The sequence below is a fragment of the Dipteris shenzhenensis genome, chromosome 28 (assembly GCF_047967505.1).
Source record: "Dipteris shenzhenensis isolate YYH24624 ecotype China chromosome 28, Dip_SZ_1.0, whole genome shotgun sequence".
Lineage (NCBI taxonomy): Eukaryota > Viridiplantae > Streptophyta > Polypodiopsida > Gleicheniales > Dipteridaceae > Dipteris > Dipteris shenzhenensis.
In genome coordinates, this window is record NC_141623.1 from 35,149,086 (window position 1) to 35,293,264 (window position 144,179).

The following is a 144,179-nucleotide window of genomic DNA, read 5'->3' on the forward strand; positions in this document are numbered from 1 at the left end:
AGTTTTTATTATTTTTCATAAAGTCAAATTGAAATTTATTAATATTTTAACTTCTTATGAATGTGAATGTTAAATTCTTATGAGTTGTAAGTAAATTAGTTTTTGTAAATAAAAATTTTATCTTTTTCAAAACTCGCAACTTGAGTATATTAAAAAGAACAATGGAAAATAGATTATTTATTGCTTTTAACTCGCAACCTAAGCATATTAAAAAGAAGAATGGAAAAGAAATTATTTTTTGCTTTTCTTCGCTTCGACGGTGGGTGGTCTAGATTAGCATAGATTAGTTTGTCTTTAAAGGAGAGAACTCCAAAAAAACCAATCAAAGCCATGCTCAAAATTTCCCGACTAGTTCCTAATCGGAGTCAATCCATTCATTCACATTCGGTTTCACACTCACAACAACCTTACCATTTAAGCAACGATCAAGGTTTTAAAATTTTCAAGATGATTGGAAGTTGCATCAGTGGATATGACAGATTAGAATTGAATCAGTTATGGGACTGGACAGAGCAGATTATATTTGTACCAGTTGTGGGACTGGACAGAGCATATTGTAGTTATATCAAACAAACTTCAGAGATTTGTATTCAATTGCACTTTATTTCATTTTACACTACCCACGAGTTCATTGTAAATCCTTATTTTTTTTCACATTTATGCATGTATCTAAGCCTTATAAAGCCTTTTAGGCTATTCCCAAAGCATGAAATTGACACTTATACGATTGGGAAGAATGAAAAATTAAGGTGCATCAATGGGACTCATTGTACTTTTGATTTATCAAAGTAATTGTAGTTTTCATGCAAAAGTATTATAGTTTTTGTACCTAAAATTTTTGTTGTGCTTTGATATAGGATGGATCTTGAGGCTATAGCATTTGTCAATGGTACGACACTGAAATACAATGGAAGAATTTATGCCCCAAAGGAATTCACAAACTGGACCGTTGTTGACACAACAAAGAAAGCATGGTTCTTGGTATTGAGCAAAGGAAATCTCATTCTAGTGATGACAAAGAGAGAGTTGGAGAAAGATGAGCAGGCATCAGATGTATCTTTCTGAAAGAGCAATTTGATTCAAAAGGGCACCTTACTAGGAATAAAAATTGAAAAAGATAGCAATACAATGATGATTTACATAGAGTTAAGAATGAGCAACAGATTGTTTCTTCTTTCAAAGAAAGATGCACTGCACTTTGTGATGCCGCCGCCAAAAGCACCTAGATTTCCTGAATTGGTTCCTGCATTGGAGATCCTCCAACATGTTTGGGAGGAATTTCCCATTGAGGAAGCAAGAAAAATTCAGTCAAAGATAATCCTTGAATACTTTCAGGGTGTCATTGAACAAGGTTAAACTTCATTGGAGGGACCTAAGTGTTGGAAAACTGAAAGGAAAGCATGAAGTGAACACTATTAGCCGAAAAAGAAATCAGGACCACAGGCTAGAGGCTAAGCATGGCGACACTCGAGAGCCATAGAGGAAAGGAGATCGTGAAAACGTTATCGTGGGAGGGGAAAAGGAATTAGAAGGGGAGGGAATGAAGAGGGAGACTATGACACAAGGGAAAAGGGAGAGGGGGAAGAGAAGCATGTACATGCTAGGAGGAGGAATGTAAAGATGGAGACATCAAGGGAAGAGGACCATACTTTATTTGAAAGAAAGGATGAGAGTGAAATATTAAAGTACTAGCTAGAAGGCTTTACAAGAATCAGCGTGTCTCATCAAGGAATAGCCCCCTCCTTTTATAGCCAAAAGAGGGGGTCTCTCCCAATTAAAGCATCCTCCCACATGCATGGTGTGTGTGGAAAAGTCTCCCATGTGGGCTAGGTGGTTACGCACTCTCAATTGTGTGCGACAACCCTTCGCCTCAATTTTCCACATAAATCAAGCCCCATATCTCAAGTCTATGATACTCCCTTGGTATCTTCCCAATTTTATAATATGTTCAAACCTCTAGGAGGACAAGTGGAGGGTTGGCAAAAGGAATCTTGCCACCTCATCTTACTTTCCCCATTATTTAACTTGCTCTCTTGGACCTTCTATACCTCCCCCACATGGGCCTATCCTATATGGAGGGAATAACCCAATATAATATCCATCTCCACCTATTTTATATTACTTCTCCCATGGACTTTGAGCCATATCTCACTAAATGCAGCCTAGATGGAGGGGCAGCACATGGAGGAGCCATGCCACCTTACATTTTATAATATTACTACCATGGATTATGTACAACACACCTTATGGGTCCTCTTACATGGAAGGGTGGCACATGGTCATGCCCTACCACCTCAACCCTGGGCCCTATGCACACCATATTTTATTATACTATTGCCACATATACAAAAACACACACATATTAATGCTTTTTTTTCCTTAGACAATTTTATCCATAACAGTTCCCCCCCCCAGGCAGGGAATGCACAGCATTTCCATGCCTGGGTCCATCACGCACAAAGAAAGGCTTGAGGTAACGCTTGTTGATCACCTTCTTGCCATATGGTTCATGCAGCTCCTGAACTTGTACAAACCCATCGCTATGTTCCTTGATGACTTTGTATGGACCAGTCCACTGTGGCATAAACTTCTTATCCATTTGGTGGTCCAATCTGTTATCAAAGCATAGCACAACATCCCCCTCAGCAAAGTGTCTTTCCCATCTCTTGCGAATCTTAGCATCCAAGCGGGCCTTTTGTCGATTCTTTTGGATCTCTGTTTGGTGTAGTGCAAGGATCGGATTTCATCTAACTTCTCAAGTTGTACCAATCTGGCTTCTACATGTTCATCTTCTGTCATCCTCTGTTATTATGCCAATCTCAAAGCTGGAATCTCTATCTCTAGTGGTAAAACGGCGTCTTTTTGCAGTTGATCTTGTTTGGAAGTTTGCTCTCTCCAGTTTTGTACTTTCTCGTATCCAAGAAGGGCATGATCTGGGTATCAGTGTCACGTTTTTGTATCGGGCGCAATGTCCTTTTCTACTTTTTACAAATCTCGTCTGTCGGAGCGCGTCTATAGGCGCGTCTTAGGGCGCGTCTAAAAGCGCATCTACAGGGGCGTCTAACCGCGCGTCTGGCTTGTTGTAGACACACACAGACGCGTCTATAGACACTCTGTTAGATGCTTTGTTAGACGAGTAGTTAGACGCTCTGTTAGATGCGTCTATAGACGCACAAATCAGGCGCGTCTATAGACGCACTCTGACAGTAAGCCTCTCTTTTCTTCCCCTTTCTTCTCAGCTCATCAGTAATAGATTGTTTTCCTTTTTTCTAGTTCAACATGTGGCCAGGAAGCACTTCTAGCTCACCTGATCCCCGGAAATCTATTTGGAAGGACTTATATCACCTTTTAGGGCACCCTCCTAGTCCTGCGGAGTTATACGGGTATATGACGGGTACTCTAAACACTCCCCAGGAGTCGGCACTACAGACTCCAACCCACCCCACACCGCCTGAGATCACCCTAGCGGAGTCAGAACAGCCGTCTTATGCCCCTTCCCCCGTACCGTCTTATGCCCCTTCCCCCATGCCATCTTATGTCCCTTCTGCCATCCCGTCTTATGCCCCTTCCCCCATGCCGTCAGGAGGTCCTTCTGTCTCGACGAGCCGTCGACGTATTCCTGTGCCGTCGAGACTCGATTCTCCAGCTACGAGTGGTCAGCGTAGTCCCGTGCAGTCCCCAGCTACAAGTGGCCAGCGTACGAGCTCGACACGACAGGGTAGCAGGCGTAGTAGCAGGGAGAGCGGTGGGGGATGCATGGCACAGTGCTTTGGGCCATGTGGCGGTGAGGAGGATGATGATTCAGATGATTTAGACGTGCCTCTGGGTGATGGTACGATTTATTATGACATCACTCAGATAGGAGGCATCTTGATGGATGCGCGGGGGAAGGACATCATGGCCTTCATGCACTCTGTAATTGCTAACAATTACAGAGATTGCTTTATCCACTACAAAGACCACCCAAAGAGGTTGGCTGATGAGACCCTCGCTACTGTTCGCTCTAGGTATCCTAACCCCCCCAATCACCAGTTCACAGATAAATGGGGGAAGTCAAAGATTGTTACGATACTTAGCAATAAAAGATCTTCGCTTAAGAGGCAGGCACTAGCAGAGCTTGCCAGGCTTGAGGCAGGTCAACCACCAAGGGGCCCACCCCACACCACTCACAAGCGTGAGTGGAAGAAGGCAATGAAGTCAGCGAGGGAGGACCCCAGTCTGCAGCACGTGGAGGCACAGAAGATCCAGATGGAGGAATATGGAAGCGCGCATTTTGGAGCAGGGGGTGTTGAATCATGGGAGGCCCAATTTGTAAGTATCGATCTCAAATTATATTGCTTATGTAGTTTATTAGGAGGTTGGTTGTTTCTTTGTACTAATCCCTCCACAAAGTGTGTCGCGGTCATGCAGCTTGAGATCGTGGGCAGATACCCTACTCTAGTGGAGACAGCCTACCACCGCCACCATCGCGGAGGAGATACATGGAGGCACTTCTATGATGACGGGTTGATTACTGAGGAGCAGTATACCCGAGCTACTGGAGCGGCCCCCCAGGTATTTGAAAGTAATTAAATAATGCCAAAATTATAAGTAAAGATTTGATTTTTCATACATTGATATATGTTGTCCCTTGTTTACAGGCCCATGCACAAGACGACGAGGAAGACGAGGAAGGAGGCGCAGAAGGGAGCGTAGAAGGGAGCGCAGAAGGGAGCGTGGAAGGCAGCGAGGGTTAGTCGTAGAAGTAGTGCTAGCTACTCTTTTTTGTACTTAAAGCCACTGGCTTGGCTTCATGCCTCTTGTATATAGACTCCTCTTATTTTTTGTACTTGAAGCCACATGACGTGGCTTAGCTTCATGCTATATGTATATACAAGCACTTTTTGAGCTTTCAATTTTATTGCGTTTTGGAGTTGTAATATTTTATTTGGAATTGTAATTAAAATGCGGTTGGCTGTAAGAATTGAATTACACAATGTGGATATGGGATTCTTTTAACTATATAGCATACACAGTATTCTGTAAAAAATTTTTTTTTTTAAAAAAGCGCGTCTATCAGTGCATTTAAAAACGCGTTTATATTCGTGTCTGTCTGTTCAATTTGCGTCTATATGTGCATCTATAAATGCGTTTAGAAGCACGTCTATTTACGCGTCTAACTGCATGTCTATACGTGCGTGTTTCTGATATATAGATGCGCAATTAGACGTGGGTCTCCAAACGTGAAAATAGACGCGCCCGTAAGTTTTTTATTTAGTTCATGAAACACGTCTGTGCGCGCGTCTATGGGTGCTTTGTCTTGTTGTGGAATGAGAGAAGGGGGAAAGAGAGAAGGGGGAATGAGAGAAGCATAAGCATAAGAGAATATTATGCTTATGCTTATGCTTATGCTTATGCTTAAGCATTAGCATAAGCATAAGCATAAGCTCATGCTTATGCTCATGCATGAGCATGAGCATGAGCTTATGCGAATGAGAGAAGGGGAAAATAAAGAAGGGGGAATGAGAGAAGGGGGAATGAGAGAAGCATAAGCATAAGAGAATAAGAGGGAAAGGAAATAGAGAATAAGAGGGAAAGGAAAGAGAGAAGGGAAAAGAGATGAGGGGGAAATAGAGAAGGGGGAAAGAGAGAATAAGAGAAGAGGGAAAAAAGAGAATAAGAGAAGGGGGAAGAAGGAAAGAGTGGGAGGGGAAGAGAGGGTTCCTACGCCCATCACTGCAGCTAGCGCTTAAGGTGCTAGCTGCAGGCCAATGCAAATAACAAAAATAATAAATGGGAAAAAGAGGAAGCACTTACCTGAAATAGTATGTCCCACTCGGTGTAGTGGACTGGTCCTACAAAAGAGAGAAAACAACCCATTTTTTCAAACAAGATGTTAGTGGAAGGAGGAGATTACAAAAGCAACTTCTTGAAGGGAGGAGATTGAGGAGACAAGGAAAGGAGGAGATTGAGGAGACAAGGAGAAAGAGAAATACAGAAAAAAGAGGTGAGTTTTCTTTCTTTCTTGAAATCTCATTTTTTGTTTCAATCTTTTCAAAACAAGCATGAAAACTAGTTTACAAGTTTAGCAATACAAGAAGAAACACTCACAAAACTAAAGCTAACAAACAAACAACCTACATTGTTGAAACAAACTCACCACTTGAAGAACTTTCTTTCAAGAAACCAAAGAGGGAAAAGGATAGAGAGGGAGTACAAGAGGTAGGAGAAGGGTGAGGAGTGGAAAATAGAGTGGGAGGTTGCTTGGAATAGATGGGAGGTCGTCGAAAATAGATGGGAGGAGATTTTGGGTTGCTTACTTGAGAGATTAGGGAATGGAATGAGTAAAACGCCGCGCGTTTTGGTGTTTCGGGTTTTAACCCACAGCGTCGCTATATAGCGACGCTAATCCATCGCTATATAGTGACGTCTTTAATTAAAAACGTCACTATATAGCGACGGAACAGAGGAAAGCGTCGCTATATAGCGACGCTTACTGTCATTTTTTTGATATGGCTTCAAGAGAAGCTCAACATGCTTTTTTATAATTGTCAATATGTCCTCCTCATGCTTATGTTGTGATTTTATAAGTGTAGATGGAAGGGACGAGTGGAAGCTCGTCCGCGATGATGCGCCAATGCCCGGGAGCACGAAGTGGCTTACGGAAAGGTTATACTGTCATTGCACTCATTGCAAGCGAGAAGTATGACATCAACATCATATTATCATGTGCCACTTGCAGATGTATGGGGAGGAACCGGAACCAGTACCCCCCGTTGGTGTTGCACATGTTGATGGCTCATCGGTAAGTCAAAGCTATTTAAGTTCGCAATCTTATTCTATACCAGGAAATGGAAGATCTTATATTTACACAAAATCTTAAAATAGGATGAGGAGGGTGACGAGGGTACACATATACCTTCTCACTTTCAGCAAGACTTACTATAGTCTCTCGGATGACGACGAGGGTATGGTCGACATGATGGATTCCATTTTTAGGGACACTACATCCCACGTACACGTGATGTCAGAGTCTAAGGTCAAAATGTGAGAGTTGCAATCAACACAATTGTACGAGGGTGCTAGGATGTCTAAACTACGTGCTTGTCTCTCAATCTTGAATCTACAAGTACAGTATGGGTGGTCGGATACAAGTGTCTCGGCCTTAATGAGGTTAGCCCTTGCATTAATTTGACTCATTATTTGTATATTGTTTGTTTTGGGAATCATCATTTGGATACTGTCTTTGTCATAGGTTGCTCCAGAAGATGTTGCCTGCACCAAATACCATGTCCGCATCAAGAGATGAAGCGAAAAAGATGCTAACAACGGTGGGTATGGATTATGATACCATCCATGCTTGCCGTAATGATTGTATTCTCTTTCATCGTGAGCATAGAGATTTGGCTAGTTGTCCAAAGTGTGGGGAACAACGATATAGAGATGACTTGCAGGGTGAGCAGATACCGGTAAAGGTCTTGAGACACTTTCCCATCATTGCAAGAATACAACACATGTTTCGATGCAAATCCATAGCAGAGTTGATGACATGGCATGCATCTCATCGGTCCACTGATGACACATTGGGGATTCCCGCAGATTGTGCAGCTTGGAAGCACATAGATAATCAGTGGCCGGACTTTGCGAGGGAGCCACGCAACTTACATCTTGGGCTAGCCATGGACGGCATGAATCCTTTCGGGTTACGCTCGACATCTTGGTCGACAGGGCCCATAGTCGTGGTGAATTACAATATCCCACCATGGCTAACAATAAAAAAGGGACACCTCATGCTTGCACTACTTGTGCCAGGAAAGTACAAGGCAAAAAACATGGATGTGTACATGGCACCTTTGATAGAGGAGTTACAGATATTATGGAGAGGAGTGCAGGTCTTTGATATTTCTAGAGCTCCTAGACATACCAATGATATTTTGGTCAGGAGTATCTTGATGTGGACCATGCATGACTACCTAGGATATGGAGAGTGCGCAGGTACGTGGTTGTGTCTTTACATGTACAATGAGGGATTATGCTTTTTTTACTCTCTTTTGCACGCATGTCTTGTACTAACACATTCATGCACGTGTGCAGGACTTGTTACAAGTGGGTACCATGCTTGTCCTGTTTGTGGACCGGCTCTGAAATCGCTTGCACGCTACTCCAAACATATGAGGAAAAATGTTTATGAAGGTCATGCTCGATACCTTCCGCTCGACCATCTCGCACGTGGAGGTCAGCTTGATCCACCACCATCATATTTGAAGGCAAGTGATTCGATTCAAGCTTGGAGGGCGAATGGAGAGGAACCTCATCCTGGTATGAAGAGGCTATCGATCTTTCACGAGCTTCCTTATTGGGGTCAGTTACAAATCAATCATCTCTTGGATCCCATGCATATCTTCAAGAATGTGGGGGCTACTATTTGGGCACACTTGGTTGGTTCCAAGGACTCGAGAGGAGTGTGAGAAGACTTGCGTGCTATGAATAGGATGTCTCGTTTGTGGCCCCAAGTGCATGCTTCGGGAAAAGTTGTCCTCCCGAAAGCAATGTGGATCCTCTCTGTGAGGGAGGAGGTAGCGGTCAAGGCAGACATTGCCTCTTTTCAAACATCGACAGGGTACATGCGTTGCTTGAAAGGAGCATTTTCAAAGGAGAATAAGCTTAGTGGCCTCAAGTCCCATGATTGGCACAAGGTCTTACAGGTATTCTAAGTAGAATTAGTGTACCGATAATAGTGATGCGTTAGCGTAATTATTATTATGTTATATTGTTGACATGACTTCATTGTTGCTTTGATAGTTCATCCTCCCAATTACAATAAAAGGGTGCTTACAAGAAGATGTTAGAAATGCTATATTCAAGATCTATGGTATTATGAGGTATGCTTACTATCAAATCGCATTATGTATTTTCTTCATGGACATGTGAAATAGGTTAATATCTCAAATATCTTACATATGCATGGACATGTGAAATAGGTGGATATCTCAAAAAGAGATCTCTATATCGAGCATCGAGAAGGCTAGGGTGGAATCCATCGAAGCCGTATGCTTGCTTGAGAAGCACTTTCCCTCGAGCATTATGACAACTCAAGTCCACTTGCTTGTGCACATAGTTGATGAGGTGGCTATAGCAGGTACCGTTCATAGTCGATGGATGTTTTTTCTCGAGCGGTTTATGAAAACTTTAAAGGGGTTTGTAAGACAAAGAGCAAGACTGGAAGCAAGCATGGCAGAGGGATGGCTTGTGCAAGAGTCATTAGTATATATCACAGAGTTTCTTGCATCCACGGATCCTGATATGCCGCAAGCTTGGCACAACAAGGATGATGATCGCATCGTTGGCAAGGTTCGCCAAGGAAAAGGGATTGAAAGAAAGATGAGCGAAGAGCAAATGGAGAAATTCAATAAGTTTTGTATCCTCAATAGCCCTGAGATGCAGAAGTGGATTGAGAGATATGAAGTGGCCAAAGCAGAAAGAATAAATGCAAGGATGAGATTTAGAGTAATGTACAGGCGATCACAACCATATCCACGAGATCTGGCTCTTCTCCCTACTCACATGTCACTTGATTGGCTACAACTGGCTCTACGTAAAGCCAAACGTGATGGAGAGACAATAAGCGAGCGCGAGCGAGAGTTATCATCTAGATGTATGGTGCATGTAAGTTTCTTATCTCGTGACGTAATTAAGTAATTATTTGTGGCAATATGTGCTATAAAATAGGTGCATCTTCATTGTTTTAATGATGCTCTTTTACAAATCAAAAAGTACAGTGCATTATGGTCATATGGATGACATTTTCGCGTGGAATGCATTGATTCAAAGAGAGTCACGTATGATTGTGGAGTCATGGCTAACTTCACACAAGATAGCTGAGCAAGTGCTTCGGATACCAATCTTCTCTCCTCACAGTTGGATTATTGTGGAACCATACGTGACATCTATGAAATTGATTTCAGACGATTTATTATTTTTATTCTTGATGTAAAATGGTTTAGAACTACTTACAACGGTCCCCATGTGACAGTGAGAAAAGAGAGTAGCGGTCTCTTTGCAATAGACTCCACCAAACATTGGACCAATGAAAGTGATACTTTTGTTCTTCCCGAGCATTGTGAGCAGGTGCATACTAATGATTTAATTAGTCGAAGCTTTCGTTTTTAAAGTCCATTGATATATATATAATTGACGACATTTGGCACCCATCTTCAATATAGGTGGTTTTTCATCCGGATCATTCTGATCCAAGATGGTGGTACATGATCCAAGTTGCACCACAAAGTAAGCAAATTTTTGAAGATCGAGATGTGGATATGGAGATGCCACTACCAATGCCGGATCCAATTGATGAATCTAGCGAAGAAGATGTAGATCACCATATGAGCCAAGAAGAAGATGCGCATAATGACATCGCACGGGAGGAGGATGGAGATCACGATATTGACGAAGAAGACAACAATCATCAAGATCAATCACCACACTTAAGCTTTATTGAAGAAGATGATCAAATACCTTTAGGTGAATGTACGTACGATGCTAGAGTACGATGATGATATAGGAGATCAACTCGGTATAGAGTTGGAGGTAGACTTGCTTGGCGCCTTAGACTTGGCTCAAGATGAAACAGTTGATGTAAATGCTCTTATTTGATTTTTCTCATCTCAAATTTGGACATGAATATATGAGCTTCAAAGGCTTGATGTACATGCTCTCATTTTTTTATTCTCTATGAGTTCAAACATGTATGAAAATTTAAAAAAATTTGTCATTGGAAAAAACTAACTTTTAAGGCCTATAAAAAAAAAAAAAAACCTCTGTAAAAACGTCGCTATAGTATTTTGTCTTAGTGTCGCTATATAGCGACTTTTACAGAAAAAGTCGCTATATAGCGACTTTCAGCAATAGTCGCTATATAGCGACGATTTACGATACCTGCTTTTTATATCGACGATTAGCGCTAAGCAGGCACTAAATGTCGGTATGTAAACGTCGCAATAGGATCCATGTGTAGTAGTGAATCTCCAGACTGATTATGATTACATCTTACATGGGCATGTGAAATAGGTGGATATCTCGAAAAGAGATCTCCATATCAAGCATCGAGAAGGCTAAGGTGGAATCCATCAAAGCCATATGCTTGCTTGAGAAGCACTTTCCCTCGAGCATTACGACAACTGAAGTGCACAGTTTGCTTGTGCACATAGTTAATGAGGTGGCCATTGCAGGTACCGTTCATAGTCGATGGATGTTTTTTCTCGAGCAGTTTATGAAAATTAGGAAGGGATTTGTAAGACAAAGAAGCAAGCATGGCAGAGGGATGGCTTATGCAAGAGTCATTAGTATATATCATGGATTTTCTTGCATCCACGAATCCCAATATGCTGCAAGCTTAGCATAACAAGGATGATGATCGCATCGTTGGCGAGGTTCCCCAAGGAAAAGGGATTGAAAGAAAGATGAGAGAAGAGCAAATGGAGAAATTCAATAAGTTTTGTATCCTCAATAGCAAGGAGATGCAAAAGTGGATTGAGAGATATTAAGCGGCCAAAGCAGAAAGATTAAATGCAAGGACGAGATTCAGAGTAATGTATAGGCAATCGCAACCATATCCATGGGATCTTGCCCTTCTCCCCACTCACATGTCACTTGATTGGCTACAACTGGCTCTACATAGAGCCGAACGTGATGGAGAGACAATAAACGAGCACGAGCGAGAGTTATCATTTGGATGTATGATGCATGTAAGTTTCTTACCTCTTGACGTAATTAAGTAATTATTTATGGCAATATATGCTATAAAATAGATGCATCTTCATTGTTTTAAGGATGCTCTTTTGTAGATGATGATGAGGGTATGGTGGACATGATGGATTCTATTTTTAGGGGCACTACATCACATGTGCACGTGATGTCAGAGTCTGAGGTCAATATGCGAGAGTTGCAATCAACACAGTTGTATGAGGGTGGTAGGATGTCTAAACTATGGGCTTGTCTCTCAATCTTGAATCTGCAAGCAAAGTATGGGTGGTCGGATACAAGTGTCTCAGCCTTAATGAGGTTAGCTCCCACATTAATTTGACTCATTATTTGGATATTGTTTGTTTTGAGAATCATCATGTATGTTTGAGCATCATTACTATTCAAAGCCTATGTATGTTTGAATTATGACTCTCTTTTATCCTCTCTTTTTCGTCTCTTTTCGTCTCTTTTTTCTCATCTCCTCTCTTTTTCTTTTTTTTTCCTCCTCTATTTTCCTCTATTTTCCTCTCTTTTCTCCTCTCTTTCCTTCTCTTTTTTTCTCTCTTTTATCCCCACTTTTTCTCTTTTGACTTTCTCTCTTTTTCTCTCTTATCTCCTCTCTTTTTTTGTCTTTTTTCTCCTCTCTTTTCTCCTTTTTCTCCTCTCTTTTTCTCTCTTTTTTCTCCTCTCTTTTCCTCTCTTTTCTTCTCTCTTTCTTTCTCTCTTTTTCCCCACGTGAAGCTTCAATAGCCTACCATTGAGCAAACAGATACAGACTTCTGTCACTCTAATTCAAAGAATGCAGGAGTCTGTAAATGTTTGCTCAATGTCAGGTTGTAGGATTCTAAGCTTGCTCAATGTCTTACAAGTATTCTAAGCTGTAGAATTAGTGACATGACTTCTTTGTTGCTTTGAAAGAGGAAAAAAGAGAAAGAAAAGGGGAAAAGAGAGGTGAGAATCATCATGTATGTTTAAGAATCATCATTATTCGAAGCCTATGTATGTTTAAATTGTGATAGGTTGCTCCAGAAGATGTTGCCTGCATCAAATACCATGCACGCATTAAGAGATGAAGCGAATAAGATGTTAACAATGATGGGTATGGATTATGATACCATCCATGCTTGCCGTAATGAGTGTATTCTCTTTCCTCATGAGCATGAAGATTTGGCTAGTTATCCGAAGTGTGGGGAACAACGATATAGAGATGACTTGCAAGGTGAGTAGATACCGATAAACGTCTTGAGACACTTTCCCATCATTGCAAGAATACAGCACATGTTCCGATGCAAATCCATAGCAGAGTTGATGACTTGGCATGCATCTCATCAGTCCACTGATGACACATTGAGGATTCCCACAAATTGTGCAGCTTGGAAGCACATAGACAGTCAGTGGCCGGACTTTGCGAGGGAGCCACGCAAGTTACATCTTGGGCTTGTCATGGATGGCGTGAATCCTTTCGGCTTACGCTCGACATCTTGGTCGATGTGGCCCATAGTCTTGGTGAATTACAATATCCAACCATGGCTAACAATAAAGAAGGGACACCTCATGCTTGCACTACTTGTGCCAAGGAAGTACAATGCCAAAAATATGGATGTGTACATGGCACCTTTGATAGAGGAGTTACAGATCTTATGGAGAGGAGTGCGGGTCTTTGATATTTCTAGAGCTCCTAGACATACCAATGATATATTGGTTAGGGGTATCTTGATGTGGACCATGCATGACTACCCAGGATATGGAGAGTGCGTAGGTACGTGGTTGTGTCTTTACATGTATAATATAGCATTATGCTTTTATGACTCTCTTTCGCACGCATGTCTTATACTAACACATTCATGCATGCATGTAGGACTTGCTACAAGTGGGTACCATGCTTGTCCTATTTGTGGACCGGGTTTGAAATTGCTTGCACGATATTCCAAACATATGAGGAAAAATGTTTATGAAGGTCATGCTCGATACCTTCCGTTGGACCATCTCCTGCTGGAGGTCAGCTTGATCCACCACCACCATATTTGAAGGCAAGTGACTGGATTCAGGCTTGGAGGACGAATGGAGAGGAACCTCCTCGTGGTATGAAGAGGCTATCGATCTTTCATGAGCTTCCTTATTGGGGTCAGTTACAAATCAATCATCTCTTGGATCCCATGCATATCTTCAAGAATGTGGGGGCTACTATTTGGGCACACTTGGTTGGTTCCAAAGACTCGAAAGAAGTGCGAGAAGACTTGTGTGCTATGAATAGGATGTCTCATTTGTGGCCCCACGTGCGTGCTTTGGGAAAAGTTATCCTCCCGAAAGCAATATGGATCCTCTCCATGAGAGAGGACGTAGCAGTCAGGGCAGACATTGCCTCTTTTCAAACACCCATAAGGTACATGCATTGCTTGAGAGGAGCATTTTCAAAGGACAATAAGCTTAGTGGGCTCAAGTACCATGATTGGCACAAGGTCTTACAGGTATTCTATGCTGTAGGATTAGTGTACCGATAATCGTGATGCGTTAGTGCAATTATGATTATGTTATATTCTTAACATGACTTCTTTGTTGCTTTGATAGTTCATCCTCCCAATTACAATAAAAGGGTGCTGACAAGAAGATATTAGAAATTCTATATTCAAGATCAGTGGTATTGTGAGGTATGCTTACTATCAAATTGCATTGATTGCATTTTCTTCCATTTAAGCTAAATAATCTCTAGACTGATTATGAATATATCTTACATGGGCATGTGAAATAGGTGGATATCTCGAAAAGAGATCTCCATATCAAGCATCGAGAAGGCTAGGGTGGAATCCATCAAAGCCATATGCTTGCTTGAGAAGCACTTTCCCTCGAGCATTATGACAACTGAAGTGCACAGTTTGCTTGTGCACATAGTTGATGAGGTGGCCATTGCAGGTACCGTTCATAGTCGATGGATGTTTTTTCTCGAGCAATTTATGAAAATTAGGAAGGGATTTGTAAGACAAAGAAGCAAGCATGGCAGAGGGATGGCTTATGCAAGAGTCATTAGTATATATCATGGATTTTCTTGCATCCACGAATCCCAATATGTGGCAAGCTTAGCATAACAAGGATGATGATCGCATCGTTGGCGAGGTTCCCTAAGGAAAAGGGATTGAAAGAAAGATGAGAGAAGAGCAAATGGAGAAATTCAATAAGTTTTGTATCCTCAATAGCAAGCAGATGCAAAAGTGGATTGAGAGATATTAAGCGGCCAAAGCAGAAAGATTAAATGCAAGGACGAGATTCAGAGTAATGTATAGGCAATTGCAACCATATCCATGGGATCTCGCCCTTCTCCCCACTCACATGTCACTTGATTGGCTACAATTGGCTCTACATAGAGCCGAACGTGATGGAGAGACAATAAACGAGCACGAGTGAGAGTTATCATTTGGATGTATGATGCATGTAAGTTTCTTACCTCTTGATGTAATTAAGTAATTATTTATGGCAATATATGCTATAAAATAGATGCATCTTCATTGTTTTAAGGATGCTCTTTTGCAGTGCAAAAAGTACAGTGCATTATGGTCACATGGATGATATTTTCGCCTGGAGCGCATCAATTCTAAGAGAGTCACGTATGATTGTGGAGTCATGGTTAACTTCACACATGATAGCCAAGCAAGTGCTTCGGATACCAATCTTCTCTCCTCACAGTTGGATTATTGTGAAACCATACGTGAAATCTATGAAATTGATTTCAGACGATTTAGTATTTTCATTCTTGATGTAAAATGATTTAGAACTATTTACAACGGTCCCCATGCGACAGTGAGAAAAAACAGTAGCGGTTTCTTTACAATAGACTCCACCAAACTTTGGATCGATGAAAGTGATACTTTTGTTCTTCCCGAGCATTGTGAGCAGGTGCATACTAATGATTTGATTAATCAAAGCTTTCATTTTTAAAGATCCATTGATATATGTACTTAAGCATAATTTCATATATATAATTGATGGCATTTGGCACCCATCTTCAATATATGTGGTTTTTCATTTGGATCGTTCTGATCCAAGATGGTGATACGTGATCCAAGTTGCACCACGAAGTAAGCAAATTTTTTAAGATAGAGATGTGGATATGGAGATGCCACTACCAATGTCGGATCCAATTGAGCCCAATGGATCTAGCGAAGAAGATGAAGATGATCACAATATGAGCCAAAAGGAAGATGCACATAGTGACATCGTACGAGAGGAAGATGGAGATCACGATATTGAGTAAGAAGATGACGATCATCAAGAATCACCACACTTTATTGAAGAAGATGATCAAGTCTTAGGTGAATGCACAATGCTAGAGTATGATGATGATATAGGAGATCAACTCGATATAGAGTTAGAGATAGACTTGTTTGGAGCGTGAGACTTGGCTCAAGATGAAACCATTGATGTAAATGCTCTTCATTGATTTTTTTCATCTCAAACTTAGACATGAATATATGAGCTTCAAAGGCTTGATGTACATGCTCTTGTACTTTTATTCTCTTAAAGGATCAAACATGTATGAAAAGAAAAAAAAAATTGTCATTGAAAAAAACTATCTTTTAAATTCAGTATGGGAAAAAACTCTCTGTAAAACATCGCTATAGAAAACTGTCTCAGTGTCGCTATATAGCGACCATTAACAAGTCTAATAAGTGTCGATATATAGCCACCATTTACAAGTCTAATAAGTGTTGCTATATAGCAATGCTCTTTAAACGTCGCTATATAGCGACACTTATCTAAAGTCGCTATATAGCGACACTTAACAAATCTTGCTTTGGTTACTGACGATTAGCATCCCACGCACGCTAAACGTCGATGCTTAAGTATCGAAATAGGACCCATGTGTAGTAGTGTTATTAGAACACACATGTGATCGAACAATCGGCTCATCGCTACTTCATCTTGAAACTTCTGCCTCCTAACATTGAACCACATTTCAACAACTACAATCGTCCCACCAAAATCCTCCTTCACCTCCACCTCTTGAGTCATCAATCGAATAGAAGTTGAGGATTTGGATGAAGAGGTATTAACCATCAGTGTAACCACTGGAATAGTAATCAAATCGAAAAGTGAATTTGTGCAAGAGGTTGCAACAGATGTGGCCGCTACTTAAAATGTTCAGGTGGGAGATGGGATTTTTGATTGTGATGGAGGGGGACTACCGAGTAGGGAAGGAGGATTTTGATAGAGAAATGCAGGTGTAGGTTAGAGAAAGATTGAGTGCCTCTTACATGAAATGGATGGAGATCCACCAAAATAACTGAAATGGAGGAGAAAGATGGAGTGCCTGATACATGAAAATGGATGGAGATCCACCAAAATAACTAAAATGGAGGAGGGGGGAAGCCCTGCGCAAAAAAGTCATCCAACGACCGAGATTGAGTAAGTATTTAATCGAACAATAAAAAATTCTTTAGATAACCTTCCTTGAATAGCTGAAACCTCTCCATAATAGAGAGAAGAGATATCTTTGTAGAAAAACTTCACTTTAGTATATCAAACCAACAATTCTAAAACCACGTCCCTGCATCTTGTTACATTGGCAAATATGCCACTCTACACCTGTGATTGATATTTTCCCAGGCTATGCCTCATGAAAAACATTGTCTGTAGTTGGCAAATCGAAGCCCCATTGGAGGCGAAAATATGTCCTCTCTACCCTTGCATTTCAGGGCTCTACCATTCATAAATAATGACTTTGATGGTTGCAGCTCATTCAAAGTTCCTTGGATCTCACTAGTAGGGGACCCAATATTTGTATTGAGCGACAAGCATTAGGATCGAGAACACTCGCCATGCTTGCCACTCACCACTAGAACCGTCAGCAAATATGCCAAGATAGCATTTCTTGGAAACGTCCTCTAACGAATCTAGGGCACTAAGTAACATGCATTTTGGTTTTTAATGGAACTTTGGAAAGTGAATATCGCTTTAGGCACCAATTCTGTTGAAATCTATTGAAAAATATATAAGTTAATGCTTTCATTGCAATCGACCATGCTGAGCAAAGCAAAATATGCGGCTCCAATAAAGATGATCTAGCTTGGTCCGCCAGTTTACAGCCTCGAATAGTATGTTGGTTCCAGCTTTCCTTTATACAGTCTCACACATTTGAAATCGGAACCTCACGTCTAGTATGTCCAGGAAATGGAAGAGCTACAATTAAAACTTCAAATCACGAGTCCATACAATTTTACAGTGAGGGGAATTAGTCATCAAGAGTATTTACAACCCAGACACTCCTGAGCATGTGTGTGCATGTGAAAGGGGACCGTTGATGCATTGAAAGGAGGGGATCTGAGTGGGGCTAACTTAATGTAAGAGGAGAGAGCGTTGGAGCTCGTCCCACAAAAAGAGCGAAATCTGAGGAAGAACAAATCTCACTCATCTCCCCCTGAAATACGAACCATGAAACAGCTTGGATCACAATCCGTAGGACCCAATTGACCGATCCCTGCACTGCGCGGCTGTGATTGACATCCAAGGAATTGCACGATATTCGTACAGCAGGGCCTGTTCTGGCCTTCAGGGTCGACACAGAGTTTGGCGACGTGCAGAACTCGGGCGACATCAGTAAAATTGAGGTCATCGGTTCCGGAGGCGAGGAGGTGGGGGTCAAGCATGTCCTGGAGGGGGAGGGTGCCGTCCATGTAGGGGCGAGACGAGGAGGGCAAGGTAGAGCAATCATGGACGGCTTTACGACCGGAGAGGAGCTCGAGGAGGACGATACCAAAGCTATAGACATCACTCTTCTCAGAGATGATGGAAGTATCAGAGTACTGAGGATCGACATAGCCAAGGGAGCCTTTGACGTCTGTGCGGGTGGAGGCGAAGTGGCTAGCGCCTTTTTTGCCACCTTTGGAGAGACCAAGGTCCGCCAATTTAGCGGAGAAGTCGTGGGCGATTAGGATGTTGGCTGATTTGATATCGCGATGAACTATCGGTGGATTGGCGCCGTGATGTAAATACTCCAACCCTGATGCTACTTGCTGTGCTATTTTTAGCCGCTGCGGCCAACTTAGTACTCCTCCTGGCTCATGTAGTAACTCGTATAGACTCCCGTTGGGCATGTACTCGAATATCAGCATTCTCTCTCCTGTTTCATCCACACAACAAACATTTCAAAAATTTTCAAAAGAGTCTCAAACAGAGACAACAACAGAGCTATCTAACATCATTCTTTATTAAGAGAAAATGCAATGCTAGTGGAAAACTTTTTTCCCATTGTCTACTTTTAACCGATGTTCTACGGGAGCCTTCTGAGCCAGTTTTCTTAATTTCAATTGAGATCCGAACACCCATAGCCAACTCAACCTAGAGAACGCCCAAACACCTGAGTTGCCACTGCTCTATTTTTAGGCGATCTTTTTCTAGCACTGCTTAGACCATTGTTCACAGAAAACTTTTTTCTCAACAAATCACAAAACTTGGGGTTTCAAATTTTCTAAAATATAACTAAATTGTCTAAAATTTTGCAGATTTTACAAAATTGAGGAAATATTTTTTATGGGTGAAAATGAAAATGTTGCAGGTTCATTGTATATAGTTTGCAGGTTTTGTGTGAACACTGGCTTAGACATGCTTTCCAAGCTTGGTCTTACTTAGACATGCTTTCCAAGCTTGGTCGTACATAAAGCACCCAACACTACTCATATAGGCCACATTTGTGAACTTTCCTAGCTAGCTCCATGGACCAGCCTTGGCTATTGATATAATCACCTCTACCTCCTGTCTTAACGGATTTCCATGCATAAACTAACAGGATCTCTTCAACATCAGACAGAAACACAACATCAATTGCCACACAAAACCATCATTTTCTTAAGGAGTGTAAACATTTGCAAAACTTGCCTTCTAATCAATGCAATGTTATAACTCATGACATCTCTCAAACATCAAATAGAAACACAACACTTACCCTTTAATCAATTGCCACACAAACTCGTATCGATTGCCACACAAAATAACATTTCCTTCACCATTCATAAAATACCATTTCCTTCACCATTCTCAACCTCTACACAAAATAACATTTCCTTCATTCTCAACGTCTATCATCCTCACACACCATATCCGTCAACACTGCACTAGTTGGCCATACAGTCAATCTTAAAAATCGACCTCAACCCGTGCTTCTATAATGATAATTCTTATTATCAGTCGGACCTCGCCCCATGCTTCCATGATAATTCTTATTTACAGTCGGACCTCGCCCCGTGCTTTCCTGATCGATAATTGTTATCTACAGTGCATTCGCCCTCCTCTTCAACTCAACTTCGTGCACAGAATAAGGCTTTCGTCTATCGAAAAGCACCTCAGTCGACAATAATTTACCCCATGTAGCACTCATCCCAGTTTGACAACACCATGTTTTGCACAATCTACCGTCTTCCTAATAAGTACACTGCATCGAAGATCTAATCAACCTTCCCCACCATGTAATGCATCACACGCTCTCTGCATCGGACAATCCAACGTTGATCTCACTAACATTCCCTCGAGTTTTGATAGCCCACACAATTCGCAATCAAATTTCACATGCTTTATCGACTCTCTCTATCTCGGGCAATAGATGTTAATGTCAGCAGCTCACTATTTTGATCAGTCTAACATTCCAAACAATCTATCGAATTCATCAGGATCGGCATTGAACAATTAAGATATGCATCTTCAGAACGAGTAAGCAGTAACACTCACCTCTCCCGGCAAGAATCGTACCTCGTTCACGGCAGTAGCCGAAGAATTCAATTACACAGCGATGATGCACGCGATCTAGCACGGAGACCTCTTCCCAGCTGTAGATCTCATCGTTGCAGCTTTCCATCCCGGACAGTACACAGCGTTTCATCTCTCTCTTTACTGCTATCTTTGTTCCATCCGGGAAGGCTCCCTTGTACACCTCGGCATATCCACCTCTGCCAATCAATACGCTGAAGTTGTCGGTGAACCCCACTATCTCCTTGTAGCTGTAGCACATCCTCTTGGAAACAGTCACTAACTGATATGCCCCAGATTTCCGCCTAGCAAGATATATCGCAAGAATACACACAACGCAAGCTGCTGCTAACAACGCGCCTACGATTTGTGGAAGATTACCGAGACCTGTTCCTTCATTTGTCAGAGGGACGCTCATTAGATACATCTCAACCCGAGAGATGATGGGGCCACAGCCTTTCGTGATCGTGGTGCTGCTTATTGTCACGTTGGTGACGTTGCTGGCTGCTTTGAACAACATACGGAAATTTTCCCACCCCTCGGGAGATTCGAGTGCAGGAGACATCCTAAAACTTTGGTTGCCGGTGGAAGCTTGAACCTTAATCGTGACGCTAGCCGCGTCGGCATTCGAACAAGAAGTGGAATTTCTCCCTACCATGATGAAAAGTTCATAGAACTCCCCTGCGTAGGTGAAAACCTTTTGGCTCAAAGAAGCTTGGGTTGATGAAACGCCTGTGACCCGATCGTCCGTATTTAAGTTGACCATCGTAATATCCTTGTAGTTGGGAAGAGGGGGATGTACGGTAAGAGTAGGCTGCTCAAATGTCAAGGTCCCATGTTGTATGCTCCAGTTGCAGAGATAGAACAAAAGTTCCTGTTTCGGATTGCCCTCTGGGTGTGAAGATGGATCCAAGGTGACGTTTGTCGCTGGGCTATAAGGTGAATCGAGATAGCCGTTCAGGATAACGTTGGAATCGTTTGAATGGGGGATTGGTGGAACGTAAGAATCCAGCACCGTCATATCAACCAGCGTGAATTGGTAAGCCCCTAAGTCCGTCGAGTTCCAATTAGGAGAAGCTGCTGCTTTTAGCAAGTAGACCCCCCTCAGTACGCCTCCCCCGCTATTGATATCTTTTGATTTCGAAGCATACAAGTACAAGCCAGCTGCATCGCAAAAGGACCATAGATTAGACATCGGTTTGAAGAATCTACATGACAACTCCAGGCGGACATGATAAATCTCACGAAGCAACTCGGCTGTGGACACTCAACTAGAAATGAATTGGACTGTGCACAGTGATTTTGCGGTCTACCCTTGTGATGGCGCTACTTACCTTGGTTCTGCACGCTCTTATCTGCTCCGAAGGTCCACTTCTGCGTCTGTTTTGGGTACTTCGGATCGCATGACGAGATAGTTACGGGTGAACTGCCGGAGATGTTCGCAGGCAGAGGCACGTCTAGACAGAACACGACTGATGAACTGGAACTGACGTATATCGCCCTCGATGAGTTGTCATAAAACCATTGCTCGTTCGGATAGATAGTCCCTTGGCACGCAAAAACTCCAGTCACGTGACCGCTTACGATTATGTTACCCGGAACATTGACGCAATAGCTACGACAAGGAGGAGGAGCGGTAGAATTAATATTGGCGCCAGCCACTATCCAGCTCCAACCACAGCATTCTTGCAGCGTGCCAAGGAGAAAGATGGCTACCAAGCGCTGACAGGAGGCCTTATCGGATTCTTTCATCTTCTCCTACTTTCTACAGTCCTAATCTTTGCCACCGTGTTCGAAATTCAGTCCGGACCCTAATTCTGCAATGCTCAGACCTAGACAGACGCCAGACCAAGTCTGAGCAGTGGGTTTAATTTACAGCCGGTGTGGAATTCCGCATACACCTTCTCCACAAAACAAGAGTGCAAGGACGCAAAGCAGTTGGCCAACATTTGTCGAGTGGCGATGCAAGCAAGGGCCGGCCTCGGTTGACGTAGCTGACGATGCAATCGAGGGCCGGCCTGGGTTGACCCATCTGACAGGAGACTGAAGGCAGTTTCAAGGGTGATGGCGACGAAAACTCAGAACGACCGTCTTTTGATAGTCTAAACATCTATAGACGGTAGACCTGCGATAGGAACGAGGTGCAAGCAAGACCGGGAGAAGATACCAACCAAAAACGATGGAGCTCGCCGGCCTCACCTTCCCTATGGTATCTATACATTTGTCTCGACTTATAAGGTTAATACTATTATGGAACTCCCTGTCTATACATTTGTCTCGACTTGTAAGGTTAATACTATTATGGAACTCCGTGTCTATTACTTTGTTGACTCCTTTCCCTTGAGGCAGGATAGAGGTACAACAAGACAAAGCACCCATAGATGCGCACACAGACGCGTTTACTGAACTAAATAAAAAACTTACCCATAGATGCGCACACAGACGCGTTTATTGAACTAAATAAAAAACTTACGGGCACGTCTATTTGCGCGTTTACTGAACTAAATAAAAAACTTACGGGCACGTCTATTTGCGCGTCTGGAGACCCGCGTCTACCAACACGTCTATATATCAGACACACGCGCATATAGACGCGCACTTAGATGCTTAAATAGACACACTTATAAACGCGCTTATAGATGCTTGTCGAATAGACAGACACGTATATAGACGCGTTTATAGACGCACTGATAGACGCGCTTTATTATTATTATTTTTTTTTTTACAGAATGCTGTGTATGTTGTGTATGCTATATAGTTACAAGAATCCCATATCCACATTGTGTAATTCAATTCTTACAGCCAACCGCATTTTAATTACAATTCCAAATTAAACATTACAACTCCAAAACGCAATAAAATTGAAAGCTCAAAAAGTGCTTGTATATACATATAGCACGAAGCTAAGCCACGTCATGTGGCTTCAAGTACAAAAAATAAGGAAGCTAAGCCACGTCATGTGGCTTCAAGTATAAAAAATAAGAGTGTATATACAAGAGGCATGAAGCCAAGCCAGTGGCTTTAAGTACAAAAAAGAGTAGCTAGCACTACTTCTACGACTAATCTATGTTCTCCAGGTCCTCGCTCCCTTCCACGCTCCCTTCTGCGCTCTCTTCTGTGCCTCCTTCCTCGTCTTCCTCATCGTCTTGTGCACTGGCCTATAAACAAGGGACAACATATATCAATGTATGAAAAATCAAATCTTTACTTATAATTTTGGCATTATTTAATTACTTTCAAATACCTCGGGGGCCGCTCCAGTAGCCCGGGTATACTGCTCCTCAGTAATCAACCCGTCATCATAGAAGTGCTCTAGAAGTGCCTCCATGTATCTCCTCTACGATGGTGGCGGTGGTAGGCTGTCTCCACAGGAGTAGGGTATCTGCCCACGATCTCAAGCTGCAAGATGACACACTTTGCAGAGGGATTAGTACAAAGAAACAACCTCCTAATAAACTACATAAGCAATATAATTTGAGATCGATACTTACAAATTGGGCTTCCCATGATTCAACACCCCCTGCTCCAAAATGCGCACTTCCATATTCCTCCATCTGGATCCTCCGTGCCTCCACGTGCTGCAGACTGGGGTCCTCCCTCTGTATTTTCTCAGTTTCGACGTGCAAGTAGACGCGTTAATTCACGCGCAAATAAACGAGCGTTTAGACGTGCTTTTAGACGCGCCCGTAATTCCTCTACTAAAGCAATGCCTATAGATGTGCCTGCTATTTTGCACGTCTACCAAGTGCGTCTATAGTTGCTTTGTGTTGTTGTGAGGTCATCCTTAGGTCTTCATCATCTCTCCATAGTGTGGGAGAGAGCTATCCACATCAATAAGAAACTCAGAAATATATACAAGTGACTCTTGTACCAACCCACCCTCGGCCATGCTACCTTCGGGTCTTGCATTTTGTCTCACGAAGCCCTTCAAGGTCTTCATGAGTGCTCGAGGAAGAACAACCATCGTGCATGTATAGTATCGCATATAGCAATCTCATCCACCAAATGCACTATAAGATGTAGTTGGCTTGTGAGAATAGACCGTGGAAATGTCTCCTCCACTAAACAAACCACCTCCACTGACATAACTTGAGCATTCTCAAGCGTGGTGGGATCTATTTCCTTTGAGCTCACATACCTAGAAATGAAAAAGTACACCATATTAGCAATATGAACACTTTGCATGGAGCATTGATACGCATCATATTTTGTATCATGTAAAGTACCTCACAAGCTCGCCCATCTTGTAAATACAAGCTTTCACGTCCTTCGATGCACTACGAGAAATGCTAGTAGGTAGTATGAACTGAACCCACGAGGAGGTGGTTGATTAGTTGCTTATAATTATTCACTCACAAATTTAAAAGGAAAAAGATATTATGCACATAAAATACTTACTTGGAGCATCTTGTGCCAATCATGAGATTTCAAGCCATATAATTGCTCTACACCTCTTTTCTTGCTCTTTGTAAAGACTCCCTTCAAACACCTCATGCATCTAGTGGGAGTACGAATTATAGTAATAGCATGCTTCATCGCCGCCATCTCTAGCTTTGATAACCTCCACGGTGCACGAGGTAAAAAAACATGCCCATTTGGTCTCTCTTGTGGCCAAGCTTCTTGTGGTACATAGATCCTCCCTTATGCCTATGGAATCTCGTGTCCCATTCAAATGCTCCCAAATGGTAGATGCCACATTCTTGAAGATATGCATGGGATCAAGCAGGTGATTGATCTTGAGGTGGGACCAATATGGTAAACGATAAAAGATGGAGTATCTAAACAAAAGCTGGTGTTAGCAGGCAATCTCTATTTCCAGCCAATATAGCACACAATAGTTATAAACCCTTACCGCCTCATCCCAAGTGGTGGAGGAGTCGTGGAACCGTCCCAAATTCTCATCCAATCTCCCGCAGTGAGTGATTGTGGAAGGACTTCATTCCAAGGGGCAACATATCTAGGATGATCACGTGGGAGAAATCGATGGTGATTCTCATAGATGACCTTATTCAATGCATCTGCCCATGAGGCAACTAGCAAAGGACCACAAACAGGACAAGCATGGTAACCCGATGTAGTGAGATTGAAAAATGGACACAATTAAGAGTTGAAGGTGGGTTCAAGGTGCCACATCGATTGCCTACTCATAATTAAAAGTGCAATGCTTACCTGAACACTCGCCATAGCCTGGGAAGTCATGCATCATCCACATCAAGACTGCTTTGTAGTTGAAGTCTCGTGATGAGAGAGGCCTGCTCACATCATGCACCTCAATACCTCTCCAAAGTATCTCTAGCTCGTCAATCAAAGGATCCAAATAAACATCAGGATTTTTGACTTTATGTTTCCCTGGAATTAGAAGGGATAGCATAACATGTCCTTTCTTAATAGCCATAGAGGGTGGAAGATTATAATTCACCAATATCACTGGCCATATACTATAAGAGATGCTTTTGGGACCAAATGGGTTCACACCGTCCATATCCAATCCAAGTCTCAAGCTCCTAGGTTCTTCCTTGAAGCTTGGCCATGTGTCTTCACTATCACTACTACACACGAATTCTATTGCGACGTTTATGTACCGACGTTTAGCACCTGCTTAGCATTAATCGTCGGTATGAAAAGCGGGTTTCCTAAATCGTCGCTATATAGCGACTGTTGCTAAAAGTCGCTATAGCGACTTTTACAAAAGTCGCTATATAGCGACACTGATACAAAATATTATAGCGACATTTTTACAGAGAGGTTTTTTTTTTTTAATAGGCCTTAAAAGTTAGTTTTTTCCAATGACAAATTTTTTTAAATTTTCATACATGTTTGAGCTCATAGAGAATAAAAAAATGAGAGCATGTACATCAAGCCTTTGAAGCTCATATATTCATGTCCAAGTTTGAGATGAGAAAAATCAAATAAGAGCATTTACATCAACTGTTTCATCTTGAGCCAAGTCTAAGGCACCAAGCAAGTCTATCTCCAACTCTATACCGAGTTGATCTCCTATATCATCATCGTACTCTAGCATCGTACGTTCACCTAAAAGTATTTGATCATCTTCTTCAATAAAGCTTAAGTGTGGTGATTGATCTTGATGATTGTTGTCTTCTTTATCAATATCGTGATCTCCATCTTCCTCCCGTGTGATGTCATTATGCGCATCTTCCTCTTGGCTCATATGGTGACCTACATCTTCTTCACTAGATTCATCAATTGGATCCGGCATTAGTAGTGGCATCTCCATATCCACATCTCGATCTTCAAAAATTTGCTTACTTCGTGGTGCAACTTGGATCACATACCACCATCTTGATCAGAACGATCCGGATAAAAAACCACCTATATTGAAGTTGGGTGCCAAATGTCGTCAATTATATATATGAAATTATGCTCAAGTACATGTATCAATGGACTTTAAAAACGAAAGCTTCGACTAATTAAATCATTAGTATGCACCTGCTCACAGTGCTCGGGAAGAACAAAAGTATCACTTTCATCGGTCCAATGTTTGGTGGAGTCTATTGCAAAGAGACCGCTACTATCTTTTCTCACTGTCGCATGGGGACCGTTGTAAGTAGTTCTAAACCATTTTACATCAAGAATGAAAATAGTAAATCGTTTGAAATCAATTTCATAGATGTCGTGTATGGTTCCACAATAATCCAACTGTGAGGAGAGAAGATTGGTATCCGAAGCACTTGCTCGGCTATCTTGTGTGAAGTTAGCCATGACTCCACAATCATACGTGACTCTCTTTGAATCGATGCGTTCCACGTGAAAATGTCGTCCATATGACCATAATGCACTGTACTTTTTGTACTGTAAAATAGCATCATTAAAACAATGAAGATGCATCTATTTTATAGCATATATTGCCACAAATAATTACTTAATTACGTCAAGAGGTAAGAAACTTACATGCACCATACATCCAGATGATAACTCTCGCTCGCACTCATTTATTGTCTCTCCATCACGTTCGGCTTTACGTATAAGAGCCAGTTGTAGCCAATCAAGTGACATGTGAGTAGGGAGAAGAGCTAGATCTCGTGGATATGGTTGTGATCGCCTGTACATTACTCTGAATCTCGTCCTTGCATTTATTCTTTCTGCTTTGGCCACTTCATATCTCTCAATCCACTTCTGCATCTCAGGGCTATTGAGGATACAAAACTTATTGAATTTCTCCGTTTGCTCTTCACTCATCTTTCTTTCAATCCCTTTTCCTTGGGGGGGCCTCGCCAACGATGCGATCATCATCCTTGTTGTGCCAAGCTTGCGGCATATCAGGATCCGTGGATGCAAGAAACTCTGTGATATATACTAATGACTCTTGCACAAGCCATCCCTCTGCCATGCTTGCTTCCGGTCTTGCTCTTTGTCTTACAAACCCCTTGAAAGTTTTCATAAACCGCTCGAGAAAAAACATCCATCGACTATGAATGGTACCTGCTATAGCCACCTCATCAACTATGTGCACAAGCAAGTGGACTTGAGTTGTCATAATGCTCGAGGGAAAGTGCTTCTCAAGCAAGCATACGGCTTCGATGGATTCCACCCTAGCCTTCTCGATGCTCGATATAGAGATCTCTTTTTGAGATATCCACCTATTTCACATGTCCATGCATATGTAAGATATTTGAGATATCCACCTATTTCACATGTCCATGAAGAAAATACATAATGTGATTTGATAGTAAGCATACCTCACAATACCACAGATCGTGAATATAGCATTTCTAACATCTTCTTGTAAGCACCCTTTTATTGTAATTGGGAGGATGAACTATCAAAGCAACAATGAAGTCATGTCAACAATATAACATAATAATAATTACGCCAACGCATCACGATTATCGGTACACTAATTCTACTTAGAATACCTGTAAGACCTTGTTTCAATCATGGGACTTGAGGCCACTAAGCTTATTGTCCTTTGAAAATGCTCCTTTCAAGCAACGCATGTACCCTGTCGGTGTTTGAAAAGAGGCAATGTCTGCCTTGACCGCTGCCTCCTCCCTCGTAGAGAGGATCCACGTCGCTTTCAGGAGGACAACTTTTCCCGAAGCATGCACTTGGGGCCACAAATGAGACATCGTATTCATAGCATGCAAATCTTCTCGCACTCCTCTTGAGTCCTTGGAACCAACCAAGTGTGCCCAAATAGTAGCCCCCACATTCTTGAAGATATGCATGGGATCCAAGAGATGATTGATTTGTAACTGACCCCAATAAGGAAGCTCGTGAAAGATCGATAGCCTCTTCATACCAGGAGGAGGTTCCTCTCCATTTGCCCTCCAAGCTTGAATCCAATCACTTGCCTTCAAATATGATGGTGGTGGATCAAGCTGACCTCCACGTGCGAGATGGTGGAGCAGAAGGTATCGAGCATGACCTTCATAAACATTTTTCCTCATATGTTTGGAGTAGCGTGCAAGCGATTTCAGAGCCGGTCCACAAACAGGACAAGCATGGTACCCACTTGTAACAAGTCCTGCACGCGTGCATGAATGTGTTAGTACAAGACATGCGTGCAAAAGAGGGTAAAAAAAGCATAATCCCTCATTGTACATGTAAAGACACAACCACGTACCTGCGCACTCTCCATATCCTGGGTAGTCATGCATGGTCCACATCAAGATACCCCTGACCAAAATATCATTGGTATGTCTAGGAGCTCTGGAAATATCAAAGACCTGCACTCCTCTCCATAATATCTGTAACTCCTCTATCAAAGGTGCCATGTACACGTCCATGTTTTTTGCCTTGTACTTTCCTGGCACAAGTAGTGCAAGCATGAGGTGTCCCTTTTTTATTGTTAGCCATGGTGGGATATTGTAATTCACCACGACTATGGGCCATGTCGACCAAGATGTCGAGCGTAACCTGAAAGGATTCACGCCGTCCATGGCTAGCCCAAGATGTAAGTTGCATTGCTCCCTCGCAAAGTCCGGCCACTGATTATCTATGTGCTTCCAAGCTGCACAATCTACGGGAATCCTTAACGTGTGATTAGTGGACCGATGAGATGCATGCCATGTCATCAACTCCGCTATGGATTTGCATCGAAACATGTGTTGTATTCTTGCAATGATGGGAAAGTGTCTTAAGACCTTTACCGGTATCCGCTCACCCTGCAAGTCATCTCTATATCGTTGTTCCCTACACTTTGGGCAACTAGCCAAATCTCCATGCTCACGACGAAAGAGAATACAATCATTACGGCAAGCATGGATGGTATCATAATCCATACCCACCGTTGTTAGTATCTTTTTCGTTCATCTCTTAATGCGGGCATGGTATTTGGTGCAGACTCGGGGGGGTCACTCATCATATGTAACCCTATCACGTGAGTTCAACAGAAGGATTTTTTTTATTTCTAAAATTTACAGAAATAAATATACATAAGGGACTATTTAAATTAGTTTTGGAAAAAATTTACAGATTTGTATAGAAAAGGGGTACATTTTATTAATGAAATTTTTTACAGATAAGGGACTTTAAATATAGGCCTTGAACGCACGTGATATAGAGGGTTTATACATAGTGACCCCCCCGAGGGTGCAAGCAACATCTTTTGGAGCAACCTATGACAAAGACACTATCCAAATGATGATTCTCAAAACAAACAATATCCAAATAATGAGTCAAATTAATGCAAGGGCTAACCTCATTAAGGCCGAGACACTTGTATCCTACCACCCATACTGTACTTGTAGATTCAAGATTGAGAGACAAGCACGTAGTTTAGACATCCTAGCACCCTTGTACAATTGTGTTGATTGCAACTCTCGCATTTTGACCTCAGACTCTGACATCACGTGTACGTGGGATGTAGTGCCCCTAAAAATGGAATCCATCATGTCGACCATACCCTCGTCGTCATCCGGGAGACTATAGTCTTGCTGAAAGTGAGAAGGTATATGTGTACCCTCGTCACCCTCCTCATCCTGCTTTGACTTACCGATGATCCATCAACATGTGCAACACCAACAGGGGGTACTGGTTCCGGCTCCTCCCCATACATCCGCAAGTGGCGCATGATAATACGACGTTGATGTCGTACTTCTCGCTTGCAATGAGTGCAATGATAGTATAACCTCTCCGTAAGCCACTTCGTGCTCCCGGGCGTTGGACGAGCTTCCACTCGTCCCTTCCATCTACACTTATAAAATCACAACATAAGCATGAAGAGGAGATATTGACAATTATAAAATAGCATGTTTGAGCTTCTTTTGATGCCACATCAAAAAAGTGACAATAAGCGTCGCTATATAGCGACCTTTTCCTCTGTTCCGTCGCTATATAGCGACGAATAAGCGTCACTATATAGCGACGTTGTGGGTTTAAACCCGAAACGCTAAACGTGCGGTGTTTTATTCATACTATTCCCTAATCTCTCAAGTAAGCAACCCAATATCTCCTCCCACCTATTTTCGACGACCTCCCACCTATTTCAAGCAACCTCCCACTCTATTTTCCACTCCTCACCCTTCTCCTACCTCTTGTACTCCCTCTCTATCCTTTTTCCTCTTTGGTTTCTTGAAAGGAAGTTCTTCAAGAGGTGAGTTTGTTTCAACAATGTAGGTTGTTTGTTTGTTAGCTTTAGTTTTGTGAGTGTTTCTTCTTGTATTGCTAAACCTGTAAACTAGTTTTCATGCTTGTTTTGAAAGGATTGAAACAAAAAACGAGATTTGAAGAAAGAAAGAAAACTCACCTCTTTTTTCTGTATTTCTCTTCCTTCGCTTTCTCCTTGTCTCCTCAATCTCCTCCTTTCCTTGTCTCCTCAATCTCCTCCCTTCAAGAAGTTGCTTTTGTAATCTCCTTCTTCCACTAACATCTTATTTGAAAAAATGGGTTGTTTTCTCTCTTTTGTAGGGCCAGTCCACTACACCGAGTGGGACATACTATTTCGGGTAAGTGCTTCCTCTTTTTTCCATTTATTATTTTTGTTATTTGCATTGGCCTGCAGCTAGCGCCTTAAGCGCTAGCTGTAGTGATGGGCATAGGAACCCTCTCTTCCCCTCAAACTCTTTCCTTCTTCCCCCTTCTCTTATTCTCTTTTTTCCCCCTTCTCTTTTTTCCCTCTTCTCTTATTCTCTCTTTCCCCCTTCTCTATTTCCCCCTCATCTCTTTTCCCTTCTCTCTTTCCGCATCCCTCTTATTCTCTATTTCCTTTCCCTCTTATTCTCTTATGCTTATGCTTATCTCATTCCCCCTTCCCTCTTTCCCCCTTCTCTATTTCCCCCTTCTCTCATTTGCATAAGCTCATGCTCATGCATGAGCATAAGCATGAGCTTATGCTCATGCATGAGCATGAGCTTATGCTTAAGTTTCCCCCTTCTTTATTTCTCTATTTCTGCATAAGCTTATGCTTATGCATGAGCTTATGTGGAAATAGAGAATGAGAGAAGCATAAGCTCATGCTTATGCTTCTCTCATTCTCTATTTCTGCATATGCTCCTTCTCTATTTCCGCATATGCTCATGCTCATTCTCTACTTCTGCATATGCTTCTCTCATTCTCTATTTCTGCATATGCTCCTTCTCTATTTCCGCATAAGCTCATGCTTATGCATGAGCTTATGCGGAAATAGAGAATGAGAGAAGCATAAGCTCATTCTGCATTTCCGCATAAGCTTCTCTCATTCTCTATTTCCGCAGCTCATGCATAAGCATGAGCTTATGCAGAAATAGAGAATGAGCATATGCGGAAATAGAGAATGAGCATATGCGGAAATAGAGAATGAGAGAAGCATAAGCTCATGCTTACGCTTCTCTCCTTCTCGATTTCCGCAGTGGAAATAGAGAATGAGCTTATGCGGAAATCGAGAAGGAGAGAAGCATAAGCTCCTTCTCTCCTTCTCTCCTTCTCTATGCTTATGCGGAAATAGAGAAGGAGAGAAGCATGACCTCCTTCTCTCCTTCTCTCCTTCTCTATGCAGAAGCTCATGCTTATGCTTCTCTCCTTCTCTATTTCCGCATAAGCTCACGCTTATGCATGAGCTTATGCAGAAATAGAGAATGAGAGAAGCATAAGCTCATTCTCTTTCCCCCTTCTCTATTTCGCATAAGCTCATGCTCATGCATGAGCATAAGCATGAGCTTATGCTTATGCTAATGCTTAAGCTTATGCTTCTCTCATTCTCTATTTCCACATAAGCTCATGCTTATGCATGAGCTTATGCGGAAATAGAGAATGAGAGAAGTATAAGCTCATGCATGAGCTTATGCGGAAATAGAGAATGAGAGAAGCATAAGCTCATGCATGAGTTTATGCGGAAATAGAGAATGAGAGAAGCATAAGCATGAGCTTATGCTTCTCTTATTCTCTATTTCTGCATAAGCTCATTCTCTATTTTCGCATAAGCTCATGCTTATGCTTCTCTCATTCCCCCTCATCTCTTTCCCCCTTCTCTATTTCCCCCTTCTCTCATTTGCATAAGCTCATGCTCATGCATGAGCATAAGCATGAGCATAAGCTTATGCTTATGCTAGCATAAGCATAAGCATAAGCTCGTGCTTATGCTCATGCATGAGCATGAGCTTATGCTTAAGTTTCCCCCTTCTTTATTTCTCTATTTCCGCATAAGCTTATGCTTATGCATGAGCTTATGCGGAAATAGATAAGCTTCTCTCATTCTCTATTTCCGCATAAGCTCATTCTCTATTTCCGCATAAGCATAAGCTCATTCTCTATTTCCCCCTTCTCTATTTCGCATAAGCTCATGCTCATGCATGAGCATAAGCATCAGCTGCATAAGCTTATGCTTATGCATGAGCTTATGCGGAAATAGATAAGCTTCTCTCATTCTCTATTTCCGCATAAGCATAAGCTCATTCTCTATTTCCCCCTTCTCTATTTCGCATAAGCTCATGCTCATGCATGAGCATAAGCATCAGCTCATGCTTATGCTCATGCATGAGCATGAGCTTATGCTAGCATAAGCATAAGCTCATGCTTATGCTCATGAATGAGCATGAGCTTATGCTTAAGTTTCCCCCTTCTTTATTTCTCTATTTCCGCATAAGCTTATGCTTATGCTTCTCTCATTCCCCCTCATCTCTTTCCCCCTTCTCTATTTCCCCCTTCTCTATTTCGCATAAGTTTATGCTTATGCATGAGCTTATGCGGAAATGCTTATGCTTCTCTCATTCTCTATTTCCGCATAAGCTCATTCTCTATTTCCGCATAAGCTTATGCTTATGCTTCTCTCATTCCCCCTCATCTCTATCCCCCTTCTCTATTTCCTCCTTCTCTATTTCCCCCTTCTCTCCAGCTTCTCTATTTCCGCATAAGCTTATGCTTATGCTTCTCTCATTCCCCCTCATCTCTTTCCCCCTTCTCTCATTCGCATAAGCTCATCCTCATGCATGAGCATAAGCATGAGCTTATGCTTATGTCGATGCTTAAGCATAAGCATAAGCATAAGCTCATGCTTATGCTCATGCATGAGCATGAGCCTATGCTTAAGTTTCCCCCTTCTTTATTTCTCTATTTCCACATAAGCTTATGCTTATGCATGAGCTTATGTAGAAATAGAGAATGAGAGAAGCATAAGCTCATGGAAGGGGAAAGAGATGAGGGGGAATGAGAGAAGCATAAGCATAAGCTTATGCGGAAATAGAGAATGAGAGAAGCATAAGCTCATGAGCTTATGCTTCTCTCATTCTCTATTTCCGCATAACATGAGCTTATGCTTCTCTCATTCTCTATTTCCGCATAAGCTTATGCTTATGCTTCTCTCATTCCCCCTCATCTCTTTCCCCTTCTCTATTTCCCCCTTCTCTCATTCTCTATTTCCGCATAAGCATAAGCATGAGCTTATTCTTTCTAACTCTTATTCTCTATTTCCCTTTTCTTCCTCTTCTCTTTCCTTTCCCTCTTCTTTCTTCTTGCCTATGCCTATCCCTATGCCTATGCTTATGTTTGTTTTTTTGTTTTCTATTTTTGTGTTTGTGTCTATGTTAAACATGGGATCACGTCGCTCATTTGACGAGTACGGATAGCCTCGCAGGAGGAGAGCTCACGATCTATATGCTCCAGAGGACTTTGATTCCTCTCAGGCGACTACCCCGAGGACTACCCCTGGTCTGACTCCTCTCGGACCTAGCACTACGACTACCCCTAGTCTGACTCCTCTTCCACGTAGCACTGCGACTACCCCTCGGGGAACCCCTTGGCTAGCCGCGCATGGCTTTGTCGGGAGTCCCGATGAGTTTGTAGCGCAGATGAGCGATGAGGAGGCAGTGAGATTCTTCTCTCTGCTCTCTCAGAGGACCTCCACTACTACACACGCATCCTATTGCGACGTTTACGTACCGACGATTAGCGCCCGCTTAGCGTTAATCGCCGGTATAAAAATCGGGTTTCGTAAATCGTCGCTATATAGCGACTTTTGCTAAAAGTCGCTATATAGCGACGTTAGTAAAAGTCGCTATATAGCGACTTTTAAAAGTCGCTATATAGCGACACTGAGACAAAATATTATAGCGACGTTTTATAGAGAGTTTTTTTTTTTTTTTTTAGGCCTTAAAAATTATTTTTTTCCAATGACAAAATTTTTTAAATTTTCATACATGTTTGAGCTCATAGAGAATTAAAAAATGAGAGCATGTACATCAAGCCTTTGAAGCTCATATATTCATGTCCAAGATTGAGATGAGAAAAATCAAATAAGAGCATTTACATTAACTGTTTCATCTTGAGCCAAGTCTAAGGCGCCAAGCAAGTCTATCTCCAACTCTATACCGAGTTGATCTCCTATATCATCATCGTACTCTAGTATCGTACGTTCACCTAAAAGTATTTGATCATCTTCTTCAATAAAGCTTAAGTGTGGTGATTGATCTTGATGATTGTTGTCTCCTTCGTCAATATCGTGATCTCCATCCTCCTCCTGTGCGATGTCATTATGCGCATCTTCCTCTTGCCTCATATGGTGATCTACATCTTCTTCGCTAGATTCATCAATTGCATCCGGCATTGGTAGTGGCATCTCCATATCCACATCTCGATCTTCAAAAATTTGCTTACTTCGTGGTGTTACCTGGATCACGTACCACCATCTTGGATCAGAATGATCCGGATGAAAAACCACCTATATTAAAGATGGGTGCCAAATGTCGTCAATTATATATATATCAATGGACTTTAAAAATGAAAGCTTCGACTAATTAAATCATTAGTATGCACCTGCTCACAGTGCTCGGGAAGAACAAAAGTATCACTTTCATCGGTCCAATGTTTGGTGGAGTCTATTGCAAAGAGACCGCTACTATCTTTTCTCACTGTCGCATGGGGACCATTGTAAGTAGTTCTAAACCATTTTACATCAAGAATGAAAATAGTAAATCGTCTGAAATCAATTTCATAGATGTCGCGTATGGTTCCACAATAATCCAACTGTGAGGAGAGAAGATTGGTATCCGAAGCACTTGCTCGGCTATCTTGTGTGAAGTTAGCCATGACTCCACAATCATACGTGACTCTCTTTGAATCGATGCGTTCCACGCGAAAATGTCGTCCATATGACCATAATGCACTGTACTTTTTGTACTGTAAAAGAGCATCATAAAATCAATGAAGATGCACCTATTTTATAGCATATATTGCCACAAATAACTACTTAATTACGTCAAGAGATAAGAAACTTACATGCACCATACATCCAGATGATAACTCCCGCTCGCGCTCGTTTATTGTCTCTCCATCACATTCGGCTTTACGTACAGCTAGTTCTAGCTAATTAAGTGACATGTGAGTAGGGAGAAGAGCCAGATCTCGTGGATATGGTTGTGATCGCCTGTACATTACTCTGAATCTCGTCCTTGCATTTATTCTTTCTGCTTTGGCCACTTCATATCTCTCAATCCACTTCTGCATCTCAGGGCTATTGAGGATACAAAACTTATTGAATTTCTCCATTTGCTCTTCGCTCATCTTTCTTTCAATCCCTTTTCCTTGGGGGACCTCGCCAATGATGCGATCATCATCCTTGTTGTGCCAAGCTTGCGGCATATCAGGATCTGTGGATGCAAGAAACTCTGTGATATATACTAATGACTCTTGCACAAGCCATCCCTCTGCCATGCTTGCTTCTGGTCTTGCTCTTTGTCTTACAAACCCCTTTAAAGTTTTCATAAACCGCTCGAGAAAAAACATCCATCGATTATGAACGGTACCTGCTATAGCCACCTCATCAACTATGTGCACAAGCAAGTGGACTTGAGTTGTCATAATGCTTGAGGGAAAGTGCTTCTCAAGCAAGCATACGGCTTCGATGGATTCCACCCTAGCCTTCTCGATGCTCGATATAGAGATCTCTTTTTGAGATATCCACCTATTTCACATGTCCATGCATATGTAAGATATTTGAGATATCCACCTATTTCACATGTCCATGAAGAAAATACATAATACGAATTGATAGTAAGCATACCTCACAATACCACAGATCTTGAATATAGCATTTCTAGCATCTTCTTGTAAGCACCCTTTTATTGTAATTGGAAGGATGAACTATCAAAGCAACAATGAAGTCATGTCAACAATATAACATAATAATAATTACGCTAATGCATCACTATTATCGGTACACTAATTCTACTTAGAATACCTGTAAGACCTTGTGCCAATCATGGGACTTGAGGCCACTAAGCTTATTGTCCTTTGAAAATGCTCCTTTCAAGCAACGCATGTACCCTGTCGGTGTTTGAAAAGAGGCAATGTCTGCCTTGATCGCTGCCTCCTCCCTCGTAGAGAGGATCCACGTTGCTTTCGGGAGGACAACTTTTCCTGAAGCATGCACTTGGGGCCACAAACGAGACATCCTATTCATAGCACGCAAGTCTTCTCGCACTCTTCTTGAGTCCTTGGAACCAACCAAGTGTGCCCAAATGGTAGCCCCCACATTCTTAAAGATATGCATGGGATCCAAGAGATGATTGATTTGTAACTGACCCCAATAAGGAAGCTCGTGAAAGATCGATAGCCTCTTCATACCAGGAGGAGGTTCCTCTCCATTCTCCCTCCAAGCTTGAATCCAATCACTTGCTTTCAAATATGATGGTGGTGGATCAAGCTCGTCCCTTCCATCTACACTTATAAAACCACAACATAAGCATGAAGAGGAGATATTGACAATTATGAGCATAGCATGTTTAATTTGAGCTTCTCTTGAGGCCATATAAAAAGAATGACGTCGCTATATAGTAAGGATTGAAACAAAAAATCCTATATAGTAAGGCTATATAGTAAGAGGAGATATTGACAATTATAAGCATAGCATGTTTGAGCTTCACAAGAGGCTATATAAAAAAATAAACAGTAAGAGTCGTTATATAGCGACGCTCTGTTTCGTCGTTATATAGCGACGTTTTTAATTTAAAACGTCGCTATATAACGATGCTTTAAATTAAAAACGTCGCTATATAGCGATGAAACATCGTTGCTATATAGCGACGCTGTTGGTTAAAACCCGAAACGGCGAAACGCGCGGCGTTTTACTCAAGCCATTCCTAATCTCTCAAGTAAGCAACCCAAAATCTCCTCCCACCTATTTTCGACGACCTCCCATCTATTCCAAGCAACCTCCCACTCTATTTCCCACTCCTCACCCTTCTCCTACCTCTTGTACTCCCTCTCTCTCCTTTTTCCCTCTTTGGTTTCCAGAAAAAAAGTTCTTCAAGAGGTGAGTTTGTTTCAACAATGTAGGTTGTTTGTTTGTTAGCTTTGGTTTTGTGAGTGTTTCTACTTGTATTGCTAAAGTTGTAAACTAGTTTTCATGCTTGATTTGAAAGGATTGAAACAAAAAACGAAATTTCAAGAAAGAAAACGAAATTTCAAGAAAGAAAGAAAGAAAACTCACCTCTTCTTCCTGTATTTCTTTCCTTCTCTTTCTCCTTGTCTCCTCAATCTCCTCCTTTCCTTGTCTCCTCAATCTTCTCTTTCCTTGTCTCCTTTCAAGAAGTTGCTTTTGTGATCTCCTCTTTCCACTAACATCTTATTTGAAAAAATGGGTTGTTTTCTCTCTTTTGTAGGGCCAGTCAACTACACCGAGCGGGACATACTCTCTCTTTTGTGGGGCCAGTCCACTACACCGAGTGGGACATACTTTTACAGGTAAGTGCTTCCTCTTCTTTCCATTTAATATTTTTGTTATTTGCATTGGCCTGCAGCTAGCGCCTTAAGCACTAGCTGCAGTGATGGGCGTAGGAACCCTCTCTTCCCCTCTCTCTCTTTCCGTCTTCCCCCTTCTCTTTTTCTCATTTTTCCCCCTTCTCTTTTTTCCCTCTTCTCTTATTCTCTCTTTCCCCCTTCTCTCTTTCCCCCTCTCTCTTTTCCCTTCCCTCTTTCCTTTCCCTCTTATTCTCTATTTCCTTTCCCTCTTATTCTCTTATGCTTATGCTTCTCTCATTCCCCCTTCTCTATTTCCCCTTTCTCTCATTCGCATAAGCTCTTTTTCCGCATGAGCATAAGCTCATTCTCTATTTCCGCATGAGCATAAGCATGAGCTCATTCTCTATTTCCTCATTCTCTATTTCCGCATGAGCATAAGCATGAGCTTATGCTTATGCTTATGCTTAAGCATAAGCATGAGCATAAACTCATGCTTATGCTCATGCATGAGCATGAGCTTATGCGTAAGTTTCCGCATAAGCTTATGCGGAAATAGAGAATGAGAGAAGCTTATGCTTCTCTCATTCTCTTTTTCCGCATAAGCTCCTTCTCTATTTCCGCATGAGCATAAGCTCCTTCTCTTTTTCCGCATGAGCATAAGCATGAGCTTATGCTTATGCTTATGCTTAAGCATAAGCATGAGCATAAACTCATGCTTATGCTCATGCATGAGCATGAGCTTATGCGTAAGTTTCCGCATAAGCTTATGCGGAAATAGAGAATGAGAGAAGCTTATGCTTCTCTCATTCTCTTTTTCCGCATAAGCTCCTTCTCTATTTCCGCATGAGCATAAGCTCCTTCTCTTTTTCCGCATGAGCATAAGCATGAGCTTATGCTTATGCTTATGCTTAAGCATAAGCATGAGCATAAACTCATGCTTATGCTCATGCATGAGCATGAGCTTATGCATAAGTTTCCGCATAAGCTTATGCGGAAATAGAGAATGAGAGAAGCATATGCTTCTCTCATTCTCTATTTCCGCATGAGCATAAGCTCCTTCTCTTTTTCCGCATGAGCATAAGCTCGCATAAGCTTATGCGGAAATAGAGAATGAGAGAAGCATATGCTTCTCTCATTCTCTATTTCCGCATGAGCATAAGCTCCTTCTCTTTTTCCGCATGAGCATAAGCATGAGCTTATGCTTATGCTTATGCTTAAGCATAAGCATGAGCATAAACTCATGCTTATGCTCATGCATGAGCATGAGCTTATGCGTAAGTTTCCACATAAGCTTATGCGGAAATAGAGAATGAGAGAAGCATATGCTTCTCTCATTCTCTTTTTCCGCATGAGCATGAGCTTATGCGTAAGTTTCCGCATAAGCTTATGCGGAAATAGAGAATGAGAGAAGCATATGCTTCTCTCATTCTCTTTTTCCGCATGAGCATAAGCTCCTTCTCTTTTTCTGCATGAGCATAAACTCATGCTTATGCTCATGCATGAGCATGAGCTTATGCATAAGTTTCCGCATAAGCTTATGCGGAAATAGAGAATGAGAGAAGCTTATGCTTCTCTCATTCTCTTTTTCCGCATTCATAGCATAAGCTCCTTGTCTTTTTCCGCATGAGCATAAGCATGAGCTTATGCTTATGCTTATGCTTAAGCATAAGGATAAGCATAAGCTCATGCTTATGCTCATGCATGAGCATGAGCTTATGCTTAAGTTTCCGCATAAGCTCTTTCTCTTTTTCCGCATGAGCATAAGCTCCTTCTCTTTTTTTGCATGAGCATAAGCATAAGCATAAGCTCAGGCTTATGCTCATGCATGAGCATGAGCTTATGCGTAAGTTTCCGCATAAGCTTATGCGGAAATAGAGAATGAGAGAAGCTTATGCTTCTCTCATTCTCTTTTTCCGCATAAGCTCTTTCTCTTTTTCCGCATAAGCTCTTTCTCTTTCTCTTTTGCGTGAGCATATGCGGAAACATGAGCATAAGCTCATGCTCACCCATGAGCATAAGCATAAGCTCATGCGGAAAAAGAGAAGGAGCTTATGCGGAAATAGAGAATGAGTTTCCGCATAAGCTTCTCTCCTTCTCTTTTTCTGCATAAGCTCCTTCTCTTTTTCCGCATGAGCATAAGCATGCGGAAACTCATTCTCTTTTTTATGCATAAGCTCCTTCTCTATTTCCGATGCCTATGCTTAAGCATAAGCTCATGCTTATGCTCATGCATGTGCATGAGCTTATGCTTAAGTTTCCGCATAAGCTCATGCTTATGCGTGAGCTTATGCGGAAATAGAGAATGAGAGAAGCATAAGCTCATTCTCTATTTCTGCATAAGCTCATTCTCTATTTCCCACTCTATTTCCCCCTTCTCTCATTTCCCCCTTCTCTCCTTCTCTATTTTCCCTCATCTCTTTCCCCTTCTCTATTTCCCCCTTCTCTCATTCTCTATTTCCTCATTCTCATTCTTTTCTTTCCTTTACATCTTCTTTCCCTCTTATCTTTCCCTCTTCTTTCCCTCTTTCCTTTCCCTCTTCTTTCCTTTCCCTCTTCTTTCTTCTTGCCTATGCCTATGCCTATGAGAATGCTCATGTTTGTTTTTTGTTTTCTGTTTTCGTGTTTGTGTCTATGTTAGACATGGGATCACGTCGCTCATCCGACGAGTACGGACAACCTCGCAGGAGGAGAGCTCACGATCTATATGCTCCAGAGGACTTTGATTCCTCTCAGGCGACTACCCCGAGGAGTACCCCTGGTCCGACTCCTCTCGGTCCTAGCACTGCGACTCTGACCCCTCTTCCACGTAGCACTGCGACTACCCCTCAGGGGACTCCTTTGCTAGCCACGCATGGCTTTGTTGGGACTCCCGACGAGTTTGTAGCGCAGATGAGCGATGAGGAGGCACAGCGAGATTCTTCTCTCTACTCTCTCAGAGGACCTCCGCAATTCCTTCCCCTACACCGACGGGTGGACGTACTGCCCAGCCATCCCCTCGCGCCCCTTCGACCGCCGGATCATCACCTGCGCATGCCTCCCGCAAGGGAAGGAAGAGTAGGATGGGCGGCTCATGTTGTGCTGACTCAGGAGATGTAGACGAGTCAGCACACTCACGCTCCTTTAGGTCTCCACTTGGTCCGGAGACACAGTATCAGTCAGGTCCCTTTCCCTCTCCTACTCCCACAGCTACTCCTCGATCCGGAAGCGGTCGCGCAGCTTCCACTCCTTCAGACTCTGCTACCGTCAGTCCCCCTTACTCATCAGGGGATCTCTCCTATCAAATCACATCTGCCAGAGAGATAATAGAAGACAAAAAGGGCAAAGCAGTGATGGCTGCCATGAGGAGGTTGATGAGTCATCACTTCAAGAGCGGCATAAATATCGATTGGCGGTATCAAGATGCCCAAAAGAAGCAGGCGGTGATCGATGAGTTAAAACAAAGATATCCTAATCTGCCAAATGTGGAGTTTAATAACAATTATATGCTCGAGCGCATGGGTTTGGTCCTAAAGCATCGCAGATCAACCTTGCGTACTTCCATTACAAAGGGGTTGGCTAAACCCAACTGGGCAGACAAAGCTGATTGGAAGTACTTCAAGAAACAACATAGGGACCATCCCGAAATGTTCGAGGGTCAGAGGAGGGCTGCGAAGAGACGGCTGGACGTCGTAGGTACTTCACACTTTGGTGCAGGCGGACGGTATGCGTTCGAGGCAACCGTGGTAAGTCTACTTCTTCCCATTTAATGTATTGTTCTATTTGTTTTACTTACATATTACATGCACTTTAGCTAACTCTAACTCTCGTAAATTGGATCCACAGCAAGCTGCGATGGGTCGTCTTCCTACGGATGTAGAGACGCGGCGCGCATTTCGGATAGGAACAAAGCAGTGGTTCATTGAGCAAGAGGCAATGGGAGCGACAGTCGATTGGGCTGAGGTGGCTGCTCGCACGGTATAAGTTTACTCCTACTTGTAATCTCACTTTTTAATTTAAGTTCCAATCTAATTTTCGATTTATATGGTTCACTCTTAGGGTCAAAGCTCAAGCGTCCCATCATCAGAGACGAGCGATCAACAGGGGCAAGGATCGGACGCAGGTGCCAAGGACGAGGGAGAAGACGCAGGTGTCGGGGACGAGGGAGAAGACGCAGGTGTCGAGGACCAAGGAACATGCCAACAAGACGATTCGGATTCGAATTCGGATGAGTAGTGGTAGTAGCATTTTGTATATCCACTCGTTTGAGCAATTTTGTATCGCCCTTTCACAGGGTAATTTTGTTACAAACACAGTTGTATATGTATATGCATTTCTTCCTCATCGTTCACAAGAACAATTTTGTATCACCCTGCAAGCAAGGGAAATTTTGTTATAAAAAACTTTCTTTTGTAATTACAAAAAAAAAAAAGGATTAGTGGGGCTAAACAGGGCCAAAAGGAAGCCCTGTTTAGCCCCACTAACCCTTTTTTTTTACTTCTGTTAATCGTCGCTTTATAGCGACGTTTACCAGTGTCGCTATATAGCGACGATTAACAGTGTCGCTATATAGCGACGTTTTGATCGTCGCTATATAGCGACGATTATCAGCGTTGCTATATAGCGACGGTTTATAGCGACGCTCGTTTTCCGACGATTTTAACGACTTTTATAGCGACCTTTGCGCACGTGAAAAAAAAAATTTTAATGTAAAAAGCGTCGATATTTCCGTCGGAAAATGGCCTATGCCTTGTAGTGCTCAGCAATTCTTTCCCCTACATGGACAGGTGGACGTACTGCCCAGCCATCCCCTCGTGCCCCTTCGACCGCAGGATCATCACCTACACATGCCTCTCGCAAGGGAAGGAAGAGTAGGATGGGCGGCTCATGTTGTGCTGACTCGGGAGATGTAGACGAGTCAACACACTCACACTCCTTTAGGTCTCCACTTGGTCCGGAGACATAGTATTAGTCAGGTCCCCTTCCCTCTCCTACTCCCACTGCTACTCCTCGCTCTGGAAGTGCTCGCACAGCTTCCACTCCTTTAGACTCTGCTACCGTCAGTCCCCCTTACTCATTAGGGGATCTCTCCTATCAAATCACATCTATTGGAGAGATAATAGAAGATAAAAAGGGCAAAGCAGTGATGGCCACCATGAGGAGGTTGATGAGTCATCACTTCAAGAGCGGCATAAATACTGATTCGCGGTATCAAGATGCCCAAAAGAAGCAGGCGATGATCGATGAGTTAAAACAAAGATACCCTAATCTGCCAAATGTGGAGTTTAATGACGATTATATGCGAGAGCGCATGGGTTTGGTCCTGAAGCATCATAGATCAACCTTGCGTACTTCCATCACAAAGGGGTTGGCTAAACCTAGCTGGGCAGACAAAGCTGATTGGAAGTACTTCAAGAAGCAACATAGGGACCATCTCGAAATGTTCGAGGGTCAAAGGAGGGCTGCGAAGAGACGGCTGGACATCGTAGGTACTTCGCACTTTGGTGTAGGCGGACGGTATGCATTCGAGGCAACCGTGGTAAGTCTACTTCTTCTCATTTAATGTATTGTTCTATTTGTTTTACTACATATTACATGCACTTTAGCTAACTCTAACTCTTGTAAATTGGATCCACAGCAAGCTGCGATGGGTCGTCTTCCTACAGATGTAGAGACGCGATGCGCATTTCGGATAGGAACAAAGCCGTGGTTCATTGAGCAAGAGGCAATGGGAGCGACGGTCGATTGGGCTGAGGTGGCTGCTCGCATGGTATAAGTTTACTCCTACTTGTAATCTCACTTTTTAATTTAAATTCCAATCTAATTTTTGATTTATATGGTTCACTCTTAGGGTCAAAGCTCAAGTGTCCCATCATCGAAGGCGAGCGATCAACAAGGCCAAGGATTAGACGCAGGTGGCGAGGACGAGGGAGAAGACACAGGTGTCGAGGACCAAGGAACAGGCCAACAAGACGAGGATTATTCAGATTCGGATGAGTAGTAGTGGTAGTAGCATTTTGTATATCTGCTCGTTTGAGCAATTTTGTATTGCCCTTTCGAAAGGGTAATTTTGTTACAAACACTGTTGTATATGTCCGACATGTATATGCTTTTGTTACTCATCATTTCACAAGAACAATTTTGTATCACCCTGTAGGCAAGGGAAATTTTGTTATAAAAAACTTTCTTTTGTAATTACAAAAAAAAAAAGGATTAGTGGGGCTAAATAGGGCCAAAAGGAAGCCCTGTTTAGCCCCACTAACCCTTTTTTTTTACTTCTATTAATCGTCGCTATATAGCAACGTTTACCAGTGTCGCTATATAGCGACGATTAACAGTGTCGCTATATAGCGACGTTTATCATCGCTATATAGCGATGATTGCCAGTGTCGCTATATAGCGACACTTTATAACGACAGTCCTTTTCTGACGCTTTTAGCGACACTTATAGCGACGTTTGCGCCCGTGAAAAAAAAAATATTTAATGTAAAAAGCGTCGGTATTTTCGTCGAAAAATGGCCTATGCCTTATAGTGTATGCTTCCACGCAGGAGAGTCTATGGGAGTTCTCCACTTGCCATCGGTTGATCGATGGGAGGAATGCCATGACATGAGCTCTGCAATGGATTTGCACTTGAACATATGTTAGATGCGAGGGATTATGGGAAAATGTCACAGAACCTTACGAGGCACGTCCAAAGTTTTGAGATCTACTCTATATCTTGCCTCTCCACAAGTAGGGCACTCTCTTGCATCCTTATGTAGTCCACGAAACAAAATGCAATCGTTGACGCATGCATGGATGCGCTTGTAATCTTATCCTCCAAGAGAGGTCACATGTTGCCTTGCCATATCTCTTGAGGTCGGTAATTTATTCTCCCTCGGAAGCATTTTACATAATAGCCTGCACGTGAAGACCATAAATGAGGAAAAGCATTCGAGTAATTGACCCACTAGCATAATTCACCATGTTTGCAAAATAGACTTTAAAGCTTACTTGAGTAATGCATTCAAATTTGCATTGCTCCATCCATAGATGGTTTGCAAGTTTAGCAACTCAAGGGAGGCACGTAGAATAGAGAATGTGCACGTGGAGTCGATGCTACAATAAAAATATCATCCTGCTCCATGCTATCATCCCTCCCTTCGGATTGATGGACGTATAAATCCCGCACCATATCATCAAACACCTCCTCCTCCACGGCTTCATGAGGTAATGGCAGAGGGCTACCATCACCATCACTCCATGCATCCATAACGGTTCCTCCTGAAGATCCCACCTCATATCGCCGATGCTTCGCCTCCTCACAACGAGCATAGGGCAACATATGCGGGTGTGGCACTGCATCCTATATCAAATTAAAACGGGATCATAACTCAAACATATGAACACCCATAGGTATCTCAATCAACCTTAACTCTTTAACACTTACCATATTTACAGTTGCATCCCATTCTCCATACTTTGAGATGTGATTGAGTGTAATCTTGCATGCACCATATGTGTTTCCTCGACATCGATCACACATACATTTGATTTTTTGTCCAACCACATTTCACGATGGTCGATACAGAGGGATTCATCCTCACTGGAGCTACTTGTTGAAGATGAAGACATCCTACAAACAAACAACCCAAAAAAATTTGCTTTTCTTCGAATATTTAATTTTAAAACTCTATGGCGCATCTAAAGGTGCATCTAAAACCACATCTGTCTATTTTGTGGTGCATGTCTATAGGCACGTCTAAAACCGTGTCTACTCTATGTATTTAGACGCGCAATTACACGCGCTTATAGATGCAGTTTTAGATGTGCCTATAGACGTAGTTTTCAAATCTACTTTTAGCGTGCTTGCTTTGCTTTTCTTCACATAAGCTTCACGCGGCTTGCTTGCTTTGCTATTAACAGATCCACAGTCCGACACTTAAGAGGAAGGCACCCACACTTACTCTCGGGGGGGTCACTCATCATATGTAACCCTATCACGTGAGTTCAACAGAAGGATATTTTTTATTCCTAAAATTTACATAAATAAATATACATAAGGGACTATTTAAAATAGTTTTGGAAAAAATTTACAGATTTGTATAGAAAAGGGGTACATTTTATTAAAGAAAAAATTTACAGATAAGGGATTTTAAATATAGGCCTTGAACGCACGTGATATAGAGGGTTTATACATAGTGACCCCCCCGAGCACTTACTTCCAGGCTTACAGGAGAAGAGGGTGAATAAGGAAGAGAAGCAACTTTGAAGAAGTCCAAGAAGCTTCCGTACCTCTATCCAAGGTAAGTCTCTTTACGGTTGATCTTCTTTGGAAGTTGCTCTCTTTGGATTTGTCCTTTGTCGTATCCAAGAAACAAATGATTTTGATATCAGTGTTACGCTTTTGTGCCGGGCACATGTCCTTTTTCACTTTTTAGAATAGTCCATCTGTCGGAGCGCATCTATAGATGCGTCTCAGAGCGCATCTAAAACCGTGTCTAGAGGCGCGTCTATAGATGCGTCTAGCCTATTTTCAGACACAGACAGTCGCATCTATAGATGTGCTGTTATACGTGAAAATAGACGTGCCTATAGATGCGCTCCGATAGTTTTAGACGCTTCCCTTCCGTTCCCTTCTCTTCTCTTCCGTTCCCTTCCCTTCTCTTCTCTTCCCTTCCCTTTTCTCTCTCTTTTTCTCTTCTTTTTCTCTTCTCACCTCATCAGTAATCTTCTTTTTTTCTTTTTTCCAGTTCATCATGTGACCAGGAAGCTCTTTAGGCTCACCTATCTCCAAGAGTCTATTTTTTGGGAGTTATATAACCTTTTAGGACACCTCCCAGTCCTAGGAAGTATATGGCTAGTCGGCACTACAGACTCCAAACCACCCTAGCCCCACACCAGCTGAGATTACTTCAGTGGAGTCAGCACAGCCTAGTTGGCTGCATAGCCGAGGCCCTTCCCCCATGCCATCTTATGCCCCTTCCCCCATGCCGTTAAGAGGTCCTTCTGTCTCGTAGAGCTGTTGGCATACTCCTGTGTAGTCGAGACTTGGTTCTCCAGCTACAAGTGGTCCACATAGTCTCGTGCAGTCTCCAGCTACGAGTGGCCAGTGTACTAGCTCGACACGACATGGTAGCAGGCGTAGTAGCAGGGAGAGCGGTGGGGGATGCATGGCACACTGCTTTGGGAAGGGTGGTGGTGGGGACGATGATGATTCAGATGATTTAGATGTGCCTCCGGGTGATGGTACGATCTTCTATGACATCACTCAGAGAGGAGGCATCTTGATGGATGCACGGGGGAAGGACATCATGGCCTGCATGCGCTTTGTAATTGCTAACAATTACAGAGATTACTTTATCCACTACAAAGACCAGCCAAAGAGGTTGGCTGATGAGACCCTCACTGCTGTTCGCTCTAGGTATCCTAACCCCCCCAATCGTCAGTTCATAGATAAATGGGCCAAGTCAAATATTGTTACGATACTTGGCAATAAAAGATCTTCGCTTAAGAGGCAGGCACTAGCGGAGCTTGCCAGGCTCGAGGGAGGTCAACCACTAAGGGGCCCGCTCCACACCGCTGCTCACAAGTGTGAGTGGAAGAAAGCAATGAAGGCAGCAAGGGAGGATCCCAGTGTGTAGCACGTGGAGGCACGAAGGATCCAAATGGAGAAATATGGAAGCGCGCATTTTGGAGCAGGGGGTGTTGAATCATGGGAGGCTCAATTTGTAAGTATCTATCTCAAATTATATTGTTTATGTAGTTGGAGGTTGTTTCTTTGTACTAACCCCTCCGCAAATTGTGTCGTCTTACAGCTTGATATCGTGGGCAGATACCCTACTCTTGTCGAGACAGCCTACCACTGCCACCATCGCAGAGGAGATACATGGAAGCACTTCTATCATGACGGGTTGATTACTGAGGAGCAGTATATCCAGGCTACTGGAGCGCCACCCAAGGTATTTGAAAGTAATTGAATAATGTCAATATTATAAGTAAAGATTTTATTTTTCATACATTGATATGTTGTCCCTTGTTTACAGGCCCCTGCACAAGAAGACGAGGAAGGAGGCAGAGAAGGGAGCGTGGAAGGGAGCGAGGATGTGGAGAACTTAGACTAGTCGTAGAAGTAGTGCTAGCTACCCTTTTTTGTACTTAAAGCCACTGGCTTGGCTTCATGCCTCTTGTATATACACTCCTCTTATTTTTTGTACTTGAAGCCACATGACGTGGCTTAGCTTCGTGCTATATGTACATACAAGTGCTTTTTGAGCTTTCAATTTTCTTGTGCAATGTTCTATCAATTAATGCCTTGTGAACTAAACGTTTTGGAGTTGTAATGTTTTATTTGGAATTGTAATTGTCGGCTATAGACGTGCTTGCAAGAGTGCTAATTAAAATGCGTTGGCTGTAAGAATTGAATTACACAATGTGGAAATGGGATTCCTGTAACAACATAGCATGCACAACATACACAGCATTCTGTAAATTTAAAAAATATGTAGTAGCGCGTTTATCAGTGTGTATAAACACGTCTGTCTATTCTAGGAGTGTCTATTTGTGCATCTATAAAAGCGTCTATAAGATCGTTTATAAATGCATCTATACACGCGTTTAACGATGTGTCTGTCTGTTTTTTAAATTTTCTAGTAGAGCGTCTATTTACACATCTATATGTGTGTCCATACGCGCAGTTTTTTGCTATATAGATGCGTTGTTAGACACGAGTCTCTAGACGCACAAATAGATGTGCAAATAGACGTGCCCGTAAGTTTTTTTTGAAGTTCAGTAAACGCGTCTGTGTGCACGTCTATAGGTGCTTTGTCTTGTTGTGAAGCTAGTGAATAGTTCTGACATTTAGATCATTTGGCCAGCTTGATGTTGGAGAATGACAGACGGTGATGAGATCTGGCAATATTGCTGATACAAGTGGTGCCCATGTAGCCATCCCGATGATTCTGTAGTACTTGGGGGAGGTTGTTCCAATGGCATTTCAGTCCCTTGTGTACAATAATCATATTGTGATCTGGCACTAGCTCCCCTTGTGGCTCATCGACTGGCATGGCGTCAATGGGTGGTTTGAGTGCTGATGTAGCCTCAGGCTCTGGTGCTGATCTTTCCTCAGGTTTTGGTGCCGATCTTGTCTCGAACTCTAGTTGCTGCTATTGGTGGAGACATATTGGTTGCAGTTGTACACCGAGCTGTAGCATCTTGTGGGACAATTCCGCAATCCCGAACTCCATAATAGGTATTTCTACTAAGGCATTTGCACTTATCAATGTGATAGTAGGAGAAGTTAGTGACGGCTCCCATACTGGTGAGAATGGTATGTCCAACTCCTCAATTGGTTTTGGTGACTAGGGCAGAGTCATTTCTCTTTCTTGTAGTTCTTTTTTGATGATTATAGCCAATAAGTGTGGAATTTTACATTTTTGGCATGAAGAACCATCGAGTTTCTTTGTAAAGAAGATGACAAAGTGCTGGACCCAATCTTGTTTTAGCTTCCTACTCAGTAAAACAAATGTGTGGAGCGGAAGGAAGCAATTCTTGCTGCACTTAACCCCCAGGATTGTGGATAGGAATTGTGCTGATTCCTTGAGGCGATGGTCAAGGATTGTGTGAAGCAATATGCTGTCTCTATGGATCAGTGTACCCTTGGTGAGAAGACACTGTACTTCGAGAAACCTTGCATCAGTAGGCCGTTCAGGATATTTGCCACCTGGTGTTGGTAGTGAGAAAGCCCTTTGAATGACTGTACTATTGAGGATAATGTTGAGTGGGCTCTACTGTATAGTGATTGTACCGTACTTGCCAACCTTTCCATTTCTAGAGTAGTAACAATGGAGAAAGTCCTTGATGTATGTGGTCGTGGTTGGACTGTCCTCCAAGGATTTGATGCTCTCATGCAAACTGCCTAGACCCCGTTGCTCTCAATAAGATGTTGCTTCCTGGGAAAGAGCATAAGTCGATGTGGGTGGCTAGACAAGTTCCAGTGACTGGGCCCTATCAATGGCTATGTAGGCCGGTGGTGACTAGGGTGGCATTTGTTCTGCTTGGTCATGCACTGAATCTTCTTCGAAGCTATCACTCTAGACCACGAATGCATGTGATTGTTGTGGTTGAGAGGAGGTAGATGGCTGTGAACTCTAAAGGGGGTCTTGTGGTTGAGGCGGTGGGCTCTTTCTGCACATCCTCTTTAGTGGCGGCATCTTTGATGAACCTGCATCCATGTGCATGTAGTGTACTATTGATCATTAGATTGATTGGCATGCCAGTATGACCTTTATGTGTATGTGTGTGTGAGAGAAATCTTATTTTTATACATGCTTTGAGAGTGTGGAATGAAAGTGTGCGATACAATTATTCATGCAATTATGTATGTGTCTAATCGAAAGTGTGTGTGTGCATGTGACCTATAACTAGGTATGCTTGTTTTTTATAAATAAATTGCTAGGATTTTCATAGGGCAGCTAGAACTCAGTCATCACTTCTGAGCCCCAGGTTAAAATCGATTGATGCTACCTATATGTGCAAAGATGTACATATGCAAGTGAGTGCTCGTGATACAATGTAATCCTAAGTAGGGAAGACTTGGTTTCGCAAATCTTCGTTTTTGTCGGGGATGGATTGCGTGTTGATGTAGTAGCACTTTAGTCCAACTCCCGTTTATTGTTGTGTTGAATTGGGCTCCATCCAGTGTTTCCAACAGCACAACTCCGATGGGATTCATCTTTCGTACTCGGTAGGGTCCTTGACCTAGATACTTCAGTTTTCTCTTGTATACTTTGGCATTGTATAACAGGACTCAGTCGCCTTCCTTGATGTATTTAGCTTTCAGATTTCTATCAAACCATGCCTTTCTTCTGCATTTTTATGTTGTCATGGCATGGTAGGCGACTAGTCTTGTCTCTATATGCTTGTCCAACTGATAGGCCTTTCTTTCAAGGATTCATGGTCTCCCATGAATTCCTGTGCTGCTATGCATAGGCTTGGTATTACAAATTCTAGTGGGACCACAACGTCAAGGCCTTACACCAATTGAAAAGGTGTGTTTCTTGTACTGACCTTGAATGTGGTTCTATATGCCCATAAGGCCGTAGCATTCAATTTCTCTACATGCTGATTCCGTTGGGGGTAGCAGGGTGTGCCTTTTCTATGGATTACCATGAAGCCAGAAAGAGTTCTTGGATTACCTCATTGACAAAATGTGTGCCTCTACTGACACAATTTTAATGGGGCATTCGAATTGGGTGATCACATTTTCGTATAAGAATCTTGCTGGTGCTTCTGGCATCTGCCTTTCTGACTACTTTAGCTTCAACCCATTTTGTAAAGTAATCAGTGGCCACAATGATGTAGTGTGCTTGTGTTCCTTTTGCTGCTGGATGTATGGGACCCACATAGTCAATCCCCCTCAAATGGTTTTTGTGAAACAACTGTTGTTAGGGGATTGAAGTCTTTATGTTGTGGTTTAGTAGTCCGTTGGCATATATCACAACCTTTTACATATTCATAGGCATCTACCCATATTGTTGGCCACTAGTAGCCTGCGAGGGGAACTTTTCTTGTTGTGGCTTCCCCTTGGAAGTGTCCTCCTACAATGCCTTCATGGACTTCACTCAGGATTGGCATGATCTCATGAGGCATTACACATCTTCTTAATATCTAATCCTTGCCCATCTTGTACAATTGTCCTGCAATGAGTTGATAGGGTGCAGCCTTTAGAATCAATTTTTTGACATCTACTACTTTCTTTTCAGGGGGTGGTCTTCCTACCATCAAGTACCCAATGATATCCCCACACCACTCTGGAACAGCATCGATTTGAAATAGTGTAGCATCTGGTAAGTCATCTTCGACTCCAGTGGCTTCTTCGCCCGACTTGACTCAAGACATGATCGGCAATGTAGTATTGGGCACCTTTGCGGACCACTATTTTGAAGTTGAATTCTTGAAGCAAGAGGAGCCATTTGGTTATTCTTCTTGTTGTACAGGGACGGTTCACAAGATAAAGCAATGCTTGATGGTCATTGTAGAAGACCAAATCATTTGCCAGTAGATAGTGCCAAAATTTCTTTACACTATACACCATTGGTAGGGCTTCTCTTTTGATGGTGGTATAGTTGATCTCTACATAGGTCAATGATTACAAGCAATGTGCACATGGAAGGAGTATAGCTCAAACTCAGGGAGCTTGATCCCCAAATACTCAAAGAACCACTCCAAAGTCCAAGGATTTAAGGATCCTAGGCACAGGCTGTATGTTCCAGTTGCCCCCGGCAGAAACAAGGAGGTGCATACCAGGAACAAGGAGATGCACACTTCCGGGCTACAAAGAGTGCGTGCACCTTGCACTTTTCAGATCCACATCCATAGGAAATACTGATGCCAACAAAAATAACCATGAAAGGAGAACCGCTCAAACTCAGGGAGTCTGTTCCCCAAATATTCGAATTTAAGAAAATGCTTCTTAGCAAACATTCAGGGTTGTCGTGGGGTGTCTCGCAGAAGTCGAGCCTCGTCACTCCAGGTTTTGAGCCTAGAATACAAGGTTCAAACCCCAAATAGGTGAAGGTATGAGGGCGCTCAGGGAGTTTGAACCCCAAATCACCCGAGCCTAGAAGTGGCGAGGCTAACACAAGCCCTATTTGGGAACCAGTTAGGACCATCGCCTAATACCAGGTTTGTCCCAAGCACTTTAATATGGTTAACACAAGCACTATTTCCACTAGTATGGAGAGGTTGTAAGAATAGAAATATGCCGTGGTGCCCTACAAGCCCAAGAGCCCATGGTTGTAAAGTGAGGGAGAGTGCTAAAAAGGAAAAGGGTTGGCCCTGCCTTCAAAAGGTGACTTGTATAAAAGGCCAAATGGTTGACTTTGATCTTCATTGTTGTTTGCACAAGGTTGAATACAAGCTCCCTCTTCTCTTCTAAGAGAGTGTTTTGGGTGTTCTCTTGTTTCCATTGTAGTGCCTTTGTGGTTGTCACTCTATCCCCCTTCACTCCCTTCCCCTTCTTCCCTTCCTCCTCCCCTCTTCTCCCCTCCTTCTCCCTCTCCCTCTTCCCCCTTCCTCATTTGAAACCATATTGCAACAATCCGGAGGCCACTTGAGTGACGTACACTTGTGGACAGCTCGTGCTATGCATTGCTCCCACAAGGCATTTGGGGAATTTTTGGACTCAAAAAGGGCCTCATAAGGAGTGGATTAGGAAAATGGATTAAGAACTAATAAGGTCGAGAAAGGGTCCCATCACCCCATATGGGGACAAAAAAGTACATCTCCCTAGGTCTTTGGTGGTCCCCAAAAGTGCACCTCTCTCTCCTAGTTGGAGGGCCCACCCACTATCAAAAAGTTAACTCTCTTAACAACCTTTAGGTGGTCCAAAGTATCTTGCGGGTACACCCTAGCCCAAAAATTTGAAAATTTTCAAAAGTGTTCAAAATGGACCAAAACTCTTCAAAACTTTCCCCCAAACCATGCCTATGCACCCAAATCACTTTTCCACATCTAAATCCTACTCTTTCTCACTGTAATCATCTTCCAATCCCACATTCATACTCCTTCTATCGTAAGCACTTTGCAACACCCAAATCCAATGTCTTCTCATCATTTTGTCCCAAACTTGTTGCTTCCATTGATCCTATTATATCTTTCAATTGTCCCAAACTTGTTTCCATTGATGCTATTCTATTCTTTGAACTGATCCAAGGACTTATTTCTGAATCCCTCTCATGGCTCCATTGGAAGGTCGCACCGACAAGCCACAAAAAAGCACCTTGCACATCAAAGTTACACTAGAGTATGCCACAACTTGTCAATGTTATGGCCACAAGGTTGCTGGCAAAGATACACTATATCAATTACCACAACAAGGAACAAAACATGTCGACTTATGGAGTGTTGGTGGACTCTATCCAGTGCATCCTTTGATAGGAGCTCCACCTTTATTTGAAAATGTGATGATTTTGATTCAATATGTAGGCAATGGTCTTCAAGGCTTACTAGGATATTGTAAACACATCGTCCATTCCAATGCTGAAGGTTCACTTGTTGAGAATGGAAGGAGAGACAAAGATACTTAGAGATACTATGCATAACTTCCAAGAACAAATAACCCAAGGACAAAAAACCTTGCTGACTGTTGACTCTGTGCCAACATGAACTTATGTAGAAAGAGAATGTGATACAACTTTGTGTTACAACTTTGTGATACAACTTTGTGATACAACTTTGTGTTACAACTTTGTGTTACAACTTCTACATGTAGAGAGAGAATGTGTTACAACTTTGTGTTACAACTTTGTGATACAACTTTGTGCTACAAATTTGTGTTAGAACTTTGTGTTACAACTTCTACATGTAGAGAGAGAATGTGTTACAACTTTGTGATACAACTTCTACTTGTAGAGAGAGAATGTGTTACAACTTTGTGATACAACTTTGTGTTACATGTAGAGAGAGAAGCTCTCCAACTTGTATAAATACCCCATAATGGAATCAAGCCCACACTCTTTGGGGCATTGTGTTGAGTCTACTTTGGTATTCCAAGCACTTGTCTCAAGTGTCCATGCTTCCTTGCACTCCACGTCCAAAAGCATGTCCTAACCTTGCAACTCCTCCTCCCCTCTCCTCCAACCTTGCAACCCACCCTCTCCCTCTCCTCCTTCGTCCTCCTCCTCCCTCCTCCTCCTTCATCCTCCTCCTCCCTCCTCCTCCTCCTCCTCTCTCCTCCTCATCCCTCCTCCTCCTCCCTCCTCTCTCTTCTTTCCCCCATGCTCTTACACCTTCCTCCTCTCCTACACCTATGCTCCCCTAAAACCTTTGTTCCTCAACCCTTAAAACTCCATGATCTACGAGCGAGACGAGTTCTCCACCATGTACTCTTCCCTGACCTTGGAACCTCCTTCTATACCCTGGAACCTCCTTCTAAACCTTGGAACCTCCTCCTTCTAACCTTGGACTCCTTCTAAACCCTGGAACCTCCTTCTAAACCCTGGAACTCCTTCTGAACCCTGGAACCTCCTTGTGAACCCTGGAACCTCCTTGTGAACCCTGGAACCTCCTTCTAACCCTAGAACCTCCTTCTAACCCTTAAACTCCTCCTAAACCCTACAACCCCCAATGAAGGTGAAAGCCTTCATTACCTCAACAAAGATGATTTACGTTCCTTTTATACATGCATGCACTTTGTTTGCTTACCACACATAAGCCTATGTCTCTCATCGGAACACGACTCGAGGTCCTAAGCTACACGTATACTACAATCGACAACTCTAATATATCTGTAGATGACAAAAAGCCTCAGAACCCTGCAAACATAGAATACGCAGCTCTTCCTATGAAAGCAGTAGGAAAGAGCCAACACTGACTCAAAAATTACAAAAGAGAGGTCACAAGAGACAATCACAAGATTAGTAGATGAGAAGAACAAACTGTTGAAAAAGACTTGGTGTATCCAACAAGAGCTTGCTACATTGACTAGGAGATTAGAAAGGATAAAAAGAACCCCTCTAGGTTACAAGCATAGGATCAAGCCCATGCAACCAATGGAGATCTTGGCATATGGTGGTGGAGTAAGGAAACGCAAGGTGAAAGCTACAAGATATGTAAATATGGACTATTTTGTAATTATGAAGCATTACTTACAAATGAGTCATTTATTTTTCTAATGTTATCATGATTTTTGCAAAAAATTTATGGAGGAGGTTATTGGAAGAAATTCCTCTAGCAAACTTTGTGCTGTAAAGAGTGTAATTAAGAAGAAAGAATTCATTTCTATTCTTAGGGACCCTCGTCAGCATGCATTGCAACATGCAATATTACAAGAGGTTGCAACTGATTTAGAGAATCTTGTAGATCTATCGGAAGTTGTCCATGCATGTGATGCTGCTGGCATTAGTCGGCAAGACTACTTAGTTGCGTATAATGTCTTTGTAAATGCACTTCAAGGTCAAGGCATTAAGAACCCTCTATTGCCGAGACCTGTACACTTTAGAAATGCAAGAAAAGAAATAAATTTTGCTATTTAAGATTTTTTGGGTGGATTTATATACATCTCAGAAAGCATGACATTGGAAGGCACAAACAAGACAACTGTCCAACATAGCAAAAAGAAAGGAGGACCAACTACAAAGGCGAAAGCAAGGACCAAGAACCTTTGAGTACACAGAGCATAATAATGTTTTTTTGGATGTACATAGGGTCCAAGCTGCAATGGGGCAGCGACACCCTTGGCAAATCACGCACAATCTGCATGCAGCTACGTTCCAGGGTGGTAGCAAGCTAAGGGTGTCCACTTCCGGACCACTTTCGGGTGAGTGTGACACCCGCTCGAGTGAAAATACAAAGGTTTTGCTTCGGTCTACAATACCTCGATCGAGGTATTAGTTCCAATGAAAATCACACACGAGGACAACCGAGCCAAGCCAATACCTCGATCGAGGTGCTGGGCTTTTTTCACTGGACCGAGCCTATACCTCGATCGAGGTTTGCTGGCAAGCCACCTATACATGCCACATCTACCTCGTTTGAGGTATCGTGGCAATCCAGCTACACCTCGATCGAGGTAATGTGGCATGTCGAGCTATACCTTGATCGAGGTATGTGCCATCCGACAGGGCAGCTGACATACCTCGATCGAGGTATGCTGGACCGATGACTTGGCTGCATGTCAAATACGTCAATCGAGACATGGGGCATCGGGCTGCTACCGACATACCTCGATCGAGGTATCGTGGCATGTCAATACCTCGATCGCGGTAGATGTATCGAGATGTATGGGCATGTCACAATACCTCGATCGAGGTATCGTGGCATGTCTATACCTTGATCGAGGTAGCTCTACCGAGATGTATGGGCATGTCAAAATACCTCGATCGAGGTATCATGGCATGTCTATACCTCGATCGAGGTATGATGGAGCGATATGTATGTTGCATGTGAAATACCTCGATCGAGGTAGGGAAACCCTAAATTTTCTTATAAAAGGAGAGCGACCCCCCTCATTCTGCATACCTCGATCGAGCTCCTCCTCATCGACCGATTTCGGATTTGCGGGATGTCGACGGAATTGCGCCACCGATAGAGAGCGACCGATGGATAGCGACAGAGATGGACGGAGCGGGAGAGTCCACGTAGGGTTTTTTTTATGTAGCATTTTTTTTTGCTAAAATTTATTTAAATTTTAGTTTATAGGAATAATTATAAAAAATTTCTAAATTTCAAATGCATTTTAAATTTTTTTTGAAATTTTTGAATTACGACATTTTTTATTTAAAATGTGAAAATGAAAAAATTTTGTTTTTTAAAATTAGAGCTATTTTTATTAAATAAAAAAACGTTCATAGGAATAATTATAAAATATTTCTAAATTTCAAATGCATTTGTAAATTTTTTTTAAATTTTTGAATTATGACATTTTTAATTTAAAATGTGAAAATGTAAAAATTATTGTTTTTTAAAATCATCTTTGAAAATAAAGAGATTAAAGTTACTTTTTAAATTAGAGCTATTTTTATTTAAATAAAAAAACGTTTAAATTTTAGTTCACAGGAATAATTATAAAATATTTTTAAATTTGAAATGCATTTTAAAGTTTTTTTAAAATTTTGAATTACGACATTTTTTATTCAAAATGTGAAAATGTAAAAATTCTATTTTTAAAAATCATCTTTGAAAAAAAAGAGATTAAGGTTATTTTTTAAATTAGAGCTATTTTTATTTAAATAAAAAAACGTTTAAATTTTAGTTCATAGGAATAATTATAAAATATTTCAAATTTCAAATGCATTTTAATTTTTTATTTAAAATGTGAAAATGTGAAAATTAGGTTTTTAAAAATCATCTTTGGAAAAAAAGAGATTAAAGTTATTTTTTTTAATTAGAGCTATTTTTATTGAAATAAAAAGACGTTTAAATCTTAGTTTATAGGAATAATTATAAAATATTTCTAAATTTGAAATGCATTTTAAAGTTTTTTTAAATTATTTTTGGAATTACATAATTTTTTATTTAAAATGTGAAAATGTAAGTATTTTGTTTTTAAAATCATCTTTTAAAAAAAAGAGATTAAAGTTATTTTTTAAATTAGTGCTATTTTTATTTAAATAAAGAAACGTTTAAATTTTAGTTTATAGGAATAATGATAAAATATTTCAAATTTCAAATGCATTTTAAAGTTTTTTGAAATTATTTTTGGAATTACGTAATTTTTTATTTAAAGCTTGAAAATGTATATATTTTGTTTTTTGAAATCATCTTTTAAAAAAAAGAGATTAAAAATATTTTTTTAATTAGTGTTATTTATATTTAAATAAAAAAACGTTTAAATTTTATTTTTAAAAATGATCTTAAAAAAAAAGAAAATAAGAGTTTAAGTTAGTGAAGTTTTTATTTAAATGTCAAAAAGTATATAATTTGTTTTTTAAAATAATCTATTAAAAAAAATTTATAACTGAAGTTTACAAATTACTGAAGTTTTGAATTTAATATAACATTTAAATTTTATTTTTAGAATTCATGTATCAAGAACAAGAAAATAAGAATTTTGTTAAAATAAGAAAATCATGTATTAAAAACAAGAAAACAAGAAAACAAGAACAAGAAAAAGAGAGATTAAAGTAGGTTTTATGTTATTTTTGAAATTGGTGCTATTTTTATTTAAATAAAAAAACGTTTAAATTTTAGTCTTCAAAACCATCTTTTGAAAAATCATCTTTTATGTGGAATATTATAGATTATATAGTTGGTTAAGAGTTGTTTCATAATTTAGGTAGAGTAAGTAGGCTGTATAAAACACCACATGGGCATTATCCCTAAAACACCACACCACATGGGCAAAGACCCCAACACTAGAGTGGTTAGATGCATAAGCGTATGGCTAATTGAATCTTCTAAATGCACCAGTGCATTGAAAACACATACGTAATTTATGATTATCCAAAGGTCTCCTCTCTCCCCAAGCATGGGAACCAAGTGATGATCTATAGGAATGGCCACTAGTTGAGGTGGATTGCCCAACCAAAATAGATAATATTGAAAAGGCCTAATTATTTTCTCAAAGTTCTCGCTTTTGAAGGTCTGTAGTGTCAACCCGCTCTCTTTTTTAATGTGTAGTCCGAGAAATACTAGATGCACCTTGCTTGTGTATCGTTCAAAGTAATGTATTAGGTATCCTTCTATCTCCTCTATATCTATTGCAAACCCAAGGCAGTAAAGCATTCAAAGAAGGTCTTATTAACCAAACCTCTCCACTATCTGTCCTTAGTATAGGGGCCATAAGTGGACAATGTGGTCCTTACACCACATGTGGAAAAGTTTCATATTGGATAAAAAGTAAAAAAAGAAAAACATATAAGGAAAAAATATTTGAGATATCTAAGTTTAAAAATGCAACAACTAGAGTTTGAAAAAATTTTAATCAAAATTAAGAATTTTTAGTAATGAATAAGACATGGAAGCTTAGGAGTGGACTGGGTGTGGTGGAAAGACAGACTGAGGATATTTGGCAGGGTTGCAAGGCATGTGTTTTGATGTGGAAAGTGATGTTCAAATGGCTACCTGTAAGAAGTCATTTGGTGAAGTATTTGGCAGTAAATTCCATGTTCCCACTGTGTTGTAGTGCCATAAAGGAGGTTGTTCATTTGGGTTGGGGTTGTATGGTGTCGAGAACCCCTAGTATGGAGGAAGGTGCAAAAAGCCATCCAAAGATCGGGATTAATGGTTGGGTTCTCTTTGGGCATGAACTAGAGGATGGGTTTAACAGGAGCAACAAAGGGTCTTACCTCTTCACTAGTTGCTTGCTAGTTGTACGTGAGGGTAGTAGTTTACTGGCTATTTGGATGGGCCACTGTATTTGGTAAGAAACTACCTTTGAGAGGTTATGATGGTCTACTGTTCAGTTCACTTAAGGGATACCTGTGTGATTTTGTGGTGATCACGAAATTCAAATCATCTGTAGTCAATCAAAATTTGTTTCTTGTTTGTTCTATGTTAATCTAGTGCTAGGTTAGCTGCACTAGCAGCGTTGTTCCCAGGGTACAAAATAAGGAGGGAACAAGATTATGACAGTGTAGGTCAATGGGCGAATCTTACCCCATATAGAGTTATAAATATTAGCCTTGCTACCACTTGTAGGGCGAATTTATCATGGTTAGGCTCAAAAAATTAGCCCACCTTTAATTTTGGGCTAATTTATCAAATTCAAAGCTCTAAATATTAGCCTAGCCAACTTGGGAAAGCCTCTAAATTAGCCCTTGGGCTAAAATTCGCCCCTAATTTTTTTCTGGAACTTGTTCCTAGGCAGTTTGCCCTATTTGCTAGGCTTTATTTCTTTGTTGTACAGGCGTTTGCCACTTTGTAAATACAAGTAGTCCTCTTTTTTGGTGAGAAAAAAAGATATGTTAAATTTTCCAATTTCTAAAATTTTTAACTTTCAAAACCTTGAAAAAATATCTTAATTTTTAATCCTCAAGTACTGTATAAGAATAATTTGGGAGAGTGCACTTTTCTAAAATTACTTACAAAAATAAATTTGGAGAGTGGCGGAGTCTAAATTTAATGAAATGTGTGCTCTTATAGATTTATGTATACCTTCTGTAACTTCCAAAGGAATAGATATGCTATCTTACATATTTCTTTGTGTATAATTCAATAGTTGAATGAGTTTGTAGATCATGTATTTATGACTATGATAACATGGATTTGTCTATTTGCTTATGTTTGCATAATAGCATGTATAATGTTGCGAGTGAAGGATTGCCAAAGAGGAGCAACTTTGTAGTTATATAGAGATATTATATAGCATGAAGGTTATGTTGCCATTAAAGAGAACCAATTTGTAATGATTATATAGTGAAGGTTATGTTACCCATTAAAGCTTACGCCCCCCATGTTAGTCTCTCCTTCACCACTCCCTCATGCCCAAGAACATGCATCACAAAACAAACTTAAGGCCTATTCCCACTACTAGTTAGGGAGGACTAGTTAAGGCTCTCAACGGCATGTTCACATAATTGTGCATTCCCATTGGCATTTAGAGAGTCTAGTTAAGTTAAATCTCTTAACGACCATTAAAACATCCTTGTAAATATAACCCCTTTAAATAGGTACTTTAAGGACTTTTATGAAGAGAAAGAAGTTGGAATGTAAAAATTTAATGGTTAACTTAAGGGTGAGCAATGGGAATGCAACTTTAAGCAAGATTCTTGTTAAGAAATTTTCATGGTCAATATCAACTCGGAACTATACAACATGGATACTCGTTTGAAAGGCCTTCACAACAAGACAAAGCACCCACAAACGTGCACACAGATGCATTTATTAAACTTAAAAAAAACTTACGGGCATGTCTATTTGCACGTCTATTTGCCCGCATCTAATAGCGCATCTATATAGCAGACAGACGTGCCTATAGATGCACATCTAGATGCGTAAATAGACGCTTTGCTAATAAATTTAAAAGACAAAACAGACGCATCATTAAATGTGCGTATAGACACATTTATAAACGGTCTTATAGATGCCTTCATAGACATGCACAAGTAGATGCTCCTCGAACAGACAGATGCGTATATAGACACGTTTATAGACGCACTGATAGATGCACTTCATAATACTTTTTTTTAATTTACAGAATGCTGTGTATGTTGTGTATGCTATATAGTTACAGGAATCCCATTTCCACATTGTGTAATTTAATTCTTATAGCCAACCGCATTTTAATTACAATTCCAAATAAAACATTACAACTCCAAAACGCAATAAAATTGAAAGCTCAAAAAGTGCTTGTATGTACATATTGCACGAAGCTAAGCCACGTCATGTGGCTTCAAGTACAAAAAATAAGAGGAGTGTATATACAAGAGGCATGAAGCCAAGCCAATGGCTTTAAGTACAAAAAAGAGTAGCTAGCACGACTTCTACAACGAATCTATGTTCTCCAAGTCCTCGCTCCCTTCCATGCTCCCTTCTGCACTCCCTTCTCCGCCTCCTTCCTCGTCTTCTTGTGCAGGGACCTGTAAACAAGGGACAACATATATCAATGTATGAAAAATCAAATCTTTACTTATAATATTGACATTATTTAATTACTTTCAAATACCTCGGGGGCCACTCCAGTAGCCCGGATATACTGCTCCTCAGTAATCAACCCGTCATGATAGAAGTGCTTCCATGTATCTCCTTTGCGATGGTGGTGGTGGTAGGCTGTCTCGACAGGAGTAGGGTATCTGCCCACGATATCAAGCTGCAAGATGACACAATTTGTGAAGGGGTTAGTACAAAGAAACAACCTCCTAATAAACTACATAAGCAATATAATTTGAGATCGATACTTACAAATTGGGCATCCCATGATTCAACACACCCTGCTTCAAAATGCACGCTTCCATATTGCTCCATCTGGATCCTTCGTGCCTCCATGTGTTGCAGACTAGGGTCCTCCCTCGCTGACTTCATTGCTTTCTTCCACTCACGCTTGTGAGCGGTGTGGGGCGGGCCCCTTGGTGGTTGACCACCCTCGAGCCTGGCAAGCTCCACTAGTGCCTGCCTCTTAAAAGCGAAGATCTTTTATTGCCAAGTATCGCAACAATCTTTGACTTGGCCCATTTATCTATGAACTGACGATTAGGGGGTTAGGATACCTAGAGCGAACAGCAGCGGGGGTCTCATCAGCCAACCTCTTTGGCTAGTCTTTGTAGTGGATAAAGCAATCTCTCTAATTGTTAGTAATTACAGAGCACATGAAGGCCATGATGTCCTTCCCCCGTGCATCCATCAAGATGCCTCCTATCTGAGTGATGTCATAGAAGATCGTACCATCACCCGGAGGCACATCTAAATCATTTGAATCATCATCGTCCCCACCACCACCCCTCCCAAAGCATTGTGCCATGTATCCCCCACCGCTCTCCCTACTACTACGCCTGCTACCATGTCATGTTGAGCTAGTACACTGGCCACTCGTAGCTGGATACTGCACGGGAATATGTGGACCACTCGTAGCTGTAGAACCGAGTCTTGACTACACAGGAGTACGCCGATGGCTCTGCGAGACAGAAGGACCTCCTGATGGCATGGGGGAAGGGGCATAAGACGGCATGGGGGAAGGGGCATAAGAGAGCATGGGGGAAGGGCATAAGATGGCATGGGAGAAGGGCCTCGGCTGTGTAGCCAGCTGGTTTGTGCTGACTCCACTAGGCTAATCTCAGCTGATGTGGGGTTAGGGTGGTTTGGAGTCTATAGTGCCGACTCGTGGGGGGTGTTTAGAGTACTCGTCATATACCCATATAACTCTGCAGGACTGGGAGGTTGCCCTAAAAGGTTATATAAGTCCCTAAAAATAGACTCCCGGAGATCAGGTGAGCCCGAAGAGCTTCTTGGCCACATGATGAACTGGAAAAAAGAAAAAAAGGCGATTACTGATGAGCTAAGAAGAAAGGGGAAGGGAAGAAAAGATTACTACCGGAAAAGATTACTGTCTGAGTGCATCTATAGATGCATCTGAGAAGCGCGTCTATTTTTGCATATAACAGCATGTCTATAGATGCGATTATCTATGTCTGCAAACAGACTAGATGCATGTCTAGACGTGCTTGTAGACACAGTTTTAGACGCACTCTGGGACGCATCTATAGACACGCTCTAATAGACGGACTTCTCTAAAAAGTAGAAGAGGACATGCACCTGACACAAAAACGTAACACTGATACCAAAATCATGCGTTTCTTGGATATGACAAAGGACAATTCCAAAGAGAGCAACTTCCAAAAAAGATCAACTGTAAAAAGACTTACCTTGGATAGAGGTATGGAAGCTTCTTCTCCTTCTTCAAAGTTGCTTCTCTTCCTTGTTCACCCTCTTCTCCTGTAAGCCTGGAAGTAAGTGTGGGTGCCTTCCTCTTAAGTGTAAGCTTGGAAGTAAGTGTGGGTGCCTTCCTCTTAAGCGTCGAAACTATGGATCTGCTAATAGCAAAGCAAGAAAGCCACGCGAAGTATAAGTAATGTGAAGAAAAGCAAAGCGAGCGCGCTAAAAGCAGATTCAAAAACCGCATCTATAAGTGCATCTAAAAGTGTGTCTATACATGCATCTAAATACGCATGTAATTGTGCATCTAGATACATAGAGCAGATGTGGTTTTAGATGCACCTATAGTCGTGCACCACAGAATAGATAGATGTAGTTTTAGATGCGCCATAGAGTTTTAAAATTAAATATTTGAAGAAAAGCAAATTTTTTTGGGTTGTTTGTTTGTAGGATGTCTTCATCTTCAACAAGTAGCTCCAGTGAGGATGAATCCCTCCGTATCCACCATCATGAAATGTGGTTGGAGCAAAAAATCAAATGTATGTGTGATCGATGTCAAGGAAACATGTATCGTGCATGCAGGATTACACTCAATCACATCTCAAAGTATGGAGAATGGGATGCGACCGTAAACATGGTCAGTGTCAAAGAGTTAAGGTTGATTGAGATACCTATGGGTGTTCATATGTTTGAGTTATGATCTCATTTTAATTTGATACAGGATGCAGTGCCACACCCACATATGTTGCCCTATGCTCATCGTGAGGAGGCGAAGCATCGACGATATGAGGTGGGATATTCAGGAGGGACCGTTATGGATGCATGGAGTGATGGTGACAGTAGCCCTCTGCCATTACCTCATGAAGCCGTGGAGGAGGAGTTTTTTGATGATATGGTGCAGGATTTATATGTCCATTAATTCGAAGGGAGGGATAATAGCATGGAGCAGGACGATATTATTACCACAGCATCGACTCCACTATTTGAGGGGTGCACATTCTCTGTTCTACGTGCCTCCCTTGAGTTACTAAACTTGCAAACCATCTATGGATGGAGCAATGCAAGTTTGAATACATTACTGAAGTAAGCTTTAAAGTCTATTTTGCAAACATGGTGAATTATGCTAGTGGTCAATTACTCGAATGCTTTTCCTCATTTATGGTCTTCACATGCAGGCTATTGTGTAAAATGCTTCCAAGGGAGAATAAATTACCGACCTCAAGAGATATGGCAAGGCAACATGTGACCTCTCTTGGAGGATTAGATTACAAGTGCATCCATGCATGCGTCAACGATTGCGTTTTGTTTCGTGGACTACATAAGTATGCAAGAGAGTGCCCTACTTGTGGAGAGGCAAGATATAGAGCAGATCTCAAAACTTTGGACGTGCCTCATAAGGTTCTGTGACATTTTCCCATAATCCCTCGCATCCAACATATGTTCAAGTGCAAATCCATTGTAGAGCTCGTGTCATGGCATTCCTCCCATCGATCAACCGATGGCAAGTGGAGAACTCCCGCAGACTCTCTTGTGTGGAAGCATATTGAAGACACATGGCCAAGCTTCAAGGAAGAACCTAGGAGCTTGAGACTTGGATTGGGTATATATGGCTCATATATGGACGGTGTGAACCCATTTGGTCTCAAAAGCACCTCTTACAGTGTATGGCTAGTGATATTGGTGAATTATAATCTTCCACCCTCTATGGCTATTAAGAAAGGACATGTTATGCTGTGCCTTCTAACTCCAAGGAAACATAAAGTCAAAAATCCTGATGTTTATTTGGAGCCTTTGATTGATGAGCTAGAGATACTTTGGAGAGGTATCGAGGTGCATGATGTGAGTAGGCCTCCCTCGTCACAAGACTTCAACTGCAAAGTAGTCTTGATGTGGATGATGCATGACTTCCCAGGCTATGGCGAGTGTTCAAGTAAGCATTGCACTTCTAATTATGAATAGGCAAAGGATGTGGCACCCTAAACCCACCTTCAACTCTTAATTGCGTCTATTGTTTAGGTCTCACTACATCGGGTTACCATGCATGTCCTGTTTGTGGTCCTTTGCTAGTTGCCTCAGGGGCAGACACATTGAATAAGGTCATCTATGAGAATCACCATTGATTTCTCCCACCTGATCATCCTAGATATGTTGCCCCTTGGAATGAAGTCCTCCCACAATCACTCACCGCAGGACATTGGATGAGAATTTGGGACGGTTCCATGACTCCTCCACCACTTGGCATGAACCGGTAAGGGTTTGTAACTATTGTGTGCTATATTGGTTGGAAATAAAGATTGCCCACTAACAATAGCTTTTGTTTAGATACTCCATCTTTTATCGTTTATCATATTGGTCCCACCTCAAGATCAATCACTTGCTTGATCCCATGCATATCTTCAAGAATGTGGCATCTACCATTTGGGAGCATTTGACTGGGACACGAGCTTCCATAGACATAAGGGAGGATCTACATACCACAAGGAGGATGCGTGAAGCTTGGCCACAAGAGAGACCAAATGGGCGTGTTTTTTTACCTCGTACACCGTGGAGGTTATCAAAGCTAGAGATGGCGGTAGTGAAGCGTGCTATTACTACAATTTGTACTCCCACTGGATGCATGAGGTGTTTGAAGGGAGCCTTTACAAAGAGTAAGAAAAGAGCTGTAGAGCAATTATATGGCTTGAAATTTCATGATTGGCACAAGATGCTCCAAGTAAGTATTTTATGTGCATAATATCTTTTTCCTTTCAAATTTGTGAGTGAATAATTATAAGCAACTAATCAACCACCTCCTCGTGGGCTCAAATCATACTACCTACTAGCATTTCTCATAGTGCATCGAAGGATGTGAAAGATTGTATTTACAAGATGGGTGAGCTTGTGAGGTACTTCGCATGATACAAAATATGATGCGTATCAATGCTCCATGCAAGGTGTTCATTTTGCTAATATGGTGTACTTTTTCATTTCTTGGTATGTGAGCTCAAAGGAAATAGATCCCACCACGCTTGAGAATGCTCGAGTTATGTCGGTGGAGGTGGTTTGTTTAGTGGAGGAGACATTTCCACGTTCTATTCTCACAAGCCAACTACATCTTATAGTGCATTTGGTGGATGAGATTGCTATATGCGGTAGTATACATGCATGATGGTTGTTCTTCCTCGAGTGCTTCATGAAGACCTTGAAGGGCTTCGTGAGACAAAATGCAAGACCCAAAGGTAGCATGGTCGAGGGTTGGTTGGTACAAGAGTCACTTGTATATATTTTAGAGTTTCTTGTTGATGTGGATAGCTCTCTCCCACGACTATGGAGAGATGATGAAGACCTAAGGATGAACTCTATTGTGCCTCAAGGAAAAGGACGCAACAAAGTAGTAGACACGGAGTTGCATAATAGTATCAACCTCTATTGCGTGCTTAATAGTCATGTGATGAAAAGATGGGTGATAAGATACGAGGATGCAAAGGCAAGAAGACAAGAAGAAAGGGCCCTCTTTCATACACACCATGGATCTCGTGTGCCATACCCTTAGTATCTAAGAGTACTTCCAAAGGATATTCATGTGGATTGGCTACTTGATGAAATGGAGAAAGCAGATAAAGACGAGGGGATGCATATCAAAATGGAAGAATGGGAGTATGCTAGGGGATGCATGAGCAAGGTCGGTATATCGAATGTTATCCATAAGTTAGGAGCTTTCAATAATTTAGATTGCTTATTTAATTGATTTTTTCTTGGTGTAGTGCACTATGTTCAATGCTATATGGTGTGAGGGCAAGCATTTTCGAACACAATGGATTGATGATAAGAGAAACACACAAGATTGTGGCATCATTGCTAGCTTTGAGGGAGCCAATGGAGCCATGGATGATTATTGTGGCATAATCCAAGATATTATTAAGCTTGACTTTCGACACTTCTTTGTGTATGTTTTGGATGTAAAGTGGTTTAAGGACATGGTGGAAAGAGGCCCTAATGCAACAATCAAATGCCATGCAAGTGGCTTTGTAACTATTGACTCCACAAAGATTTGGCAAAGTAGGAAGGACACACTAGTACTACCGCAACAATGTGAACAGGTACTATGCACACATATAAAAATACTCGCTTTTACATATTTGATGCAAGGAAAATAACATGATTGTATTTGTGTTTGAATTAGGTTGTCTATCAACCAATAGTGGATAATAATAGATGGTGGCATGTCATACCTATTATGCCACGTTCCAAAGTGATGTATAGTACATCTACTAATATGGAGCGTATGGAGGATGATCATAACCATGGACGTGATGATGACCATGATACGAGAGAGGAGGATGATCATGAGATAGGAGATACAAATATTGAGGCCATTACCCATGAGGACGAGCCTACGATTGGTGATGCTAATTTCGATGAGCACATGAGTAGCACAAGTAGTAGTGGGTTGAATGTATTTGTAGATCTAAATACTTGTTTGGATTTGGAAGTAGATAGTTTGGCAAGGGTTGATCTCATTGAGGATGAGATTGAATCGTAGCCCATCATTGATATTGGCAAAACTATTTTACATATTGTCTCATTCTCCTCACCTCACTTAATTCTTGTATATATGGGCTTGCAAAAAAGCATTGATATTTTTGTTAAAATTATGTGCTTTGGTAATCATGGGCAATGTTTGGAAAGTAGTGATGTACACCAAAATCTCACTTTCTGTATTCTCTATTTTGCATTTAAATACGTGTCTAAATACATGTCTGATTCTCAGTGTAAATGTGCTAATAGATGCGCTAATACACGCGCAAATAGATGCTCTAATAAATGCAATGTTAGACGGGCCCGTATTTTCTCAGTGTAGACGTGCAAATAGACGTGTCAATACACGTGCAAATAGACGAGTTGTTAGATGCGCTATTAGACGCGCCCGTAATTTCTCTATTCAAGCAACACTTATAGACGCGCTCGCTATTTTGCGCATCTATCAAGTGCATCTATATTTTCTTTGTGTTGTTGTGCTTGTAAAGAAGAATCCATTATGACCTCAACTTTAAAGGACAGGCTTTGGATTGATGAGATAAACCATTTTGTATGAAAAACTCCCCAAATTTTTTTCTTAGGACCACTTAGTGCATAACATAATGGGTTACCAATGGAAATGCAATTCTCTTGTTAAGGTTAACTTTAATTTAATTGAATCGGTTATGTTAAGATCACTAAAATAACCTAAAACGTAGTGGGAATAGGCCCTTAGTTGGATTGTTTCAACACATATCAGATTTCAATTTGTATGCCAAATATATAGAAGAGAACAAGTGTCACACGTGCCTATATAGCCCCCAAGTGGCTAAGTGGCTGAGCACTAAACTTCTCTTGTCTCCCTTTCAAAGGGCTTCCAAGGTAGAATCTCTCTAGTAGCTAGAGGTCCACCCCTAAAGAGGGCCATGCCCTTAAGGGTCAGTGCTAACAAACCGATCAAGAATATATGAAAGTGACTCTAATTAGACATGCTAGGGAATTCATAGTGCCTTGGAGTGTCCAATTGACCTCGGGCTTTAGAATCATGACTTACAACAAGGTCCTATTGAGCAAGTGCACCCAGCCTTAAGTTTGGGCAGAGAGTTTTCTTAAGGAGGCTCTCCAAGCTTAAAAGAGGGGAAGGGGGGGCGCAAAAATTCTCTCCTGTGAGTGAAGATGTCCATGGAAGGGAAGGATGCCTTGACCTTGGTTTTGTGCTTCTTTCTAAGCCCTATGCTTTCATGACACAAAATGTTTGTCTCTATGCAATGTCTCACTAAGGATTAAGTGTCTCTTTAATTCTCCCTCTCCCATTTCTTCCTGCCGCTTCCTTTAGCCTTCTAACCTTCGCTAAGAATAGATCCTTTGATACAGCTTGCAGAGTTTCTCTCTACCCAAGCTTTGAAATCAAGGCAAAAAGAGCTTTGTCAAACATGAGGACGTAACCCAATCGCAAAGAATCTTTCTCAATCAAGGAGACAAATTGGCAAGCAACGTGATTACCTAGCCCTCAAGTAAGGAAAATGGTGATGGCGATGAGCCGTAGAATGCCAATCGCCAAAGGCCAAGAACCAGCTATAAAGGGTAGGGTGTTTGTGACGACAAATGCTCCAAGAACCATCAAGGCAACAACTTTGAGAGGCAAAGTTTGAGTGATGATTCCCATAATGGTGTGGCTAAAAATATGGCAACAAGCTATTAGCCATTTTTGGAGATCCTAGAATTAGGGGATGGAATGAACTAGGTCACAACTTTTGTGACAATTGGCACAGCAAGAGGTTGTAGGGGCTTGCTCTTTCTACTTGGAGACTGGCACTACGGTTTTATTAGCATCAAGCTTGAAAGCTAATCCACAATTTTGAAGGATTATTCAATTCCTTGGATTGTACTTATTGTTCAGAAACCTTGGATTCCTCGTTCTCCTCAAGCTAGTTTGAATACATGGAAAGGTAGAATGAAATGAGTTTGGAGTTATACTCCTTCCTTTAGACTCAATGTTCATCTATGGAAGTTAGTTTTGGGTGAATTTCCTATTAGAAAATGGATGTCTTAATGGAATCCAACTGTTTCACCTTTATGTCCTCTCTGTAAAGTTAAGATTGATTTTTGAGAAACATCTTGAAAAATCATGGTGAGAGATTAGAGATCATTAAGGGAGATCTTATGCATAAGATTTTATGATGAGAAAGCTTTCCTTGCTATAAAGTATTACTTGGGTCTAATATCATTGAGTGCACAGATTTGCTCCCACCCCACTCGAGACATCAATGTTCTTTCTTTTCTTACTTGAAGAGCCATCCTTGACCTGTAAAAAATAGATTTTATGCCAAGAATCATTTGCAAGAAGAAAATCAATGCAAGTGAACCACACTACATGAGGACCAAGCCTATCGAAAACTAAGCTATTTCTAATTTTCCATACATGTCAATTGCTACCATTCAAATGATTTGTAGGGGAGCTTGCTACTCTATGTGCATTGCCTTCTTTGAGGGGAACTTGAGCAATCTCAAACTATAATTTAATCTTCACCTAAATTGGTCGAGCTTTTTGACATCTCAAGAAAACATGAAAGGAGGTTTAATACCAAAATAACAAAGCAGGCAACTGGAGATATCTCCATCCATCGGGACAATGTATCATGGTTGACTAGGTTGCATAGTAGGAGAATTTAGAGAATAAAGTTGAGTTTTATAACTTTGTAACCTAGATTGCTCAGCTCTGCTAAAGGTGCATGAGAGGCCCACTTCCTTATCATTAAAAAAACATTTTTGGCTGAGGTTTTGTGCAAGTGCAAAGCCTTTCCATCCTCATTAATAGCTTCCAGTAAATGTGAGGTTTGGCATGAATGCTTTAACTTGGAAAATGTTTCTTGGAGAAAGGGCTCCTTTCTAGGAATCAATCATAGCATTGAACTAAAATTTGATTAGCATTTCCAAGTTCCAAAGCTGAGTCCATAGTTTTTTAAATTTGTTCTAACCATTATTTTGATTTCATATGTTAGAGGTAAAGATGAAAAATAAGTAGTATATGCATCCCCAAAATATTATTGGGTGGCAAACACCAAAATCTGCTAGATAACCATCACTAAACACACAAAAATATTTACACTGCACTAAGGCTCTTATAAGCCACTTGGAAATCTAGCTCCTTCCGAAATCGGAGTGCTATCCTCCTTAACTTGAGAAAAGCAAACCCCATCCCTAGGGCCCCTTAATAAAACTAGATTATTCCACATTTCTTTGATCACTACAACTTGGCATACTTAGCACAACTTATGAAGTGGGTCACTTAGACCTCTTCCACCCCATTTGGAGTAAAGTTGAGACCATTGTTGTGGACCCTTGGCATTCATGCAGCTCCATATTTTATTTTTATGGGGGGTGTTGACTCTGTGCCAACATGAGCTTATGTAGAAAGAGAATATGTTACAACTTTGTGATACAACTTTGTGTTACAACTTCTACATATGACTTCAACTTTGTGTTACAACTTCTACATATGAAGTCATATGTAGAAGTTGTAACACAAAGTTGTATCACAAAGTTGTAACACAAAGTTGTATCACAAAGTTGTAACACAAAGTTGTAACACAAAGTTGTAACACAAAGTTGTATCACAAAGTTCTAACACAAAATTGAAACACATTCTCTTTCTACATGTGCTTTTGGCATCTACCTTTCTAATTGCTTTAGCTTCAGCCCATTTTGTAAAGTAATCAATGGTCACAATGATGTAGCATGCCTGTGTTCCTTTTGCTGCTGGATGTATGGGACCCACATAGTCAATCCCCCATTTTTCAAATGGTTTTTGTGCAAAAATTGGTGTTAGGGGATTGAAGTCTTTGTGTTGTGGTTTTGTAGTTTGTTGGCATACATCACAGCCTTTTACATATTCATAGGCATCTGCCCACAGTGTTGGCCACCAGTAGCCTGCGAGGAGAACTTTTCTTGCTGTGGCTTTCCCTTGGAAGTGTCCTCTTGCAATGCCTTCATGGACTTCACTTAAGATTGGCATGATCTCATGAGGCATTACACATCTTCTTAATATCTGCTGCTTGCCCATCTTGTACAGTTGTCCTACAATGAGTTGATAGGGTGCAGCCTTTAGAATCAATTTTCTGGCATCTACTACTTTCATGTCAAGGGGTGGTCTTCCTGCCGTCAAGTACCCAATGGTATCTCCACACCACTTTGGAATAGCATCTATTTGAAATAGTGTGGCATCTGGTAAGTCATCTTCTACTCCAGTGGCTTCTTCTCCTGACTTGTGACCCAAGACATGTGATCGGCAATGTAGTGTTGGGCACCTTTGCGGACCACGATTTTGAAGTTGATTTCTTGAAGCAAGAGGAGCCATCTGTTATTCTTCCTATTGTACACGGATGGTTCACAAGATAAAGCAATGCTTGATGGTCAGTGTAGAAGACAAAATCATTTGCTAGTTGATAGTGTCGAAATTTCTTTGCACTATACACCATTGCTAGGGCTTCTCTTTGATCTCTACATCATTGAGTTGTCGATTGGTGAAGTAGAAGGGGTAGTCTTTCTTATGTTCACCAGGTTAACAAAGCACACTCCCAATTGCATACTTGGATCCATCAGTATGAACATGAAAATCAATATCCCAATTGGGAGATATAAGGATAGGTTCTGTGATTAGGTGCCACTTTAAAACCTCAAAGGCTTGGTTGCACTCTTCAGTCCATAAGAACTCTACTAATAATTTGTAAAGTGGTCTAGCTATCATGGCATATCGTAATATGAATCTTCTATAGTAGCCGGCATGTCCCATACAGACCTGTACACCTTTGGAATTTGGAGGAGGAGGCAATTCCATGATGATTTTGATTTTGTCCATGTCAGTCGCAATCCCATGTTAAGAGACAATGTGTCCCAAAACAACTCCGTGGGTGACCATGAAATGGCATTTTGTTGGATTTAGGGAGATGCCATACTCCTTGCATTTGATTAGTACTTCTTCAAGACATTTGAAGTGGTGTTGCTTGTTTGAATGGATGCATAAATCATCCAAGAACACCTGTAAAAACTTATTCAGAAATGACTTGAAAGCGGTGAACATGACTCACTAGAATGTGGCCGGGGCATTACAAAGGCCGAATGGCATGACTCTATATGCAAAAATACCCCATTCTGTAGCAAATGCTATTTTTGATTGGTCTTGAGGAGCAATTCGCACTTGGTTATAGCCACTGAAGCCATCCAAGAAGCTATATATTTTGGATCCTGCCACCTTTTCTAGCACTGTTTCTGTTAAGGGTAGGGGATAGTGATCCCTAATTGTGGCGGCATTCACATTTTTTAAGTTTACGCATATTTAGAGCTTTGTGATGAAAGGAACAATAATGTTGCATATGTCATCTCTCTCACCCATCCGCACAGGGATATCTTCAATGTCATTCATAGGTGGAGGGGGATTCGCAAGTTCAACCCATCCTTTGAAACTCTCCCAAAGATTGGGACAATCCCATAAGAGAATTCCGATGGGAATTGACACAGGGCAACTCAGGATGCTAGAGAGTGCAGCTCCTTCAAGTTGACATGGCGGTACATTCTATTGTGGAGTCTGTTGTTGGAACAAAGGCTCAAGTACAGTATCATTACTTTGTGGGGCCATGTCATGGATTGGGTCATGACCTTGTTTCTCAGCCTCAAATTGAGCTTGTTTCTCAACCTCAAATTGGGCTTGTTCCTTTTGTACCCATTGTTGAAGTGCCTGAAATCAAGCCTTCTCCACCTCTGCATTTGGGTATGGAGCTTCTTTTATTTGAGGCTCGAGAGTTGATGTGGATGAAGTCGGCTGCTCATTGCTCGGTGGAGGTGCAGGCACTTGTTCTTTCTTTTTAAGAAGTCGCTTTGGTTGGATTGGAATGTTAGGGTCCTTGGTGGCCTCTTTCTATTGGCATGTAATTACATTTACAGGTTGTGATTTTATACTTGCCGGACCCAAACTTTGATGGTCCACCCCAATGATGCCGATTGGGATGTCAGGCTTAACCTCTATTTGTTCTGGGACCTTATTTTTCAGGGGACAATCCATACAGGCATGTCCTATGCCAGAATCGCTGCAGAGTGGTTGGAACGTAGCTGAGCTACCATGATGAGGGCACTCTGCAAGCCAATGATTTTCTCCACAACCGTAGCACTTGATTGGTGTGTGATATGTGTTGGGACGTACTTGATTTACATAGACTGGTATTAGACCCTCTGCACCTTCTACATAGTACACTGGGTACTCTGCTTCATACTCAAATCACGAGTCTACTTCTTCGGCTTGTAATTGATGTATTAGAACTGCCTGAGGAGCTAGGTTTGGTGCTCTTGGATATGGTTGTGGATTTGGATTCCTGAGGAGTTGTGGGACTTGTGTCCGAACGGGTACATGATTTAACCTCGGAGCTAGGAGTGCTTGTACAAGTGCCGATTGCCTCTATACTGGCATGGGTGTCGCTTGGTATTGTTGAGTTTGAGGTGGGTTGTTGCACATGTTGAAGATGCAACTGTTTTCATCCTGGCCGCCGATGACGCAAATATGGCACCACAACCTTGGCAGTGGATTTGCTTGTGCAATGATCCTGGCTCTTAGGACCAGACACTCATTTGCTATATGATTGGCCATGCAGTGCAAACACCAAACATTTTCTTGTCGTGGATATGTCCAAGTTGGCGATTGAGACAAGTGAAGTTTTTGTTCCATGGCCTGCAGCATGTCTTCTTTCAGCTTCATGGTCATGGCCTCGAGGCGATCTTCATTGGATGTTTCAGCAGTGTCCTTTGATTTACCCTTTTCGAGCGCTTATCTCATGTATTAGATCTGCTGTCATCACTGCTAGTGTCTGAGTCGATCATGCCATCCTCGATGTCAATGCCTACAGCATGAGCAGCACTGAACGTTGCATAATGGCTTATCTTTTTCATATCCTTTTGGATTTTCTTTTTGAGTCCTGCAATGAACCATGCCGTGAGGTACTTTGCATCTGGGGATGGGTCACATTTGGCAATTAATCGTTTCATCTTACCCAGGTACGTATGTACATCTTCTCTCCGGCCTTGTTCGATCTTGCTGAGTTGGAGAGCAGGATCATCTTGTAGCCTCTCCATTTGAAAGCGTCGTTTGAATTTTGCTTGAAGTAGGTCCCATGTGGCACACTCTTCCACTAGAAGATCTAGGTACCATTCACACGCTTCATCCGTTAAGGCCATGGGAAACCAAGCCACCTTGGTTTCATGGGATTGATCTCCACCTACGTGGCATGCGGCATCAAAATTCTGGAGGAATCGGGTTGGGTCTCCCCTACCATTATATTTGGGAAGTTCCAGTTTTCCCAAAGGGCGTCGGCCTTGATTGTTGTTATTTCTTCAACTAAAGAAATTGTCAGCCTCTGTATCGAGGTCAATATCCCCATCATTGTCATGACGGCGTCCAGCCATGTTGGGGCGTGGAGGAGTTAGAGGGAGTGGTTGAATCTCAGGGGGGGGATTCGGGGTAGAGGATTGTCGGGGACGGTTGTTGCAGTGGAGTTATATGTGGATTTGGCAAGCGGTGGAGTTGAAGGTGTTGGATGCAACGTAGCTGCATGCAGATTGGCCGAGATTTGCCAAGGGTGTCTCTGCCACAAGTGCGGGTGTGGATGTCGTGTTGTTGGGAGGGTTAGAGTGGTGTTAGTGTGTGTAGGGACCATCGTCTTAATAGTGTGCCCTCTGCTACTCCTTGCTCCGTAAGCACTCATAGTACCACCCCTTGCTCTAGCTCTTCTACAACAACTCCCACTCCCCCACCCGCACCCAAGGACCTGTTCTATGAAGTCACTAGGTGTGGAGAGATCATAGAAAATAAAAAGGGCAAAGAAGTGCTGGCCACCATGAGGCAATTGATGAGCCACCATTTCAAGAGTGTCATAACAATTGACTGGTGGTACCAAGATGTCGAAAAGAAGGCGGTCATCGAGGAATTGAAAAGACAATACCCTAACCCCTCCAATTGGGATTTTGAAGACAATTACATGTGAGAGTGCATGTGTGCTGTCTTGAAGCATCGTGGGTCAATCTTGTGAATTGTCATCACACCGAAGAAGCCTAAACACAGCTGGGAAGATAAAGCTAACTGGAAGGTTTTGAAGGAGTGCAAGGATAACCCCCAAAAGTTTGACAATCAAAGGAGGGCTGTGAGGAGACAACTGGACATTATAGGAACTTCACACATTGCTAGTGGCAAAACAGTCGCATTTGAGGCATGGGTGGTAAGTCTACTTCTTCTCATTTCATTTATTGTTCTATTTGTTTTATTACATATTGCATGCACTTTATCTAACTCTCATAATTTGGATCCATAGCAATCTGAGATTGGTTTCCTTCCCACAAATGAAGAGACGAGATAGGCATTTCACCCCATGGTTTATTGAGATGGAGATGCAGGGAGTGGCAGTCAATTAGCCTACAGTGGCTACTCACTCGGTATAAGTCTACTCCAACTTGTAATCTCACTTTTTAAATAGTTATGATTCTTTAAGTTCCAATCTAATTTCAGATTGATATGGTTTCAGTCTTAGCCTTGCAAGCTCGAACGTCCCATCAGCAGAGGTGAGTGGTGATGAGATGAGGAGGCAAGTCTCGAGGGATTTGGCTTAGATGGCTTTGATGTCTCAAACGTCCCATCAGTGGAAGCGAGCGATGATGACGAGAAGGTAGCTCTCAAGGGATTTGGCTTAGATGGATTCGATCAGAGCCAGGGATCAGGTGGAGGTAATGAGGGCCAGGGATCAGGCAGGAGGGCCAAGGTGACCACGATGATGACAACGATGACTCCGACGATTTGGATGAGCACAGCTAGTAGTAGTAGTATTAGTATGTTGGCTCTTCCTATGGCTTCTGTAGGAAGAGTAGGGTTTTCTTAGTATGCAAGGTTTCGAGGGTTTTTGTCACCTACAGATATATTGGGGTTAACATTTGTAGTATACATGTAGCTTAGGATCTCAAGTCGTGTTCTGGTGAGAGACGTAGGCTTAAGTTTGGTAAGCAAACATAATGCATGCATTTGTAAAAGGAATGTATATCATCATGGTTGAGGTAATGAAGGCTTTTGCCTTCATTGGGGTTGCAGGGTTTAGGAGGAGTTGAAGGGCTAGAAGGAGGTTTCAGAGTTCAGAAGGAGGTTCCAAGGTGAGAAGGAGTTCCAAGGTGTAGAAGGAGGTTCTAGAGTTTAGAAGAGGTTCCTGGGTTAGAAGGAGGATCCAAGGTTTAGAGAGAGGTTCCAGAGCTTAGAAGAGGTTCCAGGGTTAGAAGGAGAATACAAGATTTAGAGAGAGGTTCCAAAGTTTAGAAGAGGTTCCAAGGTTCAGGGCAGAGTACATGGTGGAGAACTCGTTTGCCTCGTAGATCATGGAGATTTAAGGGTTGAGGAACTAAGGGTTCAGGGGAGCATAGGAGTGGGAGAGGAAGAAGGTGTAAGTGCATGGGGAAAGGAAGAGGGAGGAGGAGGAGGAGGAGGATGAGGGAGGAGGAGAAGGGAGGAGAAGGGAGGAGGAGGGAGGAGGAGGAGGAAGAGGGAGAAGGAGAAGGGAGGAGGAGGACAGAGGAGGAGAGGGAGAGGATGGGTTGTAAGGGTGGAGGAGAGGGGAGGAGGAGTTGCAAGGTTAGGACATGCTTTTGAATGTGGAGTGCAAGGAAGCATGGACACTTGAGACAATTGCTTGGAATACCAAAGTAGAACTCAACATAGCCTCAAAGAGTTTGGGCTTCATTCCATTATGGGGTATTTATACAAGTTGGAGAGCTTCTCTCTCGGCATGTAGGAATTGTAACACATTCTCTCTCTACATGTAGAACTTGTATGTAGAACTCGCATGTAGGAGTTGCATGTAGAACTCGCATGTAGAACTCGCATGTAGGAGTTGCATGTAGAAATCGTATGTAGGAGTTGCATGTAGAACATGGATGTAGGAGTTGCATGTAGGAGTTGCATGTAGAACTCGCATGTAGTAGTTGCATGTAGGAGTTGCATGTAGAACTCGCATGTAGAACTCGTATGTAGGAGTTGAATGTAGGAATCATATGTAGAACTTGCAGGTAGAACATGCAAGTTGGATTTCTAGGAGGGATTATTTCTAGCCCTATGCAAGTACAAGCGGAGCTCTGCCGCTACTCTACACACACATCATGTTCCACCTAATTTTGGGTTATGTCTTATTTTGATTTTGGAGTTGGGATGCCATGTGCGTAACCCAGTGGCTACTGAGATTGTGGCATGCGAGTCATTCCTACTATAATCCTTTTGCACCATACAAGTTATGGTCTGTAGTCAAGAATCTTATCTCCTCTTAAGGAGGGGTAGACGGCTATGAATTTCAGAGGGGATCTCGTTGTTGAGGTTGCAGACTCTGCCATCGAATCTTCTTGGGAAGAGGTTTGGTGGGGGTCTTGTTGTTGAGGCTAGCATTTCTTGCTATCTTGCATACATGTTGGATGCAATTGCACCCGTATCATTGAGCTTGTAGGATAATTTTGTATGCAAGTCTGATATTTTTGCATATAGGAGATGGATGTGATGCTTGGTGGGGGTCTTATTGCTGAGGCTGCAGACTCTTTTGCCAATTCATCTTGAATTTTGGCATAGATTCTTGTCCTACTTGTGTGAATTCATTGCATGCTTTGAGAGTATGGAATGAAAGTGTGTGATACTATCATTGAAGCAATCTATTATGTGCCTATGCAAAATCGTGTGAGTGCACGTGATGTGTCGATTAGGTAGGGACTAACTATATGCTTATTTGTGGGATTTAATAGGGAACTAAAACTCAATCATCCCTAATACGAAATTGATTAGGTCTTCCTAAATCTACAAAAACGTGCATATGCCAGTGAGTGTGCATGTAACAATCTAGATGTGCAAAAACGTGCATATGGTAGTGAGTGCTTGTGATACAATCTAATCATAACTAAGGAAGACTTGGTTTCCCAAATCTTCGTTTTTGTCAGGGATGGCTTGCGTGTTGAAGTAGTAGCGCTTTAGTCGGCTCCCATTTATTGTTGTGTTGAATTGGACTCCATCCAATGTTTCTAGTAGCACAACTTCGATGGAATTCATCTTTCGAACTCGGTACGTTTCTTGACCTAGATACTTCAGTTTCCCCTTGTGTACTTTGGCATTGTATAACAGGACTAAGTCGCCTTCCTTGATGTCTTTAGCTTTCAGATTTCTGTCAAACCATGCCTTTCTTCAACGTTTTTCTGTTTTCATGGCATGGTAGGCGACTAGTCTTGTCTCTGTATGCTTCTCCAACTGATAGAGCCTTTCTTTCAAGGATTCATCGTCTCCCATGCAAACCTGTCTGCTATGCATAGGCTTGGTATTACAAATTCTAGTGGGACCACAGCTTCAAGGCCATACAACAATTGAAAAGGTGTGTTCCCTGTACTGACCTTGAATGTGGTTCTGTATGCCCATAAGACAGCATTTAGTTTCTCTTCCCAATCAGAATGTTGTGGTTCTACTACCTTCGTGAGGATAATGCATATTATTTTATTGGTGGATTCGGCCTATTTATTCCCTTGGGGTTAGTAGGGTGTGCTTTTTCTATGGATTACCATGAAGCCAGACAAGAGTTCTTGGATCACCTCATTGACAAAATGTGTGCCTCTATCCGACACAATTTCAATGGGGCATCCGAATCGGGTGATCACATTTTCATATAAGAATCTTGTTGTGCTTCTGGCATCTGCCTTTCTCGCTGCTTTTAGCTTCAGCCCATTTTGTAAAGTAATAAGTGGCCACAATGATGTAGCGTGCCTATGTTTCTTTTGCTATTGGATGGATGGGAGCCACATAATCAATCCCCCATTTTTCAAATGGCGTTTTTGCAACTATTGTTAGGGGATTGAAGTCTTTGTGTTGTGGTTTAGTAGTCCATTGGCATACATCATAGCCTTTTACATATTCATAGGCATCTACCCACACTTTTGGCCACCAGTATCCTACGAGGAGAACTTTTCTCTCTGTGGCTTCCCCTTGGAGTGGGAGTGGGAGAGGGAGTGGGAGAGGGCAAGGGACTTGATAATTGGTATTGGGTCTCATGACCAAGTGGAGACCTATAGGGATGTGAGTGTGCTGACTCATCTACATCACTCATGTCACCACAACAGCCTTGACCCTTCCTACTCTTCCTTCCGTTTTACAATGGGTACACCTAGGTGATGACCCCTTGGTAGAAGGGGCTAGAAGGGATGGTTGTCGAGTAGGTTCAGCCATTGATGGCCCTTATCTTCCCCCGAGGGATATAGGAATAGATGAGCTTCTCTGGGACAACAGAGAGAAGAATCTCGCTGCATTCGGATCGCTCATCTATGCGACAAACTTGTTGAGACTCTTGAGGAAGCCATGGTCTGCTAGCAAAGGAGTTCCTTGAGGGGTAGTCGCAGTGCTAGGTCCGTGAGGAGTCAGCCCAAGGGTAGTCGCAGGGGTAGGCCTTTGAGAAGTTAGCTGAGGGGAATCAAAGTCCTTTGGAGAGTATAGATCATGACGTCTCCTCCTACGAGGGTTTTCGTACTCAAAGGATGTGCGGTGCTCAGGGGGGTCACTATGTATAAACGCTCTATATCACGTGCGTTCAAGGCCTATATTTAAAATCCCTTATCTGTAAAATTTTTCATTAATAAAATGTACCCCTTTTCTATACAAATCTGTAAATTTTTTCCAAAACTATTTTAAATAGTTCCTTATGTATATTTATTTCTGTAAATTTTAGAAATAAAAAATATCCTTCTGTTGAACTCACGTGATAGGGTTACATATGATGAGTGACCCCCCCGAGGTGCGGTGTGATGCCATGTCTAATTTGGGGGGATTGGACAAACGTAGACACAAACATGAAAACATAAACAGACACAAGAGCAAGTAAGAAGCCAAAAGACAATTCACTTAAAAGACAATTTATTACTTGAACTCAAATTCAATTTAATAAACCTATGAAAAGAAAATTAATTACTTAAGACAATTATGAAAAGACATCAACGCAGAAAGGATAATTATGAAATGACAATTATTTACTTAAGACAATTATGAAAGGACAATTATTTACTTAAGACAAGTGGAATCCAAGAAGGTTTTCATATACCAAAAATATCACAAAAAATAGTATTGTTAAACAAGATTTCTCATATACAAAAAATATCGCAAAAAATAGTATTGTTAAGCAAAATCTGGCTCCAAAAGAGACATTCTCCAAAAATGCCAAAATAGTGGAGGAGGTCTATTTCTCTGCATTATTGTCTGAGGTACTCATCTTCCACTTCTTCTAATATGAGGTCATACTCTTCATGGACTACATACTTGCAGTCCATGAAGATGTCTACACAAACCATTATGTCCTTTATATTTTCATCTTTGTAGGTCTGGCGGTCGTGGCGCTCTCTCCAAAACTTAAGGAGATCCTGTAGGTTGTTTCGTGCTTGCCTCAGTGGCTATTGCTCCATGCACCTTTAGTCAAGATCCACCCAAGCACACACACTTCAACGTTATACTTCACCACATTACAAATCAATCATCTCTTGGATCCCATGCATATCTTCAAGAATGTGGGGGCTACTATTTGGGCACACTTGGTTGGTTCCAAGGACTCGAGAGGAGTGCGAGAAGACTTGTGTGCTATGAATAGGATGTCTCGTTTGTGGCCCCAAGTGCATGCTTCGGGAAAAGTTGTCCTCCCAAAGCAACGTGGATCCTCTCTATGAGGGAGGAGGCAGTGGTCAAGGCAGACATTGCCTCTTTTCAAACACCGACAGGGTACATGCGTTGCTTGAAAGGAGCATTTTCAAAGGACAATAAGCTTAGTGGGCTCAAGTCCCACGATTGGCACAAGGTCTTACAGGTATTCTAAGTAGAATTAGTGTACCGATAATCATGATGCGTTAAGGGTGCTTACAAGAAGATGTTAGAAATGCTATATTCAAGATCTGTGGTATTGTGAGGTATGCTTACTATCAAATCGCATTGAATGTATTTTCTTCAATTTAAGCTGATTAGTCTGTAGACTGATTATGAAAATATCTTACATGGACATGTGACTCTCTTTTGCATGCATGTCTTATACTAACACATTCATGCACGCGTGCAGGACTTGTTACAAGTGGGTACCATGCTTGTCCTGTTTGTGGACCAGCTCTGAAATCGCTTGCACGCTACTCCAAACATATGAGGAAAAATGTTTATGAAGGTCATGCTCGATACCTTCTACTTGACCATCTCGCACGTGGAGGTCAGCTTGATCCACCACCATCATATTTGAAGGCAAGTGATTGGATTCAAGCTTGGAGGGCGAATGGAAGGAACCTCCTCCTGTTATGAAGAGGCTATCGATCTTTCACGAGCTTCCTTATTGGGGTCAGTTACAAATCAATCATCTCTTGGATCCCATGCATATCTTCAAGAATGTGGGGGCTACTATTTGGGCACACTTGGTTGGTTCCAAGGACTCAAGAGGAGTGCGAGAAGACTTGCGTGCTATGAATAGGATGTCTCGTTTGTGGCCCCAAGTGCATGCTTCGGGAAAAGTTGTCCTCCTGAAAGCAACATGGATCCTCTCTACGAGGGAGGAGGCAGCGGTCAAGGCAGACATTGCCTCTTTTCAAACACCAACAGGGTACATGCGTTGCTTGAAAGGAGCATTTTCAAAGGACAATAAGCTTAGTGGACTCAAGTCCCATGATTGGCACAAGGTCTTACAGGTATTCTAAGTAGAATCAGTGTACCGATAATAGTGATGCGTTAGCGTAATTATTATTATGTTATATTGTTGACATGACTTCATTATTGCTTTGATAGTTCATCCTCCCAATTACAATAAAAGTGTGCTTACAAGAAGATGTTAGAAATGCTATATTCAAGATCTGTGGTATTGTGAGGTATGCTTACTATCAAATCGCATTATGTATTTTCTTCATGGACATGTGAAATAGGTGGATATCTCAAATATCTTACATATGCATGGACATGTGAAATAGGTGGATATCTCAAAAAGAGATCTCCATATCGAGCATCGAGAAGGCTAGGGTGGAATCCATCATAGCTGTATGCTTGCTTGAGAAGCACTTTCCCTCGAGCATTATGACAACTCAGGTCCACTTGCTTGTGCACATAGTTGATGAGGTGGCTATAGCCTGGTACTGTTCATAGTCGATGGATGTTTTTTCTCGAGCGGTTTATGAAAACTTTAAAGGGATTTGTACGACAAAGAGCAAGACCAGAAGCAAGCATGGCAGAGGGATGGCTTGTGCAAGAGTCATTAGTATATATCACAGAGTTTCTTGCATCCACAGATCCCGGTATGCCGCAAGCTTGGCATAACAAGGATGATGATCACATCGTTGGCGAGGTTCGTCAAGGAAAAGCGATTGAAAGAAAGATGAGCGAAGAGCCAATGGAGAAATTCAATAAGTTTTGTATCCTCAATAGCCCTGAGATGCAGAAGTGGATTGAGAGATATGAAGTGGCCAAAGCAGAAAGAATAAATGCAAGGACAAGATTCAGAGTAATGTACAGGTGATCACAACCATATCCACGGGATCTGGCTCTTCTCCCTACTCACATGTCACTTGATTGGTTACAGCTGGCTCTACGTAAAGCCGAACATGATGGAGAGACAATAAACGAGCGCGAGCGAGAGTTATCATATGGATGTATGGTGCATGTAAGTTTCTTACCTCTTGATGTAATTAAGTAATTATTTGTGGCAATATATGCTATAAAATAGATGCATCTTCATTGTTTTAATGATGCTCTTTTATAGTACAAAAAGTACAGTGCATTATGGTCATATGGACGACATTTTCACATGGAACGCATCGATTCAAAGAGAGTCACTTATGATTGTGGAGTCATGGCTAACTTCACACAAGATAGCTGAGCAAGTGCTTCGGATACCAATCTTCTCTCCTCACAGTTGGATTATTGTGGAACGATACGCGACATCTATGAAGTTGATTTCAGACGATTTAGTATTTTCATTCTTGATGTAAAATGGTTTAGAACTATTTACAACGGTCCCCATGCAACAGTGAGAAAAGATAGAAGCGGTCTCTTTGCAATAGACTCCACCAAACATTGGACCGATGAAAGTGATACTTTTTTCTTCCCGGGCACTGTGTGAGCAGGTGCATACTAATGATTTAATTAATCGAAGCTTTCGTTTTTAAAGATCCATTGATACATGTACTTGAGCATAATTTCATATATATAATTGACGACATTTGGCACCCATCTTCAATATAGGTGGTTTTTAATCCGGATCATTCTGATCCAATATGTTGGTACGTGATCCAAGTTGCACCACGAAGTAAGCAAATTTTTTAAGATCGAGATGTGGATATGGAGATGCCACTATCAATGCCGGATCCAATTGATGAATCTAGCTAAGAAGATGTAGATCACCATATGAGCCAAGAGGAAGATGCGCATAATGACATCGCACGGGAGGAAGATGGAGATCACGATATTGAAAAAGAAGACAACGATCATCAAGATTCACCACACTTTATTGAAGAAGATGATCAAATACTTTTAGGTGAACGTACGATGCTAGAGTACGATGATGATATAGGAGATCAACTCAGTATAGAGTTGGAGATAGACTTGTTTGGTGCCTTAGACTTCGCTCAAGATGAAACAGTTGATGTAAATGCTCTTAATTGACTTTTCTCATCTCAAACTTGGACATGAATATATGAGCTTCAAAGGCTTGATGTACATGCTCTCTTTTATTAATTCTCTATGAGATCAAACATGTATGAAAATTTAAAAAAATTTGTCATTGGGAAAAACCAACTTTTAAGGCCTATATGGAAAAAAAAACCTCTGTGGAAAGCGTCGCTATAAAATAGTATATCAGTGTCGCTATATAGCGACACTTAAAAGTCGCTATATAGCAACCTTTATAATAGTCGCTATATAGTGACTTTTAGCAAGAGTCGCTATATAGCGATGCTTTACGGAACCCACTTTTCATATCGACGATTAATGCTAAGCGGGTGCTAAACGTCAGTACGTAAACGTCGCAATAGGATTTGTGTGTAGTAGTGTATATGGCAAAATACCCCATTTTGTAGCAAATGTTGTTTTTGATTGGTCTTTAGGAGCAATTTGCACTTGGTTATAGCCACTGAAGCCATCCAAGAAGCTATATATTTTGAAGCCTCCCACCTTTTCCAACACTGGTTCTGTTAAAAGTAGGGGATAGTGATCTTTAATTGTGGCAACATTCACATTTTTTAAGTTTATGCATATTCTGAGCTTCTTGTTGCGTTTAGGCACAATGATGATGGGTGAAACCTAATCAATGTGCTCTATCTCATAGATCAATCCGGCATCTAGGAGTTTTCCCAGCTCGTCATAAACCATGGTGCCATATTTAGGATTTGTGTGATAAGGTCCACATACCTTAGGGTGAGCACCTTCCCTTATAGGTATCATGTGTACTACCACTTCTGGTCAAATTCCTTTCATCTCTTTGTATGACCATGCTAGGCAGTCACTGTATTCCATTAGGAGTGCTTTGAGTTTGGTTTCATTTTCTTGTCGAATTTGTTTCCCAATGAAAACCATTTCTTCTTCCTCCCCTTCAAGGGCGAGGTTTATTGTGTGAGTATTTGCTGGTCCCTCATAGATTGGAGTTTCTCCAATGCTATCGGTTTCTCGAACCTCCAATTCTCTTAGTGGTCTTGGGATTTCTATTGGTGCATTACCACTTGTGTAATTCTTGAAGTATTCTGGCACTTCTCCAAGATCGGCCTTTGATGCTATTGAACTAGCCTGACATGTGTCATGTGTACTATGTGGCATAGTTGCATTTACTAATTTGTTAGGCTCTTCTTGACTTTCTTTTTCTGAAGTCTATTAATCGAGCTTCATCCGTACATGTGGCTTATATTTCCAAAACTTCTTACATTGGGAACTGTAGGGTAACTTTTCCACTGGTAAGGTGTTTCCAAGTAAGGGTTCATTTGCTGCGCATACTCCTTCCAGTCCCTCAAGGGGCCATTCAAGAGGTAGTGGTTCTAATTTTGAGGGAGCTGTCTTTGCAAGGTACAATTCGATGATCCTTGTTTGGACTTGTTCAAATTCATTGAAGTGCTTGACCTTGGCTTTTCTGCAATTTCCTCCTCCAGCTTTCTTGTGGGATCTTCTGCAGTTATTCAACTTTGGAGGTTCAACTTTTGGGAGCTCGACTGCCATTAGGGCATGCAAAATGGCTAAGTCATTATCAAAGATTTGATCTTCAATTTCAACATTCTAAGCCTCTGTTTCAAGGTCCCAATGAAAATCCGAGTCATCATTGGTATGGGTACCTTCTTCAGGTTCATTATCCCACTCCATATCAGCCATAAAGAATGGCATCTCTAGATCGATTGGTTCTTCATGTGGGAGTGGAGGATCTACCTATAGTCAGTTAGCATCTATTTGTGAGAAGATGTGGTCTAATGAATGGTAGTTGTCGATGGTTGCCAATGTTTGTATCCGGTGATTGACATTGCTTTGTGAGTCACCTACTATGGCATGTTGTTGCAAGGGAGCTGATTTGCTTGAGATTGTTATTAAAGATGTGTCATCCAGTGCTCTAGGCACAATTGGTTTAATAGCTCTTGTCCCCACATTCACCTTGACTACGGTGTCACGATTCTGGATTGTCAGTCTATCAGTTCCCTAGTCATGGAGGACTGATGCTTCCCGTAACCAAGGATGTCCCAATAAGATTTGATAGGATTTTTTGGGAAGATTTAAGATTGTGAATTGAAGGGAAAAGTGGACTCCTGCGACCTTGTGGACACACCATTCACTATTCCCAAGGGTTTAGCCCATGAATCATTGGCAAGGCGTATGTTAAAATTACCCTTTTGCATTGGTGGGAGAGCCTATTCTTCATAGAGCTCCTTTGATAGGACATTTACACCTGCTCCACCATCCACTATGGCTTGGACTCATTATATGCCTTGTGGATCAAAGGCATAGTAATGTTGTGTATGTCATCTCTCTCACCCATCCGCACAGGGATATCTTCGACGTCATTCATAGGTGGAGGGGGATTGGCGAGTTCAATCCATCCTTTGAAACTCTCCCAGAAATTGGGACAATTCCATAGGAGGATTCCGATGGGAATTGACATAGGGCAACTCAAGATGCTAGAAAGTGCGGCTCCTTCAAGTTGACGTGGTAGTATATTATGTTGTGGAGTCTATTGTTGGAAGAGAGGCTCGAGTACAATATCAATACTTTTTGGGGCCAAGTCATGGATTGGGTCTTGAGCTTGTTTCTCATCCTCAAATTGAGCTTGTTTCTTTGGTACCCATTGTTGAAGTGCCTGAAAACGAGCCTTCTCCACCTTTGCATTTGGGGATGTGGATGAGCTCGGCTGCTCATTGCTTGGCGGAGGTGTAGGTGTTAGAAATGACCCAACAGAGGGTACATGCAGTGGAAGACTTATAGTAATGCCCAGGAGCTCACACAGTGTGCGGTGTGGGTGTGGAATCACAAAATTCTTTACTTATGTGCATACAATAGGTGTGCAGACTCATCAATAGACAATGAACCAACCAGATAGAGAAACCACCCAAATATATATTTCCATCCACAACTATGGACACAATACAAAAGAGATAGATCCAAAGTCCCACCAATGATGTGGTCGTCTGATCTTACCATAAGGTCCTTCTCCTATTTGCTGGCTATCTCTAGACTCGAGCCCACGTGCTCCACCTCGAACTTCTGTAGACTTTCTGTCCAGATCTGTTCCACCTTGCTGTCTTTGCACCAGCCTAGGCGGGTAGCTCTCCTAGCTCTCAGTCTGCAGCTCCTTGTCATCTTCTTCACCTCCTGATATATAGGCCCAAGAGAGGGTTCCTTGGCTACTCCAACCTACTGGTTCCTACTGCTGCAAGTGATGATGATCTCAGCACCTTGCTGCCCTAGAAGACAACCAAGGTCCAGCCCTTCCTGGCTAAGTCTATAGCCCTTGTTGCAGTCTCTCACCTCCTATAGATAGGACCAGAGAGTAGGCTTCCTGCTGCTCCTTTCTACCGTGGAACTACCAGATGCTGGATATGAAATGAGGCCACAAGCCTCTCCTTTTATAGGCCCTAAGGCCTGGCAAAAATACTGACTAGTCTGCCCTGACTGGGTCGACTGGATAGACTAGGTTGGCTGGCCCAACCGACCTGGTTGGCTCAGCCCAACCAACCCTATATAAGGGCCCTTTGCTGGCCCTTTGTTCCATTTAGGGTCCAACTCCTTTGCTGCTGTCCTGCCACCTGTCAGCCCTGCTTACAAGCCATAGACCTGCCCATAGACCCCCACTATACTGCGCCTTGCTGTAGCCATTTTCCGGTGCCTTGTCCTAGCCGTATCTCTTCCGTACACTGCCCTATAGCAGCCCGTACAGATCCATACAGCTTTGTACCCTACTCTGTACACATGCAAATATTAGCGTGCCTTTCATAGGGTCCTACTATTGTCCACTGAGTGCCTCATGCCAGGCCTGATCCAAGACATTGTGTCCCCGCCATCTTCATGCACATGAGCTGCTCCTAATGCACCCTTTCATCCTTGGGATACCCCACCAACCATGAATGCTCCAGATCTGTCCCAGATCCACACATCCAGGTAATCTCCCTTTGGGCACATCCTACCCTAGGTCTCCCTCCCCCATGCTCTCCTCATTTGGGGGCTTACAGATGGGGAGGTGACCTTTCCAACACCCCCTCTCACCGACACATCCAAGCCTAATTCCAACACGTCGATGAAGATGCTCCAGTAACTCCCTGGTCATAGTCCTGTGGAACCTTTCGGTGTCGAAATCTTTTCCTGGCTTTTCATCTAGTGGCTCCTGCTCCAGCAGGTCCGGTTCCGCTTTCGCACACCATCCTGGTACACAGGTCCATCTTTGGTAGCACCTCCTAGCACCACCCCCTTCCGTCATGTTCCTGCCTCTGAACTCGAGCAATCCAGCCATCACGATCTTCTAGTTGTCCCCCTCATAATGAGTGAACAACCTAGAGTCTTCTAGGAACCATGCTCCGAGGGTCTGTTTCAACCCGTCCTTCCTTTGGCAAGGTCAGCGACAAAAGTACATCTCTAGATCACCTGGACTACGAACTTTAAATGCACCTGACTGAACCTGAGTCACAAGGTCCCTGCCTTCAGGCTCCCACGCCTATGAGCCTCCTACTTGGGCTCTGATACCATGTTAGAAATGACCCAACAAAGGGACATGCAGTGGAAGACTTAAATTAATTCCGAGGAGCTCACACAGTGAGTGGTGTGGGTGTGGAATCACAAACTTCTTTACTTATGTGCATACAATAGGTGTGTAGACTCATCAATACACAATGAACCAACCAGATAGAGAAACCAACAAAATATATATTTTCGTCCACAACAATGGACACAATACAAAAGAGACAGATCTAGAGTCCCACCAATGATGTGGTCCTCTGATCTTAGGTCCTTCTCCTATCTGCTCGCTATCTCTAGACTCGAGCCCGCATGTTCCACCTCAAGCTTTTGTAGACTTTCCATCCAGATCCCTTCCACCTTGCTGTCTCTGCACAAGCATAGGTGGGCAACTCTCCTAGCTCTTAGTCTACATCTCCTTGCCACCTTCTTCACCTCCTGATATATAGGCCCAAGAGAGGGTTCCTTGGCTGCTCCAATTTGCTCATTCTTGCTGCTGCAAGTGATGACAATCTCAGCATCTTATTGTCGTAGAAGACAGCCAAGGTCCAGCCCCTCCTGGCTAAGTCTGCAGCCCTTGTTGCACTCTCTCACCTCCTATAGATAGGCCCATAGAGTAGGCTTCTTTCTGCTCCTTTCTGCCCTGGAACTACTAGATGCTGGATATGAAATGAGGCCACAAGCCTCTCCTTTTATAGGCCCTAAGGCCTAGCAAAAATACCGATCAGTCTGCCTTGACTGGGTCGACTCGACAGACTAGGTTGGCTGGCCCAACCAACCTGGTTAGATCAGCCCAACTAGCCCTATATAAGGGCCCTTTGCTGGCCCTTTGCTGGCCCTTTGTTCCATGCAGAGTCCAGCTCCTTTGCTGCTGTCTTGCCACCTGTCAGCCCTGCTTGCAAGCCATAGACTTGCCCATAGACCCCCACTATACTCCGCCTTGCTGCAACCCTTTGTCGACGCCTTGTCCTAGCCGTACCTCTTCTGTACACTACCCTGCAATAGCCCGTACAGATCCGTACAGCTTTGTATCCTACTCCGTACACATGTTGATGTCAACGCGCCTTTCATAGGGTCCTGCTGTAGTCCACTGAGTGCCTCATGCCAAGCCTGATCCAAGACATTGTGTCCCCGCCATCTTCCTGCACATGAGCTACTCCTCATGCATCCTTTCATCCTTGGGATACCCCACCAACCATGAATGCTCCAGATCTGCTGTCCCAGATCCACACATCCAAGTAATCTCTCTTTGGGCAAATCCTGCCCTAGGTCTCCCTCCCCCATGCTCTCCTCATTTGGGGGCTTACAGATGGGGAGGTGACCTTTCCAATAGGAGGTACTTGTGCTTTCCTTTTAAGAAGTCGCTTTGGTTGGATTGGAATGTTAGGGTCCTTGGTGGCCTCTTTCTGTTGGTGTGTAATTACATTTACAGGTTGTGATATTACACTTGTCGGACCTAGACTTTGATGGTCCACCCCAATTATGCTGATTGGGATGTCAGGCTTAACCTCTATTTGTTTTGGGACCACCCTAATGATACCATGTGAAGAGAGTGGGAGAGAAGGAAGGAGTCTCACTTGCAGCTTTCTCACATACACAATGCGGGAATACACAAAGGTGGAGGCTGAAAATAGTTTTCCTCTTCTTAGTTGTGAAAGCCAAAAGAACTCTTTGTACAAAAGAATAGGTGAACCCTATATGTGGGTCTCAAACCAAACTCAGATAACTAAGGTGGCATACTAACTGAGCCACTAACTAAAGTACATAAAGATAGCTGTCATCCAGCTATTATTCATGGGCGGTGTACCAACCGCATCTACAGCTAACAAGTCGGTGACATAAATGCACAACGGTCTCCCTGGCATATCACAAGGGGAGCTCGATATCTCGACAGGGGGGAAATGGTGGTGAAGAGGGGGGGAGGGGGTAGGGGGTTGTGGTGGAGGGGGAGGGGTGGAGGGAAGGGGGTGAGAAAAGGGTTTGTGGAAATGGGAGGGGGGGAGGGGGGTGGGGGTAGGGGGTGGTGGTGGAGATGGAGGGGGGAGGGGGGAGGGGGTGGTGAAGAGGGGGGAAGGGGGTTGTGGTGGAGGGGAAGGGGTGGAGGGAAGGGGGTGAGAAAAGAGGTGGTGGAAATGGGAGGGGGGAAGGGGGGACGGGGGACGGGGGACGGGGTGATGAAGATGGAGGGGGGGAAGGGGGAGGGAAGAAAGAGGTGGTGGAGGGGGAGGGGTGGAGGTAAGGGGGTGGGAAAAGGGGTGGTGGAAATGGGAGGGGGGGAGGGGGGAGGGGTATGAGGAGGTGGTGGAGGGGGGGGTGGTGGTGGTGGAAGGGGGTTCGTGTGGTGGGAGGTGGTGGTGGAGATGGAGGAGGGGGGGTTGTGGAGATGGAGGAGGGGGAGAAGAAAAAAGAAAGAAAAAAAAAACTTGACGGATGCAAAACTTTGACGAAAATCCAAAGGGAGGAAGAGGTGGTCACCTGAACGCTCTCCAAGTATTTCTCGATATAATGGGATTGTTAAGGACCAATGGACGGTGGGTGGATGGCTAGGTTATCGCTGCGAGATGGGCTCAAAGTAACCTATCATGTGAGGATGGGAGTAGGGTGGTGGTCGATGGAGAGGGAGGAGTGTCTTGCGTAGGGCTCGGAACGGGGAAGAGGATGGAGGCAAGATGTGAAAGATGAAGAATGAGGGGATGGAGTGGGTTTTTATAGGAAATGGGTTTAGCTTTAGGGTTAAACCCTAAGCTCTTCCTGAGCCCTAACTTTTTATGGATATCTCGGTTTGCTCTTCTACAAAAAGGTGACATGATCGAAATTGCAAGCTCTACGCATTCGTGTCCACTACCTAGCTTGATTGTTTATCAAGTGGCTTTTTTTTAAGAAATAAAGAAATATCCTTAAGTTAGTAACCCAAGGTTGATGCTTGGGGTTGATATGTTTGGCTAGAAATGGAAAAAAAATTTACTCTCCTTGCCCTTGAGTGTTATGTTCAAAGTAGTTTGTTTTTACACATACGTGCGTATGTTTACTCGTTACTTGAGATGCTAGTCTCCCCAACAGTGGTGCCAAATGTTGGCTCTTTCCTACGGCTTCCAAAGGAAGAGCAGGGTTTCGAGGCCTTTTGTCACCTACAGATATATTGGGGTTGCCAATTGTAGTACATGTGTAGCTTAGGACCTCGAGTCATGTTTCGGTGAGAGACATAGGCTCAAGTGTGGTAAGCAAACATAGTGCATGCATGTGTAAAAGGAATGTCTATCATCATGGTTGACGTAATGAAGGCTTTTGCCTTCATTGGGGTTGCAGGTTTTAGGAGGAGTTGAAGGGCTAGAAGGAGGTTTCAAAGTTCAGAAGGAGGTTCCAAGGTGAGAAGGAGTTCCAAGGTGTAGAAGGAGGTTCTAGAGTTTAGAAGAGGTTCCTGGGTTAGAAGGAGGATCCAAGGTTTAGAGAGAGGTTCCAGAGCTTAGAAGAGGTTCCAGGGTTAGAAGGAGAATACAAGATTTAGAGAGAGGTTCCAAAGTTTAGAAGAGGTTCCAAGGTTCAGGGCAGAGTACATGGTGGAGAACTCGTCTGCCTCGTAGATCATGGAGATTTAAGGGTTAAGGAACTAAGGGTTCAGGGGAGCATAGGAGTGGGAGAGGAAGAAGGTGTAAGTGCATGGGGAAAGGAAGAGGGAGGAGGAGGAGGAGGAGGATGAGGGAGGAGGAGAAGGGAGGAGAAGGGAGGAGGAGGAAAAGGGAGGAGGAGGGAGGAGGAGGAGGAAGAGGGAGGAGGAGAAGGGAGGAGGAGGACAGACGAGGAGAGGGAGAGGATGGGTTGTAAGGGTGGAGGAGAGGGGAGGAGGAGTTGCAAGGTTAGGACATGCTTTTGGACATGGAGTGCAAGGAAGCATGGACACTTGAGACAATTGCTTGGAATACCAAAGTAGAACTCAACACAATGCCCTAAAGAGTCTAGGCTTCATTCCATTATGGGGTATTTATACAAGTTGGAGAGCTTCTCTCTCTACATGTAGGAATTGTAACACATTCTCTCTCTACATGTAGAACTTGCATGTAGAACTCGCATGTAGGAGTTGCATATAGGAGTTGCATGTAAAACTTGCATGTGGAACTCACACGTAGGACATGTAGAACTCGTATGTGGGAGTTGCATGTAGAACTCGTATGTAGGAGTTGCATGTAGAACTCGCATGTAGAAGTTGCATGTAGGAGTTGCATGTAGAACTCGCATGTAGAACCTGTATGTAGGAGTTGCATGTAGCAATCGTATGTAGAACTCACAAGTAGAACATGCAGGTTGGATTTCTAAGAGGGATTATTTCTAGCCTTATGCAAGTACAAGTGGAGCTTTGTTGCTACTCTACACACACATTGTGTTCCACCTAAGTCCATGTTGGCACAGAGACAACATCGTAGTAGTTTGTATATACTTCGGCATGTATATGCTTTTGTCTATGGGCTCATCTAAGCAATTTTGTATCACCCTTTTCACGAGGGAAATTTTGTAACAAACAAGATTTGAGAGTTTTATCTCATGTGTGTGCTTGTAAACAATCTTTTGTAATGCAAAAAAAAAACATTCATGGGGTAGAGTAGGGCCACAACAAGCCCTCTTTTGCCCCAAAATTTTTTTGTTTTGTTCTGTTAAGGGTCAGTATATACCGATGCTTTACCAATGTTTGTATATATTGATCTTTACCAGCATCATTATATACCCATGCTTATATAATGATGCATGTTTTTTTACGTTAACTAATAGCAACGTAAATAACGACCTTTGTGCCCATTAAGAAAAACTTTTTAGCATAAAAAAGGTCGGTATTTCCATCACTGAAACGGCCTGTACCTTTTCGTGATGATTACCAAAGCACATAATTTTAAAAAAATATCAATGCTATGCATGTGTCACACATGATAATATGTAGTAAATGTACTATACGTCACTTTGGAACATGGTGTAAAAAGGATGACGTGCCACCACCTGCTATTATCCACCATTGGCTGATAGACAACCTATTCAAACACAAATACATTTATGTTAGTTTCCTTGCATTAAAGGTATCAAATATAAATGAGTATTTTTATATATGTGTACAATACCTGTTCACATTGTTGCGGTAGTACTAGTGGGTCCTTTTTACTTTGCCAAAACTTTGTGGAGTCAATAGTTACAAATCCACTTGCATGGTGTTTGATTGTTGCATTAGGGCCTCTTTCCACCATGTCCTTAAACCACTTGACATCCAAAACATACATAAAGAAGCGCAGAAATTCAAGCTTAATAATATCTTGGATTATGCCACAATAATCATCCATGGCTCCATTGGCTCCCTTAAAGCTTGCAATGATGCAGCAATCTTGTTTGTTTCTCTTATCATCAATCCGTTGTGTCCAAAAATGCTTGCCCTCACACCATATAGCATTGAACATGGTACACTACACCAAGACAAAATCAGTTGAATAAGCAATCTAAATTGTTGAAAAGTCTTAACTTATGCATAACATTCTATATACTGACCTTTTGCATGCATCCTCTAGCATACTTCCATTGTGATATCCATCCCCTCGTCTCTCTCTGCTCTCTCCATTTTGTCAAATAGCCAATCGACATGAATATCCTTTGGGTATGGCACATGAGATCGATGGTGTGTACGAAAGAGGGGCCTTTCTCCTTGTCTTCTTGCCTTTGCATCCTTATATCTTGTCACCCATCTTTTCATCGCATCACTATTAAGCATGCAATAGACGTTTAGATTATTAAGCAACTCCCTGTCCATTTCTTTGCTTTGTCCTTTTCCTTGAGGAACAATAGAGATCACCCTTAGGTCTTCTTCATCTCTCCATAGTGTGGGAGAGAGCTATCCACATCAACCAGAAACTCAGAAATATATATAAGTGACTCTTGTACCAACCAATCCTTGGCCATGCTACCTTTGGGCCTTGCATTTTGCCTCACAAAACCCTTCAAGGTCTTCATGAAGCGCTCGAGGAAGAACAACCATTATGCATGTAAAGTGGCACATATAGGAATCTCATCCACCAAATGCACTATGAGATGTAGTTGGCTTATGAGAATAGAATATGGAAAGGTCTCCTCCACTAAACAAACCATCTCCAGTGACATAACTCAAGCATCCTCAAGTGTGGTGGGATCTATTTCCTTTGAGCTCACATACTTAGAAAGAAAAAAGTACATCATATTAGCAATATGAATACCTTACATCGTGCATTGATACGCTTCACATTTTGTATAGTGTGAAGTACCTCACAAGCTTGCCCATCTTGTAAATACAATCCTTCGTGTCCTTTGATGCACTATGAGAAATGCTAGTAGGAACTAAACACATGAGCAATGGTTGATTAGTTGCTTCTACACTCACAAATTTGGAAGGAGAAAGAGATTATGCCAAGTCATACTTACTTGGAGCATCTTGTGCCAATCATGGGATTTCAAGCCGTATGATTGCTCTACACCTCTTTTCTTGGTCTTTGTGAAGGCCCCCTTCAAACATCTCATGCATTTGTAAAGGCCCCCTTCAAACACCTCATGCATCTAGTGGGAGTACGAATTGTAGTGATAGATTGCTTCATCACCACCATCTCTAGCTTTCATAACTTCCATGGTGCATGGGGTAAAAAGGCACATCCATCTGGCCTCTCTTGTGGCCAAGCTTCATGCATCCTCCCTGTGGTGTATAGATCCTTCCTTATGCTCAAGGAATCTCGTGTCCCATTCAAATAAATTCAAATGGTAGATGTTGCATTCTTGAAGATATGAATGGGATCAAGCAGGTGATTGATCTTGAGGTGAAACCAATATGGTAGCTGATAAAAGATGGAATATCAAAACAAAAGATGGTGTTAGCGTGCAATCTTTATTTCCATTCAATATAGCACACAATAGTTACAAACCCTTACCGGCTCATGCCACGTGGAGGAGGATTCGTGGAAAGGTTCCAAATTTTCATCCAATCTCTTGTAGTGAGTGTCTGTGGGGGGGCTTCATTCCAAGGGGTGAAATATCTATGATGATTAAGTGGGAGAAATCGATGGTGATTCTCATAGATGACCTTATTTAATTGTCTAGCTGTGAAGCAACTAGGGAAGGACCATAAATAGGACATGCATGGTAACCCGATGTAGTGAGACCTAAACAATAGATGCAATTGTGTAAGCAAGGTGGGTTTAGGGTGCCACATCACTTGCCTACTCATAATTAAAAGTTCCATATTTCTTACCTAAACACTCGCCATAGCCTGGGAAGTCATGCATTGTCCACATCAAAACTACCTTACATGTGAAGTCTCATGATGAGGGAGGCTTGCTCACATCATGCACCTTGATAACTCTCCAAAGTATCTCCAGCTTCTCAATCAAAGTCTCTAGATAAACATCCACGTTTTTGACTTTATGTTTCCCTGAAATTAGAAGGGATAACATAACATGTCTTTTCTTAATCTCCATAGAGTGTGGACGATTATAATTCACCATATCACTAGCCATTCACTATAAGAGGTGCTTTTGAGGCCAAATGGATTCAGACCGTCCACACCCAATCCAAGTCTCAAGTTCCTAGGTTCTTCCTTGAAGCTTGGCCACGTGTCTTCAATATGCTTCCACGCAAGAGTGTCTACGGGAGATCTCCACTTGCCATCCATTGATCAATGGGAGGAATGCCATGACATGAGCTCTACAATGGATTTGCACTTGAACATATGTTGGATGCGAGGGATTATGGGAAAATGCTCAAGGGGGGTTACTCATCATACGTAACCCTATCACGTGAGTTCAATAGAAGGATATTTTATATTTCTAAAAGTTACAGAAATAAATCTACATAAGGTACTATTTAAAATCGTTTTGGAAAAAATTTACAGATTTGTATAGAAAAGGGGTACATTTTATTAATGAAAATTTTACAGATAAGGGATTTTAGAAATACGCCTTGAATGCACATGATATAGAGGGCTTATACATAGTGACCCCTCCGAGGAAAGGGAAAATGTCGCAGGACCTTATGAGGCACATCTAAAGTTTTGAGATCTACTCTATATCTTGCCTCGCCACAAGTAGGACACTCTCAAGCCTCCTTATGTGGACCATGAAACAAGATGCAATCATTGGCACACGCATGGATGTGCTTGTAATCCAACCCTCCAAGAGATGTCACATGCTGCCTTACCATATCTCTTGAGGTCGGTAATTTATTCTCCCTTGGAAGCATTTTAGACAATAGCCTGCATGTGAATACCATGAATGAGAAAAAGTATTCCATCAATTGATCCATTGGTATAATTCACAGTGTTTGCAAGATAGAAAGCTTATTTGAGTAAGGCTTGAGTAATGCATTCAAACTTGCATTTCTCCATCCATAAATGGTATGAAAGTTTAGTAACTCAAGGGAGGCATGTAGAACAGAGAATTTGCACCCCTCAAATACAAGTGTCGATGCTGCAGTAAAAAGATTGTCCTACTCCATGCTATCATCCCTACCTGAGGGCTGATGGGCAAATAAATCTCACACCATATCATCAAACTCATCCTCCTCCACGGACTCATGAGGTAATAGTGGAGGGCTACTATCACCATCACTCCATGCATCCATAATGGTCCTTCATGAAGATCCCACCTCATATCGTTGACGCTTCGCCTCCTCACGAGACGAGCATAGGGCAACATATGTGGGTGTGGCACTGCATCCTATATCAAATTAGAAAAGGATCATATATCAAACACTTAAACACCCATAGGTATCTCAATCAACTCAATGCTTTAATGCTTACCATGGATACGATCGCATCCCATTCTCCGTACTTTGAGATGTGACTGAGTGTAATTCTACGTGCAAGATACATGTTTCTTGGACATCGATCACACATACATTTGATTTTTTGCTCCAACCACATTTCTTGATGGTGGATCCAAAGGGATTCATCCTCACTGGATGTACTTGTTGAAGATGAAGACATCCTACAAATAATAACTCAAAAAAAGTGTTAGTGCTTGCAAATGTAATCCCAAAACTGTGTAACACGTCTATTAGTCTATACTGTGAAACGCATCTATATAAGGCACATCTAATACACAGTGTAGATATGCTAAGTGGTTTTTAAACCTATATTTCATTCATTTTTTCACTCTGTCGTGCTTGCTTTCCTTTCAACACCCACACCCATCTCCAAGAGGAACTCATCTCCAAGGAGCTTAACCTCATCTCCAAGCATACACATTTATCTCCAAGCATACATGAGAAGAGGGTGAAGAAGGAAGCCACAAGAGAAGAAGGAGAAGAAGCTTTTGAGAAGAAAGAGAAGAAGCTTTTCATACCTCTATTCAAGGTAAGTCTCTTGTCGATGGCTCTTCTCTCTCAATCTATGATGCTTCTTGTACTTGTGGAAAGTTATTCTCTTCAGATTCGTCCTTTGTCACATGCAAGAAAGAATGTTTTTGGGTACTTTTATTCTTTTGGTGTCGGTCAGTCTGTCGTTGTCAGATTTTGTCAAGATTCGTCTATCAAAGCACGTCTAAGTCCCACACCATTCATAAGCACAAGTAGAAGAAAACCATAAAGCCAACGAAAGTGCACCCTAGCCCAATCTGCAACACGTGGAGGCAGGACGGATCCAGATGGAGCAATATAGAAACATGCATTTTGGAGCAAGGGGTATTGCATCATGCGAGGACCAATTTGTAAGTATCGATCTCAAATTATATTGTGTTTATGTGGTTTATTAGGAGGTTGTTCCTTTGTACTAACCCCTCTATAAATTGTGTCATCTTACAACTTAATATCGTTGGTAGATGCCCTACTCCTATTGAGAGAGCCTACCATCGTGGACATCACAGGCGACATACTTGGAGGCACTTCTGTGATGAGGGGTTCATTATTGAGGAGCAATATATCCGGAGTGCCCTTGCAGGTATTTAAAAGTACTTAAAAGATGTCAATGTTGTAAATAAAGATTTGATTTTTCATACATTGATACATGTTGTCCTCATTTATGGGCTCGTGGGGATATTAAGGAGAAAGAAGGCAAGGATACTAAGGATAAACAAGGCAATGAAGATGGGAATGAGGACGAGGATGCCTCTGATTAGTCGTAGAAGTAGTGCTAGAATTAGTGCTAGCTATTCTTTTTTGTACTTGAAGCCACAAATGGCTTGGCTTCGTGATATATGTATATACACTCCTCTTATTTTTTGCACTTCAAGCCACAGGTGGCTTGGCTTCGTGCTATATGTATATACAAGCACTTTTTGGGCTATGAATTAATATACACTCCTCTTATTTTTTTGGCATTCAATTTCCTTTTGCAATGTTTTATCAATGAATGCTTTGTGATGTAAACGTTTTGGAGTTGTAATATTTTATTCGGAATTGTAATCGTCAGCTATAGATGTACATGGAATCATGCAAATTAAAATGCAGTTGGTTGTAAGAATTTCATTGCACATTGTAGAAATGGGATTCCTACAACCACACAACATACACAACATTATGTTCAACCACACAAAATTCTATTTTCTTTTTTAAAATTTCTACAGAGCGTCTATTAACATGTCTTTTTTTCTTTTAATTTACAAAGTGTCTAATAGCGTGTCTATGGGTGCATCTCTCTGTTATATAGACGTGCCTATGGACGCAGATCTATAGCACGCTAATAGACGTGCAAATAGATGCATCCATCACTTTTTTCTTTAATTTAGAAAACGCATTTGTACAAGCGTCTATGTATGCTTTTTTTTTCGTGAACTTGATATTCTAAAACAGTTATATACTAATACTTTTATTTGATTGCAATGTTTATTTCACCATGTTGCTACATAATGGCACAAGTTTCTTGTAGAATATGTAACTATCAGCAATAAGAAGCTCGACGAGCATGATACCAAAGCCAACATTTTGACTATATTTAGCGTATAAAAATCCAAAACCCAATTCTTATATTAGAAGAAATAGATTAAAAAGAAGAATTGGTGATACAAACTAGTCACGTATGAGGGAATTAGGCCTTGAATGCATGTGACATATAGGGTTTATCTAGACTAGAAAATACTAAAGATGCCATCTAAGTAAGTATGACATCTTGAGTAGGAAAAAAATGAAAAACAAGAGGAGAAAATACTAGACTTGCCTAAAGGGCAAAAGGATGCGATCGAGGTCTCCTCTATAGCATTCCTCTATGTGAGGGAAAGCATGCAGAAGGGTGGTGAGAGGGGAATGCTCACACTCGTGTCGAGAATCGATAATATTAGCGATGTCGTCCGGCTTCAGCTTCTTTACGAGCAGTAAAGCCAAGGCTGCATGTATCTTGGACTCCTCCGTAGCATCGCCACCTGCATCACCTTGTGCTATGCTCCTCAGCTTCCCTTCCAGCTCCTCATCATCCTCCACAGCTTCCACAACCCTTTCACTGCACGTCATGATCAGCCTGTTCAGTGTCTCCAAATACACCTCCCTCCCTCCCTTTCTCCCTGCTGTATCATCCTTCACCATCCTCACCAGTAGTTGCACCACATTTGTACCGTTTTTGTCTGTGCTTATTGACAGCACTGGGTTTGGATTCTTCGTCTTCCATCTCCTAGCCAGTTGCCCGAAGCTTATCGCCGCTGCCCGTGCTGTCCTCCCATCCACCCGCATCTTCGTCGCCAGTGACACTAGCAAATCTGTTTTGTGGTCAATACCCTCCTGGTTGGCCCACAGACCTATCACGTGTGCTGAAACCTCTTGGTTTTGAAGATCGTCTCCGTTTAGATATTTGTGAGTGCACTTAACACCCATGGCATAGAGAACATCTATCCATTGCTCGTGAGCAACCCGATTCTCGAAATATGCTTGTTTGATCTTCATGAATGCAAATTCAGCGACATCGAAGCAATAGCCCTCGATGATGACAACGCTCAGAGCTATGTCAAGAATCTTGTCGAGAAAGGATTGCCTACAGCGATCGAGGCGGCGCCGCTCAATAGAAATGCATATATCAGATAGAAGGGCAAGCGCAGAATTGCAAACAACGAAACTATAAAAGACGAAGAGGGAACCGGAAAGGTTCACGTGTTGTTCACTCCACAATTTCTTCATCTCAGGTAGTGTAAGCCTAATTGAGGATGTCAGCAGAGCGAATACACAAAAAACGTAGTCAAAGCCTTCAGCTATAATTCGATGTAGGGAACTGGGAACGACCTCCATGTCGAAGCTGTCCAATCGCTCCGGATCACGCTGTTTGTTTCTGCTCCACAAGGGATTAGAGGAGACCGGTCGGTGCAGTGCTTCTCTACCCACTATGCCACCTACGTATAAAGTAACGAGACAGAAATCTACGATGTGTAGATCGGCTGCAAAATTTCCCAACAGAACCACCGGTCCCCAAAATGCACCACATCTGCCCAACGCACGAGAGAAAAGCTTCAAGAAAGCTATGATCAGGGATACATTCTTTGTTGTTCTGAACCCAGCTACATTTGTGTCGAAGTCCTGCTGGCAGCGAGGGCGATCCCATGAAGCAGCCATTACACCAAAACAACACAGACACACACATGCACAAACTGCCGTTTTATTAACCATTCCAGTACGGACAACAGATTGAGCACCTGCAAGGAAGTTGGCCAACAGATTGCGAGTCATGGACGAAAACACATAGTCATGCAAGAAAGTTAAAGGAGGAGTGAATAAAGAGAAAATGACTCTGGACGGCCACTGAAAGGAAAATGCAGTGAAGTCCGCTTGGCATCCCCGATGATACACCGGCAGCCAAGAAAAATAGATTGCGTGTGCGCCATTTTCTGTCAACCGGCACTCAGCGGTTCTAAACTTGTGCGTGGGTGTGTGAATTCGCCATGCCCAAAAGCTCTAAAAAGTGCCGCCCAAGGCCCTTTTCGAATAAATGCTGGCAGACGAATGTGAATCAAACCTTTAATTGCTAGGTCGAAAACTGCGAATGAAGGACCAAAACACATAGTCATGGAACAAAATCAAGGAAGGGACCGGGAAGTCTCGTTCGTGACATCCAGCCTAGTGAATAAACAGAACAGTAGATGCAGAGTCGCAGACCCTCTTAGCAGCAGTCGAAGCAGCGAGGTACCGACAAACTGCGAATGAAGGACCAAAACAAAAGAAAATTCAAGGAACGGACCGCAAGTCTCGTTAGTGACATCCAGCCTGGTGTGAATAAAGAGAAATGACTGTGTTCTTGGCATCAGCGAAGATGCAGATTAGTCGAAAGGAAGATGCAGAGGAGCTGCTTGCACACTCCTTTGTCAGACCTATATATATGTTACAACTCGCAGTTTTCCTCACAAAACCAGATGGATGGTGCTTTGAAATTATCCTGGGCAGCTGGTTCTGCTCCTCCTCGCCCTCCTCCTCCAGCACCAGTCTGCGAACCCCAAAACAGCAGCTACATGCCCGTTCGTGACGAATTTCAGACGCGCTTAGCTCTCTTCCAGACGGGGCTACAACAAGTCTCTCATTTCTGGGGCCTCTGCGCTACTTTATGGGCCTCTTGCGTCCTCTTGGCCGCTTTTACGTCCGTCTTGCCCTCGAGGGATTTCTGGTTCGTCACCGCCTTCCTGTTCCTTGAAGCAGCGCGTCTCTGTACGGGCTTTTTCTTGGTCAAGCTAGTGACTACCTTCAAGCAACTGATCAAGGAGGAGCGTGACGCCGCGGGGTTGATGCTTAACGTGCACAGCGTGATCCATGGGCTCACCGAAGCACATGCTGTTCTAGATCTGCTTGGCCTATTGATGTTGCTGGTGCGCGTGGCGCTTGGGGACGTCGAATTGCAAGGAGAGGGGCAATGACTGCGCGTCTGCGTGAGCACGTTCTATGCCCTTGTGTTTCTGAATTCGTTATTCGCGCTTGCATCGGTGTTCTACGGAGCTGATGTGAGAAGTGTCAGGCATGTCGATCTAGTTGTGCAAGGTGCCGCTAGTGTTGCAGAATTTCGTGGTTACGACGGCGACGACGTAGCCGATCTAGTTGTGCAAGGTTACCACGGCGACGACGTACTCTAGCCGTATCTCTTGCTTTTACAACCAACGAGTCCCGCTCCGCTGGGTCGCAATGGCGAATAAAATTGATTAAGGATGTCTAGTTGGAATTAGTGAAAAAGTTATTTTTTTAGCATGGCATAGTGAACTTCTCAAATTGACGAAAGACAATTTTTAGGACAACCTTGTTTTCAAGAATTGTGTGTGAATTCACATAACCTCATGTATTGAAGTATTAATAAAGATGTCTAACAATATTGTTGTGTTCAACATGTGTATGATGATAGTGCGCTTAGGAGTTATGTGTGGGCTTTGTGTGTGCATTGTGAATGAGTGCATGTATGTTTATGTGTGGGCAAGTGAGAGTAAACGTATGCATCTCTTTTCTTATGTGCTATTGAAATGGTTATGTATGTACTCATATACATGTATGTGCATGTGAATGTGCATCATATGCATATGCACCTTTGAATGCATATGGGTGAAATACGTGCACCCATGCACATGAGTGTATCAATTCCATCTGTCTTGCACCATGTCTCTATCTGTATATACATCCATACATACATACATATGCACATATACGTACATACAAATATGTATGTGTGTGTGTGTGTGTGTGTGGAGAGAGAGAGAGAGAGAGAGAGAGAGAGAGCAACACACACACATGCATGCACACACACGCACACACGCACACATGCAAGCTTCTCTAAGATATCTATTTGCACAAACCATAGTATATGCCACAAAGAGGAGCCAAGAGCTTGATACACCAATTGATTCTCTAATACAATAATGAAGTAGGATCTTGTATTGGAGCAACAAATAGCAATGACAATATGTGTGAGTGATACTACACTCTCTACATCAGAGATGCTACAAATGGTTACTAAGAGACATGAAAGTGGAATACAATAGTTAAAAACATAGCTCAAGTTCATAAGCCAAACTTTTTAATAAGAAGAAGAAGAGACAACCATACATTCTAGCACAATGGAGTATGCCACTAATATAACACTCAACTTCGGTAAACAAAATCGATTGCAACCATTGAAGATCTCTTATTTAATAGAAAGGGTATTGCATAACATTTAATAACCAATTTTATTTTAAAAAATAAGGACATTGAGAAAAATAGACAATTATTACCAAAAGTAATCTAGATTGATCCTTCAACATTATATATAATCATCAACATCAAAGTGCCCTATCAATGCATGCCATTGGATATTCACCTTGCCATTCACTACATGCACACTATTTACATATGTATGCATATGTATATATGAATATTTGTCTATGCGAATGTTTGTGCACACGCATGGGCGTGCATATGGGTATGCATATGTGTATGTATGCATGCATGCATGTATGTATGTATATATGTGTGTTTGGGGGGGGGGGGTAAAGGCTTGAAGGTGGCAAGCTATAGGATCAATTCACAAAGGCCGCATGTGTCATTTCGTGGTAGTACCTCGTCACTTGCCCAGGCACACTCTTGTTACATGCAGAGTCGTTTGATCCTCACAATGCTCAATATACTTAATTGATAGTTCACATTAGCAAAACATATGTAAATAAAAGATAAACCCACCCTATTGCCTTGTTTCCTCTCTCTCTCTCTCTCCCCATATTTATTTGTGTAATAGGGTAGTACGTTTGCTAGAAAGGTCTGGCAAAAGGATGCCCCTTAAAAATGGGCACTTTTTTTGTTTTCCCTTCTTGGGATGGATATCCAAAAGTTTCCCCTTCTAAGTTGAACACCAACTAAATGTGCAAACTCCATAAAACAATCCTTTCTATGCACATAGATCATTCACTCATATCACACAAAGCCATAACGGAGTCTTCATTACCATTTTATACTTAGATTCAATACTTGATTTCACTAGCTGATCATCACAGTTTAACATATAGGACTAAAATCATTGACTAAGATCCGTTATCTACACACGTGATCAATTCACACACACACACACATGAAGGCTTCACTAAGATATTTATTGCGCACATCACAACAAATGCCACAAAGAAGAGCCAAGATTAGCTCGATAAACCAATTGATTCCCTAATACCATAATGGAATTAGATCTTGTAGTGGAGCAACAAACAATAATAACAATGTGTGTAACCAGTACTATACTCTCAAAGTCAGAGGTGCTATAAATGGTGACTGAGAGACACAAAAGTGGAATGTATTGTCACATTGTCCCTTTGTCGTGCTACCCATTGCCCCTCTATGGACACTCCTTTCGAAGCATTCAATTGTTTGATGATGATAATGTGATGTTGCCCAATTGGAGAGCAATCTTAGGAGGCGTGCCCTTTGGAGAATATTTGTGAGAGGGGTGTTTCAAGGTAAATAAAGTACAGCTTCATCCATACATTCAAGAGCCGATGCAATTATAAGAATCTTTGTAGATGCAAAGGCCCCCAAAGCCAAGCAAACGTGAAAATATAGACACATATAGCTTCTACAACTGTGAATTCTTGGACATTTGAGGTGGCTAATTGGTTAATTTCTAAATTTGAGGTGGCTAATTGGCTAGTTGCTATTTGGAAATTAGTTTTGATCAAATTTTATAGGGTAGGGGTCATCTCCTCCAAGGGGACCCTTCTCTCTTACAATATCTAGTTATCTTTTGCTCCTTTCAACAATGATGTCCCCCCATAAAAATAAATTCTGGAGCTGCATGAATGCCAAGAGTCCACAACAATGGTCTCAACTTTACTCCAAATGGGGTGGAAGAGGTCTAAGTGACCCACTTCATAAGTTGTGCTAAGTATGCCGAGTTGTAGTGATCAAAGCATTGTGGAATAATCTAGTTTTATTAAGGGGCCCTAGGAATGGGGTTTGCTTTTCTCAAGTAAGGAGGATAGCACTCTAATTTCAGAAGGAGCTAGATTTCCAAGTGGCTTATAAGAGCCTCAGTGTAGTGTAAATATTTTTGTGTGTTTAGTGATGGTTATCTAGTAGGTTTTGGTGTTTGCCACCCAATAATATTTTGGGGATGCATATAATACTTATTTTTCATCTTTACCTCTAACATATGAAATCAAAATAATGGTTAGAACAAATTTAAAAAACTATGGACTCAGCTTTGGAACTTGGAAATGCTAATCAAATTTTAGTTCAATGCTATGATTGTTCCTAGAAAGGAGCCCTTTCTCCAAGAAACATTTTCCAAGTTAAAGCATTCATGCCAAACGTCACATTTACTGGAAGCTATTAATGAGGATGGAAAGGCTTTGCACTTGCACAAAACCTTAGCCATAAATGTTTTTTTAATGATAAGGAAGTGGGCCTCTCATGCACCTTCGGTAGAGCTGTGCAATCTAGGCTACAAAGTTATAAAAGTCAACTTTATTCTCTAAATTCTCCTACTATCCAACCTAGTAGTCAACCATGATAGATTGTCCCAATGGATGGAGATATCTCCAATTGCCTGCTTTGTCATTTCAGTATTGAACCTCCCTTTCATGTTTTCTTGAGATGTCAAAAAGTTCGACCAATTTAGGTGAAGATTAAATTATAGTTTGAGAGTGCTCAGGTTCCCCTCAAAGAAGGCAATGCACACAGAGTAGCAGGCTCCCCTACAAATCATTTGAATGGTAGCAATTGACATGTATGGAAAATTAGAAATAGCTTAGTTTTCGATAGGCTTGGTCCTCGTGGTTCACTTGCATTTGTTTTCTTCTTGCAAATGATTCTTGGCATAAAATCTATTTTTTGCAGGTCAAGGATGGCTCTTCGAGTAATAAAAAAGAAAGAACATTGATGTCTCGAGTGGGGTGGGAGCAAATCTGTGCACTCAATGATATTAGACCCAAATAATACTTTATAGCAAGGAAAGCTTTCTCATCACAAAATCTTATGCAGAAGATCTCCCTTAATTATCTCTAATCTCTCACCATGATTTTTCAAGATGTTTCTCAAAAATCAATCTTAACTTTACAGAGAGGACATAAAGGTGAAACAGTTGGATTGCATTAAGACATCCATTTTCTAATAGGAAATTCGCCCAAAACTAACTTCCATAGATGAACATTGAGTCTAAAGGAAGGAGTAGAACTCCAAACTCATTTCATTCTACCTTTAATCCATACATTCAAACTAGCTTGAGGAGCATGAGGAATTTAGGGTTTCTGAACAATAAGTACAATCCAAGGAATTGAATAATCCTTCAAACCTAAAAGTGAACACTTAATAAAGAATTTTACCATTGCCGAATGCAAAAGCCTTTGCAATCATGTGTATCCCTAAATATATAACTAGTGTGGCTAGTCGTCTCTAATATTGTTCAAGACTCCCTCTGCTCACCAGAAGATAAATGGTAGGAAATAGCAAGAGCTTCCATTATCAAGCACTCACTTGCACTTTGATCCCATATATGCTTCCATGTTTGAACAACCGTTATTATTTAGCTTCTTGGCTAATCTTAAACTATCCTTAAGAGGTAGATTTCCATCCCTTAAGTCCCAATTGGACTGTCCTTAAACTATCCTTAAGAGGTAGATTTCCATCCCTAAGAAGCTACCTCTTAAGGTAGCTTCTTAGACTATCCTTAAGAGGTAGATTTCCATCCCTTAAGTCCCAATTGGACAACCAAATGGATCTGCATCACCAGAGAGCGAAGGTAGTCCAACCCAATAGCATGTACTAAAATTGTCTTCCAAACTTGTACCAATCTAGTTACCAACTCAGACTATGGGAGGGATAATTGGAAAATGGAATGGAGTGCCTGAGGTGAGAGGAAAGAGGGAATCTAAGAATAAATGAAGGGTGAAATTGAGGATGGTTGAAAGAGGGATAAGGACTCTAGAAGATAAGTGAAAGAGAAGTTATGATTGAGGAAGTAAAATGGGAGTGATCAAGGGCTGGGAAGAAAGATATGCTAGGGTGGACTGTGAAAGGCCAATGAAAAGTGAAGGATCCACTCGTACATCATCATGTGAAGGAGATACATGCTCTCTTGCAACAAAGAGATCTATTTCATGAAGAAAACTTATTTCACCAATTAGCACTTTTCAATTACCAGTCTCTTTGTGGCAACCCAATTAGCAACGACTTTATGACAACTGTAAACCTCAACAACTTGAATCTATGCTCTCCCCAAACCTCACTCCGAGCGAGAAAAACGAGTTCCTAGAAATGTTCAAAGGTTTCCCTAACCTCTTCGCAACTAGCTACCACCACCTTCGCCATGTGACTGCCATAGAACACAAGATAGAGCTGAAGCCTGATGCTAAGCCAGTGGCTCAGAAGTATCAGAGGTTAGGGCCCCTACAGACTGATGTTTTTCTCGACACGGAAGGAGCAGTCATGAAGGTAAGGCATATGCGATTGTGATTTGGAAGGCACATGTGATTGTGGTTTGAATATGACAAATAATTAGGTCTTGTTTTCTTTGATCACCAATTAGCACAAGTATTGTTAACAATAAGAGACAAATTAAACACTGAGTCATAATAAATAACAGCAAAATCATGCAAAGGACAAGTCTAACTCCATTTGTATTGGAAGCCCAGTCCTCTGTATGTCGCCACATCAATGTCAGCAAAGCATACAGGGCACACTGAACGTGCCACCATGTGGCGGGTCATGCAATGGAGATGTGCGATGTGGCCCCAAACCACCCTACGATGTCAAACTCCTCGTGGCAGAGGACACAAGTGGCAGTAGGAAGCCTCGCTATGACTGCTGCCTCTATGGGTGTCCTAGTCGGCACATCTACAGGAGGAGCAGGGTATAGGGCCACGCTGGGGTCGATCCTATGGCGCGATGGATCACGACTAATATGCCTCAACTGCAAAATATAGTGCTCTGCGCGATGGTATGCTATGCGTGTCCGAATCCTCTGCTCCTCCAAATCTGTCTGCAACAGTCGTACGCGAGACTTCATCTCCTGACGCAATAGATGTGCCTGCAATGCAAACATGTCGCGTACATGGTGAGAATTAACCAAAAAACTTCAGTTCAAAACACGCTACAAAAAAATAAACTAACATAATCAAAATAACTAACCTCGTCCCTAGACTCGGCCAACAATGGCTCCAACTCTGCAATCCGTGTGTCTCGAGCCTCCAACTCGTGCTGAGGCGCCGTAGATGTGGGAGGTGGTGTAGATGTGGGATGCTCCATCGATGATCGAGGTGGGGGAGGTGGAATCGCAATAGATCTCGATAGGGCAGAGACCATGTGCTGCAAGGATGATGCCACTGAATGAACATCCCCCCTAATCTGTCCACCCACCGCTCGCAATGCCGGTGCAGGGATGGTGTGCAACTCTGGTCCCTCGCGTCGACGCCGAACACCTATAATCTGACGCTCCTGATGCCCCATCCTACCACGTCCCGCTCCTGATCCTGGACGGGTACTAAGGTAGTCCACCCGATGACCAAGGACAAACTCAGCGTAAAGCTGCATGGCAAACGACCTGGCTATCTGGCAGTTGTGAGGCAATCGACCACCATTCGCAGCGAGATATCTCGGATAAATGTGTGCTGCTATGATGGGGTGCCTACACCATAAAATATGCAAGGGGAGCCCTGATCGTGGTCGCATCTCCTCGGTGTGACCATCCCAAAACATATCCTCCAAGGCCTCCCTGTGATGTGACTCACGCTCAAACAATTGTCGAATGGCTCTCCAAGCCACCACTAGTGATCTCCACCTCAGCCTGTGCCTGAAAGCTATCGACAACGTCCTCAACTGTGTCCAATCGACTCAGAGCCTCAATAACTGAATCCAGGCTCGCAACCAAGTGAGGGGTTGCCCTAGCATCCTGCAGTGCCCTCATCTCAGCTCTCAGCATCTCTATCCTATCTGCATACGAATAGTGGTACTAGAACCTGTGCGCTGGCTGGCGCATGCACAAAAAAAACACATGGAAATTAATATTCTATTTGGGTAATGAAAATAATATTCTATTCAATATGACTTATAATCTATTTACGTAATGAAAACTATTTGTACGTACTCCTTGATGAGGTAGATCCTATGCACCTACCGGTAGATGGGCCAAATGTGTGGCTCAATATTAATCAATATTATTAATAATTCTTAATTTTGATTAGAATTTTTTCACTCTAGTTGTTGCATTTTTAAACTTAGATGTCTTAAATATTTTTTCCTTATATGTTTCCCTTTTTTCACTTTTTATCCAATATGAAACTTTTCTACATGTGGTGTAAGGACCACATTGTCCACTTATGGCCCCTATACTAAGGACAGATAGTGGAGAGGTTTGGTTAATAAGACCTTCTTTGAATGCTTTACTGCCTTGGGTTTGCAATAGATATGGAGGAGATAGAAGGATACCTAATACATTACTTTGAACGATACACAAGCAAGGCGCATCTAGTATTTCTCGGACTACACATTAAAAAAGAGAGCGGGTTCACACTACAGACCTTTTAAAGCGAGAACTTTGAGAAAATAATTAAGCCTTTTCAATATTATCTATTTTGGTTGGGCAATCCACCTCAACTAGTGGCCATTCCTATAGATCATCACTTGGTTCAAGACATTTTGTATAAGACTCACTCGACTTCTAGTTGTAAAAATAGTTTTGGAATGAGATCATCCACATACGTAGCAACAACAAAGGGCACAAGATCCCTAGAAGAGGATTCAAAAACTTTGAAAATTAAATCCTTGGATGTCCCTATGCAATGGGAAGGGTTGCATATGATAACTAATGTTAATTTTGGTTGAGCTCAAGTAATAAGCGTCACCGTTGCCTATGGTTGGACTAACAAGAAAGAGACCACCCTTGCTTACAATCAAACTAGCATATAATTCCTTGAGCATGTGGTTGACATTCCATGTGTGACATAGTTTCAATGAGGGAAAGGAGATATGTAGCATCCATACTATTTTGGTTATGAGGTGGTTCACGTGATTATTGTTACAAAGTCTTTTTGGGAAAACATCTTAGTCATTTGTAAAAGACAAGATAAATGTTGTTAACATTAGTCATAGGTTTCCCTACAGTGCAAAAAGGGATGTATGTGTGCCACATGGCGAGCTGCCATGTAGCAAACAACATGGAATGGGATGCTTCAAATGTCGACTCTTGAAGGTTATGGAGTTCTCTCTCTCTTAAGTCGATTTGAGGCTGCTCAACTCAGACAAATGTTATGCAACATGGATTTCTCTCTTCAACTAGATCCACCCGACAAATATTCCTCAACACAATGAATATTGACTTCATTTCAAAGTTTGGCATTTCAAAAATAGCTCCTAACCAATCCTTATAGTGGCCCATACTATTATCTATGATCATTAAGGGATGATTAGGAGAGATTCAGTCATTAACAGGCTCTATTTGAACTTAGGTCTATAGTTGATCAAAACACTTGCATATATTAGCATGAATGTGGAATGAATATAGATCCACTAGAGTCCCATGTGCAATGAATGTTAGGTATTCTAGTTAAACTTTCAGTTTCTCTATGGCGTATTTCTTTCTTCTTATACATATAAGAGAAGTAGATGAATTATGGAACTAGACAACAAACATGATCAAAGTGCTAGATCTAAAGCATGCCATAGTGATAGCATAAGAATCTCAAACAGTTTATAGGCAAAGACCGTAATATTCGAGTTCTTGAAGACCCATCCAAATATTCTCAATCTTGTAATATTCTTTTTTCAGTTATGCTAGAGTCTATGCATAACTTAGAAGAATTAGACATGTGCAAACTATTCCATGTCTTCTTAAGGTCTAAGCCACTATTTCATGTCTTCTTAAGGGATATTGAAGATTTGGACTAAGCCACTATCTAGGCATTTCCAAGCTATAGCCTTATCATGCATGCTTAGTCTAATCAATCTATTGACTAATAGGGGACATATGCCTTCAACATATTTCCTAGTAGAATCGATCCTTACTAATTGCCAAATAGTTAAAGGATGATTTATCATTAGTAATTTCCCAATATATTAGGGATGATTACCCAAGCTTAAACCTAGTTTCCTTCTAAAGAACTTGCTTGTCCCAAAGTGTCTAGTCAACTTCAAGCTTTGGTCACCAACCATGTCACTAGTCAATCTTTAATGTCCAACTCCAATAGTTGACTAGTACGTTTATGTTTGTGTATTAATTTGATAAGTCGAGTGAGTCTTATACAAAATGTCTTGTATCTTCATTTCCTATTTTGGTTGGGCAATCCACCTCAACTAGTGGCCATTCCTAAAGATGATTTTTAAAAACCTAATTTTTACATTTTCACATTTTGAATAAAAAATGCCTCATTAAACGTGTTTTAAATTTAAAATTTTCACATTTTAAATTATAAATGTCGTAATTCAAAAATAAAAAAAAAAATTACAAATGCATTTCAAATTTATAAATACTTTATAATTATTCCTATGAACGTTTTTTTATTTAATAAAAATAGATCTATTTTAAAAAAAAAAATTTCATTTTCACATTTTAAATAAAAAATGTCGTAATTTATAAATTTCAAAAAAACATTAAAATGCATTATAAATTTAGAAATTTTTTATAATTTTCCTTATAAACTAAAATTTAATTAAATTCTACCAAAAAGAAAATGCTACATAAAAAAAACAGAAATATAGAACATTTTCACATTTTGAATAAAAAATGCCTCATTAAACGTTTTTTAAATTTAAAATTTTCACATTTTAAATTATAAATGTCGTAATTCAAAAATTTTTAAAAAAATTACAAATGCATTTCAAATTTATAAATATTTTATAATTATTAATATGAACGTTTTTTTATTTACTAAAAAAGCTCTATTTTGAAAAAAAAATTTCATTTTCACATTTTAAATAAAAAATGTCGTAATTCATAAATTTCAAAAAAATATTATATTGCATTTGAAATTTAGAAATTTTTTATTATTTTTCTTTTAACCTAAAATTTAATTAAATTCTACCAAAAAGAAAATGCTACATAAAAAGAACAGAAAATACTGAACATTTTCACATTTTGAATAAAAAATGCCTCATTAAACGTTTTTTAAATTTAAAATTTTCACATTTTAAATTATAAATGTCGTAATTTAAAAATTAAAAAAAATTTTACAAATGCATTTCAAATTTATAAATATTTTATAATTATTAATATGAACGTTTTTTTATTTACTAAAAAAAGCTCTATTTAAAAAAATAATAATTTTCACATTTTAAATAAAAAATCTATTAATTCATAAATTTCAGAAAAACATTAAAATGCATTTTATAATTTTTCTTATAAACTAAAATTTAATCAAATTCTACCAAAAAGAAAATGCTACATAAAAAAAACAGAAATATTGAACATTTTCACATTTTGAATAAAAAATGCCTCATTAAACGTTTTTTAAATTTAAAATTTTCACATTTTAAATTATAAATGTCGTAATTTAAAAATTAAAAAAAAAATTTACAAATGCATTTCAAATTTATAAATATTTTATAATTATTAATATGAACGTTTTTTTATTTACTAAAAAAAGCTCTATTTTAAAAAAAAATTACTTTTCACATTTTAAATAAAAAATCTCGTAATTCATAAATTTCAAAAAAACATTAAAATGCATTTTATAATTTTTCTTATAAACTAAAATTTAATCAAATTCTACCAAAAAGAAAATGCTACATAAAACAAAACCCTACCTGGACTCTCCCGCTCCGGCTCCCCGTCCATCTCCGTCGATGTCCGTTCGTGGCTCTCCGTCGCTCGCGCAATTCCGTCGAAGTCCGGCAAATCCGAAATCGGTGGATGAGGAGGAGCTCGATCGAGGTATGCGGAATGAGGGGGGTCGCTCTCCTTTTATAAGAAAAATTAGGGTTTAGCTACCTCGATCGAGGTATTCTTGACATGCCCATACATCTCGGCACATCTACCTCGATCGAGGTATTGGCATGCCACGATACCTCGATCGAGGTATTCTTGACATGCCCATACATCTCGGTACATCTACCTCGATCGAGGTATTGCCATGCCACAATACCTCGATCGAGGTATTGTGACATGCCCATACATCTCGGTACATCCACGTCGATGGAGGTTTTGACATGCCACGATACCTCGATCGTGGTATGTTGGCAGAAGCGGGATGCCAAGTCATGTGTCCAGCATACCTCGATCGAGGTATGTCATCCGCCCTGTTGGCTGCCCTGTCGGATGGCACATACCTCGATCTCGAGGTATGCTGGACATGCCATCTGACCTCGATCGAGGTTGTGCTGGATTGCCATGATACCTCGAACGAGGTAGATGTGGCATGTATAGCTGGCTTGCCAGCAAGCCTCGATCGAGGTAGAGGCTCGGTCCGGTGAAAAAGCGCAGTACCTCGATCGAGGTATTGGCTTGGCTCGGTTGTGCTCGTGTGTGATTTTCATTGGAGCTTATACCTCGATCGAGGTATTGGAGACCGAAACAAAACCTTTGTATTTTCACTCAAGCGGGTGTCACACTCACCCGGAAGTGGTCCGGAAGTGGACACCCTTAGCTTGCTACCTCCCTCACATGCATTCAAGGCCTAATTCCCTCATCTGTGACTAGCTTGTATCACCAATTCTTCTTTTTAATCTATTTCTTCTTTTTCTTTTTTAATAGTAAGAATTGGGCTTTGGATTTTTATACACTAAATATAGTCAAAATGTTGGCTTTGGTATCATGCTCATCGAGATTCTGATTGCTGATAGTTACATATTCTACAAGAAACTTGTGCCATTATGTAGCAACATGGTGAAATAAACATTGAAATCAAATAAAAGTGTTAGTATGTAACTATTTTAGAATATCAAGTTCACAAAAAAAACAGCATACATAGACGCTTGTACAAACACGTTTTCTAAATTAAAGAAAAAAGTGATGGGTGCATCTATTTGCACGTCTATTAGCGCGCTACAAATCTGCGTCTAAAGGTATGTCTATATAATAGAGAGATGCACCCATAGACACACTATTAGACACTTTGTAAATTTTTAAAAAAAAGTCATGTTAATAGACATTCTGCAGAAATTTTAAAAAAGAGAATAGAATGTTGTGTGGTTGAACAGAATGTTGTGTATGTTGTGTGGTTGTAGGAATCCCATTTCTACAGTGTGCAATGAAATTCTTACAACCAACTACATTTTAATTTGCACGATTCCATGCACATCTATAGCCGACGATTACAATTCCGAATAAAACATTACAACTCCAAAACGTTTACATCACAAAGCATTCATTGATAAAACATTGCAAAAGGAAATTGAATGCCAAAAAAATAAGAGGATTGTATATTAATTCATAGCCCAAAAAGTGCTTGTATATACATATAGCACAAAGCCAATCCACCTGTGGCTTCAAGTACAAAAAATAAGAGGAGTGTATATACATATAGCACGAAGCCAAGCCATTTGTAGCTTCAAGTACAAAAAAGAATAGCTAGCACTAATTCTAGCACTACTTCTATGACTAATCAGCTCCTTGATCTTCACTTTTCCTTTGTCCTCCCGTGGACTCTCTTCCTTCTGATTTGCACCCCAATTTGCATTCTTTTTTTATCCTTTTGCTCCCTTTTCAGCTTGTAGCAATCCTTTTTCATATGGCCCTTCTTGCCACAGTGGTAACACTCAATGTTCCATGCCCTGGATTTGCTACGAGACTTCTCTCTTTCTTGGGACTTCCCCCTAAACAGTGATCTACCCCTTTGCACATTTAAGGCTACATCTTGCTTGTTGCCATCCATAGACTTCCGTTTAATCTCCTCGGCCAACAAGCTACCCACAGCATCATCAAATTTCAGTACTCCACCAGGTGCAGAGTTACAAACAACTATACGGAAGGTATCCCATGAGGATGGCAATGAACATAAGAGAAATATTGCCTTAGTCTCCGCATCAAAATTCATCTTCTAAGCCTGAAGCTGGCTGAAAATAATATTGAATTCATTCAAGTGAGAAGCAATGGAGACCCCTTCCTTCATCTGGAGCTCAAACAACCTCTTCATGAGGTAAACTTTATTAGAGGCAGTTTCCTTCTCATAAGTGGCACACAGTTTCTTCCACAAATCTTCTGTAGTCTGCTCATTTACTACTGTGAAATAAACTGACTCTACAAGATAAAGTCTAATAGTAGACTTTGCTAATGCATCCAACTCATTCCAATCATCCTCAAACATATTTGCAGGCTTAGCCTCAATACTTGCCAAGGGTTTAATCTGCTTCTTTTGAATAAGCACATCCCTTATTTGTTCTTTCCACAAAGAAAAGTTTGTCCCATCAATCTTTTTAATGTTGAAAAACTCCTTTTCAGACATGGAAGAGGATGCCATGATGCAAATGAAGCAAAATCCCAAATGCTAGTGCCTGTAAGAGAGAATCACACCAAATACCAGGTGCACCCAATGTGTATGCCACAATAGACTGAAATATCACCAAAACTCAAAGCTCAAAGCATCAAAAGATGCAGCTGACTCATGTGCATGTACTATGCATCCATATGAGCAAATCTAACCCAAAAGAAAATGCCAACTACAATGGCAATCCAAAATGCCAATAAGTGCCAAATGGCTCAAGCATAAACACTGTCCATGGGCATATGCATCAACAATATCTCATCCACGAGAGCATAACACTATCAGTGCATCACCTGCAATGTGTCAAAGCTGTCCCTTAGCATAAAATAGCATCCATGTGCAAAGCGTCCATAAAAATAGCATCCCATAAGGCAATCTGGGCATATCAGCGCATCCAATAAGAATCGCAATACATCCAAATGGCCTATAAATCATCCATTGCAACCCAATGCACACCATGAATGAGCGCACATGGCTCAAACTGCAACTAGAGTGATTTGCATAAGGTATGCTCAAGAAATCATGGTCCCACGAAAAAGACCACTGCTAAAAATAGAACCTGAGATGCCTCAAAACATGGGCGCCATTGCATAATCAAACTCAACAAGAAAATCTGCAAATCTCTTCTAGCAAAACTCCAAAATCCCAACCGATGAGTGAGAAATGGGAGTCAACACTTATCCACTGCCATGTGGCATAAATCTAAGGTTTCAAAACCTTAGAATGAAAAATGCATAATAGAGAGACGAAATCGAATACATAGAGATCGATAACTCTAAAAAATCTCCACCGAATCATGCAAGAACTAACAGGTAGGGGTTTTTGGGCGTCCAAAACGCAATGGGACAGACGGTTTTGGAAACCGTGGTCTCAATCACTAGGTCCAACACACAGACTAAAAAACGTTTTTGGAAACAGAGCTGTTTGTAAACTCCACTGGAGTGTGAATGATGAGCAACATAGAAGTTTTAGGATCTCTTGAGTCCACTGGAACTGACAGATTTGCAAATGGTTGCTCCAAACTTGAGTTCCAACACTCGGGCAGAAAAACACAAAAACTGACATAGTGAGTCAGAAAATGAAATGATCCCAGATTCAAGAATGAAGGTATTTCCAAGCTCTTGAAGTGAAGTGGACACTAAAAGCAAGCAATGGTTGCCTCTATAAGTCAATACGGAGTCTCTGTCATCGAATGGAATAGGGAAAAGCTCAAAAAATGACTTTTTCTTTGAAAACACTTAACAGGCTCTCAAAACCACTTCACAAAACCAAAGTGACTTTTCCAAATGTTCCTTCAAGGTCTCTACACACTCGGATGCAAGTAAAGTCACCCACAAAGCTTCCCACAGAGCTTTTCCTTCCTCCCACAGAGCTGTTGAGCTTCCAAGCATTCATGCACACTGAGCTAGATCACCTGGGCTCTGATACCAGTTGAGAGTGCTCTCAACGAAAGCAAGAACAGAAGAGGGAGAGATAGAGACAGAGAGCCACACAAGTTTTGGTGCGTGCAGAACCACCCTAATCTTCTTTTTCATTCATTTATATATGCATTTGAGTATTGTACATAACCGGGGTAAAGGCACAATGACATTTAACCCCCACACAAAAGGACTCCTCTTTTTTTAATAGCAAATGCACATTTAGCAAGGTTGAGGAGCCTAGCCATTCTACATTTTTCAAAGCATAGTCTGAGCTGATCAAGGTGCTCATGTCCTTTTTCTAGGGAAAGTCTTCTTTGTTGTTAGGGAGATCTTGAAAATTTCTTACCCTCTCTGATTGTAATCCTCTCAACTTCCCAATCTTGCTTCACTTTTGCAGCCCTGAGCCAAGGTCTATCTAGGAGCATGGAGTAGGAGCTGTCTCTATCCTCCATCTGGAGTACAACTATCACAATGAAACTTAATCCCCATATGCTGATTTCTTGGCCTCTGAGAATGACAAGTGGCTGTATCCTTCTCTGATCAGCCATTCTTACCTAGAAGGGTGCTAGAGCTAATCATTAGAGCATAATTTCTTGAACAATTCTTCAAACAATATGTTTACTCTAGATCCTCCAGCAATATGTACACTAGGGATTCTTTGTCTCTCGTATTCGACATCAATTGTGGGTACTCTATAATTCACTCCTTCCATAGTTGAGGTGTAGATTTCTATAGCTTCATTTTCATCCTCCTCAAGCATTCCTTTTGGTGCCTTAGGTACATTGTCTTCTTGTAAGCCTTGAAACAATTGTTCTTTGAATGCAAGTACTAGATTCAGTAGTTGATCCAAGGAAATTTATACTTTTGAGTGTAGTAGTTCTTTGAAGAAAGCATTAGGCCAACCATGACCTTTTGCCTCATGATCATTTTCTCTTTTCAAGACCATAGTGTTGTCATGCATGTCACAAATATCCTCTTGCAAATCCTTTGCTGGTTGTTTATTGTTGTTGCTCTCTACTTTTTGATTACTCTCCAATTTGGTTCAAATAGGAATTTGAATCTATGCCTTAGGACCATCTGTTTCAGTTGGGTGATTGTGTCTTTCTTGTTCTTCATCAGTTGGATGCGCTACTGTCCTCTTGTGGCTTGGCATTTGTTAATCTCTATCATCTTTTACATGAATGGGACTCTCATTGATTCATGGTAACTCTTTCAGTAGCTTGAAGTCAAAAAACTGTGTTTTTGGAATTGGATCTACTTTTTCTTTCCCCTTCTTTTGTATCTCAGCTTCCTTTTCTTCTTTTACTACATTGATCTGCAGAATTCACTCTAAGGCTTTGTTTCCAACCTCTTCTTGTTCAACCCAATCAATTGGCATAATTGCATTCTTGGGAGATTCCCCCAAACCTGGGAGTGGTTGTCCTCCCTTTGACCTTGTCACTGCCATTGCATCCACATCCTTTTGAGCTTTAGTTATCTCATCCTTCTTCTTGCATGTCATGCAATCACATTCCACCTTAGGGAATAATTTGCTTTGTTTGGTTGTATGGATTGTTTTGATAGTCTGAATAGTCTCTTGATGCATAGTCTCCTTCGACCCTTCAATGCTCGCTTCTAGGATCACCATATTAACTCCTGCATGTGGTTGTGCTAGGGGATTTGGGTTTCCTCTTCCATTGTGCTGCAAAATTCGAATGACTCTTTCCTCCCTATGCTTACACCATAGTTCACATTGTGGACCTTGTCTATGACCAGCCACACCACAATAAGTACAAGCTTGATTCATGTTGGGTCTTTGTTGAGCTACCCAACTTTGGTTGTTCTGTCTTCTTGGTGTAATATTATTGAAAATTTTTTGCATTTGTCCTCCCACTCCAATCTGATTGACTACAGATGGTGGGACTACATTGTTTGCTACTTGAATGTGTTGGGGTACCCTCCCTTTGAAGTTTGGGTTGTACCAACACTTCTCTTTGTCATGATTGTCTTTGCCACAATACTCACAAGAAATCTTGTTCCTATTGGGTGACAACCTCAGATTCTGCAATTGCTCTTTTAGCATTTGTTCCAATATAGAGTCTCCTTTTGAGCACTTGTCCTCTTTCTTTTTGTTCTTTGCCTTATCCTTGGCCTTTGACTTCTTGTCTTTTTTCTTCTTTTTGCTATTTCTAGATTCTTCAGCATTGGAATCTTCAGCAAAGCTATCTGATTCTGAGTTTTCACTGTCCTCATCCTCTACATTGGAATCGGTTTCTGTGTATAAACCTATGTCAGAGTCATGGGTTTTTTTCTTCTTTCCTCTCTTTTATTTTTTGTTAGATCCAAATCTCCTCTTAGCTCTTTGGGTTACTTCCACCAAGTTGTTGAAGTCATTTGCTCTTGCCAACTGGTCTCTTCTTGCTACCTACTGTAGTCTTCAAATGTTTGTTCAGTCCTTTGCAAAAGTAGTTACCAAGTTTCTCTTTAGAAGGCCTTTGTGGAGTAGCTAGCCTCTAGTTCAAATTCCTAAACTTTTGTGCATAGTCCTCCACCAATAGGTCTTTCTAGCTCATATTCCAAAGCTTCTTAAGCACTAATTCTGGAGTCTTTTATTCTCTAAATCTACTCAAGAATGAGTTTTCCAAGCATCATAATCTACAAAATGAGCAAGACCATACTCAGTTCCTTAACCTCAAAGGTAGTTGTAAATTGTTCTTTCTTCACTACATCAGGTAGTTGCCCAAATCCACTAGCAATCCAATGGGTCTCGAGCTACCCGACATGGTTGTCTGGGTCTCGTCCCTTCTACCCATCCAATTTGGCTGCTTTGACTAATGGGTTCTACATTCTGACCAGTGGTGGAACAAGTGCTCTCTTTTTGGTTGGTGTGGCAAGGGATTGGAGTTTAGTGGTCTTTGAGCGATAATGTATAAGCCTGCAGCTAAATTTGTGTTGAATGTAGTTTGTAGGAAAGTTTCAGTAGGTGTTGAAGCACTCAACACTCCAAGCTCATTTGTTGCTTCTTGGATTTTTGAGCTACGAAATGATTTTTTTGATGAACTTTCTCCACTTGGTATGTTCTAGAAGATGCTATCAGCATCTGGATAAGTCTAATTTTTAGCTTTGAACAGCTCTTGCTATTTCTTGTGAAGTATAGTGAGCCAACTCGGTTTGATGACGGTGGGTTTTCAATTTCTTCCGACATTCGCTAGGAGTGCCTCCATGAAATAGATTGAGTGTGTCTGAATGTTCTTGACTTGAGTCTTCAACATAGATGCTGATGCTATTTGCATAGCATAGTCAGATTGCAGAAGTAGAATATTTGTGAGTGTTGTTGTCGTCTTTGTCCACCAATATTTGGTGAAGTTGCTATATTGCTCTTCTTTAGAGCTTATTTACTGTTGGATTTGACTAAGGTTAGTTGAACATTATTCTGCCTTATTTTTGGCTTCTTTCTTGAGGTATTGGCCCAAGATACTCCTTAGCACCTTCGTAGCTCTTTTGGCTTGTCCATTGTGCATTGGGTATGTTGTGGTGAAATTCTCAAGCTTTAGTCTTTCTTCTTTTACTAGCTCTGCATCTTTTGTCAAGGTATTTCTTTGTCATGCACCAACTACTGTTGGAAACGATTGTCAGAGTATTGTCGGATTATTTCACAGTCTTCTTGACTTTGGACTTCCTTCTTGGCTCCACAAGTTTAGCTGATGCAATATTCTTATGATTCTTTGTCATTCTTTGGGGGAGGGTTGATTCGTATTCGATTATTAGCTCCTCCTCTATTGATTTAGATCACATTTTGTTGTTGTAGGAGCCTAATTGCTTGTCATGCCCACGTTTCTCTTGTCACGTCCATGTTTGCTTGTCACCTAAGCTCCTAATTGCTCGTCACGTCTGTGTTTCTTGTTTCCTCACCTTGAGCTCTTCACTAGTTATATTTGCTTGCTTTGTGTTGGCGACTTGTTGCCTTGAGTTGCCGTGTTGGGCTTTGAGCTAGAAAGGTATCATATTGTGTTCGGTCACCTTCCAGCTTCAGTTCTTCGTCTTTCTAAGATCGAATATGTAATAGGATCACCAAATGTGTTCTTGGGCACAATGCAGAATGCTTCAATAATATCATGCACAGAAATCAATAAGAACTTGAGAACTGAATGTACAAGCATAAAAGAATCGAAAAGGGAAATGACAATGGAAGATCAACTGTGCACATATTTTGAGAGTCAAAAGCTACATCGACTACTGCATACCAAACTTCTCATTCACTCTCTATCTTGGAAACCACAAGAACATACTTCTTGAACTAAGCAAGAGACATTACAATAGTCTGATAACAATCGGCACTAACAACATCACTATTGGGACAAAATCCAAAGTAGTGTCTTGCCAACTGTTCTAACGGACTAATACACAAGATAATGTATCAGAATATTATATGCTATCTTAGTCCATCTCAGGATGATGACCTGGCAAGCTTGTCAAACTACCCCTCAACTCTCTCTCTCTCTCTCTCTCTCTCTCTCTCTCACTCACTCTCTATCGTCTTCCCCTCCTCTCTTCCTTTCTCTCTCTATTTCTCCCTTAATGTTCCCTAATTTTTCTAATTTCTTTAACTTCCCCTTTTTTGGCCTATTTTTTCTAATTTTCTCTAGTTACTCCCTAATCTCATTTTTTCTAAACTACCCCTAAGTCTCCTCCCCCTAATCTAACTACTTCCCTAAACTACATTCTCAACTACTCCCTTAACTACCCCTCAACCAATTCTTTGCTCTCCCTCCACTGTCCCTAACAAGTTATTCTCTCTCTACCTATTCTTTCTCCCCCCCCTTCCTCCCCTTCCCTCTCTCTCTAACTAACCCTTCTCTTATTTAGGAGCTACCTCTATTAATGTTGTTGGTTCCTTAATAATGAATGTTTCCCTTGACAATCACCTTGTGCCTTGCAAGTTTTTTGTAATTCCTACACGTACCTTAGAAACAACAGTAGTGCTTGGGAGAACTTGGATCCAAGCCACTTATGGAGGGTTGTTCAGTAAATAATTAACCCATCAAGATGTACTAATCATTAAAAATCAGCCAACATTCAAGTAGTGGCATCAACATCTACTATCACCTCTCGACCCCGTCACCAACAAAGAAGACAAAGAGGAAGAGCAACCAAGCAAATGTGGGTCTAAAAAGATCTACTAAAAGCCTAGGGATACTTTGAAGGTGAATCACATTTTTGGATTCCAATGAAACCTCAACATCGCAAGCCCCCCCTCATGTAAAATAACAAACCTCATCATCAAAAAACAAGATGATGCAATCCGACAAGAAAGCTACATTATCATTGGTTTCCCACAAAACTGCTTGATGCCCGGGGACATTACCTTGGAAATTCTTATGTTTTGGGTTCCCAAACCTTGCCAAAAAAATCCACCTCAGTTCTCCACCAACCCTAAGCCTAAATGTACATCATTACTACTTGCAAAAGCCAGAGTGGAGACCTAAACATACAAATATAGAAGCATCAATGAATGTGGATGCACTAGTTTTAGTCACACAAGAACCTACTCTGCAAACATGGCTAGAACCACAAGAACCTACTCGCAAGAATAAGGGAAAGGCACCAATATAGGAGGATCACACACAAACGATATCATCTACCTCCTGTCGAGTAGTTACACAAGAACCTGTCTTGAAAAACAAGGCAGTAACACAAGAACCTAGTCAACCACAAGTTTATCAAAATGCCCTTGAGTTTATTGCATCATCCTCAAGACAACTGATAGTTACACAATCATCTATCTCAAAAAAAGATAAAGTAACAGGATTTCATTGATTGCAGATATGCTTGCCAAAATAAGGTGAACTTGTCTTCAATTTTTTGACAGAATGAAATAGGAAGGTACACAATCTAATGGGATACCATTTTTTAGTGTTCTCACTACATGCAGTCTAGTCATGTGGGTCTAGTAGAGAAGCGTAGGTCTATGAACAAACACTATGATCTCATCCCAACCATTAAGCACCATTCTTGCAAGATTGGCTTCCTATGTCATGTAGGGGCCAATTGGACTAGACTATGGTCATGGACCTAATGTTGTTCTATGGTTCTCCATTGGGTGCTCATTGACAATAAAATAATCTAGAGACTAGTAGGTATGCTTCTGAAAATGTGGTGAGCTTAGACAAAAATCATTTTGTAGCATATGTCTCGATGGCAAGCTTATATGTTGATGTTTACATGTGGGAGGACTAGATCCTAGTAGGGAGAATGAATGTTTGAGCATGGAGGAAGCCAAGAAAGAGGAGAAAGTGGGCTAATCATAGCACAAGGGTGCCTTTGTGGTGGCATATGTCCTCAAAGCAAGATTATATATTTGATTTGGACTATGTGTCAGATCAAATACATAATGGTGGAACGAAAAATGCAATCTATCTGGTATAGGAGAAGGCGACTATAGCTTTTGTCCTCTCACCACATCTTGGAGAGAAAATCTTCTTGATGAGCTGGCATACATCACCGTGGTGTAGCTGCTGCACAAGATAGTTGAAGAAACAGAAACATATGTCTATATACATTTTGCATGTGGAATGGTTGTCACAAGGCAAGTACTCTTTCATTCGAGTTAGGATGACAAGTGTTTCGTAGATATTTAAGTCATAGTCACAATTTAACGATGTATCATAGCCGTGTTTCTCTGCTTTGGAGTTATCACTTATATACTCTCTTAAATAGCATACACGACTCTACGGGATGGTGCTCAAGCAAATGGATGCCATAGGACATGAATGTCCACAGGCTTGGGGGGTGGGCAGATATGATAAGATGAAAAATGGGGACCCAAAATGAGGACGAGGAACATGAGAAAGGGGGGTAAATAGCAATGCATGATGATACCTTATGCATGGTGGGATGAATGAAGGACATGGAGGATCAACATACGGCTAGCGCCCAATCATGGGCTATTTTAGGAGAAAGGCCATTGCATGGCTACCAAGAAGGCATTGTTTTTTGGGTTTTTTGATGACAAGTTGGAAGAGGAGAGTTGTGATGCTAATAGTCTAAGCATGTGTCAGATGGAATAGTAGAGGAAGGCTGTTAATTTTTGAAATTGAGAGAAGGATGGGGCTCCTACGTTGCACCAGGTTGGACTCTTCCTATGTGTGAGAGCCTTAATGAAAGGGTTGGTGTGAACTTTTGTTCCCGTGTTGGTCCTAATTGCTTTCAAACACTTGAGAAGTCTTAAATAGATAGTAACCTTTGATTTCCAACTCATCATTGTTTCCTGCTTGTGTAAGCCAGCATTGATAGTTGGGTTATAGAAGTTATGGTCATTGCAAGGTGTGTTGATGCCAGGGATGTTTTTATCGAAGGTATAGAAATATAGTATTATAATATAGACTGGCAAAATTTTTCATAAATTATTTTTAAAAGTTTCAAAGAATTGGCGAATTATATCTTTTGTTATAATTTTTGTTTCAAAACTTGGCTAAATATTCTAGGGCATTTAAAAAACTTTCAATTTTCACAAATATACTAAAAACTAGTTAGATTGAAACTCTGTCTTTTCCATTTTACATAATTTCAAAATACATGAAATAGCTAGCATTTAGGATACTGTAGAGTATGCAAAACATAAAATTATTTAAGGATAATGAATATCCTTCAAATCCAATGGGGGAAAATTTTTCTCAAAGTCTAGTTTAAATAGTCCAAAAAAGCTAATTATAGCCTTTTCTTTTACAGCTTGACTTCCAGAGTGCTAATGCTCTATCATACGGAAAGCTACTAACATCATAAGAACAAGAGAATAATCTCAAGCTAAGATCTAAGCTATCATCTAGCTTATTACGAAGCTTATTCTTCAAGTAACCGAGAGTACTAAAACACCTTTCATCCTCAACTGAGCCAAGAAGAAAGGTTTGACATAAATTTGCAAGCTTGAAGTACTCAGAAATGTTATCTGGAATGTACTGCGAGAGAGCTCGTTCCAAAGCTGAACCATCGAACCTTGCATTTGAACATTTTCCATTAAATTACTTTGCAGGTGCATGACTTCTCCGAAAAGGAAAGAGTGTGAATAAAGCTTTCCAAAATCCAACAAACCATTGTACTTTATATTGTCCATGTCAATGTCCCATCCAAAGTGTTTTTTGAGAGCATCCAAATGATTTTTTAGACTCGCTTTGATACTTTCATAAGATCCATTGACCCAAAAATATGGAAATATGATGGTAAATGCTTCCATTAGGTCATTTCATGGAAACCTACTTCTGATCTCATCTACCACTGCACTTGCAACTTCACTAAGGGCATTTTTCCCTATTGGTACTTTCTTAAAAAAGCCTCTTTTTTAATGGATTGTAGTCTCTTGTGTCGTTTGTTTTCTCTCGTCATCCTGAAAACCTAATTGTTTGCATGAAGGCAAACATATCCTTCCTGGTCACATGTTAAAAGTGAGGAATCCCCATCTAGGTCTATTAAACTTTTCCAATCATTAAACAATTTCTCGTCTTGAAAATTGGAGCTTGACTTCTTATCATATGCTGTTGTTATACTCAAATTAGTGAGTTTTATTGCCTTGACATATTCGTTGATATAAATATCCTTCGATTGTGACATTTTACTCAACATATTCATTTTGTCTAAAAGTGGAATAATTCCACACAATCCCAATATCGAATCTATGTTGGTCAGTTTATGATACAAAATATCTGCCTTTTCAACCTCTTCTTCTGCTTCCATGTGCATTAAATAGACCAAAGTCTTGTATTCATCCCATAATCTTTTCATTGGTTGAACCAAAGATATCCATCCAGTATCCACATTCTTCAAAATCTTCCTCCCTTTTGTACCTAGTGCTTCTGCAATAACTCTAAATTGATTGTATCTTTTTGGACTCTTGCAAAAGTAAGAGTAGCTTTTTTTAACCAGCGCCTTGATTCGTTGTACTCATGGAAATGTGGACACAACTTTGTAAGCTAGATTTGTGCAATGAGCCATACAATGTATCCCAACACAGTCAGGAGCATATTTTGTTTCTACTTGTACAAAGATACCATTTCGACAACCTTGCAAGACTGAAGCACCATCACATGCAAAACAAACAAGTTTCTTGACCATCTCAGACTCTATCACACCTCCATACTCTTTTAAAGCTTGGATCAAAACTTGCACTAAGTTATTAGCATTGGATTCTGAATTAAGTTTGTGTACATGTAAAAAATATGGTTTTCTCTTATTGTTTTCTACCCACGTACAAATGCATTCCCAACCACGATGTAGTATCCACAGCTATGTACTCATCCAATGACACAGAAAAAAAGTCTGCAAGTTTTAAAGTCTCCTTTAAATTATCAATTATGACTTGGTTCATATGGTTAGCCATATTTGTTGCGCTACTCCTTGACCAATGCATGCTTGCCAAATTAGGAACATCCAAAAATTGAAGATATGATTGCTAACCCGAGAAGTCTATTAGTGAGTGGCCTTGCTTCAATATTTGCATGATAGTTGAGAATTGCACTATCTTTTCTCTATCAACCTGATCATCGATACATTCCCAATGCTTTTTCAATGATCCTTCACTTTTATTTTTGCTAGACTCTTGTGCAAGCAAGAACTTATTGTACTCAATCTCATTTTTTAAGTGGCGGTTATTTTCCTTGTCCCATTCTTTGATCACTTTCTTTTCATTAGTTGTACCTTCTATAGTCTTGTAAACCTTCCCACAATGCTTCTCAATCGTATCAATCTTCAATTGTAACCATGCCTCCTTTTTCCTTGCCCATGTGCATATTTTACAAATGGCCCACTTTGGTGCATCCCTAGTGTCCACTTGTTCTACGTCTAACCAAGGATATTTGGCTACCCAATCTTCTTGAAAATTCCTACGAATATCCCAAGCTCTCTTTCTCTTCTGCTTACTTGAAAAGTTGCAATTTTGTGATGCATTCTCAATGGATTCTTCAATTGGTGTTGACATTGATGATACTGTTTCTGACATTTTTCCACTTTCCAATCCAGTTAAATCCACTACCTTTTGTCTTCCCTGCTTCCAAGACTTGAAAACTCAAATCCCTGTTAAAATTATCATCGTTAAGCAGTGATCTAGAACATTGATTTCTAGCATGATGCATATGCATATTCACAATAGAAACTTTTACAAAATAAATAAGCATACATTTCTTCAGCTTGTCAACTAGATCTAAGAAACTTGGTCCTAGGTCATGGTGCCTCTTAGCCCCCTGCCTTGTGAGCGCAGGAACCAGACACCACTTCCTGAACCAAGCCCTTCTTTCATGTTTGAAATCATAATACTACACTACATAAAGCATGCCCAACCAATTTCAACTTACTCTATACAATGCACCAATAAATACATTAACAAAGAAAGAGCACATCACAGACAATGATGCATATGCATATTCACAATAGAAACTTTTACAAAATAAATAAGCATACATTTCTTTAGCTTGTCAACTAGATCTAAGAAACTTGGTCCTAGGTCGTGGTGCCTCTTAGCCCCCTGCCTTGTGAGCGCAGGAACCAGATACCACTTCCCGAACCAAGCCCTTATTTTATGTTTGAAATCGTAATACTACACTACATAAAGCATGCCAAACCAATTTCAACTTACTCTATACAATGCACCAATAAATAAATTAATAAAGAAAGAGCACATCACAGACAATAATGCATATGCATATTCACAACAGAAACTTTTACAAAATAAATAAGCATACATTTCTTTAGCTTGTCAACTAGATCTAAGAAACTTGGTCCTAGGTCATGGTGCCTCTTAGCCCCCTACCTTGTGAGCGTAGGAACCAGACACCACTTCCCAAACCAAGCCCTTCTTTTACAAAATACATGAAAAAAGAAAGAGCACATCATAGACAATGATGCATATGCATATTCACAACATAAACTTTTACAAAATAAATAAGCATGCATTTCTTTAGCTTATCAACTAGATCTAAGAAACTTGGTCCTAGCTCGTGGTGCACACGAAGGTTTAGTTAGAGGTTTGGGATGTTTCAAGCTTCGATGAGATCCATATCACACTTGCATAGACTTCTCCTCCTCATTGATGGATCCTTGAATGATTTTAGCTAGATAACATGGAGGATGTGGAGTTGTCTTGTTTATAGTGTAAACATTATAGCCAATGGAGGGCCCTAAAACAGGCCATGGGCTCTACTTCCTCACCACAAGCCATTTTCTCAAGGAAGAGATTTGCTCTCCACTCATCGTATCTATCAAATAGGCAAGCTCCCCAATTGAGAATCATGATCGATTGGAGTCATACGATGCTATTAACACAACTAGCTACATGAAATTATTTGTTGCATGCTATATGCTCCAACAATCATCCTCATCTTCCAAATGATGAGGTGGCAGCTTAAGTCATCATTGCATTTGAAAAGAGGGAGGGGCTTGGAGGAAGCCCTCCAAGCTTCTGGAGGACCTTCCTACTCTCTTGCATATCAAATTCACCTTCCTACTCTCTTGCATATCAAATTCACAGAAGCTCCAAAGTTAAAATATTGTCTCATCATGTCACTTTCAAGAAAATGTTCCAAGCATGTGTGGATATTAAGCAGACCGGTTTGTTTTCCCCTTTCAGCTACCTTATCGGTTTCCTTTCCATACATCTAAGTTGTCTTCCTTAGCTATCTCCATCCTTCTGTCTCCTTATGCTTCCACCTAGATAGGACCTCATCTATGCCCTTTCCTATCCATCATTTGCCCAAATTGGTATACTTTTACTGTGCAAGATTGCACTATGGAAAATCGGGGACTAAATTTGCCCAAATTGGTATACTCAGGATGCTTGGCTCAACATGTAGGTCTGTCAAAGAAAACGAATCAGGAGGTTGCAAAGGACGTAAAAGGCTACGAAAAAGGGGAAAATTGATCAGCCAGCAAGTTAAGCAAGGATTTCCATAGCTACGCTATGTGTTGAATGGACAAAATTTCAATCATTTTGTTCATTGCAGACAACCTATTCTCATCTATGCACAGAAAACATCTTTGAGGCTGTAGCCCTTAGAAAGGTCGATTCTCTTTGCCATTCGGTGCCCTTCGCTGAGTCCTGACCCATAATATAGTAGCCGTTGTAAACGATCACTGTCCAATGAGACAATGCTTGTGCTGCACTTGGAAGTCTCATTCTGCAGCTCGCTTTGGCATCATAATTTGTGTGCTTTCTCTTCTGGTGATTAGTTGCTCTTCCGCCGAAGCGATCTCTTGTCATGTTGCCGTGAACTGCTCAGTGAGCAAGAAGGTGAGCAGAGGGGATTGACAAGAGTGTAGGAGGTGTAAGCCTTAAGGGCTAGCGAAGGCCTTAGCATACAACAAGGTGCTTCTTATCCCCAACACTACGAGAAAAGAGTGCTTGTAGCTTCTTTTCTATGGCTCAGCATGAAACTCAACTCAAGCATACGCGGAGAGGGAGAGAGGGGTAATCGGAGGAGAAGCGGCAAGCCCTTTGTGATTCCAATGAATCTACACTCAATCTGTAGCATGAATACACTCGTTTGGTGCCCTCCATGAAGAGACCGGTCCAGCAACAGCAACACCAACGTCCATGACCCTCGACCACAAAGTCACACCCGTAGTGGGATTGTGGGAAACAAGAAAAAGAGGCAAGAATGAAATGCTAGCAATGGAGCAAGAAGAATCAAAATGCAGAAACCTCAAAGTACCTAGAGCACAGACAATGATTCTGGAGTCTGGACTGGTCACTAGAGTTTGTGAATCGAGAGTCTGGACTGTTTCAAAGTGAGAGAGAGCTAAGAGGAGAGAGGGGTGGCATGAAGCTTGGCGATGGGAAGCATAGAGGAGAATGCAAGAGAAGAAGATGAGGTTAACTAAGGTCCCTCATTAACAACTAACACTAACACATCCACACAAAACTTGACCAACCTATGGGGCCCCTCCTAAGGAGGAGGTGATGTCGGCATGCAATATAAGTACATCAATTTAGTGAGTACATGTAAGGGTTAGGGTTAGTTTGAGGAGTGGTCATGGGTTAAGCTGGGGGGTGAGATAGTTAGTTCCAGAGGCACGGGATATGAATATGGGATTTCAGGCACAGGATATGAATATGGGATTTCTAGATACTTGAATAAAAGCGCATGGACCGAGCTTTTATGACAAATGTGATACAAGAGAGTTTTTTCGACAAGATAACCTTAAATGTAAAATTGGTGATAGACATGACAGGAAATCAATCCAATTAACTTCTAACTCATACCATAAACCCACCTAGATGCTCCTTTATATGCTAGGATCTAAAGCCAACTTTGTGGGTGTTTTATGGTGAGGGCATCAAGCCCTATATCTAGCCTAGCAAGAGGCGACTAGAGAGCAGCAACATCAAAGACAACCTACCAAGCTAAGATCAAGGAAGGCAGGAAGGGCCAGGCCTTGCAAGAGTATCGAGGGCATTTGCCCTTGTTTTGAAGACCCACAAAGTTGGTGGGTATAGAATGGAAGCCAACCTAAAATGTAGTTTAGAGGACCTAAAAGTTAACTAGCTGCATGATAATTGTGGAATGGGGTCTCATCTAGTGGGACCAATCAAATGGAATCAAGTATTGTAAGGGATGATGTTGCCATGTGCATAAGAGACATGTGGAGTTGGTTGGCCCCTAAACTCAAGTGCCTGCACATGGCCATTTGGCATGCATTAAATAGAGGCATGTTTAAAGACAAAGTAAATACGCTTTGAGCATTGTATATCAATATTGTGACTCAAACCTACTACAAACCTAGGAACAGAAACGACATGCATTGTTGGCCAGTATTGTAGGAGATTACTTAATATCCTTTGCCCATTGTGCATCAATGTTGTCAATGTAACCTACTACAAAAGCTTTGAACAAAAACGATGTGCATTGGCGCATTGGCAAAGGCTTCCTTGCCCATCAGCAAAAACGATGTGCATTGGTGCATTAGCAATGACTAATGATCCAAAGGGTTCAAAAGGGTGGCATTTCCATGAAGATTATGGATATAGAGATCAAGAGAGAGGCTAATAAAAAGCTAGAGCACACATCTTGATAGGACAAAATGATGCCCATGCAGGGCTAGATGGCTAATGTGGGTATGGGATTGGGTTCGGAACATGGGTGGGCTAATATAGACATGGTAGAAGAGGGGGTTTTTTGATTCTTCCTTTCTTCCACTATCACCCTTTGCTCATTCATCAATGTGCATCCCAGACATGAGCTCGGAGAGAGGGGATTACAACATGTTATGTATCCCCATAGACATTGGATTATATTAGGACAATCTCTAGGGACATATCTTACCTTCCTTAGCACTCCACGAGAACATCTAGAGGTGCAAGTAGCTAGGAGATGTCTTGCTCATATGGGACTTCAATGCCACGACCAACAACATGTGTGTGTGTGTGTGTGTGTGTGTGTGTAAAAATAGAAAGAGAGTATGTCCCCCTATACATTGATACATACATTTAAGTATTTGCATGTGGCATTTTAGTTTAGTTCATTTCTTCTTATTTGTTGTCATAAATCTATAGAATCTTCCACTATACAAGATTGTGAGACTGGATAGATGGCTTAAGTGTACTAAATGTATGAGAATGCTTGAGGGGTAGATTTATATTTAAAGCCTCTATTGATTGGCAAGTTCTTTGCATTGTGATAAATTTCTAAATATATAAATGTATAGAAGTACATGATAAAATTAAAGTTAGATTTTTACACACACACACACACACACAAAACTAAATATGTGACTTACTGCGTATTCACTACTCTAGCTCTATTCATTAATTTAGTTGAATTTTTACCTACTTTTCGCGATCATAAACTGGGACTAAAGAAATACTTTAAATATCTAACAAGACACCTTCTACCAGGCCATTATAGAAAATTTCATAATTTTGTGTCATTTTAATCATTTGATTCTTCTCGCTAAGAATCTACTTGTTGTTTCTGTTTACTATGTATGTAGTGTCCTTCCATGTTCTTGTTGAAGATAGAAGCATGAAGAGATATATCCCTACTATATGACTTGATGAGGGGTAGACATACTGCTAATGATGGGCCTACCATAGGCTTAAGTTAGCCAAATGTGCATTGGATATAAGGGCACAAGTCTTCTTTTGGTGCTTAATTGTATAGATCTAGCCAAAATTTTAAATTGTATATATAATATGTTGGCGAAAGTTTCCAAATATATTTATTTATTATATAAAACTTTGGCGAATTTTCATGGACTTTATTTATAATTTTATAATCTTAAAGGCTAGGTTCCTAGCTCTTTTTTTAATTTTAGTTTCAAATTGTGGTGAATATACTAAGCTTTTATTTTTATAAAAGCATATAAACTTTCACAAGGCATATAAAACTTTCGCTTATTAACGAAACTAACGCAAAAAAATCATCCCTGGTTGATGCAGTATGTCAATCACTAGCCCATTTGCAGTTCTCCCTATGCATTTGTGTGTTAAAAGCCTACTGTAGAGGCCATCCATAGTCCCTTGATTATTCATTTCAATGTAAAGCCTAAAATTAATGAAATTCAATGGAATTGTGTTTTCTGTGAGTTTTCAAGGTTTTAGACATATACTCTTTTCTTGGTATAAGGTACCTATAGGCTTGAGGAGGTTCAATCATAGAATGTTAGTGTACCATGTGTGCTCAAAAGCACAGGTTTTTGAATTCAACTTTAGCAAAAAAAGTTTAGTAGAGATGATGATAAAATGACAATAGAGAAAGCAACCCAAGTAGAGCCTATAGCAAATGACATGACTAAAGCAACTACAAGCAAGACTAAAGGTACCTACTTGAAGCCTATATTAAGCACGATGACCAAGCATACAACACAAGGCAGTCAAGGAACATAAAAAACATCTAGTAGCAAATGCAAAGTCCAAACAACAAGGGAAGCAACAACAAACACAAGCCCGCAACCTACACGACTCACTAGAGCAAGCAATGCATACAAACCAAACAATGTATGACCAATAGAGCAAAATCAAAATGTAGGCTGCAACAACACGCATGCAAGTGACTACACACCTATGTACAGAATAAAAAATAAGAATGGCAACAATGACTTGCACAAAAAGAAACAACACTCAAATGCAAGCAAATTGTGATAAGCAAAGCAACAACCGCTATAGTAAGCAAGACCAACACTGAGAAAGAAGCAACTAAAACTAACACCAAAGCAGTTACAATGACAAGCAGAAGTCATAGTCATTGCCAGAGACTCAAAATACAACAAAGCTACCAACATATACAATCAACTACAACATGGGTTATAGAGAAGAGAGATAGGACTGCAAGAAAGACATAGTCCTTTGCCTCCTTGCCAATTATGATTGCGTAAAAACCTCAATCACCTTGAACCCATTTTTAGGTTTGGAATTGCCATCGTCAAGTCCTTCAGAATCAGCATTGGAATCAAGTCCTTCAAATTCAGGCTCACAATCAAGATCTGACTCATCTTCCTTGGAGATAGGTGTTTATATTCGTCTCTTTTTACAATGCTTCTTCTATTTCTCAAAGTATCTAGTTCAGACAATGAAGAATCCTCCATTACTCTTCGTTCTCATCATGTCAATAGGACCCATTACTATTAAAAAAGAGGCATAAGCTTTGTTGAGAGTTCACGCTCAACATCATGTGATCATGTGTGCATAGCACCATCACGTGATCATATGTGCATAGCACTAACCTTATAGAGTGCTATAAAGGAAAGGGTTAGATCCCCTAACCCTAACCCTAAAAGGGTTTGTATATATTCTATTTTTTCAACTAATTCTAGTGTACAATTAGCCATTTGTGGTGTGCTCTCTAGCTGTGCCCTCTCTCCTCATCTCCACTCTTCTCCTCTCCCCTCTTCATATTTTGTCATGGTATCAGAGCCTCCTTGTCTTCCGCTGAGACATTGAGATTCTTGAGAGTGCGAGAGAGATTGTGAGATTGAGAGTTCTCTTGAGTGATTGTGAGATCCGTCCCTCCACTTCCGTTGAGAGAAATTTCCATCCATTGAGAGGAAAGTTCCGTCCATTATTCTTTCTTTGAGTTCTTTGAAAGATTTCATTGCTTGAGAAAGAGATCTAGATCTTAGTCTTTCAGAGAGAGTTTTTTGAGAGATCTGTGAGAACGAGAAAGAAGCTAAGCCTCTCCAACAAAGCTCCTTCAATGGCCGTCCCTATCAAAAGCTCCTGAGGCGAAGGCTTCCATCTAAGTCTTGCCTCTACTCCTTCTACGAGCTACCTAGTGAGAATACCGCCATATCTCCAGGTCGCCCATTGACGGCTACTCCAAACTACAACTCTGTAGTGCCAACGAAAGCAAGCTTCGACCTCCACATCAACTAAGGCCTCGAGGAATAGCCCATCCCCCACGACTCTGGGCTCAAGCCGCGCTCATTGAGAGAAAGAGACTCTGTTCCATGTCTCCATGGCTGCTCGTGGCTCAGCAATAGCTCGTCAACAAGCAGAAGCCAGCGACCACTGCTCCAACAAGGGCTCATGCAGCTCATAGCCAGCCGAGACGACCCTTGACCGTCTCCATATAGCCAAGCAACGGCCTCTATAGAGATTCAAGTTCGGACGGCCGACGTACGTACCGTCGACCTCAAGCTTTAGCCCACTGGCTCTCTTCTTCAAAGCATCCATTAACGGGCCGCCTCCATCGACGGGCCTCCTCCAAACAGCAAGCCTATCTTCCAACGCAGGCGCGATCGCAAGAAGCTTCATGCAAAGGCCTCCTCCACCAGCCGCTCTTCTACTAAAACACGGGCGCCACCAACGAGTCGCCTCTCCAAACGACTCAGTAAAGTCTGCATCAACACCTACGACGAGCCGCGCTCTCCAACGAACTCCATCAACGGAGAAGACGATGAAATCTCCAAGATTCCGTCAAAATCTTGGATAGATTCCGGTGCACCATTGGTCGACACGTGGCAGATAGGATAGAACCACGGTCCGGTGAAGATCACCTTGGGTTAACTGGTTGATCCACAGTTGGACATGTGGCACCTTATCTCCAAGTGCCACGTAATCTTATCTGACACGTGGCAATCGACTGCCACATCATCAGCCTATCCACACTGCCACATCAGCATTGACACGTCAGCAATCCACGTCACCGATTGCCACATCATCATCGACTACCACATCATCACCGACTGCCACATCATCATCGACTGCCACATCACCTGACACATCATCAATGACACATCATCAGCCACATCACCTGCCACATCATCAGCCACATCACCTGTGCCATGTCAGCATTGCCATGTCACCTTGCTGACATCATCTGTGCCACATCAGCACTGCCACCTCAGCAGTCCAGTTAGCACTGACCCTCTGCAAGCACAGTCCCTTGCCAGGCACACTGTGCACACACTGCATGTGCACACTCCTGCCACCTCAGCACAGAGCTTCACTGGCACACCTCTTGCTAAGCACAGTGCCACATCATCACTGCATGTGACTCACAATGACACGTCATCATTGAGCACATTTGCACTCCTTTTGCCCCTCCACCTAGATCAAGTCATATCTCTTGATCTAGGAAGAATTTGAGGGCGCTCCAAAAAGAAAAGTCGCTCGTTTTTTCGTGCTCTACGCGCTCGTTACATCATGTGCACATTTTGGTGCAAGTTACACTCACATTTGTGCCTCGCCGACAAAACCACTTCCTTCACGCACATTTGCCTCTACATCGATGCATCTGACCCAGCACTTAAAAAGAACAAAAGAAAAGGAATTATTTGCTGCTCTTTCATTGATTGACGGTTGGTTTAGATCTAGATCAGAGTAGACTAGATTGCCATAGAGGGGACGCTTTGAATTCCCCAAGTTGCCAATCTAAGCCATGCCCGAAATTCCTGACTAGTACCTACTCGGAGTCAGTCCATACGCTCACATCCGATTTCACATCATTACATTACCTGAAACCTTATGTTCATCAGTTCAGTGAGCAGACTTCAGAGTACAGAGACATTGCAGATTGGTTCAGTGGGTAGATACCATTTGATTTCACACACACATGCCACCATTGTAAAGCCTATTCGGCTATCTCACGGCATTGTGCACATCATTTTCAGCCTTGTAAAGCCTCTTGGCTATTCCCGACATCATTGCCACAAGCCTTGTAACACAGGTCAGATCTTATTTACTGCAGTTCTATCTTCACTGACAATACAGAGATTTCACTTGGCATCTTCAGTGTATTTGCAGTTGATTCATACAGAGTTTTCCAGGACACTTTTTTGAGCACATTGTTTGCAACATGTCGACTAGCAACCTCAATCTGGAGGCATCTGCTAAGTTAGACAACTCCAATTACGGTACATGGAAATACCGAATGGAGACCATTCTTGTGCTTCAGGACAAATAAGAGTATGTTGATGGATCTATACCTAGACCATTGGCCGATCCAGCCACCAGTAGCTCTACTCCATCTGTTGTCACAGCACTAGCAACGGGATCTACATTGGGATCTACATCTACACAAACAGTTTCTGCACCAGTAGCAGATCCTGCCATTGCCCGAGCTCAAGCAGAATGGGATAAGAAAGACAAGTATGCCTATCACCTGATCAAGCAAAATGTGCAAGATGTCATGCTAGGACAGCTCAACACAGTCAAGACATCAAAAGAAGCATGGGATATGTTCGCAGCTCTCTACGAGTCCAAGAACACATCCAAGATTCTCACCCTGAGAAACCAGATCAACCAGAGTTTCCGCAATAGCAATGAAACCGGTCATGCTTATGTACTCCGCATCAAAGACTACAACAATCAACTTGCAGCAGCAAGAGAGACTACGAATCCCGCAGAAATGGTTCAAGTAATCCTAAATGGACTAGGAGAAGGATATGAGAATCTAGTCTAGAGTATTGCCATCCAACGGCAAATTCCAACACTGGAAGAACTTCAGTCAATTCTACTTGGTGAAGAACTCAGGACTCAGGCGATTCAAGCACGTAAAGGTCATTCTAATGATCAGGCATTCACAGCTTCAGACAGAAGCAGAGGCAAAGGCAGAAACAGAGGTAGATCATACCAGAAAAGTGGTCATCATCAACAAAATCAAAGTCAGAATCAGCATCAGCATCAGCATCATCCTCAGCAACATCAAAATCAGCAAAGAGGAAATCATTCCAACCGAGGAAGATTCCAAGGACGAGGGAATGCATCCACCAATGTGTCAAACATTCAATGCAACTACTGTCACAATTTTGGACACTATGAAAGATATTGCCGCAAGAAGTAGTACGACCAAGGCGGTCAATCCAGCAGTAATCGAGGGAATTCCTGAGGAAGAGGAAATCATCGTGGTGGACATTCTAGTCACAGTCATTTTGCAAATGAACATGGAAATATTTTTCTTTGCAAGCGAGGAATTGCATACAATGCACCTAGACACTGATTTCAATCCCAAAGAGGATTTCAGCTATTAAGTCGACCAAGTGGAACAGGATCCTTAGTACATCGACAGCGGTGCATCATCTCATATGACAAATCATCAGGAATGGTTCACAGAAATGAAGCCATTAGAAGGTCAAAAGAATGTCATCTACACAGCAGACAATACACCGACGAATCCGGTTCAAGGGACAGGTTTTATCCCTATGAACAATTTCATTGGTACAAAAGGATTAGTCAAAGATGTGCTCTATGTTCCGAAGCTCAGCAAGGACCTTTTGTCAGTAGGTTAAATGACGGAACACAACTACAAAGTCATCTTCGACGGTGATGAATGCACTATCAGAGACAAATCCAAAAGAGGTCAGCTAGTAGCAAAAGGTGTCAAGGAAGGATGCTTATACAGGATGCTAGCTACAGTACCAGATAAGCATGCCATGTCAGCTCAAATGCAACAGATGCCACTATCTGCAAAATGGCACAAGAGATATGGTCATGTCAACTTCAAGTACTTGTTAGATCTCAGGAATCAAAATATGGCAATTGGGATTCCGAAGCTACAGTTTCTTGGAAAAGTTTGTGAAGCATGCTGCTTCGGCAAACAAAAGCAAACCAACTTTGTTAGAAGTACCTCTCATGCACGAGGTATTCTTGATTTGATTCATACAGATGTATGGGGTTATGCCCAGACCCGCAGCATCAATGGTTCACTTTATTACTTGACCTTCATCGACGACTTCAGCAGATATTGTTGGGTCTACTTTCTGAAAGAGAAATCTGAAGTGTTTGCCAGATTTCAAGAATTCAAAGCCATGGTAGAAAACCAGACAGGCAGAAAGATCAAGGTCATGAGATCAGACAGAGGAGATGAATACATGCCTTCAGCATTCATGAACTTTTGCAAAAATCACGGCATTCAAAGACAATTCACATGTGCAAATACTCCTCAGCAGAATGCAAGAGCTGAAAGGAAGAATGCGACTTTAGCAGACAGCAGTGCTAGAGCAATGCTTAGTGAAAAGCATCTTCCGAATCAGTATTGGGCAGAAGCAATAGCTACAGCTAACTATTTGCTTAATCGGCTTCCTACCGAACTGATACAAGGTATGACTCCTTATGAAGCATTCACTGGACACAAGCCACGCATTGGGCATCTCCGCATATTTGGTTGCATAGCATATGCCCACATACATGATGATCATCGCAGGAAATTGGATGCGAAGTCACGCAAATGCATCATGGTTGGCTACAGTGAAGAAAGCAAAGCATACAAATTGTATGATCCCATCAACCGCAAAGTCATTATCTCCAGAGATGTAATTTTTGATGAGGAATCAGAATGGAAAACCTCACCTACACAGGAGATAGAAGCATCGACTTCACAGTCATCTACAGAATAGGTTGATGAAGAAGAGCAAGAATTGCCAGCAACACCCCAAGCAGAGCCACAGCAGCTCATACGGTCTACTAGGGAAAGCAAACCACCAGCTAGATTGACATATGCTCAGAAAGGCAAAGCAATTCAGGTGGAAACCACTAACTATGCTCTTATGACTACCATCATGGCTACAAAAGAGCCAGTGTACTTCGAAGACGCAGTAGACAAGCCAGAATGGCAAACTGCTATGAATGAAGAAATGGATGCTTTGTATAAAAATAACACTTGGGAATTATGCGACCTTCCACTAGGAAAGAAGGCCATAGCCAACAAATGGGTATACAAAGTGAAGTACAATCCAGATGGCAGTATTCAGAGATATAAAGCCAGATTAGTTGCAAAAGGATTTGCACAACAATATGGCCAAGATTATGATGAGACTTATGCTCCAGTAGCAAGGATGGTTTCCATACGGTTCTTGATATCACTAGCGACACTCAGCAAATGGAATGTGTATCAGCTCGATGTCAAGAATGCATTTCTCAATGGTTATCTAGATGAGGAAGTCTACATGCAACAACCAGCCAGTTATGTTGAACCAGGAAAGGAGAACAACGTTTGCCATCTCAAGAAAAGTCTCTATGGCTTAAAACAAGCACCCAGAAGTTGGTACAGCAGAATTGACAAGTATTTTGCTGATCTGGGATACATGATGAGAGTGCTGTCAACGGAAGCAAGAACAGAAGAAGGAGAGAGAGAGATAGAGAGCCACACAAGTTTTGATGGGTGTAGAACCACCCTAATCTTCTTTTTCATTCATTTATATATGTGTTTGAGTATTGTACATAACCGGGGTAAAAGGCACAATGACCTTTAACCCCCACAACCTCCCACTTAAAGGACAATGTGCCTTTAAGGGAGAACAACCAGTGAGCATACTATCCAATGCCCATCAATACACGACAATACTCAAACCGCTAATTAGGTAGACTCTTCGTCAGCATATCTGCAGGGTTATCATCTGTATGAACCTTGACAAGCTCTATGCGCTTGTCCTCAAGTACCTCCCTGATGAAATGGTACGTGACCTCAATGTGTTTGGTCTTTGCATGAAAGACCGGATTCTGTGCTAGCTGAATAGCACTCATGGAATCACTATGCAATGTCGGTACACCTGTATGAATCCCCAAATCTCCCACTAGCCGATCAAGCCATATAGCCTCCTTGCAACCCTCTGTGGCTACAACATACTCAGCCTCTGTGGTAGACAAAGCAACGCACTTCTGTGCACGAGACATCCACGACACTGCACCACTTGCAAAGGTGAACACATAACCAAAAGTGGATCTCCTACTATCCACATGCCCTGCATAGTCTGAATCTGTGTACCCAAGTACACGCATGTCTCCTTTACCAAAACAGATGCACATCTCCTTGGTACCCTTCATGTACCTCATGATGCACTTAACTGCCTCCCAATGCCTCTTTCCTGGATTAGCCATATACCGGCTAACAACTCCCACTGCAAATGCAATGTCTGGTCTAGTAGCTATCATAGCATACATAAGACTCCCAACTGCTAATGCATAAGGAACCTTGGCCATCATGGCCCTTTCCTCATCTGATTTGGGACTATCTGTGTGACTCAGTTTCACATATGGAGGCAATGGAGTACTCACTGCCTTCCCCCCCTCCATATTGAAACGCTGCAATACTTTTGTAACATACTCTTTTTGTGAAAGCCAAAGGAGTTTCCTACTCCGATCACGCGTGATGCGCATACCAAGAATATGACCTGCAAGTCCCAAATCCTTCATATCAAAGGCCTCATGCAACTTGGCCTTTAATGCATCTAGCTCATAAGTATTCTTGCTAGCCAATAGCATATCATCCACATATAGTGCCAAGATTATCAAGCTATTATCCTTAGCCCTTTTAATGTAGAGGCAGTGATCAATTTCACTCCTCCTAAAACCCTGGGACCGAATGAAAGCATCAAACTTCTGATACCATTCTCTAGGCGCTTGCTTAAGACCATAGAGACTCTTCTTTAGCTTGCAAACTAAATGCTCTTTGCCCTTTTCTTCAAAGCCTTCCGGCTGCACCATGTAAATTTCCTCATGCAAATCCCCATGCAAGAAAGCTGTCTTGACATCCATCTGCATAAGCTCCATATCCTCTGATGCCACTAGTCCAAGCATGCATCTAAGTGTATTCATCTTCACAACCGGAGAGAATATCTCATCAAAGTCCACACCCTTCTCTTGCTTGAACCCTTTAGCAACCAAACGGGCCTTGTACCTAGGCACATCATCACCTGTGACCTTCATTTTGTAGACCCATTTACATGGCAATGCTTTCTTTCCATGTGGCAAAGAAACCAAGTCCCAAGTCTTATTCTTCATAAGTAAACTCATCTCTGATTGCATAGCATACTCCCACTTGCGTTGATCCTCACGCATCATAGCCTCTCTATAGCAAGAAGGCTCCTCGCAATCAGTAAGCATCACATAGTCTACCCCTGGAACAAACCTATCAGGTGGTCTAGACACTCTACATGATCTTCTCAAGGGCATTTCAGCTTGCTGTCCCATTTGCATATCAACCATATTTGGCTCATCATTTCCACCAATAGATGATCCATCATCTACCCTTGATTGTATACCTGTGGGAGTACTTGGTGGTACCATTTGTTGCACATTTGGTACATGGACGGCTTGCTGTCTATCAACATATGCAGGTGGATTCACATCCTGGAAAGTGATTCTCCTAATTTCCACATCCCTCATGGGTGCCTTATGCATCTTCTTCTCATTGAAGACCACATCATGGCTGCGTATGATCTTCTTTGCTTCTGGATCCCAAAGACAATAGCCCCTCTCTCCACTTTCACCATAACCCAGAAAGATGCATTTCCTAGACTTAGGATCTAGCTTCTTTCGAAGCTCTTTTGGCACATGTGCATATGCCTCACACCCAAATATACGCAAATGAGAGTAAGAGGGCTTCTTGCCACTCCATGCCTCTTCAGGAATACCACCATCCAAACTCTTACTAGGTGATCTATTGATCACATGCACTGCAGTCTTCATTGCCTTAGCCCAAAAACCACCAGAAAGACTTGCATTGGAAAGCATGCATTGCAACCTTTCTTGAATGGTACGGTTCATCTTTTCTGCAACTAGATTTTGCTCTGGAGTACGAGGGGATGTGAGCTCCCTCTTAATCCCACGTGTATCACAGAAATGCTGAAAGTCATGAGAGAGATACTCTCCACCATTGTCAATCCGTAGGCATTTAAGCATTCTACCTGACTGATTCTCAACCAAGGCCAGCCATTTCTGAAATACCTGGAACACATCACTCTTCTGAGCTATAGCATAAGCCCACACTTTCCTAGTTGCATCATCAATGAATGTCACATAGTATTCAGCCCCGCCTAATGACCGTGTAGGCATGGGACCACATACGTCTGAATGCACCAAATTAAGCTTTTCAAACTCTTTCTTTCCCCTTCTTTTATGGGCTGATTTAGTCTGCTTCCCATAGAGACAATGCTCACAAAATTCAAAATCAGAGAAACTCAAATGCGGTACATAACCCAAACGGCATAAGAGTTTCATTCCTT